At 41.5% G+C, this 131,485-nt stretch overlaps 19 protein-coding genes and 1 long non-coding RNA gene across 25 annotated transcripts; 5 read left to right on the top strand and 15 right to left on the bottom strand.

Annotated features, from left to right (window-relative positions):
• Positions 1-7,655: 7,655 nt before the first annotated feature.
• On the bottom strand, positions 7,656-13,384 carry LOC101165865. The gene is made up of 2 exons (XM_004065588.4): positions 12,245-13,384; positions 7,656-10,605 (listed from the first exon to the last, which is right to left on the bottom strand). Exons 1-2 carry the CDS (start codon positions 12,261-12,263, stop codon positions 9,110-9,112), a joined length of 1,515 nt encoding a protein of 504 aa, XP_004065636.1. The 5' UTR covers positions 12,264-13,384; the 3' UTR covers positions 7,656-9,109.
• Positions 13,385-13,490: 106 nt separating this feature from the next.
• On the bottom strand, positions 13,491-13,952 carry LOC101161532 (histone H2A-like). Its single transcript, XM_004065493.4, has one exon. The coding sequence runs from the start codon at positions 13,933-13,935 to the stop codon at positions 13,549-13,551; it is 387 nt and encodes a 128-aa protein (XP_004065541.1). The 5' UTR covers positions 13,936-13,952; the 3' UTR covers positions 13,491-13,548.
• Positions 13,953-14,243: 291 nt separating this feature from the next.
• On the top strand, positions 14,244-14,774 carry LOC101165618 (histone H3). The gene has a single exon (XM_011475568.3). It carries the CDS (start codon positions 14,286-14,288, stop codon positions 14,694-14,696), a length of 411 nt encoding a protein of 136 aa, XP_011473870.1. The 5' UTR covers positions 14,244-14,285; the 3' UTR covers positions 14,697-14,774.
• Positions 14,775-16,514: 1,740 nt separating this feature from the next.
• LOC101161290 (histone H2B 1/2) lies at positions 16,515-16,954 on the bottom strand. The gene has a single exon (XM_004065492.4). The coding sequence runs from the start codon at positions 16,937-16,939 to the stop codon at positions 16,565-16,567; it is 375 nt and encodes a 124-aa protein (XP_004065540.1). The 5' UTR covers positions 16,940-16,954; the 3' UTR covers positions 16,515-16,564.
• Positions 16,955-18,551: 1,597 nt separating this feature from the next.
• On the bottom strand, positions 18,552-18,942 carry LOC101161778 (histone H4). The gene has a single exon (XM_004065494.4). It carries the CDS (start codon positions 18,913-18,915, stop codon positions 18,604-18,606), a length of 312 nt encoding a protein of 103 aa, XP_004065542.1. The 5' UTR covers positions 18,916-18,942; the 3' UTR covers positions 18,552-18,603.
• Positions 18,943-20,865: 1,923 nt separating this feature from the next.
• On the bottom strand, positions 20,866-21,620 carry LOC111947943 (histone H1-like). The gene has a single exon (XM_023958945.1). The coding sequence runs from the start codon at positions 21,591-21,593 to the stop codon at positions 20,985-20,987; it is 609 nt and encodes a 202-aa protein (XP_023814713.1). The 5' UTR covers positions 21,594-21,620; the 3' UTR covers positions 20,866-20,984.
• A 978-nt stretch (positions 21,621-22,598) lies between these two features.
• Positions 22,599-39,035, bottom strand: LOC110015796 (B-cell receptor CD22-like). 2 transcript variants are annotated; one of them, XM_023957743.1, is made up of 12 exons: positions 38,933-39,035; positions 31,947-32,300; positions 30,995-31,225; positions 29,522-29,845; positions 29,239-29,436; positions 26,480-26,734; positions 26,140-26,394; positions 25,798-26,055; positions 24,148-24,229; positions 23,996-24,059; positions 23,445-23,659; positions 22,599-23,363 (listed from the first exon to the last, which is right to left on the bottom strand). In XM_023957743.1, exons 4-11 carry the CDS (start codon positions 29,640-29,642, stop codon positions 23,483-23,485), a joined length of 1,410 nt encoding a protein of 469 aa, XP_023813511.1. In that variant the 5' UTR covers positions 29,643-29,845; positions 30,995-31,225; positions 31,947-32,300; positions 38,933-39,035; the 3' UTR covers positions 22,599-23,363; positions 23,445-23,482. The 2 variants fall into 2 exon arrangements, with proteins under 2 accessions (XP_023813511.1, XP_023813530.1); XM_023957762.1 differs by having other exon boundaries at positions 24,005-24,059.
• Positions 39,036-42,799: 3,764 nt separating this feature from the next.
• Positions 42,800-43,182, bottom strand: LOC101162022 (histone H4). Its single transcript, XM_004065495.4, has one exon. The coding sequence runs from the start codon at positions 43,165-43,167 to the stop codon at positions 42,856-42,858; it is 312 nt and encodes a 103-aa protein (XP_004065543.1). The 5' UTR covers positions 43,168-43,182; the 3' UTR covers positions 42,800-42,855.
• Positions 43,183-44,016: 834 nt separating this feature from the next.
• LOC101161030 (histone H1-like) lies at positions 44,017-44,750 on the bottom strand. The gene has a single exon (XM_004065491.4). It carries the CDS (start codon positions 44,727-44,729, stop codon positions 44,121-44,123), a length of 609 nt encoding a protein of 202 aa, XP_004065539.1. The 5' UTR covers positions 44,730-44,750; the 3' UTR covers positions 44,017-44,120.
• A 21,879-nt stretch (positions 44,751-66,629) lies between these two features.
• On the bottom strand, positions 66,630-67,107 carry LOC101160784 (histone H2A-like). Its single transcript, XM_011479912.3, has one exon. It carries the CDS (start codon positions 67,072-67,074, stop codon positions 66,688-66,690), a length of 387 nt encoding a protein of 128 aa, XP_011478214.1. The 5' UTR covers positions 67,075-67,107; the 3' UTR covers positions 66,630-66,687.
• A 278-nt stretch (positions 67,108-67,385) lies between these two features.
• LOC101165374 (histone H3) lies at positions 67,386-67,921 on the top strand. The gene has a single exon (XM_011480631.3). It carries the CDS (start codon positions 67,428-67,430, stop codon positions 67,836-67,838), a length of 411 nt encoding a protein of 136 aa, XP_011478933.1. The 5' UTR covers positions 67,386-67,427; the 3' UTR covers positions 67,839-67,921.
• Positions 67,922-70,186: 2,265 nt separating this feature from the next.
• LOC111948080 (histone H4) lies at positions 70,187-70,852 on the bottom strand. The gene has a single exon (XM_023959543.1). The coding sequence runs from the start codon at positions 70,826-70,828 to the stop codon at positions 70,517-70,519; it is 312 nt and encodes a 103-aa protein (XP_023815311.1). The 5' UTR covers positions 70,829-70,852; the 3' UTR covers positions 70,187-70,516.
• A 649-nt stretch (positions 70,853-71,501) lies between these two features.
• LOC101160134 (histone H1-like) lies at positions 71,502-72,400 on the bottom strand. The gene has a single exon (XM_011493439.3). The coding sequence runs from the start codon at positions 72,348-72,350 to the stop codon at positions 71,742-71,744; it is 609 nt and encodes a 202-aa protein (XP_011491741.3). The 5' UTR covers positions 72,351-72,400; the 3' UTR covers positions 71,502-71,741.
• A 2,356-nt stretch (positions 72,401-74,756) lies between these two features.
• On the bottom strand, positions 74,757-83,864 carry capn9 (calpain 9). The gene is made up of 20 exons (XM_004085047.4): positions 83,590-83,864; positions 82,966-83,035; positions 82,766-82,884; positions 82,149-82,282; positions 81,897-82,065; positions 81,730-81,813; positions 80,912-80,997; positions 80,149-80,226; positions 79,860-80,020; positions 79,586-79,746; positions 78,394-78,602; positions 77,616-77,652; positions 77,422-77,502; positions 76,981-77,038; positions 76,590-76,654; positions 75,800-75,868; positions 75,645-75,723; positions 75,322-75,438; positions 75,176-75,234; positions 74,757-75,009 (listed from the first exon to the last, which is right to left on the bottom strand). The coding sequence occupies exons 1-20, from the start codon at positions 83,794-83,796 to the stop codon at positions 74,983-74,985; spliced, it is 2,070 nt and encodes a 689-aa protein (XP_004085095.1). The 5' UTR covers positions 83,797-83,864; the 3' UTR covers positions 74,757-74,982.
• Positions 83,865-88,365: 4,501 nt separating this feature from the next.
• taf5l (TATA-box binding protein associated factor 5 like) lies at positions 88,366-94,166 on the bottom strand. 2 transcript variants are annotated; one of them, XM_023957335.1, is made up of 5 exons: positions 93,980-94,166; positions 93,484-93,625; positions 93,287-93,394; positions 91,668-92,428; positions 88,366-90,214 (listed from the first exon to the last, which is right to left on the bottom strand). In XM_023957335.1, the coding sequence occupies exons 2-5, from the start codon at positions 93,620-93,622 to the stop codon at positions 89,417-89,419; spliced, it is 1,806 nt and encodes a 601-aa protein (XP_023813103.1). In that variant the 5' UTR covers positions 93,623-93,625; positions 93,980-94,166; the 3' UTR covers positions 88,366-89,416. The 2 variants fall into 2 exon arrangements, with proteins under 2 accessions (XP_023813103.1, XP_004085097.3); XM_004085049.4 differs by having other exon boundaries at positions 93,287-93,391; positions 93,980-94,165.
• An 831-nt stretch (positions 94,167-94,997) lies between these two features.
• On the top strand, positions 94,998-107,141 carry nup133 (nucleoporin 133). The gene is made up of 25 exons (XM_023956223.1): positions 94,998-95,271; positions 96,462-96,577; positions 96,667-96,770; positions 96,859-97,092; positions 97,188-97,358; positions 97,436-97,591; positions 98,319-98,389; positions 98,622-98,769; positions 98,860-99,010; positions 99,520-99,674; positions 99,856-99,947; positions 100,735-100,898; positions 100,986-101,080; positions 101,311-101,535; positions 101,615-101,737; positions 101,803-101,902; positions 101,978-102,241; positions 102,347-102,480; positions 103,848-104,006; positions 104,463-104,598; positions 105,452-105,570; positions 105,656-105,736; positions 105,813-105,877; positions 105,966-106,054; positions 106,923-107,141. Exons 1-25 carry the CDS (start codon positions 95,144-95,146, stop codon positions 107,057-107,059), a joined length of 3,417 nt encoding a protein of 1,138 aa, XP_023811991.1. The 5' UTR covers positions 94,998-95,143; the 3' UTR covers positions 107,060-107,141.
• LOC105355361 lies at positions 104,920-105,776 on the bottom strand. The gene is made up of 2 exons (XR_909831.3): positions 105,625-105,776; positions 104,920-105,304 (listed from the first exon to the last, which is right to left on the bottom strand). It is a non-coding gene; the product is annotated as an uncharacterized LOC105355361 (long non-coding RNA).
• Positions 107,142-110,173: 3,032 nt separating the features above from the next.
• On the top strand, positions 110,174-113,467 carry LOC101159887 (actin, alpha cardiac). The gene is made up of 7 exons (XM_004065488.4): positions 110,174-110,305; positions 111,314-111,453; positions 111,539-111,863; positions 112,304-112,465; positions 112,539-112,730; positions 112,815-112,996; positions 113,083-113,467. Exons 2-7 carry the CDS (start codon positions 111,325-111,327, stop codon positions 113,224-113,226), a joined length of 1,134 nt encoding a protein of 377 aa, XP_004065536.1. The 5' UTR covers positions 110,174-110,305; positions 111,314-111,324; the 3' UTR covers positions 113,227-113,467.
• Positions 113,468-113,616: 149 nt separating this feature from the next.
• LOC101165125 (centriole, cilia and spindle-associated protein) lies at positions 113,617-118,499 on the top strand. 3 transcript variants are annotated; one of them, XM_020706712.2, is made up of 4 exons: positions 113,617-114,585; positions 116,950-117,339; positions 117,629-117,951; positions 118,195-118,499. In XM_020706712.2, exons 2-4 carry the CDS (start codon positions 116,976-116,978, stop codon positions 118,375-118,377), a joined length of 870 nt encoding a protein of 289 aa, XP_020562371.1. In that variant the 5' UTR covers positions 113,617-114,585; positions 116,950-116,975; the 3' UTR covers positions 118,378-118,499. The 3 variants fall into 3 exon arrangements, with proteins under 3 accessions (XP_020562371.1, XP_023814299.1, XP_020562372.1); XM_023958531.1 differs by having other exon boundaries at positions 116,940-117,330; XM_020706713.2 differs by having other exon boundaries at positions 116,940-117,339.
• Positions 118,500-121,716: 3,217 nt separating this feature from the next.
• On the bottom strand, positions 121,717-125,244 carry cdc6 (cell division cycle 6). Of its 2 annotated transcripts, XM_004065487.4 has the most exons (12): positions 125,136-125,244; positions 124,277-124,590; positions 123,979-124,206; positions 123,703-123,902; positions 123,438-123,586; positions 123,246-123,352; positions 123,032-123,171; positions 122,850-122,950; positions 122,709-122,776; positions 122,452-122,624; positions 122,241-122,381; positions 121,717-122,117 (listed from the first exon to the last, which is right to left on the bottom strand). In XM_004065487.4, the coding sequence occupies exons 2-12, from the start codon at positions 124,581-124,583 to the stop codon at positions 122,025-122,027; spliced, it is 1,707 nt and encodes a 568-aa protein (XP_004065535.1). In that variant the 5' UTR covers positions 124,584-124,590; positions 125,136-125,244; the 3' UTR covers positions 121,717-122,024. The 2 variants fall into 2 exon arrangements, with proteins under 2 accessions (XP_004065535.1, XP_011482671.1); XM_011484369.3 differs by having other exon boundaries at positions 122,452-122,776.
• Between the last annotated feature and the right edge of the window lie 6,241 nt (positions 125,245-131,485).

Here is a 131,485-nt window from a genome sequence, read left to right as displayed (position 1 = left end):
AACTGTCAGTTTGTGTTTAAAAACGGTTTTGGCCAATGCCTAATTTCGCCAGCAGAGGGCGCTCGGTGCTCTATAGATCAGTAGCAGACCAGCAGAAGAAGTCAAGTGAATACGGGTTGAATGAGTCAGCGGAATGTGACCAAGTGCGCTCTTTTTGATGTTGTAGATTTTGCAGGTTTTTTTTTTCAAAATTAAATATGTTGCACAATGAGTGAGTTGACCCATCATTCTGAACCGTGTAACATTAGTATCGAAAGTTGTTATTCAGAATGTAGACCACATATTTTTCATGTTCATTTGCATTAATAGACTAAAATCTGTTGGCAGTGTAGTTGCATTTATGTGCAGTCGAAAACATAAAATTTAGCAGCCAATAGGACTGACATTGATGTGTGTGTCATGGCTGGGCACACCCATCCATGGATCAGGACCCCCCAGGACAGTCACTACCTGATCATTTTACTTTGACACTTGGTTCTGTTGTGGGCTAAAATTAACCTGCAGCTTTAATGATATAAAAAACTGTATTTTGGAATTTCTGTCTTTATATTTTTATTTTATATCATAGAAAAAAACTACCATGTAGTATTTGCTCGAGCCAGAACACACAGCAGTAAATGTTCAAATGATTTCTTTTCAGTAATGTCTTTATTTCTTTTTATTTCGACACAACAACAAAAACAATCGATCTTGCACAAATTGTAATACAACAGAACAGAAGGAAGAAAACTTGTTTTTCTGCCTCTTACATTTTTTTGGATAAACATCATCAGAGTAAAAATGTGTGCTTGCAGCAGGTGGCGCCAGAGTACCAATACTTTGCAGGATGCAAAGTATTGGTACAATCAAAAAGACCTGTAAAGTAGCATCTGAGAAGAGAAAAAAAAACAAGACATCTGCAATCATTCTGGGGGAAAAAAAGAATCAGAAAAACAAAAAGGCAGGCTGTTTGAATCGAATTTATTTTCTTATGTTTACTATTTGGGGAAAAAAACAATACAAAAACTCTGGGATGCAGACTTGATCAGCAGTGAATGATTCCATATTTACCAAAGACATTTGTTCCTTGATATTTCAGTGAGGAAGTTTTTCACTGCTAAATAGTAACACACTTTATCTGAGAATGTCTTTGTTTTTATCTCAACATTGTTCCTCTTAAAGTTTTCCATGAAGACAAAGCTGCTGAAAAGCAGGAAAGAACTGTTGGATGTTTGTTTGCAGCAGATGTGGAGATGATGAGAAACACTGGAGATCATTGTAGTCATCTGCTGCTCTCCATCCTTTCTCATCTTTAAAATGGGCTTAAAATCTCCTCTGAAGCTGGTCTGTGGTTAATGGACATGTTCAATAGCTCAGTGTCTGCCCTGAATCTGGAAGGTTGTGAGTTCAAATCCCTGGCAGAGTGATACTAAAGATTCTAAAAATAGGACCTAGTGCCTCCCAGCTTGACACTCAGCATTAAGGGGTTTGATTGGGGGGTCTAACCCTAGTGGATCTGCAGCTCACTGCTCCTGGGGAGTTGGAAGCTAAGGTACACCCCTAGATCTGTGACAGCCAATGGGACTTCAACTGTATCCTGATGTTCCATCAACAGTCTGCTTCCACTCTGTTCATTGGTTCCCACAGACACACCTGTCACTCACAGCCTCTCAGGTATGTGACGTGCTGCATCTCTCAACACACGACTGTATTCTCTGCATTTGAACACAGAAACAGGACTTCAACCACAAACTCATCCATGTTTGAGTCTCAGAGGCCAAACTGGAGTCCAGATGCTGCGTCTGTTCAGCTCTCATTACACAAACTTTGTGAAGCTGCCTGTCGTTCTTTTGTTTCTCCAGTTGTGTTAATCATTAGAAATCATTTAGGTGTGTGAGGGTGTCACCTTATGTTACACACTCCCTTCACCCATGAGCAAACCGACACACAGAAGGTGTCATCAGCCAAACCACCAAAGATTATGGACTTATTTCATGAACGTCTTTCTTTATTACAAATAGTCTTAAGTTTGCAACCTTCAGTTCCTGTTTTAAGGAAGGAAATGAGGTCAGCGGTCTGTCCCCAATAACAATAATAATAATAATAATAATAATAATAATAATAATAATAATAATAATAATAATAATAATAATCGATTTTATTTAAAGTGCCTTTCATGAAACCCAAGGACACTGTACAGACAAAGGTTAAAAATTGACATTAAAAGCACAGTAAATAAAAAATCAAAATCAAAAGTGAAACACGATCGGAAGGCAGAAATAAACAAATGATTTTTGAGTTTAGATCTAAAAGTTGGAGGATAATCTATGTTATGGAGATCAGGAGGGAATTCCAGAGTTTGGGAGTAGAGCAGCTGAAGGCTCAGCTTCCCATGGTGAGTCGGGCTGGAGGAACAGAGAGCTGAACAGATGGGGAGGACTGAAGAGAACGAGGGGGGGTTTTGATATGGATGAGGCCAGAGAGATAAGGAGAGGCCAGGTTATGGAGGGCCTTAAAGGTGAACAGGAAGAGTTTGAATGGGAATTTGGAGGTTATGGGGAGCCAGTGCAGTTGGTGGAGAACTGGGATGATATGACTGAAGGATGGGGTTCTGGAGATGATGCGGGCAGCTGAGTTCTGGACCAATTGAAGATTATTGAGGGTTTTTTGAGGGAGAAAGGAGGAGGGAATTACAGTAATGTAAACGGGAAGTGACCAGACTGTGAACCGAGACAGAAGCAGAGGGGACAGTGAGAGAGGGGCGTAGATGATTTATGTAACTTAAATGGAAATGGGCTGACCGAGTAATGTTATTGATGCGGGACTGAAAAGATAAGGAGTTATCTAGGAAGACACCCAGACTCTTCACCTGAGGGGAGGGGGAGACAGAAGCTGAGTCGATAGAAAGAGTAAGACTTGTGGCTTTGGAGAGGGTGGATTTGGAACCTAGCTCGGTTTTATCACTATGCGCCTTCTTCCTTTAAAAGCGGCAGACCAAACTTACCTCCAGTTTAACAGTTTGCCCTAGTCTTTAGTTTAGTGTAACCTTTTTAAAATAACTATAAGTTTTTTCTCTCTTCTATAAAACCCTTTCCTGCCTTCTGTTGTTTACCTTTTGGTCTATCCCTTCAGGGGTCGCCACAGCAAATCAGCTTTCACCAACCCGCACAGGTGGTTTTTGGCAGAGATTTTCCTCCTTTCCTGACACAACTCTCTCTAAGCATTCATCTTTATTGGTTCAAAACATGTTTTCTTTCTGCACAATGTGTCCTTCAATGTTAAAAAGATTCCTTCAGCAGATAAGAACAAGTCCTTAACCCTTGTGCCATTTTAGATGACCCCCCCCTTACATTGAGGTGTTCTCCCTACCATGACAAAGGTGGATAAAGGTGGAAAGAGTTCATGTAATCCATGGACACCAGTGAAGATCACAAATCATTGAAGAAAAAAGGTTCGGAGCACAGTCTAGTGGGTCTAGATGACCCAAATCCCAATGTTAAAGTGCCTAGGATAACAGAAGGGTTAAAGCATGAAGACAGAATTTTTGATGAGATCTTCCAGGTTTTTAGAAAAGCTGTAAAGAAAAAAATATATAATTATTCTAACAAGTTTGATAGTAAATAGGTGGTTATTTTTTCTTCTAAACTCACATTTTAAATTTATTTCTTAGGATGAGCAGGAACACAGGTAATCATATGTGCTCGGGCCAATCTTGACCTCAGCATATCTGCTCATTCCCCTCATTTGCACAGTCTGGAGCGCCCCCTTTGGCTCTAGCCCCCGGAGCAATGCACTGGTGGTTTCCCCCTTCCTCATACCCTGTGCTTCCACCTTGTTTCTAGTTATGTAAAGGCTCATTCAGTCATGCTTTACATTCAGAGAATGCAGTCATGTGTTGAGAGACGCGGCATGCCAGATACCTGAGAGGATGTGAGTGACAGGTGTGTCTGTGGGACACGCTAACCCAGAGGAACCAGGATGTAGTAGAACATCAAATACTCTGGACTGAGTTCAGTTGACGTCCTATTAGTTGTTAACCACCAGGTGTGTGAACAAATTTCACAGACCTGCCCTGAGGATCTGCCCTGAGCCGCTTAACTTGTAAATGACAAAATAATTTGTTAGGGGACTGAAAGCCAAAATAACAAGACCATAAAAAAAAAAGAAACTTCATTCATAAAAGCTACAATAAAATAGAGAGAAATTTAAAAAAAAAAAAGATTAGACTCATAGACATAAAACCTGGTAAAACCTAAATGACAAACTTGAAAAGTGAAGGGCTTAAAATGTGTCCGTACCTCCGAACTGGAGAGTGTGAACTTCTGCCCAATGTCTCTACTGACCACAGATCAGCTTCAGAGTAGATTTGAAGCCAATTTTCTAGCTGAGAAGGGATGGAGAGCAGCAGATCACTGCATTGTGTTTTACATTATCTAGACATCTGCTGCAAACTAACATCCATCAGTTCTGTCCTGCTTTTATGCTGGTAAATATGGAATAATCCATGGATATCCTTGCAGATTAATTCTGCATCCTGGAGTCAAATTAATGGTACACCTGCACCACCTGCTGATACACTATGGCTTTGCCTCTTTCACATGAAGTTACAGAATTATTTAGAAACAAATTGGATCATTTTTAAAGATTTGCAGTTCCAACCAGTTGTTCCATTTTTAATATGAAGTCTTTTCGTAATGGCCGCTGATGTTACTGTAAGAACCAGCTTCAGCAGTCACAGCCCCAAGTTTGTGTCGTCTGGTTTTTATGGCTCTGCAGTACTTCCTCCTCCCCACAGGTGTCGCAGTTGACAGATGCAATGACACTGGTGCTTTGGCGGGGGTGTGGGAGTGACCGGACGCTCCCCCTCTTTTTACATTTCATCATCCACCACAGTAGAACATAAACACACACCTGAGCACAGTAGCAGCTCAACTTTGCACTAATAGTATGTGTGACAGATTGATATGCTTTACATGTGTTTGTTTGCCAAGTATTATAACAGTATCTTAGCTGTTCCTAGCACTGCGGTTTTCTTTACTGAGAGGTCTGAGGTCTTTCCAGGTATCTGTTGTAGCCACTCCTCCAGCTTGGGGGTTACTGCCCCGAGTGCTCCAATTACCACAGGCACCACTGTCACTGTCACCTGAGTCCCTGGTATTTCTGTAGTTTCTCATGTTCCTTCTTCCTGATGTTTCCATCGCTTGGCACTGCCACATCCACCACAACGGCTTTCCTCTGTTCTTTATCCATGTAACGAAGATCTCCTTCGTTACTTTATTAAAGTTATAGGTATGGTACGTGGACACACAACATTTTAAAAAGTAACATTTAAAACAGGAATAAATGGCACATTTTATAGGTTTGAATAAGGGTTTAATTGGGTTTGCATGATTTTATTTTTCCTGTGTGGTGTGTAGATGAATTGGCAGCTACCCGGGAATTAGGTTAAGGTGTGACTGAAAGATGTACTCACCTGTGTTTCTTTCCCAGTGTGCTCCAGCAAAACCCTTCCCCTAGGAACAGAGCTATATTTAAGGTTCCGGGAGAATCCATTCAGAGGCCTAAGGGGGGGAAGTCATTGTATTTGGGAGATTTTTGTTGTTTTAATGTTTCTACTTGATCTTTTAAATTAGAGTAATAAAGATTAATTGGATTTTAGAATTTATTTAAGGAATTTAGAATAAAGAATTTAGCCTTTTTATATGAATTGTAGATTTCAGTAAAGGTAAACCTCCCTCCAGTAAGGAGGAGATGGTATGCTTAATTAGTATTTAAACCACCTGTAATTTGAGTGGCGAGCCCCCCTTAGTTAAGACGTTTTTACACCCGACCACTCCTTTCTGGATTTTTCCAACTGCACAAGTGGATTTGTATCTCCATAGAACAATGGAGGATAGAAAAGGGAAGGGAAACTGGGATGAGATAACAGCAGACAGATTAGACACAGTCCATGCTTAATATGTACAGATGGATCTAAAGACCCTGAAACAATGAGAACTGGTTTTTCTTTCCCTACATTGGACAAATATGTTGGAGGTAAGACGTCAAAGGATCTTTCAGTTTTTGCAGTTGAAATGTTGGCAATATCATATAGTTTACACTGGCTAGAACAGAACAGAATTGGGGATGGTATGATTTGTTCGGATTCATTGTCAGCTTTGATATCTCTGAAGTCATACTATTCTGAGAGCAGATCAGATATATTATATGAAATTTATGAGAGTTTGATCAGGTTGGCAAATTTGCAAATTTGAAAATAAACATTAGATTTATGTGGGTACCAGCCCATAGGGGGGTGGAGGGAAATGAAATGGCTGACTTCCTGGCAAAAAGGGCATTGAAACGGGGAATAGAGATAGAAATTCCATTAGGTAGAATGGGAATTAGGGCAATTATTAGGAGGCGTATTATGGAAGAATGGCAGACACAATGGGAAAGGGAGAGGAAAGGTCGACATTTATTTAGTTTTCAGGACAAAGTAGGGAGAGGTATGAATGTCAGAGTAGACACCAGAGATCGCTGCATAATATCACGGTTGAGGATGGGATACACTGGTTTAAATAATACATTGCATCTGATAGGGAAACATCCAACTGGTTTGTGTGAGTGCGGGAAAGGGGGAAGAGTCAGTGGAGCATGTTCTATGTCAGTGTGAACTGTATAGGGAGGAAAGACGACAACTGGAAAGTAGGGTACAGATGATAGAGGGTGAACAACTGACTTTAAAGAAGCTGCTGGGAGGGGAGGAGAATTTAAATGGTGCAATTATAGTTTTTTTGAAAAGAACTAGGTTATTGAGGAGAATTTAGTTTTTTTTTTCTTTTCTTTTAGTTAAACTTGGTTAGGTAATCCTCACTCTGACCCACACTCCAACACAGTAGGTGGCGGTAATGCACCTTCACGTTAGTGCCTCCCGCCAATAAAATCACAAGAAGAAGAAGTGGCGAGCACCCCCTTGCGTTTGTGAATGTGTTGGAAAAATAAATATCTTTATTAATTTAACCTGACCACGGAGAACTTCCTACAGTTCTCAGTGGTCATGTTAAATTAATAAAGATATTTATTTTTCCAACACATGCGAGTGCAGGCAGGTTGGAGCGGGTGGAGGAAAGTGTCAGGAGTGTTGTGTGACAGAAGAGTGCCAGCAAGACTCAAAGGAAAGGTGTACAAGACAGTGGTGAGACCAGCTCTGCTCTATGGGTTAGAGACGGTAGCAGTGAGACAGAGACAAGAGGCTGAGATGGAGGTAGCAGAGATGAAGATGTTGAGGTTCTCCTTAGGAGTGACCAGGTTAGACAGGATAAGGAACGAGTACATCAGAGGGACGGCTCATGTTGCCTGTGTTAGCGACAAAGTCAGAGAAGCCAGACTGAGATGGTTTGGACATGTTCAGAGGAGGGATAGTGGATATATTGGTAGAAGGATGTTGGAGATGGAGCTGCCTGGCAGGAGGGCAAGAGGACGGCCAAAGAGGAGATACATGGATGTCTTAACAGAGGACATGAAGTTGGCTAATGTTAGGGTACAAGATGTCCATGATAGAGTGAGGTGGAAAAGGATGATTCGCTGTGGCGACCCCTGATGGGAAAAGCCGAAAGAGAAAGAAGACTGAGAACTTCCTACACTCCCACTGCTCAAAGGCCAGCCGGTGACAATCCACCACTACAATGTCTGGTTGGTTCTCCATTCACAAAATGCTACTCACAGCCCAGATTCCACATTGCAGCCACCTGCTGTTAGTTCTGGATGAAGACTAAATCTGACACAAACCAGTGTAGGAAAAAATCTGTCGCTTTGAGATTTCTTCCATGCGTGTTCTTAAGTCGGGAGAATGACCAGAAAATGCGTACGGAATAAAATTAAGAATTTTTATTGTCCCTAACAAAGAGCACTGAAACAAAATAAAACAGATCATCTGAGTTCCCAAATCCAATGCCTGCAAAACGTAAGAAGTTACATTCCGAATTACAAGAGGCTGTCTGAGAACAAAAGAACTTCCTTGAGTGCAGACTTTTAAACATGTGGTCAGGATCTCCTCCCCCGGAAGCATGATGGCGGCCGAAGCGCCTCTGGCCGCTCGGATTGGCTGACAGAGGAGGCCGCCTACTTCCTTCAGTCCATACTTGGAATCACAGCATCTGGTCTCTGCTCCCCATGTGGTCCACTAAAGGCGGCAGGAACTTTCACCGCAGGCAGTCGGTCATAAAGCTTTGTTCTCCACATGTGAACTGGCACCTGAAGCGGTTCCCACAGATTGAATCAGTTCCAGAGATGGTTAATTTATGGTCCATGTCAGACCTACAGCAGGGGGATGAGCTTGGAGCTGAAGTCAAAACCTTCTCACATATGCAACTTAAGGATGTACCTTCAAAGTTCAAAGGACGGAAACAACACACACTAATAAAACTAAACTTCAGTGAGACAGAAAAATGTAATACAATGAAGACAACAAATATATATTCCTTCACCAGGAAGTAAATGTTGCAGCAAACCTCCAATTTACTGAAAAATACATTTTTGGTTTTCATTCAACTACTTCAGAAAGTAAAATTGGAAACAGCCAAAAACTCCATTGTGAAATCAAGAAATGGAAATTTTATGATTTATTGGGGGGGGAAAGAAACCCAAAACCATTTCACCCCAACCCTATAAGACACATATGATTTAAGTGCAAAAGGGCTTTAGAATATAAAGTATAATACTAAGTAAATTTTCTCAATTACTTATAAAGTGTTAAAATATCATCATGATTTGTTTTTGTATGCGTTTGTGTGTATTAAATAGAACCATAGTAAATTTCTTCAGCCATTCAGTTCATGTCAATCTCATATTGTCGACATATATTCATGAAATAATTGACAAAGTCATTTCAGAATCCCCGAATCTGTTCTACTGAGCAGAATTGTTGATGTATTTTTTTCCTTAATCTCAAATAAATAAATAAATGTAGATGATAGCTCAAAGAAAATTACTCATCAGTAACTATTTGTTTACATGAATATTCTTCTGAAGAGCCTCGATGAGTCAGATTACCTTAACTCTTGCCCTCTACTCTTGACTGCTGTCACTTCCTTTACGTTTTAGTTCAGGAATTGAACATCTGAGGAGAAACAGACTTGGCAGTCTTCTCCTAGAATGGATTGATCATCGCAAAGACAAAAACCACGGGCACCTGCAGTCCAATATTAACGGCGTGCCATTTTCCCAAAGCCAAAGCCCCTAAAACCAATCCTCCCATTGTTGCCAGAGTTCCCCACCAAGAGGAGGACCTTCCAGCTGCAGCCACCACCCCCCCAACAGACACCCCAGCTGTAGCAACCACCCCCAGCAGCGCTCCAGCCCCCGCCCCCTCACTCAGAGCTGGGGCCAAAACTACTTGTCCCGTTAGTAAACTTCCGGCCAGTGATGCTGCCCCTGCTATGACTTTAGCCTCCCCAGCTCCTTGCCTCACCAGGGCCCCCCCAACTGTAGCCCCCAAACCCAACTGACACAGTTTGGCCACAAAGAAGGCTGCATTCAGAGCTTCCAGAGACGACTGGAGGTTTATTCTGCTGGTAATGTTCTCTCTGCTTTGGCTCCGCCCCGCTGCTCTCATCTTCTTGGCGTCCATCAGAGCCGCCTGCCCAGCCTGCAGAGTGAGCATGGCGATGACAAAGGTTGCTAACATCCCCATACATCCAACCAGCATCCAAAACTTGAAGTTGGAGGACCTTAGAAGAAAGTACGCGATGACTGCAACTAAAGCCAAAAGTGCTATAAGCACGGCCTGGTGGTCTCCATAACCAAACATGCCAAACCCTGAAGTTACTATGGCAACTACTGTCATGGGTATTCCAGAAAAAGCCAGAAAGTCAACATGCTTGACCACCACGGTGTTGATCCAGTCTTGGATGGTTCTCTGCTGCATCTCAGCTTCTTCCTTCTCCATCTTCCTCCTCTCCAGCTCCTGCCTTTCCCTTTGCTCATAGGCTTGTGTTTTGCTGTAATCCATTGCGTTGATGCCGCCTCCTTTCTCCAGAGTCAGGATCCTCTGCTCTATCTGCACTGCCGCCCGTTGTCTCTGCTGCCACTCAGCCATCTCAATCTGCTCCCTTTCCCTGGAACTGACCTCTGACCCCAGACTAGAGCATGCTTCTCCTTGACTCCAGAGGATCTTGAACAGAAAGCTAAGAGGAGGTTTGAGGACTGTAAAAAGGCTCAAAGTCCAAAACAGTCCAACCATGCTGTACCTATTTACAATCCATTCAACAGTGGCCCCAAAGGTAGCTCCACTTAATGTGGTTCCAAAGGCACCGGCGATCCCCACAGATACCCATAATCCGGCAGACGGTGTGAGGGAGGCCCCGCAGTTTTTCAGGCCCACAAACACTGAAGCCACCACTGCAGCCAGAATCACACCGACTATAACCGACGTCATCGCTGTCGTCAGCGCTGCGGCGCCCAAGAGAGTGCCGAGACCCAGAGGACCCACCGTCACCACTTCCTGCATCACAGGAGTCAGTGGACCTTCTGCGGTCAACACCAGGAGGATCCGGTCTACTGGATCTTCAGTGACTCCCAGTATGCAGCCTCCTAACGCTCCCAAAGCAAACCCCAGGACCGCCTCCTTTAGCTTGTTCACATCTCCTAAAACAGAAAAAACACATTCAGTTTGATCATTTGCTGCTTTTGAACATCTTCTCTCTAAATATCAGTTTAAACCACAATTCAGAGACAGACTTACTCGTGACAACTTAGAAGTTAAGACTTTTATTGGATAATGGATGGCTATTTTTCCTATTTATTTGATTGTGTATTTCTATTCATCTTTGTGTAACATTGATAAATCAACATTTGGTTACCATTTTATTGACTGAGCAGGTAAAAAATAAAAGCAGCGTTAATGTTAGTTAACCTGATCAAAAAGTTACTTTAGGAGTTTGCTGTTGTGCAAAGAAAACCTTTTTAAAAAGTCCTCATTTTAACAAAGACTTAGATTGTAATTTGGTCAAAATTGTCTCTCAATTAAACAATAATCTATAATTAAACCAATACATTTATTAGTTTAAGATACTTCAACCAATAAATTAACAACTTTAAAGTAACAAAATGTCTTTAATAGCAGAAACCAAATCAATTCAAAATGGAGGCAGTTCAGTTCCAAATAAGCCAAACTGAAGACGGTTAAGACTCAAAGTTTATTTAATGTCCTGGATGTTCAGTCTGTTGACCGATGGGTCAGAATTTAATGTTCAGCGGGATTTCTGATTATTCAGTTTTTCATTCTTTGTCATTTTAAATGTGTTCATTTATTTAGTATTTGTTGTATTTTGCAGTAAAAAGGAGCTACCGTTTCTTCATCATCTAAGGCGGAAACAGTAGAAAACCCCCTGCAGACGTCTGTGTACAAAACAAAAAAGCTTGAGGTCCTCAACACAACCTGAAGGACACAGAGTTTGACTGACTGCTGTTCCTTTTCTTAATCTGAACCCATTTTTGAACAGTTGAAATATGCCGGGAAAAAGTTTAGGTTTCAGAAAACCTGAAATAAGAACCAAAGTACAAACCACCATCTCGTTGGTGTTCCCTCTTCCAGAAGGACCCCCCCATAAACTCCCATAAACTCTACCTGGTTATGGCTTTTGATCAATGACACAAAGATTAGGCTGAGATGAGGTTTTTTGGATCAATATTGTTAAAATAATGTTTTAGAGCATAAACAAGATCAGAAGAAAAAAATACAGAGATGAACTGAACTCTGGGTAATGTAGTTATTAATCAGTTTTTAAAAGATGTTTAAACAGAAAGAAAAATGCTTACAAAGGCACATCCAGGTGAAACTAAACTAAACGTTCCTCCATCTGGAATTTGAAAATTCATAATTTAATTTAGAAAAAGTTCAAATCACAAATGAAACTAATATTGAGGTTTGATTTAAAACGTTACAAACGGGGGGTTGAAATGAGTTGATTTGTGTTCCTCTATACTAAACTGCTCTGAATCGCCTCAGGCAACGGGTGATGCACCTGCAGAGTCACGCTGCCAACCGACCGGTTAGTCGGGTTTAACCAGCAGCGTGCTGCCACGATGTATATCTGCCTACAGCAGTGTGTCACAGAAAACGTGAAGCTGGAAAAGAATTGATTTGAAAACATTAAATCCCCAAAACAGAGAAAACATCACTTATGAAGAAGACTAATGTGTGACATTGTTAGGTAGAGTCATGAATCCTCCATGGTGACTAAGAGGAGGGATAACTGGATTTAAAACGTTTTCAGAGTCTTACCGGGATTCTTTTGCTTCATGTTGTCCACAGCTTAGCTGCCCCTGTGAGGAAACTTCTGGATTTATTTCTTCAGGCTCCTGAAGTCTCTGACAGCTGCCGTTCAGAACACAGTGTGACTGAAACTGCTTTTTTGTTTCTCTGTGACGGCCCACATCCAACACCCCCCATGCTGGTTCATCCTGTGTTTCCTCCCTCCAGAGGCGCCTTCTTATCTGCAGGATCTCTGCAACACAGGTCTCCAACTCGCTGAGCCTTTCTAGAATCCATTCAAGATTTGATTTACTATTAAAAAAAGTGTTTTTTGTTTTTCAGTTTCAGTGATGACAGTGGTTAACAGATGATTCCCTCTTATGATTTTTAAAGAACTTTGAGTTTGAATCAAAATACAAGTGTTAACAGTAAAAATGTGCATTAAGCCAGGTGATTGCACTTTAGATAAAGAAAAATCCCATTTCATAGATGCATACTTTTCAAATACATGCAAACAAATAGTTTCAAATATTTAAAACATGCCAAGAGAGTGAGCGTCCATTCTGTATTGTTATAGCTCTTCACTTCCTCAGATCTGCAATAATGTTGTTAAAAACAGTCACTGGGAATCATTTCCTGGTTCAAGATGACTTTAGATCTTCCACATGTGTGTATTAATAACACATGATCAGCCAATAAGAACATACATCTTAGAATTTCATTTAATTTCCGTACCTCCTTGTTCCAAGACAGGTTTGCTGGAGCCAACCAGCTGCCGACAGGTGAAGAGTTCACCTGGACAGTTCATCACAGAACCGGTTCAGAACCATTTAAAGTCTCCATTTAACCTAAGAAACACATTTTAGGTCTGCTGGAGGGTAGTCCGAGACAATGCAGATGAAAATGCAAGGGAAACTAAGTGGAGAAGTACATCAGAAGATTAATAATGAACTGTTTCACTACTACTGGCAAACTAGAACAACATTTGGGTTATGTCATTTCATTGAGAGTTGTACATTCAGCACATTTTTAGGTTCCTGCCTTTGAAAACTAGAAAGACAACTAGTTGACAAACATAAATTGATGGTTGAATGCTGAAAGAAGTCTATTTTCAAATTAATGTTTGGGTCAATTGTTTTACATTTGATTGGAAGTTTGTAAAATGGATTATTTCACTTATAAGTCAACAGCAATATAGATTGGTGTTTTCTCAGTTGGAGCATTATAAAAATAAAAAAATTAAATCCACCTTTTGTTTAGAGAAGCAAAGCTCTTCGGTTGTAAGTGTGTGGCTCTTAAAAGAGCCGTTGTGTTGTTGGTGGATCATGAGAGATCTACTTGGTCTTGGCGGGCTTCTCGGTCTTCTTGGGCAGCAGAACCGCCTGGATGTTGGGCAGCACGCCGCCCTGAGCGATGGTGACTCCGCCCAGCAGCTTGTTGAGCTCCTCGTCGTTGCGGACAGCCAGCTGCAGGTGACGGGGGATGATCCTGGTCTTCTTGTTGTCGCGGGCGGCGTTTCCGGCCAGCTCCAGGATCTCAGCGGTCAGATACTCCAGCACGGCGGCCAGGTACACGGGGGCTCCGGCTCCCACACGCTCCGCATAGTTGCCTTTGCGCAGCAGTCTGTGGACACGACCCACGGGGAACTGCAGACCAGCGCGGGAGGAGCGGGTCTTTGCCTTGGCACGGGCTTTTCCGCCGGTCTTTCCGCGTCCAGACATGTTTCGGTTTCCTTTCTGAGTTTAAACAAGAGAAAATGAGCCACAGTGTCGCTCTGCCTGCTTTATACGGTCGCGAGTGCGGGTCGGTTTCCTGCCAGACCAATCAGAGGACAGGCTTCCAGCAGAGTGGCAGGAGGAGTCCGCTCTGAAAATCAGCGGTCTTTTTGAACGGATCTGGGTCCAATCAGCGGCTTTCATTCGGGCGCGAGGCCCCTCGTTGATGTGCAGGAGGAGCTGCTGTCCAATCAGGATCCAGATCTTTGAAGCTGCGTCAGTTTCTGGCGGCTTTAAGAGCAGCGAGACTCCGCTGCTGTAACAGTTGATTCTGTAAAGACAGACGAGTCAGTAAAATGGCCAGAACCAAGCAGACCGCCCGTAAATCTACCGGAGGCAAAGCTCCGAGGAAGCAGCTGGCCACCAAGGCTGCCCGTAAGAGCGCCCCGGCCACCGGAGGAGTGAAGAAGCCTCACCGTTACCGTCCCGGTACCGTGGCTCTCCGTGAGATCCGTCGCTACCAGAAATCCACCGAGCTGCTGATCCGCAAACTGCCCTTCCAGCGGCTGGTGAGAGAAATCGCTCAGGACTTCAAGACCGACCTGCGCTTCCAGAGCTCTGCTGTCATGGCTCTGCAGGAGGCCAGCGAGGCTTACCTGGTGGGGCTCTTCGAGGACACCAACCTGTGCGCCATCCACGCCAAGAGGGTCACCATCATGCCCAAAGACATCCAGCTGGCCCGCCGCATCCGAGGAGAGAGAGCTTAGACACCCGCAGCTGAAACAACACAACGGCTCTTTTAAGAGCCACCAACACATCTGCAGAGCATTTCATCCACATATTTAATTTAAATTTGTAAAATCATATTTGATTTGGGGTCTCTGGACTCCATGTCCAATTCTTCATCAAATGTCACTGTCTCCTATCTATATAGAACTAACATTTTAAGTATATATTGTTTACCTTTCAAATAAAATGATCTGTCAAAAGTAAACTTTTACTGTAAAACTTCTAACAGCAAATCCCTTCATGCATCCACAAACCTCTTTGGTCTTCCTTTAGACCAGTGCTTCTCAATTTTTTGCCAGGCCCCCCCTAGGGAAAATAATTGTTTCCCTGACCCCCATCCCACACACATACTCCAGCAGTGACAGTATATGAAGTTGGTATCTATAAAAATTGTGTGCCTGAAATAAAAACAATCTGTAATTCTTTATTTGACCCTTGTGCTATCCTTGGCACTTCACCATTGGTGGTGGGTCATCTAGACCCACTAGACAGCGCTCTGAACCTTTTTTTCTTCAATGATTTGTGATCTTCACTGGTTTTCATGGATTACATGAAATCTTTCCACCTTTATCCACCTTTGTCATGGTAGGGAGAAAACCTCAATGGAAGGATAGGGTCATCTAAGACAGCACAAGGGTTAAACTAGAAACATTTTGACCAACTGAACCATTTGATGCTGAGAAAAATAAATCAATAAATATAAAATGTAAATTGATCTGAAACACGAATACACCAGCACCAATATATTTAACGTTTATAGTCTGAAGAAATAGATAAAAACATTGTGCTGATTTTTTTTCTAAATGATTGTTTATTTCTGATGTCATGAAGTGCAGTTGTTTTCCTGTTTCCCAGACGGGAACGCTGCAGCTGCAGGGACAGGGATTCACAGTTTCAGGCTGCTACAAACTCTGCGCAGATTTTTTCCAAGCAGAGCTGCTGTCTTCACCGCCCCCACGTTAAATTAGCGCACTGGACAATTGCCCCACTATTTGAGAAGCACTGCTTTAGGCCTCCAACCTGGCAGCAGCATCCTCTTCCTTTGGACGTGTCCAAACTTTCTGTCATCTGACTTTATCTCCAAAACCTCTGATGTGCTGTTCCTCTGATGTCTTAATTCCTGATCCCATCCATCCTGACTACAAAAGAAAATCTGAGCATCTTCAGATAATTGATATTCAAAACAATTAAAATGTTTACTTGTTTTGTTTTTTTACCCGGTTTCTTTGACTTAACGTTAAAAGTGAAACCAAGCTATGTTCTGGTTTTATTTCAGAACCAGATTTGCCCTCTCTGAAGATCTGCATTTGGACAATTTAACTGAAGTTCAATCTCATTATTCCTGGCATCTTTACAAAGAATGGATTGATGCGTTTAGAATAGTTTCATGCTTACTTATTTTGAAGCTTATTGAGAGGACTATTGTAATATTAGGCCATTATTAAATTGAATTTGATCTTCTCGAAAGAAAATTGTCCTGAAATATACTCCATGCATTTTCGAATAGTAAGTCATTGGAATCACATGACAAACCTGAAGCTATGTAATTTTTCCAAATTATTGAATTCAGATTACAATATTTTTTGTGTATAAATTCATCAAGGTTCTCCTTTTCTGTCATCATTGACAAATTGGTTTCCTCCTTGTACTGAAATTGTAGCAGAGGTTTTGTGAGAACTACAGTTCGTGACATGAAAACACATTTGATGCCACAAATCTGCATTGACAATTACTTTCCCTCAAGCAGATATCAATCACAGTAGTCTTACTATGAAATCTCAGCTCTTCAGATCAGGTGTGTGGCTCTGAAAAGAGCCGTTGGTTTGTGTGGATCACATGGGTCCGTTTACTTGGAGCTGGTGTACTTGGTGACGGCCTTGGTGCCCTCGGACACGGCGTGCTTGGCCAGCTCCCCGGGCAGCAGGAGGCGCACGGCGGTCTGGATCTCCCTGGAGGTGATGGTGGAGCGCTTGTTGTAGTGAGCCAGACGAGACGCCTCGGAGGCGATGCGCTCGAAAATGTCGTTGACGAACGAGTTCATGATGCTCATGGCCTTGGAGGAGATGCCGGTGTCGGGGTGGACCTGCTTCAGCACCTTGTACACGTAGATGGCGTAGCTCTCCTTCCTGGTCTTTCTCTTCTTCTTGCCTCCTTTGCCGGCGGTCTTGGTCACGGCTTTCTTGGAGCCCTTTTTGGGGGCAGACTTGGCGGGTTCAGGCATGATTACAGTTCAGTGTCTGAACGAAGATGAGGCCGCTTATAGAACAGAGGCTGACTATATACAAACTGTGTGTAAATGATACTGTGTCGTTCCCCGTTTATGATTGGCTGAGCCGCTGTGTCGTTGCAGCGTGGTCATTTCTACAAGTCGCAGTGAAATGGGCGTATTTCAGCAAGTCCCAAATCATTAAATGTGCTAGTGGATGACTGTGTCACTGAAAAGGTTACAAAATTAGTTAATTTTTGGTTTAAAGGAAGAAATACCTTTGGTTGAAAATTGTGTTATTAAAATGTGTAAATTGTGTTTTATTTGATTTCATGCTGTGTAGTACTAAGTTAAATTGCAATCTTTTATGAAGTTGTGTATAACGCTAATAACGCCAGAGATCCTGAGAACTCGCGGGATTTGATATTGGGCTGAGGAGTTTATTCTCACATCATAATAGACTTTGAACCAAGATCCATGCAAAAAGGCAGCTTGGAAAAGGAGTCAACCAGCTGTGAGAAGTTGCATACAGACTGGTAATTCATCAAAGACCTCCGAAGTGACAGGCAGCCACGAGGTGGTTAACTTGTTATATATTTTCTGGTAAAACTGTAAATGTCAAGTCTAACGGGTTTTTGTACAACTCTGTTCTGTAGTTTTCAAAATGTCAAATAGGTTGATGTTTATCACATTTTACGCACTGAGTCCACTTCAGACCGGGTCCTGTTCAAAAACCGCTGTTGGAAATAGTATCATTTCATCGAATTTTATGCAATGTAAGGATAATGGGGACAAGGGAAGGACAACTTAAAGAAAATCACCATAACAGGAACTTTAAAGTAAATCAGAAAACAAACCAAGAAATATTGAACAAAAAAACAAAACTTAAGTCAGGGGTACAAGCTAACCACGACCATAACTATGTCCAATCTGACATCTGTTTCCCAGTTTCTTTTGTATGTTGAGATTTTGATGTCGCCTCGTCTAGCCTTCTTGGATTCCTGTAGTGCATCGTAAAAGTGCCAACTTTTGCCTGGGCAGAAGTCTGTGGATTGCAACAAAGTGATTTTGGTCACCCAGGTGATATGTTAGGGCCACCGGCTCGTACCTGTGTGAACAAATACAATAGTACAATGCAGTATAAAAAAAGTTAAGGAATAAAAACGTACATTTCCACCCGAATTTCATGAACAGGACCGGGTCTGAGAAAAAGTTATTTCACAAATCAGGAAGGTTTCACAAATCAGAAACAGTGCTTATTGTGTTTTTTACTATCTTAATTATAATTTAATCCAGGTTTGAGCAGTCCAGGTCCAGCGGTTTTTGAACAGGACCCGGTTTTGGGTGATCTTAATGCGAAAAATGCAGCGGAATGTTCCTTTAGTGCCCTCGCGAATCGGAAGCCAACTTCAGCGTCGTCAAATATACAAAAGATAAGATGGACGCTCATTTGGCACCCGACAAGACTTCAAATAGGAATTGGCTGAAGTTACGTTGCAGTGGACGGACCAGCTTATAATTTTCATTATGCTTAGCGTAGGACAAACTTCCAAGTGCTTTCAAGTTCATGACCATTTTTAAATTTAAATATGATATGTAATCGTAGATTCTCTGCTCTAGAGAAAAGTTGGTGGCCCTTAAAAGGGCCTTTTCTTGTCAGCAGACAGCGGATCAGTGATTTAACCTCCGAATCCGTACAGAGTGCGTCCCTGTCTCTTCAGAGCGTACACCACATCCATGGCGGTCACGGTCTTCCTCTTGGCGTGCTCGGTGTAGGTGACGGCATCACGGATCACGTTCTCCAGGAAAACCTTCAACACACCGCGAGTTTCCTCGTAGATCAAACCGGAGATACGCTTCACTCCACCACGACGAGCCAGACGGCGGATCGCTGGTTTGGTGATTCCCTGGATGTTATCACGGAGGACTTTACGGTGACGCTTGGCGCCTCCTTTGCCGAGTCCTTTCCCGCCTTTTCCTCTTCCACTCATTGTTCAAATATTCGGAACAAAGTCTCAAGTGATGCTCATGGCAAAGTTCTCTGCAGTATATAGTTTATCTGAGGACCTGTTAGAAGACAAATGACTAACTTCTTCTAGGTATTTTTGTCTCCTTCCCCCAGGTCCCGTTTTTCAGTACATGTGCGCCTCCAGGTGGTCAACAAGAGAAATGCAGGACAAATTCTGACATAAACAACAACCTGAACTCAATTAGGAGTCATTTGGAGCTCTGGGGCCTGTTGCACAAAAGTAGAATTAAGACATCCGGGATAAATGACTGAGCTGAGCTCAATGAATCCAAAACATGTGCGTCCAGGCTTAATTGGTTGCACAAAGACCAAGCCAGGATGAGCAGACACGGATTCATCAAGCAAGGTGTAACCAATCCTGGATAGGTGCGCGCTCACAGCTCACTCAAATAGACCCCGCCACAGATCACAGATTAACTGATTTACCATGGCAACTAGAGCCGCATACTTTTCCCTGTCGGAAGCACAAATTCTCATGGAGGCATACATATCTAATCATGTGGAAATCATTTCCATAATTTTCTTATGTTCATTCAAAGTGAACCTTTTTTTGAGTGTAGTTTACCTGCTTTAATTTGTCCTTATTCAATAAAGGAACATAATGTTACACATTGTGTTTTAAATGGAATGTGTATTATTTTATATGACAGTGTACTAGGGCCCACTAAGGAAAAAAGGATAAAGTCATAAATTTATGAGGCTGGTTCTTTCTGCAGAAAAGCAACATATTCTTTTTACAGTTTTGATAGTGATACTTCCTATTCTGGCACATCAGCATGCCTTCGTTTATGAAACCATACTGAAGCACAATTTCACGAAATGCCCCACATATGTCATTTTAACAACTGTCCTCCTTTAAAACAACTGGTTACAATATTATGACTTGTCTTTTTTTTCCCTCTGTGGCCCTAATATTCTTTTATTTTACATATAGCCTTATAGTCTATGGGAAACTGTAAATTATCTAATGATAGCAACATCATCTAAAACTAGTCTAGTTTAAGATATAACTAGTCTAGTTATATGTGATAACAATCTATAGTGAGCAGTGAAATAACTATTGGTTTCCATTTGTGGCGACTGCTGACTGACATTAGGGATGAGATTAAATAGATCCTGGAATTTAGCCTGGTCTGGAGCAGGCTAGCTCCACAGAATAAATCTCCATGGTAACTTATACCATAACATATCCTCCTGCCCCCTATCCAGCTTTAGTGCAACCGGATTGGGGATCAATTGAGCCAGGATCACCTAGATATCCTGGCTTAATCCCTTATCCTACTTTTGTGCAACAGGCTGTACAATAATGTATAACAATATAACATCCACTTAAACAAACAAAACCTTTAACATGTTAAAGTCACAAGAAGCCAATAATGCACATTTAAATTTAGTAATAAAGCCGATTTAACTTTGCCTCTTGTGATATTTTGAATATAATATAAATTTGAATAACTGTAAAGAACATTTACTTGAACTTTGTCTTTTGCAGTTGCGAACAGTAACCTCTTTAAATTCTAATAAATTAATGTATCCTGATGAAGTGGACATCATATATAAAAGTGTATTGTGAAGATGTGAAACAATAACTAACTTTTTTTTTTAATCTAAGTGTAATTTTAAATATAAATGCTAGTTCCACAGCAGTCCTTGAGTTTGTCATTTTCTCCCAAACTTTTCACAAACACTTTTGAACTGTAATGTCTTGTTTGGGTATTTGTGATTTGCTGTAATTTATTTGTGGTCTAATGATGAAATAATCCACATTTATACATTAGTTGTAGTCTATTTAGTTATGTTTTAACGACTGCTGAATCTTTTTAGTTAATTCTTTGTTCCTTCTTGTGATTGTGCCCTTAAGTTTATCAACCTAATCTCATAATTTGCACTGATTCGTTCATATATTAATAAGTGAAGTGAAGCTGGTTTTGGTGTTGAGTGTTTTCTGAAACCAGAGGAATGAGCTGCTGACAGGAGAAGTGGTGGCTCTTAGAAGAGCCTTTGTTTCTACAGAATTCTGAGGATGTTTCTTCACTTCTTCTTGGCTGCTGTCTTCTTGACTTTGGGCTTGGCTGCCTTCTTAGCGGGAGCTTTCTTGGCTGCGGGGGCTTTCTTCACCGCCTTCTTGGGGCTCTTTTTGGGGCTCTTGGTGGCCTTCTTGGGGCTCTTGGCTGCTTTCTTGGGCGCTGCTGCTGGCTTCTTCACCTTCTTGGGAGACTTCTTAGCAGCTGCGGGCTTCTTGGCTGCTGCCTTGGGCTTCTTAGCCGCTGCGGGTTTCTTGGCGGCGGGCTTCTTAGCTTTAGGAGCGGCTTTCTTAGCTGCAGGCTTCGTACTTTCGGTCGTCTTGCTCATCTTGAAGGAGCCGGCAGCGCCGGTGCCCTTGGTGTGGACCAGAGTCCCCTTGGTCAGCAGGCTCTTGATGGCGGTGTTGACGCGGGCTTTGTTCTTGTCCACATCGTAGCCTCCGGCCGCCAGAGCCTTCTTCAAGGCGGCGGCAGACACGCCGCTGCGCTCCTTGGAAGCGGCCACCGTTTTGACGATCAGCTCGCTGACGCTGGGACCGGCCTTCTTCGGCTTGGAAGTCTTCTTCTTGGCGGCTTTGGCCGGAGCGGCGGCGGGAGCTGGAGCTACTTCTGCCATGTTTGTTTTACTGTCTGGTCTGTCGCTAATCAACGATCCTCACTCAGATTGAAAAAGTCTGAGCGCTGACGCTGCACTTAAACACACCATGAGAACCGTGGAGACTCAAGTAGAGGCAGCTCGCAGGCGCGTGCAGGCGGAATGGCGGAACTTGTGTTTTCTTCAGCGAGATAAAAGAGTAAATAATCGGTTTTGGAGCAATACCGAAAACTCCAGATGAAGCAGTCCACAGCGGACAAGAGTCTCTTGAGTTTCAGCTCATGTCCAGCTCTGAATCTACCGGCAGTTTCCTAATAGAGCCTTCAAAAGTCACCCAAACCTCTGAAAGCTGAGCGCTGCTGAGCGACTTTAGCGAATATTCTGTCTCCTTAAATGCTTTTTTAAACGATCAAACTACTTGAAAAGTATGTCTATAATTGACCAACATGTTTAAAGTCTTGTTTAAAGTTACAGCAGATATGTGCTGTTTATCATTTTGTCATAAATGAAGTTAACTTGACGACAACAAACACAAAGATGGCAGCTGACAGCAGTAATAAATAGTTCTCCAATAAAAAACAATGACAAATGATTTTAGTTTATTTAATGACATCCCCAAAAGAAAATGTTCACTTTACGTTTAGGATCAGACAGTTTTAAACAGTTTAGATCAGGAGTCTGTCACATTGAGAGCTTTTTAGCCCAGTTTCTTACTGATCAGAGCCACAAAATCCCACTTCCTGCTTTAGAAAAACACACTTGATTGCTGTTTTTTTGACCATTAAGCCATTCGTTATAAATATAGATTCTGAATATTTAAAAAGTTTTTTTATAACAAATAATTTATAATAACATCTTTGACTTTGCACTGTCCACACTAGAGCTCCTCAAGTCCTCGTCTCAGCTGTTTCATTGCTTGTGAAACGCCCACTGACCTGCAAACAAACAGGAATGTTTAAAAAATGATAGACACATTTAGTAAACCCCAGGAGCCACAAACGGCAAACCACAAAATATTGACAAGTGTAAACTTAAAATAAGTCTTTATTCTCTTTGCATACTTTGTACAAAGTACAGTGAAATGGAGGTACTGTCACACCAGAATAAGAATCATGTTCTCCTTATAATGAACTAATTATGTGTACTTTTAATGGTAAATGGAAATGTCAGGAGGCGGCAACCTAGGGCAGGCATGCCAACTGTGGCACGGGGTTGGCATGCCGGGGTGTATTCTTTTGTGCATTATTTGTGTGAAGGTATGTAATTCATGTGCTATAGTTATTCATTACTTATGTTTGCTAGTTCTACGATGTTGATGCAGAGTAAAGTCTGAAGAAAAGAAAACCAAATTAACAGCAATGCAGGAACTCTAGTGCCTCTCGTCTGTGCAATAATGACCAAGCCGGCAAAACAATAATGGCAGATGTTTCTATTTCTAAAGACTTAATTAAAAGAAACCCCCCCAAAAAACCATGAAAACAATTTTAACTGAAAATAATTTTATTAAAAAAAACAGTTGGTTCTGCTGCTTATGTCACATTGTTGTGTTTTTCATGAATCATTCAAGAGAAAAAGTGACCAAGCTGAGAATCTTCTTGCATCAATTTCTATATATTTTTTTCTGTCTTCTCCAAGAAATTTCCTTATTTTGAGAATTGTTGAACTAAACTAAAGCAAACATGTCAATAACAGCAGAAGGTGAAGGTAAATCTGATTTTCCTTCATCAGGATGAGACTTTGTTGACGGTGCTGTAAAGAGCAAAATCCTCTGAATGTTCAGCTTCTGTTGTTCTGTAAGAAAAAGTAAATAAAGTTTAATTAATTTGCCAGTTTCTAAAGAAAATAAACTTGGTTGTCATGCAAGTTGCTCACTTTTTAGCTTCAGCAGATTTCTTGAATCCAACTGCAGATTATTCAACAGAGTTGTCCTCTGGTCTCTGTCTGGGTTTGGGATTTCTCCTGATGTTGGAGTACAGACATTCCTCCTGGTTCTTAGAGAAATGGATGCTGCTGTAATGAAGCTCAAGCTGCTCTTCTGCTGCTTCTGTTTCTGCAGATGGACTGTTGATGTCTGGACTCGTGTTGAGCTGCAGGACGAGAAGATCCACAAACTCACACCTTCCCCACCTGGACTTCAACTCTCATCTTCATGAGGCTGTTTGCTGTGAAATCATCTATTTTAAATCAGAATCCCTTCAAACCTCTTTTACTGGGAAATAAACATGGTTCAATGAGCCTTTTTTTAAAGCATACATTATTTTAGATATTCCCTTAAGGACCTGCTACTTCATATGATGTTAATGTTTGTTCATCTCTAGCTTCTGCTGCATGCAGACAAATAGAGATGAGTTGCACATCTGTATTTGTGGGCTCTCTGGTGGATGCTGTCTGACTGAAGGACGCCTCACAAAGACAAAGCTAACCTTTTTTACCTGAGTTCTGTTGGCAGCTCTCTTCTCCCGCTGCTCTGTGACACGCCTGTTTTTTCTGGTTTTGACGGTCAAAAAAGGACAAAGTCATTAAAAGACGCATGAATGTAAACTTCAGTCCAAACAGGTACTAAATAGTTCTTTACCTGATCCAAAGAAAGGCAGGGAGAAAGACAAACAACAAAACAGCAATTATGGTCTTTGCAGTTGCTGCTGATTTCCATGAATCTGGAAAGACAAAATTAAACTCTGAAAACCTAAAGTCACATGAACAGGGTTGTTGACCCCATACAGGTGCAGGATTTGGGGGTTAAAAAATGAGAAATCTGTGACACACCTGAATCTCGCCTACCAGACCCTTACTTACCCCCACAGGGTGTATAAGTGCTCACTATGACCTGTTGCCTGCGGCATGTCTGTAGTAAAATCTGCATTAACATTTTCTCTATGGGTTGACCAAGCGGTCTACGACCTTGATATATTTGGGCCACCTGTGTGCTCTGTACAGGTCTGAACGTTCTTCCACAGACAGCCTGTGAGGGTCACATTCTTTGATTTTTCCAGTGCGTTCAACACCATCCAGCCCTGGTTACTGGGTAAGAAGCTGCAGCAGATGGGTGTGGACGGTGGCTTGGTCTCCTGGATCATTGACTACTTGTCAGACAGGCCGCAGTTTGTCTGGTTGGGCGGTGTCCTGTCTGACGTGGTGACAAGCAGTGTGGGGGCCCCACAGGGAACTGTGCTCCCTCCCTTCCTGTTCACTTTGTACACCAGTTACTTCCGGTACAACTCAGAGTCATTCCATATTCAGAAATTTTCTGATGACTCCGCGGTTATCTGCTGCATTAATGGTGTGCGGGAGGAGGAGTACAGGGATCTTGTGGATAAATTTGTGAGATGGGCCAGAGCAAACCACCTGCTGCTCAATGTGGAGAAGACCAGAGAGATGACGATGGACTTCAGGAAGAAACCACCAGCTTCCCAGCCTCTCAGCATCTTTGGCAGAGATGTGGCAGAGGTAGAGGAGCACATGTACTTGGAAGTAACCATTGACAACAGACTAAGCTGGAAGAGCAACAGCACCGCTGTGTATAAGAAGGCCAGCAGCAGACTCCATTTCCTGAGGAGGCTAAGGTCCTTTTACCAGTCTGTTGTGGCTAGCACTCTGTTCTTCTCAGTGGTCTGCTGGGGGGGCAGCATATCTGCTAGGGACAGTAATAGACTGAACAAACTGATCCGAAGAGCTGGCTCCGTAATCGGTTGTAAAATGGACACATTTGAATCTGTGATGGAGAGGAGGACTTTAAATAAGGTCTTATCCATCATGGATAATACTGAGCATCCTCTCCATCCTGTACTGGATGGTCAGCAGAGCTCCTTCTCCAATAGGCTAAGGCAACTTCGCTGTCACACCAACCGCTTTAGGAGATCTTTCATACCTCACTCCATTGGACTCTATAACTTTTCATCCATGTGCAATAGATAAACTCATTTATGGTCTGTCTGTTTTTCTCTCCTGATGTGGCACGCAATACAACTGTTCTTTTTCACAGATGTTTCTTTCTGATTGATTGTGTTGGTTCTCTGTTGTCGTCTATTGTCTGTATGTTTGTATCTTGAGCCTAATGCCGACGCTGCAAAAACCCAATTTCCCAAGCTGGGATCAATAAAGTATCTTTATCTTATCTTATCTTATTCACCTGTAAGGACACTTGGAACTAAGGCCTTATATGGATTAAGGATGTTGTCATTTGCAGAGATTACGTCAGCAGACACACATTTTTGAAAGAACCAACCTGTTTCTGCTTCAATCAGATGTAAACTGGAGTTCAGACTTCCTCTTCTGTTCTCTGCTTCACAGTAATAAAAGCCACTGTGTTCAGCTCTTAAATCACTGATGGTCCAGTTTGGTCCAGATGCTTTTGGTGAGTCTTCATCCTTCTTGAACCAGGAGAAGTTAGCTGCTGGGTTAGCGTCACTGCTGCAGGTCAGAGTCACTGAACTGCCCTTAGAGATTTTACCAAAGACACTCACTGAGGGAATCCTGGGAGGATCTGAGATTTAAAACAAAAAACATGAATTTCTAGAAACCCTCAGTCAAAGAAAACCTAAATCTCTAAACCAGAGTCTAAACTTACACTGAACATCCAGGAGCAGAGGGGTCGAGCTGCTTTGTCCATGTTTGTTCTCAGACTTGCAGCTGTAATTTCCTGAGTGTTCAGACCTGATGGAGGAGAAATGAACTTTGTCTTCTGAAAGCAGAGGTCTGTTGTCTTTGAACCAGGTGTAGTTAGCTGCTGGGTTAGCATCACTGCTGCAGGTCAGAGTCACTGAACTGCCCTCCAGGACCTCAGCAGAGGGACTCACAGACACAGAGGAGGTTTCTGGAGGATCTGGACATAAAAATTCAAGTAATTTACTGAAGGTCAAACATCACAAAGATCTGAAGATTTATTCTGGTTCCTTTGTTGGACTCACATTCCACATTTATGAAGACATAGTCAGATGCTGCTTCTCCAAGTTTATTCTCAGCTACACAGTGGAATTTTCTGGAGTCAGAACGCTGGACGGACCTGAGGATCAGACTTTGATCCTCAAGGAGCAGAGTTTGGTTGTTTTTGTACCACCTGAATTTAGCTGCTGGGTTAGCATCACAGCTGCAGGTCAGAGTCACTGAACTGCCCTCCATAATCTCAGTCAGACTCATGGATACAGAAACGGACTTTGGAGCATCTGGAAGACAAAAAATGAAGCTCATGAAGGTTCACAGACAATAAACCAGAGGGAAACATCTGTACTGCTGGAGCTTTTGGAGCATCTGAGAACATCCATCCGTGTGCAAACACACATGCATGTAAAGAGATATACAACTAAAAAGTAACATGTCACTCAAAGATGAGAATCAAGCAGCTTTAAACACTTTGTTATAGACTCTGTCTCTATGTTAACTGCTGCTTGGTGGTCCTCAGTTCTTCAGGCTCCTTCTTCTCCTGCAGCATCTGGTTTACTTGAATCATTCAAGAAAAACTGCATTCTGATTTTGATTTCTGGAGTGATCAGGCCAACTTCCCGTCTGCTTCCACAGTTCCTCTGAGCCATGCAGCCCAACCCTTGTCCGGTAGTTCCATCAACCTCCTGTTTTCCAGCTATTCTTGCACTATTTTCTGCTGAACTCTTTGATGATTTATTGTCAATCAAGACTTGGATTCCCCTGATCCAACCTAAACTCGCCACCATTTCCCTTCAAGCCGGTTAACATGAAAACTGATCGATGTCTGAATGGTTCAGATTTTAGATAATTTAAACATAATAATCAGAATTAATTTTTAATGAGATATTTCAAGTTTTCTGATGAAACTAATCAAAGTTAAATTCAGGATTAATCATTTAACACTGGAGCTTTAGCTCAAGTGTTGACATTCTTTGAATTATTATAACTACAACTAGTTACACAATTAACGTAATTCTAGTATACTTTGAAGCAGAGAAAATGAGCTTTGCACTTCTTTGCAACACATGACTAACTTAATGTGTCGTATATTGATATAGTGTCAATTTGAAAATTCGCTTTTCTTCACCTCAGATTCATCTGATTCACGTTTATCATGTAAACAGTTTAGAGTTACGTCAAAGAGTGTTTGTTTGTTTAATTTACTTTTTTACTTGTTCTGTCCAACAACTGAGCAAACAGATGAGAGCTGAAGCCCTTTTGTTTTGGACAGATTTTACTATTACAAAAAGGGGTTATGAATCTTTGGATAGCCAGGGTGTAAATCAGGGTGGTTTTGTTTTTTCTATTTTTTATTTATTTGTTACATTTTGTACATTTACATATTATTTTTATTAAAGGGGAGGAAGAGGGGGAAAGTCTGTGTGTTTGTGTGTGGGTGGGGTGGGCGGGGGTTGAAGAAAAATAAATAAAGAGGGAGGGGGAGAAAGTGCCATGGTTTTTTTTTTTTTTTTTCAAATTGACTTTATTTATCCCACAATGGGGAAATTGTTCTCCGCAATTTATGCAAAGACAAATATTACATACAAACGTGAAATTCTGACACTAAGAGAAGCTGAATATATCTGTCCTTTGATACACTGTGGGTTAGCCAGACCAGGAGAAACCCCGGACCAGGAGCACCCCTAATGACGGGACCAATGAGTTAAATCACTAGAGGAGACATCACGTGATTCCTCATGGGAGGAGAGCACCGCCATCTTGGTGAGGTCAAGTCACTGCTGCAGTGCATGCATGTGAACACATTTTTTGCAAAATACCACTTCATTTTGCGGGTTTCAACTGCCAAAATCAGAGAAATGAGTCCACGAAGGAGGAAGGCATAACATTTCACAGGTAAGAGGAGTCCCCCGTACAGGGGCCCCTTCGGCACCGGGAGGTATAGGCGAGCCCACACTACAGTACCCTCTACAGCCCCCCCTCACCCAACACATTCCTCAACCCCTCCTCCCTAATCCCCCTCCACTGTCCTTCCCACTCTGCAAAAGGGAGGGTGAGCCCCAGAGGGGACTGGCGAGGTAGCCCCCAGGCCTGTCCCCACCCATCCACTCTCTCACAAACACACATTTTTCTGGTTGCCCCTGCCCCCGACACTACACAGTAACCCCCTCCAGCCAGCCGACCCCCCAGCATTGCACGCCCGGCCACCGTCTCGGCTAACAGGGTCCCCACACGCCAGGCTAAATAAATAAATAAATAAAATACTACAAAAAATGAAATTAAGAACAACAACAACAATAATTCGTTCATTCGTTAAACAAGTTTGAAATATCCAATACATTTTGCTCAACTTCATGACTGTGTCCCACTTTTTTTTCATTCTTTTCAAAAAATTACAGTTTTATATCTTTATGTTTGCAGCCTGAAATGTGGCAAAAGGTTGAAAGGTTCAAGGGGGCGAATACTTTCGCAAAGCACTGTATATATTCTTCTTTAGTATGCATCTTTTTTGCTACTGCAACTAATACTCCAGAGAAACTTATTGTCCAAAACATACAATATTTATATTTGTTTTTGTCAGAGAAAAAGATAAGAAAGGTTTCGGATATCCGTCATCATTTTTTCAAAATTCCCTGTCAGTCCAACAGTATTGATTTCATTAAATAACTTTAAAGGAACTGTGAATCATGATTTCTTTATGTGATTTTTAAGATCAAAGTCTATATGATGATAAACAAACTGCTTTTGACAGAGGCGATGACAGAAGACACTGTTGACATTGACTTACAGACTTCAGGTAAGCGGTGACCCTGGTAAGAACAGGAGTAGGAGGCTTCAGGAGAAACAGGTTTTCTGTAATAAGAAGAAGTTTCTCCCTGAACTTCCTGTCCATTCATGAACCACACGAAGGAAAGGTGATGCAGAGGAAAGCAGCTGCTGTGACAAACCAGTTCCTGTCCAGACCGGATCACCTGCATACGAGGATCTGACAACACAAAGAATGTCATGGAAAAACTGTACTTTGACAACTGTAACTAAAATGTAGGTGACAGGTTTGTGTTCATCTGTACCAACAACAGTGAGAGTTGTTCCAGGGAAATCTCTGCCCCACCATGTTGTTTTACACCGATACTCATCTGCATCACTGTCTGTCAGGTCACTGATGGTCAGACTTGATTGATCTCGATACATTTTTACTTGAAACCGATTTTCAGATGAATCATGTCCTCCAGTGTTCTGGTAGTAGTGCTGCTGACCACGAACACTGAACCAGGATTCTAATGAATCTGAGCTTTCACTTTGAAAAGAACAAGAAATGGTCACTGTTGATCCTCTGAAGGCACAGATGCTTCTTTCAGTGTAAGACACTTTGTTGCATGAACTCCCATAAACACCTGGAAAACAAATGTCATTCATTTAATACAACAACCTTTTAATTTCACTAACTTTCTGTTTTTGAATAAAATCAGGGGTGTTGTAATCATTTTGGTTCAGAGACCTAACTGGTTTTATCTAAAGGGGTCGGATCAGTAAACACACTACCAATAACTTACTAACAATAAGTCCAAGTTTTTCGTTTGTTTCATTGTAAAGAAGTACGGTAGTATTTTGTTAAAAAAAAAAAAAAACGTTTTATTTGATCAGACTGTAAGACTTGTGAAGAAACATTATATGTCATGAGAACTTTGTCTCCATTTAAAATGCATTTGTGTTTGATTGTGAACTGGCACAGAACATTTAGCTACAGGTGCACTATATTACCAAAAGTATTGGCTCCCCTGCCCTAACCCATATATGAACTGAAGTGCAATCCAGTGACGTGCAGTGAGGCTGATGGCTGGTAAGGCCCTGACTCCTCTGGAGTCAGATTTACAATTGCAAGAACTGAGTATTTCACCATTCATCCAACAGCAGCTAACAGCTTATAAAATCCACACAAGAACATATTTGTCCTACATAGAATATTTATTTTATAGACATGGATAGAACACTCTTCTTGTGTATAAATTATTCATAAATACAGTAAACAAATTAAAGTATACAGATGTGTTCAGGACACATTTCATTTGACCCCCAGTAACAATTTCTGGTATTTTTCCAACTTCATATTCTGGTGCTTTAATGTTATTAAATGAAGACAAGTCTTGACAATCTTGACAGGTGAGGCTGTGCCTCACCTGTCAAGATTGTAATTAGGGGGGTGTAAAAAAAACAATAATTTGATGCATTTTTGTGGTTCAGGCCCAAGCTGATTCAAAGGTTTGACACTCTTGATTGTATAAATTTCATTAACAATATATTCGATTTATTTTTATTGTTCTTGTGGGATGCATATGTGCTGGGTTTTTATGTGTGTGTTGGTTTTTTTAATGATCTTTGCTATTGTAACTACTATTTTTTATTTTACTATTATTTATTTTATTATGGAAAGCACTTTGAAATGCTGTGTAGCAGGACCAGTGCTATACAAATAAAGTTGAATTTGAATTTTTGAATATGAGTTTAACATAATCTGCTTAGTAAGTTACTGTACGTGAACTTACACACAACAGGAGAGTGGAAAGACTCGTGTCCTCTTACAGCACAGGAAACACTGTCTCCAGCGTAAATGTAAGCTGAGTACTTTTGTTCTGATCCATCCGTGATTATTTCACCATTTTTGTACCACACGTAGGAAGAATGAGGAAGAACACAACTGCTTTTGCACAAAATGTCAAACCATGCACATTGACTAAACCAGCACTCCTCAATTGTTTGACTCTGCACTTGGAGATCTGGAAAAATACAGAAAATCAGAAACAGTTAACGTTAAACCCTTAATTCTGGATAACATGACACACAAACCAAAACGTTGTTCCAAACAGAATTAAGAAATTAAAAAAATAAAATAAAAGATCTTAGACTAAATGGATAACCCATGAGTAAAACCCAGATTCCACATTTAACTCTGTTCTCTGACTCCTGTAAACGGTGTTTCATCATCATGAACTCCAGCTTCATCCAGCTTCAATTTGACCACCTCTCCAGGTAGAAGCGGGAGAGGTGAGTTCAAGAGTTAGTTCAGCTGAACGAGGTCATGTGTGACAGATTTCACCAATCACCATGGAAACTGTTCCAACCTAATGTTCCTGCATTGACTGAGCTGGAATGCCCCTAGTGGCTGTTATTGGTATGGCGTCTCTTCAGATCTAAAGATGGGTCAGGCTGATTTAAAATTTGGTTTGGACTGTTCTCTCTGCTGTATTGTTGGACAGAAGGTTATGTCTTGGAAAACTACCTAATACCATTAATCAGGGTCATCACAAGGTTCTCCTGGACCAAGTTCAAGCAAAGCTTCCTTTCTCCATGAGAGAATAAATATGTAAGGTAATAAAAATCTGCTGCAGCAGGAGGCTGCAAGTCTGCAAGAGCATTTATGGAAACAAGTAATTATATCTAAAGAAAAAAGTAATGTTTATGGCAAACTGTTCATTGAGACTCACAAAAAATATTTACCTGTTGCAGTCAGAAAGACTCCTGGTTAACCAGTTGAACTCCCACCGGGTTGGTTTGTCTCAAACCTGAACTTGTACTCAGCAAAGTCATTCAGTCTCAGACCACTGATCCTCAGTGAGCAGCTCTTTTCAGAAAAGTGATATGTGACTCTGCCTGCATAGTCAGGATCTTCTCTCAGGTCCAGTGGGTTTTTGTCCTTCAGTTTAGTAAACCAGAATTCTCTCTGAACAACAGTTTTCTTGTAACTTATCCAGGGTGGGTATGTGTAGGTGCAGGATATTTCCACTGTGGATCCTTCAAAGGCACAGATGCGTTTGGAGGCGTATTCCACTCCCCATGTTTGACTATGAATCCCTGAAAAAGATTAGAAACCAGAATCACTTTGATGCAGAATTCTTTTTAAAAAAAAATTTAATTTAACTGCAGTTGATGCAGCAAATGTTCTGACAGATATATTGCTGATATACGCTTCCAGTGAAGTTTATGGAAATACTGGAGGAACTGTCTTTTTAGTTGTCCTTGTAACTAATCTTTAATGGTGTGATATGTGTAAGTAATGTTTTTCTCTTGTTATTTTATTATTATACTTTTCATTAATTTATTCTTTATTAACTATTGTAATTTTTCGTCTGTTGTTTACTAGTGCACTCTTGATACTGAATTTTTTATGGAGAGGATCTTTGTACTCCTTTATAGACCATTTACGCACTTCCCCATTTTCCGAACAGAAATACGTCAATGAAGTGTATTAGAACTTCCTGTTATCATAGCAGCAGATACGAAAAACGGCGGAGTCGTAGAGTCGCAGTTGTTGTGTTCTATGCTGTTCGTCTTCCAACCAAAAACAGTCCTACTTTTCGTTTCATTCTTTTCCTGTGGATCCAAACCTGAAACCCAAATGGATACAGGCGATCCGAACAGAGGAGACGTCTAGTTTTAATGTAAAAACAGGTAGCACCTATGTCTGCAGCCAGCACTTTGCTCCGGATGATTACAGTGGTGGCTGCGTCGTTCGTCGCCTGAAGAGAGGTGTTGTCCCGAGCCTATTCCCTTGGAACAACTTTACTGCTTCTTTGAGAAGGGAGTCAGTATATGACAGAACCTTTAAACGTCAGTCTATACAGCTATGCTGTGAAGATAGCGACATGGTGGCTAAGGCAGTAAAGATGGATCACGACTACTTGACGCACGAAATTTTACTAATGTTATCCTACATCTGTAACATAATCTAATGCTGTCTAGCTGTAAGGGGCCAGAGATGGGCAGTAGGGGATAGCGGCGCACAACCTAACGCTTTTTGACTTTCTCCATTTTTGTAAACCTACTTTGGGTTTAGAGGTTTTTTTCCCCCAAATTAATTTTATAAAACGACCATATAACAGTTTAAAATGTAGTATGATCTAATATAAAAAATATACAAGAAATCCTAAAATATTTTCTCAATAAAATAGAATTATTAAGTGCTCATATAAAATAATGTAATTAAAAAAAATAATGAAACAATTTATTGATATGGCACCTAGTAAATACACTAAGTTTCACCATACTAGCATGTGTGGAAGTATTTAAAACAAGTGTGTTACAACTGGCCATGTGTTAGGTTGTGTCCCGCTCTCCCCTATTTTAATTACATGTATTTGATTACTTTTGAGTGTTTTGTCATTTGTATTTTCCTTAACAAAAATAAATGAACTTTAATTTGTAATTAAATACTTAAAATACTTTTTGAAACATGATTACTGTGCTGTGTTGAAAGGTAGCATAAATATGTTAAGACTGGTTTTTAATTTCTTTATCTTTACAGGTGCCCTGGATGAGGCTTTGGATTACATCCATGACCTAGCCAAGTTGCAAAACACTGGTCTACCACCCTCTACTCTCTTCAGCTGATACTGTTCGTCAGACGACCAAATAAGTTTCTACACCAAATTTCCATCCGAGAGTGTTTCTACTATTTTTTGGGAGTCGATTGCACCATCTGCACATAGACTGGTGTACTGGACCAAAGCACAGAAGGCAGGTGAGGAATGCTGCGAAGATACCATCATGCCAATAATAGATAAGTTCTTGATGTACTCTATGCAGGTTGCTGTTGGCATGAAGGAGCAGCTCATTGCTGACATGTTTAACCCTTGTGCTATCCTAGGCACTTTACCGTTGGGAGTTGGGTCATCTAGACCCACTAGACAGTGCGCTGAACCTTTTTTCTTCAATGATTTGTGATCTTCACTGGTGTCAATGGATTACATGAAATCTTTCCACCTTTATCCACCTTTGTCATGGTAGGGAGAAGACGTCAATGGAAGGGTGGGGTCATCTAAGATAGCACAAGGGTCAATGTGAGCATTGCCAGGGTTAGCAGGGTAACCATCACCTGGGCCAATTATCTTTTTATGATGCTGAGCTCACTTCCCATCTGGATAAGCAGGGAAAAGGTTAAGTTCACGACAAATTCCAGAGCTACTGTCCCAATGTCCGAGTGATACTGGACTGCACAGAAATTGCCCTAGAGACAGCCTCATCACTGACCTTACAGTCAGAAACATTTTCAAGTTACAAAAACAGGACACCATTGAAAGGGCTAATTGGAGTTTCTCCCAATGGTTTGGTGACTTTCATTTCACCCCTGTACACTGGGTGCATCTCAGAAAAGGATATCACCAGGATCAGTGGAGTCCTTCCCTTGCTGGAGCCAGCAGATGATGTCATGATGGACAAAGGGTTCCTCATTCAAGACCTCCACACTGACATTGGATCTATGCTCATCATTCCACCTTTTGAGCATTCAGCTCAATTTAGCAAGGAGGAAACGGAACAAACCCAAGCCATTGCCTGCCTCATTATTATAGTTGAAAGAGTGATCGGTAGGATAAAGTCCTTTCACATCTGGGACTCTCCCGTGCCGCTCACACTGATTGCCAATGTGAATCAGATCTGGCTTAACTGCTGTGTTTTGGCAAATTATCAAGGACCTTTTTGTTTTGAAGAGTGAATTAATGTTTGGTATGTAAATAATGTATAATGTATAAATACTATGTAAATATGTTAGTGTTCCCACATTCTTAAAAATCGAATTAAATATAAGTGTTATATTCTTAATATTTATGGCCCGCAGCAGTCACAGAGTGCAAGGACCATATTGTAACTGCTACGAGGGTCGAACACTCAAAAAGGTCCAAAACGTAAAAAAACGTGTCAAAATGCCAAAAAATTAGGTCAAAAGTCGCCAAAAGCACAAAATGACACAACAATTGTGTAACACAACAAAAATACACCCACACACGCACAACACCACCGCAGAAACGTCAAAATTGTAATCGCAAAAATGACGACAAAAACACAAAAAAGCCCCAAAAAGCCCTCAAAGGAAGGGTTTAAGGCCAAGAAGACATGCCAGGCATATAGTAAAAGATAGGCTGCATTGAAATCCATAGGAAACCTAACCGCAAAAACTTCTTATTGTTTTTCAAATGTTTTTTTTATTATGGCCCGCAGCAGCAGTCACACTGACTGCAAGGACCATATTGTTTTCGCAGTTGGAACGACTTTGCCGCCTTTCAGCGAGAATGTGACCCCCGCCGCATACTCGAAATTTCACCAAAATGTGCACACACCTGGGATGAATTGCAAATGAATTTTCCACAAAGTCAATGTCATCCCCCCAAAGACGATGACATCACGGCCAGCAATCCCATCAAAAAAAGTGAATGGCCCAAAATCGCATATGGGGCCGAACAAAATGTACTCAAAAATGCAGTTGCGAAACCAAAACACGCATGTTGGGGATATCCCAAAGAAGTTTTGAAATACTTATGGGAAGGCAACACGACCTACGGCTTGGCGGCCATTTTGTGGCGAACTCTGAGAATTGGCGACTTTTGTGTTTTTTGACAATATGGGAAAACGACACTTTTGTTTGAGCGATTTTCACGCAATTGCACACACTTGTTGCCAGCTCCAGCCTACAAACACCAATTCAATTCAATTCAATTCAATTTTATTTGTATAGCCCAAAATCACAACAACAGTCGTCTCGAAGTGAAACATGAACTCAAAAGGATCATGAATACAAAGAGTTCAATAGGAAAATACTAAAATTAACTAACAAACTGACTAAGCTATACTGGCATCCCTGCCCTTAGACCCCTTTCGTGACAAGGAAAAACTCCTAAAAAAAACGGATTCCGGAAAAAACGAAGAAACCTCACGGGTTCCCACATGAAGGAGGGATCCTCCCCCAGGACGGACAGGCGATTTACCAGAACTCTTAGAGAAGAATTAACTTATCTAAATCTACAACTACATATATAAAGTCCAGCAGACGAGCTTCATCCAGCCGTGGTTATCGGGACAGTCAGGGGCGCGAGTCGAGCCAGAGACAGGAACCACAGCCAGGTGTAGGAGCAGGAGCAGAGACGAGGTACACAGTCAGGAACAGGAGCACGGATGAGCCAACTGGAGTCTGGAAGCACTCCCACTCCCCAGGAAGTGTCCCACAGAAGTGTCGTTGAGCTTTGACCTTGGGAAAAGGCCGCCATCTGCAATTTTCTCTAAAAAGCACCTTTTGCACCAGATACAAACAAAAACTCGTCCTATGGATTTTTTGCCATTGTCTCGTAACTTCTCAGCAATCCATAGCAAGGTGATGTGGACAAAATGTTGGAATTAGAAGTTGTAGATTTGTGAATGGCGTGCGCGTTGCCATCTTAGCTAGCTCGCCCATTTTTTATCAGAACGTCGTGAAGAGGAAATATGCAATTCCCTGACCCACGCTGAACAAAATGATGTTACGCACGACAAGATCGATAAAGGAATGTGGGCGTGGTAAGCAAAAAACCGTTGCAAAGAAATGTGCTGACTCAGCAAAAACGACAAAATTCTGAACTTTTTTTATAGAATTGACTAACGAAACCAATATACCCTTGTCCGGAAGTTTTGAAATCATTACGGGATGGGGACACCACCTACGGTTTGGCGGCCATTGTGCGCCAAAATCTGCAATCTCGCCATTTTAGAGTAATGTGTTATTCTGAGTTGATGATGCTGATCGCAATTGTAACACTTTTAGCCACATTAGCATAATTGACATGGTTAGCATAATTAGCAAATGCAGTTTTGACTTGCCTTGATCAAAGGTGGGCGGTTAGGGGGGTGAGGGCGGTGAGGGCGGCGGTGGTGCATAGAGTTGGGCATGGAAGGCAGGTTGTGTCTGCGGGCCATACAACACCGTTTGCAGCTTTAATTATGGCCCGCAGCAGTCACAGACTGCAAGGATCATATTGTAATTGCTACGAGGGTCGAACACTCAAAAAAGTTCAAAACGTCAAAAAAATGTGTCAAAACGCCAAAAAAGGAGGTCAAAAGTCGCCCAAAGCACAAAATGACACAACAATTGTGTAACGCAACAAAAATACACACACACACACACAACACCACTGCACAAATGTCAAAATGTAAACAAAGCTCGTGCTTTTGTGTCAACTCGAATAAAAAATGAAATATTGAGTGAGAATCAAAATTATGATATAGACACGTATACTATAGTTTACACAAACTTATTATCTTTTATCATTAGTGTGCATGCTGGAAACAAACAGCATATTTTCAATGATAAAGTAAACGTTTTTAGAGGCAGGAACATTTTAAATCCACATTTCAGCACAGTTTGTATTTCACTTCAGCACTTTCAGACAAGAAAAGGAGGTGTTACTCATGAATGTCATTGTCTTTTCTTTTGCAGGAGCTAATTGAAGTAGACAGTGAGGTTGTCTTTGAGTTGGCCTCCTATATCCTACAAGTAAGAAAACGTTTACTAATTTGTGTGATTGTAGTTTTTATGTCCACATTAACATTTGTTGTTCAAAGGTATACTTTTGTCCACGAATTGCAGTAAACAATTTGATGGTGACTGTTGTATCTTCATGATTGTGTGACCATGCATGAGGATTGTAAAACGTACTTCGTGTTGACCTGCGATCAGATGAAAGTCAGAGGTTTGCTGTCAACCAACTGAACAGAGCATCAGAAGATCCCCACTGCTCTGAAAAACTCCTCTTTTCTCTCTGTCTTTGAAGGTTTTTATGTTTTACATATAAAAAAGAATTTAAAATGATGGTTTTTGATTACAGCTTAATAACAGAATGAAAGGAAAAAAGTATTCTTTTCTCCCATATACTTTAATCAAATCTCTTTTAATATATTTGTTCATAAAATCACTTTGTTTTAAAAATAAATCAACTTTTTAATGTATTTTATCAAAAGTTACTGAAATCTTTCACAGACAATAATAGACAGAAATAAAGATCCTTCTGTTTCTGTCGATTATTTTAGTTTTTGTTTTGCAAAGTGAACTCACAAACTTCAGGAGTAAGATGCATCCCATAATATCTCAGAGTACAAGAGATCCTGTCTGTGGAAGAAGTGCAGCGTCTGAACGTGAATGTCTGACTGGTTTTAGACGGAATCGTTGATCTGGTTTCTTCTCTGCTTATAAAAACTGTTTATTGAAGCATTTTAGTCTCAAGCTCATCAGTCAGAGTCAGAATGTGAGTTCTGAGGAGAAAATCACCAACTTTAGGATGAATGAACATTTGGTTATAATGGAAAGAATTGATCGTTTTGTATTTTTTGTTAAACTTTAAATGAATTCTAAATTAGTTTAGTTTCTGCTTAAAGCTTCATTTCACAACCACATTTGACTCGAGGTTCTCCTCAAAAGACACTTAGTTTTAAAAGTCCAATTATTCCAACATAATTCAAAGTGTATTTTGGTAAAAGAAAAAAAAAAAACATAAGTAACAGATTAAAATGAAGCATTTAGCGAGTGTAGTGAGAATACAAAAGATGACAGTGGAGAGAAAAACTCCCAAAACAGAAGATCAGGAAGAAAGTTGCAGCATCCATCCCTCCATCCATCCATCCATCCATCCATATCTGCTTCCAGGTTTCTTTAGGTCTCAGCAGCATTAAGGTTGTTAGATTTTTACCTGCAAACCAGCAAAGAACAACAACAAATCCTCTCAGTGCTGCAGTCAGACTCATGGCGTCTCCTCTCTCTGGGTTCCTTTCTTCAGAGTTCATGAGCTGCAGAAAGAGTTTCAGAGAAAGAGTGCTGCTTTCCATCCTGTAAATGGAGAGGAGGAGTTTGCAGAAGTTACTCTTCCTCTTTCCACCATTAGCATGCATGAACGGAAACAGAGGTGTCAATATAGCAACTGAAGTGACAGAATAAAATGTTCTTGAATTTTCTTAAGAAGAAAAAGGAACCAACAGACTGTTGGATGTTAAAACTCATTTTAGACAAAAGATCAAGTTTGCACAGAATTGCCTTTTATTCATCAACTCTGCAGAGGAAGAGGAGTCAGAAGATCTGAAGAAAATCTTCATTTACTGCAGAAAACAGTTTTTTATTCTATAAACTTTGACACACAAGCATAACATTTGAGAACAATACAGTGATGCATCCTGGGAAATATGTGAAACTGACAACTCACAATAAATGTGTATGTGGCATGCACATATATGAGACTTTCAGCAAAATAAAAACAAAAAAAAGAATTATTATACGAACTTCAAAAAGTAATGAAAGTTTTCTGCACCATAAAATGTTAAATCATTATAAACTTTTACTTTGCTTTAAGACTATTTTAACAAATGTACCTGCTCAACTTAATCTGGCTTTAATGTGACTTTTGTAATTGTTTAACTCTTTAACTCATTATTTATTCATTAATTCATCTATTTTCTGCAGTTAATGTTTCTCCAGTTTTTGCTGTGTACTTATGTTTTTAATATACTACACTTTCTAGTGTTACTATATTCATGATATTTAAAGTTATGTTTTAATAATTTCATTTATTTTTATTGTTATGTCTTATTTTATTTCATTATCACTATTGTTCGCTTTTTATTATTCATATTCTGATGTTGTTTCTTACAGTGTTTCCTCTTGGCCCATCTTGGAATAAGAAGGTAGAGACTAAGTTTAGAGAAGCAGTGCTCTTGGTTGTAAGTGTGTGGCTCTTAAAAGAGCCGTTGTGTTGTTGGTGGATCATTAAGGATCTACTTGGTCTTGGCGGGCTTCTCTGTATTCTTGGGCAGCAGAACCGCCTGGATGTTGGGCAGCACGCCGCCCTGAGCGATGGTGACTCTGCCCAGCAGCTTGTTGAGCTCCTCGTCGTTGCGGACAGCCAGCTGCAGGTGACGGGGGATGATCCTGGTCTTCTTGTTGTCGCGGGCGGCGTTTGACAGTCAAAAATTGACAAAGTTATTAAAAGACGCATGAATGTAAACTTCAGTCCAAATAGTTACTAAATAGTTCTTTACCTGATCCAAAGAAAGGCGGGGATAAAAAAAACAACAATACAGCAAATGTGTTTTTTTTTTGCTGCTGGTCATATCCATGAATCTGGAAAGACAAATGAAAACTCTGAAAACCTAAAGACACATGAACGGGGTTGTTGACATACAGGTGCAGGATTTGGGGAGGTTGAAAAAATGACTTATCAGACTGAGAAATGCTGTTCCTCTGTCTCCATGCCTGATCCAATTTATTCTGACTACTCTCAAAGAAAACCTCAGCATGTTCACCAGAAAACTGAAATCAAAGATGTTAGTTCAAAATATAATTCAAAAGTTTTTGAATGATCTCATATCTGGAGGTTTGTTTAGAAAGAATACAATGGTCCATTCATGTTCATTACACTACAATTACTTGTATGACACTAACGGACCGATCAGTCATGATATTGGGCTACATAAATTGATCTTTCCTCCTAGCATTACTCCAGAGATCCTCCAACACTGTCAGCATTCAAAAACTGAGTGTTGGTTCAAAAACTACCAAAAAAAATCCAAAATAAATATCTACTCAAGCGTGTGCCATGCATTTTGTACTGTAAAAAAATGTAATCACATAAGTTTTTTTTCAAATTAAAGTAAAATTTGCATAACATTGCAAGAGTGTGTATGTTCAATATGAGTCTCCCTTTATCCTGCATCATTGACTGAATAGAAAAATAAAATACGTTTTCATTTTGGACTGAGATTGTAGCAATGGTTTTGTGAGAACTGCAGATCGTGACAGGAAAGGGAATTTACTTTTGGCCAAATTTACAATCGCAAATTTGTCGCGGTTTAAAACTGTGCAATGAACATATCCAAAAAGTTGGCAAAAAAAGGCCAAGTAAACTAAATACTCTTTTAAAGGAAAAAAAAAAAGAATAACTAAAATAATTCCAGAAAACATCGGACACTGTTTGGCTTTTCTCACCCAGCAAATTCAGCCATAGTGCAGGTTTGTGAAAACAAAAATGTGTCCAATGACTTTCTGTAATGAAGATGAAACTCTGGAACATGTTGGTAAATGGCTATAGGACAAGGTCTACAGGGAAAGAAAATTAAAATACATAAAAGTAAAATAAAGTTAAGGCCAAAAAGGGTCATGTTTTTAATTGTTCATGATTATCTGAATTGTAATTTATAGACTGCTTAGAGTATATTCTGGTGGATCTGGTTTATTAATTTATATTCCACATTTGGAAAATGTGAGTTGTAATCACGATTGTAGTTTGGGGAAAGGAAAATTATCTGGGCTGTAGTAAATTGGAGGCTCATTTAGCTCCCAATAAGCATTGATCAAATGAAATAAGAGTTGGCTGTAATGATGCTGCAGCACTATGTTTACACTATATTTATTGCACTATATTTTAAGTTATTTTGTTTATGACAAACAAACTTTCATATACTATAATCATTTTACGTCTCTATTTTTGAACTCAGGGACAGTGTTGCCAGATAAGTCAGTTTTCCAGTCCAAAAGTCATCTGAAAACCGCCAGGCCCCGCAAAAACCCGCCCAACCGGGGGGGGGGGGGGGGGGGGATTATAAGATCAAGTCAAATGAATTACACATTCACAAATCACAGGTGTAGAAGGGGGATAGTACTCGATTGGCTTTTTCACAGCTACCTGTCCAGTCTAAAAGCACAATCATATCTATGATTGGGAGAAACAACAATATACAGCTTTTGTAGATTTTTCCCCTACTGGACTGATTAAGTACCCGATGCGGTGATTTTTCAAAATAAAACATTTCTCAAAATCAAAAATAATTCAGACTATTAAAAGGAGTACAGTATTGAACTGCTGCTATGATGACCGTATTTTGCGCTCTCTGTGTTGGACACACTGGAGGAGGGCGGGGGAAAAAAGCTGCAGAGGATATGAACAGGTAGAGAGGAAAAGCAGGTAGAGGGGCGGGGGAGGGACTTTGGCTTCAAACTCTGTCAGAGATGGAAACACGGGCGTCAGGTTCACACGCAGCTTTCCCTGCGGGAGTTGAAGCAGAGACTTTCTGGGACGATCTCATGAACTCAACTTTCCATGAACATGGAAACATTACCAAGTAGAACTCTACAAAATATTAAACCTGATCTCTCCACATTCTCCGTTTCTACCGTGCATCGATACACACAGACATGCAGCGATCAGACCATAACGTTGCTCGTAGCTCCGCCCACACGCGACCGCGGTGTTGGCTTTAAACAACGCAACTTCTAAGAGGGGCGGGGCGGCAAACCCCCAACAACAGGTTAGATGACAGAACCCATTAAGCGTCTCTGCCTGGTGCGTTCACGGAGCTTCAGAACATAAGACTTCACCCACCCAGCCTAACGTAGTCTATTATATATTCATAAGTGGAAAAAAACCGCCGACCAAACCCTAAAATCGCCCAAATTATGCACACCCGCCCAAAGCCATTTTTTACCCGCAAAATTTGAACCAAAACCGCCCAGTCTGGCAACACTGCCAGGGAAGACAAATGACATAAACGTAGATCCTCTGCTCTAGAGAAAAGTTGGCGGCCCTTAAAAGGGCCTTTTGTTGTCTGCAGCCAGCGGATCAGTGATTTAACCTCCGAATCCGTACAGAGTGCGTCCCTGTCTCTTCAGAGCGTACACCACATCCATGGCGGTCACGGTCTTCCTCTTGGCGTGCTCGGTGTAGGTGACGGCATCACGGATCACGTTCTCCAGGAAAACCTTCAACACACCGCGGGTCTCCTCGTAAATCAAACCGGAGATACGCTTCACTCCACCACGACGAGCCAGGCGGCGGATCGCTGGTTTGGTGATTCCCTGGATGTTATCACGGAGGACTTTACGGTGACGCTTAGCGCCACCTTTACCGAGTCCTTTCCCGCCTTTTCCTCTTCCACTCATTGTTCAATTATTCGGAGCTAAGTTGCCAGTGTAACTCAAGTCTATGTTCTCCGAAATATATATTTCTTCTGAGGACCTGTTAGAAGACAAATGTGTAACTTCTTCTTCTACGTATTATTTTGTCTCATTCACCCAGGTTCCGATTTTCGGTACTTGTTCGCCTCCTGGTGGTCAACAACAAGAAAATGTGACAACATCAAACAGACAAACTGAACTCTATCGAGAGTAATTTGGAGCTCTGCTGCACAATAATATAAAACAGTTTAACATCCTCTTAAAAAAAACTTTAAAATGTTAAATATCATAAAAAGCCAACAATTCACAATTAATTTTAGTAATAAAATTAATTTAACCTTTGCCCTCTTCTGATTATTTGGAGCTTTGAATAACTGTAAAGAACATCTTCTTGAACATTGTTTTTTGCAGTTGCGAACAGTAACCTCTCTAAATTCTAATTAAAATATATCCTGATTGAAATAGATTGCATGCTCTATTAAAGTGTCATTTTAATCATATCTGCCAGTTCCACAGTATTCCTTTGTAGCTTGAGTTTGTCATTTTCTTCAAACCAAATGTAACTTTTCACAAAGACTTTCTAACTAAATTCTTGTAACGACTGATAACCCTTTGGCTATTTATAATTTGATGTAATTTTGTATTTGTGTTCTGATGATGAAATACTCCACATTTATACATTAGTTGTAGATTATTTTTTTTAACGACTGCTGAACATATAAGTTAATATTCCTTTTGTTTTCTTTAATTTTGTGATTATGCTCCTTCATATTAGTTGTCAACCTAATCTCATAATTTGCACTGGTTTGTTCATATGTTAATAAAGTGATGTTGATTTGTGTTCCGTTGTTTCTAAAACCAGAGGAATGAGCTGCTGACAGGAGAAGTGGTGGCTCTTAGAAGAGCCTTTGTTTCTACAGAATTCTGAGGATGTTTCTTCACTTCTTCTTGGCTGCTGTCTTCTTGACTTTGGGCTTGGCTGCCTTCTTAGCGGGAGCTTTCTTGGCTGCGGGGGCTTTCTTAACCGCCTTCTTGGGGCTCTTTTTGGGGCTCTTGGTGGCCTTCTTGGGGCTCTTGGCTGCTTTCTTGGGCGCTGCTGCGGGCTTCTTCACCTTCTTGGGAGACTTCTTAGCAGCTGCGGGCTTCTTGGCTGCTGCCTTGGGCTTCTTAGCCGCTGCGGGTTTCTTGGCGGCGGGCTTCTTGGCTTTAGGAGCGGCTTTCTTAGCTGCAGGCTTCGTGCTTTCGGTCGTCTTGCTCATCTTGAAGGAGCCGGCAGCGCCGGTGCCCTTGGTGTGGACCAGAGTCCCCTTGGTCAGCAGGCTCTTGATGGCGGTGTTGACGCGGGCTTTGTTCTTGTCCACATCGTAGCCTCCGGCCGCCAGAGCCTTCTTCAGGGCGGCGGCAGACACGCCGCTGCGCTCCTTGGAAGCGGCCACCGTTTTGACGATCAGCTCGCTGACGCTGGGACCGGCCTTCTTCGGCTTGGAAGTCTTCTTCTTGGCGGCTTTGGCCGGAGCGGCGGCGGGAGCTGGAGCTACTTCTGCCATGTTTATATTACTGTCTGGTCTGTCGCTGCTCAACGATCCTGACTGAGTTTGAAGAAGTCTGAGCGCTGACGCTGTATTTAAACACACCATGAGAACCGTGGAGACTCAAGCAAAGGCGGCTCGCAGGCGCGTGCAGGCGGAATGGCGGAACTTGTGTTTTCTTCCTCGAGATAAAAGAGTAGATAATCTGTTTTGGAGCAACACCAAAAACTCCAGATGAAGCAGTCCACAGCGGACAAGAGTCTCTTCAGTTTCAGCTCATGTCCAGCTCTGAATCTACCGCCAGTTTCCTAATAGAGCCTTCAAAAGTCACCCAAACCTCTGAAAGCTGAGCGCTGCTGAGCGACTTTAGCGAATATTCTGTCTCCTTAAATGCTTTTAAATACATTTAAACTTTGTGAAAATGATGTCTATAATCGACCAACATGTTATCTTTAATGTTCAGATTAACGACATAATTCTGTCAATTGTTGTATTGTTTAAAATCTAATCTAATATGCGACAACAAACACACCAACATGGCAGCTGGCTGCAGGAATTCATGAGCTCTTATGAAATCATGTCAAACGGAATTTATTTGTATTGGTTTTATCTTTTATTGCCTCAGAGAAGATTTTCGTTCACATTTTAGCAAAAGAAAGTCTTAGAGTTCAGATATGAAGAAATTGTCAAACTAAAGTCCTGCTGCTCATGGAGAATCCAGATCCTCATGCAGCTTCTAGAAATTCAAGGTAAATCCAATATTTTTAAGTATTATAAAATCTTCAGTGGTTTTACAAAACTCCCCCCAAAAAAGTGGAAATAAAACAGTTTTTTTTATTTAAAGAGAATTTTTGCCAGAAATATGAATGATTTGCAACTGAACTTGTTTTAGCTGTGTGTTGAGACTTCTGTTATATTATGTCATAATAGTATTCATTTTAATGTGTCAAATGTAAATTCTTTTCAAAAGCCACTGTTTGCACCTTTAAAATAACTTTAACGTTTATTATTCAATCCAAAAATATGTTATTCGACCAGTTTTACAATTCTAAATAAAATACTCTTTGTGATAAACAAAAAAATAAGAAAATTTATTTTTAATAAAAACATGCAACTTTTTCCAAGATCACATTTTCCAATTTTTGTTTTATCAACATTTAATTTTGTTCAAACCACTCTTTATTTACTCTTTCTGTATTCAAATGTTGGTTCATAATTCATAGGTTGATTGGCAACTCTAAATTGACCATAGGTATGGCTGTGAGAGTGAATGGATGTGTGATTGTGGACATTCTACCTTGCGACAGACTGGCAACCTGTCCAGGGTGTCCCCTGCCTTCGCCCACTAGTGGTCCGGCAGCCCCGTGACCCCGTAAGGGAAAAAACGTATAATTAATATCATTAAGAAGTGGTTCTATACACATTATTTTCTGAATGATTAATTCAGTAGTCAGTATATAATAAATTCGGGGTTACTGTTGGGACTAACATCAAAACAGGATCCAGCCATGACCCACACAATGTTAGTCCTATTGGCTGCAAAATTTTACGTTTTGTCTGCTAATTCATTTCCCTTCAGTCCAACGTGGGCCGGCACCCACATCAATGCAACTACACTGCTACAGATTTTAGTCTATTCATGCAAATGAATAAAAAAAAATATGTGGTCTACATTCTGGATAACAACTTTTGATACTAACGATGAACTGGAGTCTGAGCAAACTTATGAAGGTAAATATGTTCCAAAAAGAACGTACTTGTAGATTTGATGTGATAACTTGTAAAATAGAATGTGAGAACTTGCACACCAAAAATCTGCATCTGTGTGTAAAAATCTTCTGTTGTATAGTTTGACAAACTAAATTACAACTGACAAATTCCCATTTGCATGTGTTCATTTAGAGTTACAACGTCAAATCTGTGATTACAACTGCTCAAATGTGCTGCCACGTGTGTTCAAATCTGCTGGCGCAAATCACAAGTGCGCTACAACTGCACTCTGCGAGAAACTTGTGTCAAAAATGATCTGTGTCCGAAAATGGAAGTGGGGTGGAGGGAGGGTTAGAGGAGGCGGAGTCAACCAATCAGTATGCAGGACACGGAAAACTTGGTAAAGTTAGAAAGTGTCATGGTTGAACTCTATGGAGACCCAGATGCTGGAACCCAGAAGAAACTCAGGAGACCAGGCAGAGTCAGAAGTTTTAATCTGAGAGGGAATATGAGAGTTGAGATGAGAGTCGTGGACGAAGAGGAGCGCCGAGGACGGCGTAGACAGTCTGTGACGAGGTGGAGCGCCGAGGCCGGCGAGCACAGCTTGGAGTGAGTGGTGGAGCCGAGGACGGCGTAGACAGCCGGTGACGAGGTGGAGCGCCGAGGACGGCGAGCACCGCTTGGAGGGAGAGGTGGAGCCGAGGACGGCGTGACAGGAACGAGGCGAGGAACCAGCGTGACCAGTGGAGAGCTGACCTGAAGGCATGAGACAAAGAGTAAATACAAGGCTTGGATTTGCTAGAACAAGGTTACTTGACTAGAGGCCAGACGTAAGCACCGGAGAGAGTATAACGGACTGGCGCTGAATTCTGGTGAGCCGCTCCCTTATGAAGATCAGCAGGTAGATGAGGAGATGGAGGTGCAGCACGCCTCCACCGTAGCAATAAAGGTAGCAATAAAAAGTGTTGTTCCTAATACAGATGTTCAAAATTATCAATGAAACATAAAGTTTGAATGAACTGTCCTGACAAGGATTGTAAAGTACAGGACGTCCATCTTTCTTTGTCTAGTTACTTTGCCCCACCCTCACAATTCCTGGCGAATGACTTAAGAGATCTTTAGTCATGTGGTTTTGTTTACAAGCTTTTGTTCACAAGAAACAAGAAAGTCTGCTTGATGGTAGTCTGAATACAGACTAAACACAAGGTTCAGGACTCGATCCAGATCAAATGAAGAAGACTTGGTCCAGACAAACAAACATTTCCAGTCTGAATACACCCTTGTTTAAGGAAAAGACAGCAACAGGAATGTTATTTTAAAAAATGATCACAGAAGACAGAATGAAAGATCAGGGAGGAGGATGTGTGGAGAAAGAAGACCACGGGGGTATTCCAGGAAGCATGTTTAAACTACCCTGACTTTAAGCCTGAACTCTGGCTGAAATCCGCCTGAACTTGCTTACTCTGGGTATGTCGGTTCCAAAAGACAGGATATGAGTTGGCGTAATTACGCTCGACTTGGTAACCGTGGGTTAATGCACGTGCACGGCGTGTACATAAAGACTTTCTCAATGGCGCCACCTTCAATCTACAACCTCCGGAGTCTTTCGACTTTTCAAAGCCTCAAGAATGGGAAAAGTGGATAAGAAGGTTTGAAAGATTCCGCATTGCCACTAACCTGAATGCAAGCACGGAGGAAAATCAAATAAATACGTTGATATACTGCATGGGTGATGAAGCTGATGACGTCATGCGCGGACTGAATATACCTGCAGATCGACGAGGGACGTATCAAGGGGTGAGAGATGGCTTCCAAGCATTTTTCATAGTGAAGAAAAACGTTATCTATGAACGTGCAAAATTCAACATGAGAAAGCAAGAAGAAAATGAGACTGTGGATGCATTTGTTACTGCACTGTATGCATTAGCAGAACACTGTGGCTATGGGACACTTCATGATGAGCTCATACGTGATCGACTGGTGGTCGGTTTGTCAGATAAACGCCTGTCTGAACGCATGCAGCTAGACCCGGATCTTACGCTGGATAAAGCTATTAACATGGCAAGACAGAGCGAGGAAGTGAAAAGGCAGCAATCTTCACTGCAAGGTGACACCAGGACACAGCCAGGAGATGCTAAATGTGTTGACAGGGTGCACAAAAGCAGCAGAAAGTTTAAAACCAAATCACATCCAGACGTCAAACAGAGCAAATCGTGGAGGCCTCAACACAGTAAACCAAATGCACAGTGTCATAAGTGCGGCAGCTCATCACCCCATCCAAAACGCGAGTGTCCAGCTAATGAAACAGTGTGTCATGCATGTGGAAAAAAGGGACATCACATGAGAGTGTGTAAAAATAGGAAGATTTTGAGTGAAGTGGAGGAAGATGTCAATGCCTTATTCCTTGGCAGTGTTACCAGCAATGGAGAGCCGTGGATGGTAAACATCATTGTAAACATCCTCGGCGAGGATGGCGGCGCGAACGCATCGCGAGGCTCAGCGTCTCTCCAGTTTTTGCAATTTTGCAGTATTATTCTTGCTCATTTCGGGTCTGTTCGTACTGAACAGCTTTGCTTTAACATCATACACTCGACACGAGCTTTTGGATATCGGTGAGGACTTTACCAGCAGCTTTATCACCAATCTTCGACTCATCCCTGAGATCGCTAGAACAACCGAGTCTTCGCACTCTACCCGGCCGGGCGGAAGTGCTCGCAGGCGGCGTCGGGATCGTAAACAAAGGCGGGGGAAGCGCGGAGGCGTAAGAGCCAAGCTAAAGCTAACACCGCTCCGGCTCTCTTTACCCAGCATCTTCCTCGCTAATGTGCGGTCACTGGTGAACAAAATGGATGAGTTACGACTCCGGATCACCCACAATAAGAGACTTATGGACTGCAATGTCATGGTTTTCACAGAAACATGGCTAAACAACGACGTACCCAACAATGCTATTGAGCTAGCAGGACGCTACATGCTCCGGGCAGATAGAACAGCAGATGATTCCGGCAAGACAAGAGGTGGTGGATTGTGCATTTATGTCAACAAAGCTTGGTGTACAGACACTGTCATTGTTGGAAGACACTGCTCAGCTAACCTAGAGTTTCTCATGGTTAAATGTAGACCTTTTTATCTGCCACGGGAGTTCACTTCCACCATAATAACTGCAGTCTATATTGCACCGGATGCTAATGCCAAGCTTGCTTTGAACGAACTTCATGCAGCCATTAGTAAACAACAGACTGCTCACCCAGAGGCTGCTTTTATTGTTGCGGGTGATTTTAATCACTGCAAATTAAAAACAGTACTCCCCAAATTTCACCAGCATGTTTCCTGCCACACCAGAGGAGACAAAACTTTGGATCATGTTTATACAAATATCAATGGAGCTTACAACGCGAACTCCCTCCCCCACCTCGGACAGTCTGATCACCTTTCTTTGTTTCTCACCCCTAAGTATTCACCCCTCATCAACCGTGTGAAGCCATCAGTGAAGACCATCAAAGTATGGCCAACTGAAGCAGACTCTTTACTTCAAGACAAGTTTCAACACACTGACTGGAGCATGTTTGCTTCACAGGCTACCTGTGGCTCTCACACGGACATTGATATCTACACCTCCTCTGTACTGGATTACATCAACTCCACCATTGACAGTGTAACAACAGAAAAACAGATAACAACGTACCCTAATCAGAAGCCATGGATGAACAAGGAGGTTCGACTCCTGCTGAAAGACCGCAACGCTGCCTTCAGGTCAGATGACGCTCAGGCCTACAGTAAATCCAGGGCTAACCTGAAAAGGGGCATCAAAAAGGCCAAGTACTGCTACAAGCTGAAGGTAGAGGAACACTTTTCCAACTCCGACCCCCGACGCATGTGGCAGGGCATCCAGATCATCAGTGACTACAAGTCAAGCAACTGCACACCAACAGTCATGGACGTCTCCTTCCTTAACGAGCTAAATGACTTTTATGCTCGCTTCAACAGCGACAGCAAGGGGACGGCCACCAAAATCTCACCCTCAGCAGACCACCAACCCCTTAAACTCACCCCCTCAGATGTCCAAACTGCACTGAGCCGGACCAACGCACGCAAGGCTGCTGGCCCGGATGGCATTCCTGGACGTGTGCTTAGGGCATGTGCAGAGCAGCTTGCAGGGGTCTTCACAGACCTTTTCAACCTGTCCCTCTCCCAGGCAACTGTGCCAACATGTTTTAAGTCCACATCCATTGTGCCAGTACCGAAACACTCCTCCCCAACGTGCCTGAATGACTATCGCCCCGTGGCACTCACACCCATCATTATGAAGTGCTTCGAGCGACTGGTCCTAGCACACCTCAAAGACTGCCTCCCACCCACACTGGACCCACACCAATTTGCCTACCGCAGAAATAGGAGCACAGAGGATGCAGTATGCACAGTGCTGCACTCTGCACTCACACACCTGGACAATAACAACACATATGTTAGGATGTTGTTTGTTGACTTCAGCTCAGCATTTAACACCGTCATTCCCTCCAAGCTGACCACAAAACTTGGAGACCTGGAAATCAACACCTCCCTCTGCAACTGGATTATGGACTTTCTGACCAACAGGCCTCAGCATGTTCGATCAGGTCACACCCACTCCACCACCATCACACTTAATACTGGCGTACCACAGGGCTGTGTGCTGAGCCCATTCCTCTACTCCCTTTACACCCACGACTGCAAGCCCGTGCATGGATCCAACTCCATCATTAAGTTTGCAGATGACACCACGGTGATTGGCCTCATCAGTGACAATGATGAGACTGCCTACAGGGAAGAGGTACAGCACCTGGCCACATGGTGCGCTGACAATAACCTGCTCCTCAACACCAACAAGACCAAGGAGCTCATTGTGGACTTCAGGAAGAAGAATGGAAGCACTCATGACCCCATCCACATTAACGGGATGGTTGTTGAACGTGTTTCCAGCTTCAAGTTCCTGGGAACCACCATCTCGGAGGACCTGTCCTGGGCCACAAACACCTCCAGCCTGGTCAAGAAGGCTCACCAGCGCCTTTTCTTCCTCAGGACACTGAAGAAGAACCAGCTGTCTTCATCCATCCTGGTGAACTTTTACCGGTGTGCGATCGAGAGCACCCTAACGGGTTGCATCTCAGTCTGGTACGGGAACTGCTCAGTGGCTGACCGCAAGGCACTGCAGAGGGTGGTGAAAACTGCCCAGCGCATCACAGGGACACCACTTCCTGCTCTTGAGGACATCCAGAGGAAACGCTGTCTACGTCGAGCTCGCAGCATTCTCAAGGACTCCTCTCACCCTGACCACGGACTGTTTAACCTCCTCCCCTCCGGGAGGCGTTTCAGGAGCCTCCGGACAAGGACCACAAGATTCAGGAACAGCTTTTTCCCTAAAGCTGTCTCCTTGCTGAACTCTTCCCTCTGACACCCCTAAAACACCCCCCCCCCCACACCACCATAGACTCCTCCCCCCCTCTTCAACACTCTGAATCATTTATTTATTCACAACAAGCAAAAACAGTAACTTGTTATTACTTGCACTACTGTCTGTTCATCCAGGAACACTGTATAATCCATCTGCACATTGTAATATTTTCTATGCACTTTACTGTCCATTGCAATACTGTAAATTATGTTCATAGTTCTGCCTATAGTGTTCATACCCTTTTACATAGCCCATCTGTATAGTATATTCATAGTACACCTATCTGTATATCGTGCTTATAGTATTAATATCTGTAAAGTATGTCCATAATACTAACCTGTATAGTTATTGTACATACTATAGAACTTTATTCTGTACTTACTGCTTATTGCACTTCTGGTTAGATGCCAACTGCATTTCGTTGCCTTGTACCTACATGTGCAGTGACAATAAAGTTGAATCTAATCTAATCTAATCTAAACAACAAAAGCGTGTCATTCAAAATAGACACAGGAGCTGATGTCACAGTATTGCCACTTCAGGTGTTCAAAGGGATCTTCAGAGACAGTCGCCCACCCACTCTTCAAAAACCAACCAAGCCTCTGTTTGGACCTGGAAGAAAGCCGTTGGAAGTCCTCGGGTTCACAGAGATGAGACTAAGGAAAGGAGCTAAAGAAGCAAGGGAGGATGTGTACATCCTGAAACACCTGCACACAGCATTGCTGGGAAGACCTGCTATTCACAAGTTGGAATTAGTTACTCGAATAGACACTCTCAGCATGGAGACACTAAAAGTCAGCTACCCAAAACTGTGTAGCGGTCTTGGCGAAGTGAAGCAGCCATACAACATCAAGTTAAGGCCAGATGCTCAGCCCTTCTCTTTAAAGACACCTCGGAGAGTTCCATTGCCGCTCATGGACAAAGTGAAGCAGGAACTGTCCCGCATGGAAGCCTTAGGTGTGATAACCAAAATAGAGGAGCCAACAGACTGGTGTTCTGGCATGGTGGTGGTACCCAAAAAGAAAACAGACAAGGTGCGTATTTGTGTTGATCTCACACACCTCAACCTTTCTGTGTGTCGAGAAAAATACATCCTGCCATCAGTGGAAGAGACACTAGGCAAATTGGCTGGAGCCAGAATTTTCAGCAAACTGGATGCTAATATGGGATTTTGGCAAATTCCCTTTACAGAAGAGTCAGCCAAATACACCACCTTTATTACACCTTTTGGCCGTTACTATTTTAGTCGGCTACCCTTTGGCATTGCTTCTGCTCCTGAACATTTCCAGAACAGAATGTCAGAAGTCATAAACAGTCTGGAAGGTGTGGTTTGCCACATGGACGATGTGTTGGTTTGGGGCAGAGCACAGGAAGAACATGACACTCACCTACACATTGTGCTCAAAAGGCTGCAGGAGGCAGGCATTTCACTGAATGTGGAAAAATGTGAGCTGTCAAAGCAGAAAGTGATCTTCTTAGGACATGTCATCTCAGCCAATGGCATTAGTCCTGATCCAAGCAAGACAGAAGCCGTGAGACAAATGAGAGAACCAACAAATGTTTCCGAACTGAGGAGTTTTCTTGGAACAGTTAATCAGCTTGGAAAATTCATCCCTCAGCTGGCAGAAAGAGACAAACCCCTGAGAGATCTTCTTTCTAAAAAGAACCACTGGGTGTGGGGGATTGACCAGGCTCAAGCATTTCAAGATTTAAAAGACTCTTTGGCTTCACCTCCAGTGTTGGCCATGTATGATCCGAATCGGGACAGTAAAGTCTCAGCAGATGCATCGTCATATGGTCTAGGGAGCGTCCTTCTCCAAAAATGGGGCAGTGATTGGCGTCCTGTGGCTTATATCTCACGCTCTCTCACGCCAACAGAGCAGAGATACGCCCAAATAGAAAAAGAAGCCTTAGCACTCACTTGGGCTTGTGAAAGGTTCAGAAACTTCCTCATAGGCAAGCACTTCCAGATGGAGACTGACCACAAACCTCTCCTGAGTTTGTTAGGGTCCCAGCAACTGGATGCCCTTCCTCCACGCATTCAACGGTTTAAAATGCGCCTTATGCGTTATTCTTACTCCATATCGCATGTGCCAGGAAAGAGCCTGTGGACGGCAGACATGCTATCACGTGCTCCCCTGTTGAATAATGAAACACCGGATGACAAGGAGTTGCTGGAGGACACAAATATATATGTGGACAGGATAATGGAGAACTTACCTGCAAGCACCTTCTATTTGGATCACCTGAAACAAGAGCTGCAACAGGACAGTGTGTGTGCACGGGTGATGAAACTCTGTGAGCAAGGATGGCCGACTCACTACAACGGTGGACCAGCAATCAGACCCTACTGGGCGGAACGAGCATCACTCTCAGTACATGATGGACTGCTGCTTAAGGGTGACAGGCTTGTTATCCCTTCTTCACTGAGAAATGGGGTGCTCACAACACTGCATGAAGGTCATCAAGGAGTCGTGAAATGCAGGGAACGTGCACGGCAGTCGGTGTGGTGGCCTGGATTAAGCCAGCAGATAAATGAGTTAGTTCTCTACTGCCGGATCTGCAGTAAAGAGAGGTGTAATCCTGCAGAGCCGTTGTTGCCAACCCAGTACCAAGGAAGACCGTGGCAAAAACTGGGAGCAGATTTGTTCATGCTGGGAGCTAAAACTTACATGCTAGTAGTGGATTATGCATCCAGATTTGTGGAAATTGCTTTGCTTTCAACCACAAAGTCTGCAAATGTGATTCACCATTTAAAATCTATCTTTGCACGCCACGGCATTCCAGAGCAGCTGGTGACAGATAATGGACCTCAGTTCTCTGGAGCTGTTTTTGCAGAGTTTGCACAATTGTATGGATTCCATCACATCACCAGCAGTCCCAAACATCCTCAGAGTAATGGTGAGGCTGAGAGGGCAGTAAAGACCATAAAAGAACTCCTGAAGAAAGCTGCTGATCCCTATCTTGCACTGCTCGCATACAGAGCTACTCCACTGCAGAACGGATACAGCCCGGCTCAGCTTCTCATGGGGAGGAGGCTTCGCACCACAGTGCCGACATTTCCAGATCTTCTACAACCTGCTCTTCCCGACATGGAGGCTGTTTCACATAAGGAGAACAAGAATAGGATGAAAGATGCACAGCTGTTCAATCAGCGCCATCGAGCACGGAACCTTCACCAACTTGTTCCAGGACAAGAAGTGTGGATACCAGATCTAGGATCAGGTGGAGCTGTGGTGAGCAGACACACAACCCCTCGCTCATACATGGTTGAAGGACCTCATGGAACAGTAAGGAGAAAGCGACGTCACCTTGTTGCCATGAAGACTTTACCCGAACAGAGCCAGAGCGACACAGAGCAACTGGTATCAGGTTGTGCTCCAGAACAACAACCACCAGAGTCGCTGATCCAGAACTCATCTGAACTGACATCTACCCCTAGAACCAGGTCTGGGAGAGCTGTTATAAAACCAACCAGACTGGACTTATAGTTTGTTTGAATATGAAACATTTTCAGGGATGTTGGAGAAAAAGAATGTTTTGTAGTTGTGTTTTTTTTAATAACTACTTTATATAGAAACACTCTTCAAGCTTAATGCAGAGTTCTTTGTGAGGGTTGTTAAATAATGATAGTTTAATGATTGTTTGTTCTATTTCAAAAAGGGGAGATGTGGTGTTATGCCATTGGTTAAACATGATTCTGTTAAAGAACTACAGGGTCGCATGGTTATGACGTGACAGGGTGTGAGGGCAGCGGGGAAGCGTGGCTAGACCGGTAGACACATGTTGAAGGCTGTCTAACGAAGGTTCGAATAAAGCGCCCTAACAAGCAAACAGTTGGACCCTTATTTGCTCCATTCAGTTCAAATAACACGACACCTCTCATGGTGGAAAAAGTATTATCTGAGCTTATTCATCCACTAAATCAATTTTAAATGGACACCCCATGCTGCTTCACCTCTCTGAAAACAGACTAACCTTCAACTAAACCTGCTCCAGACCAGGTTATGTTCAGAGCATGAGTTGCCATGGCAACTTAACATATCCTGAAACATACCTCCATTTCTGGAACCGAAAGCTGAGGTTATCAACTTCCTTAGCCTCAAACTTACCGTGGGAGCTAGCATAACCTGCTTTTTGGAATACCCCCCTGTGCATCTTCATCCTGACTCCTGATCAATGAAGGTTCTTCTGCGGATCTCCTTCTATGATCAAATTATACACAATGTGACTAAATCAGACCTTTAATCCTGCAGGATTTGATCCACTCACCCGAAGACCTTCAGGAATAAACAGCCAAGAACATGAGAGTCAGAAGAACAGCAGGGATCGACCAAGCAGCAACTAAACCCACTGAACCTGAGGAACAAGTGGGTATGTGTGGGTTTTCTGGACACTCCAGCATCTTCCCTCAGTCCAGAAACATGCTTCATAGGTTAATTGTTTACTCTGAAACAAGACTGGCCAACCCTGGGGCCTGTTGCACAAAAGTAGGATAAGGGATTAAGCCAGGATATCTTGGTGATCCTGGCTCAATTGATCCCCAATCCGGTTGCACTAAAGCTGTATAGGGGGCAGGAGGATATGTTATGGTATAAATTACCATGGAGATTTATTCTGTGGAGCTAGCCTGCTCCAGACCAGGCTAAATTCCAGGATCTATTTAGTCTCATCCCTAATGTCAGTCAGCAGTCGCCACAAATGGAAACCAATAGTTATTTCACTGCTCACTATACATTGTTATCACATATAACTAGACCCATGTCATTATTTAAATGTTAGTGATCATTAATTTCAATCATTTTGGATAGATAATGTTTTAGATGATGTTGCTATCATTAGATAATTTACAGTTTCCCATAGACTATGAGGCTAAATATAAAATGATAGAATATCAGGGCCACAGAGGGGAAAAAAAAGACAAGTCATAATATTGTAACCAGTTGTAATAAAGGAGGATAGTTGTTAAAATGACATATGTGGGGCATTTTGTGAAATTGTACCTCAGTATGGTTTCATAAACGACGACATGCTGATGTGCCAGAATATGAAGTATCACTATCAAAACTGTAAAAAGAATATGCTGCTTTTCTGCAGAAAGAACCAGCCTCATAAATTTATGACTTTATCCTTTTTCCTCAGTGGGGCCCTAGTACTCTGTCATATAAACAAATACACATTCCATATGAATATATAAACACAATGTGTAACATTATGTTCCTTTATTGAATAAGGACAAAACAACACAACCACAGCAGGTAAACTACACTCAAAAAACGTTAACTTTGAATGAACATAAAAAAATTATGGAAATGATTTCCACATGATTAGATAGCGTTACTTGAACAAAACTGAATCATATTGGTCCTACTTAATGTATTTAGGTTGGGTCAACTTAATATCCTTAGGTTCAAACTAATAAATTTAAGTTGATTCAATCTATATACTGCAGTTGGACCCAATTTTAAATTAATATTGTTGCTCACTCTCAAAAGAAAGTTGATCCAACTTAATCCCTTTAATTGATCACACCTAATTAAATTAAGTTTATTCAATTTAAATTTGTATGACTACCCAACACAATTTATGTTGATCTAACTTAAATTTTTAGTTTTTGGTTTAATTCATACATTTGACATTGATAATGTTTCCCAAAATTATATCCAATGGGTCATTTAATTGTTATATTAAAGACATGAATTACGCAGAAAAGTCCCACATCACAAGACAAGAACTCCAATACCACGAATTCTGTCTTAAGTATAGGAACATTAACCGTTTTGCCGATCAAGGGGGTTGGTCATCATCCTCTCCCAAACTAACTCGTGGTGCAAAAAAAAATAAACACAACAGTTTAAATCACTAGTTAAAACAGAGTAAAACAGCTAGACAATAAAACCCATGGACAAAAACTCACTCTTGGACCCCAATCTGCCAAGATAAACAAAGAAAATGGAATCCCACAATTCCTTGCGATTACTAATGTATCCAATTTAATGGTATCATATTGGATCAACATGATTGAAATTAGTAACTTTTAAATGGATTATTTTTATGTACGATCGACATGATTCATTCACGTAAGATTTACAAACATAAAATTTTCTGGTTGAAATGACAAGTTACATTTTCGTAAACTTAATTGGCTGGTAATTTCCTTTTTTTTTCTTTGCTTTATCACTGTTGCGGTGTTGCCTTTCTTCTTAATTAGATCTTTTTCGTATGCCTCCATGAGGATTTGTGCTTCCGACGGGGAAAAGTACGCGGCTCTAGTTGCCATGGTAAATCAGTTAATCTGTGATCTGTGGCGGGGTCTATTTGAGTGAGCTGTGAGCGCGCACCTATCCAGGATTGGTTTAACCTGGCTTGATGAATCCGTGTCTGCTCATCCTGGCTTGGTCTTTGTGCAACCAATTAAGCCTGGACGCACATGTTTTGGCTTCATTGCAACAGGCCTCTGGTCTGGCCATCCTGATTGACTAAGCACAACTGATTTAGGTTGTTACCATCAAGTAGTCCAGTGAGTGCTGGGAAAAAGAAGTAGCGGACCGTAAATTACACACCTGGGCCTTAACCTTCCTCTGGTGTTAGCTTTGTACTGCCATCTGTGGTGTTGGCGGGTCATTTTAGACCCGTGTATTAAATCAGCCATAAAATACCCTAAAAAACAATCTTTTATCATCCAATGTTTTTCTTAACTCTTGTTTAGCTGGTTGGGCTCCCTTATCCATGAAAAGATTGGTTTTAATGTTTTTTGTGGCCCTCTGGGTCTTTGTTTTTAACAGCACACCCCTCGTTTTCAATGTCTAAAAAGTGGTCAAATGAACCTTAAGAGAAGAAGGCAACAAAATAATCAGTTGTTCTTTTACCTGAGTGTAACTGAAAGATATTAAAACACATTTCTTAAATGTTCAACAAAAAAAAGATTTTAATTTTAATATTATCAAATATAGTAACATCTATGGTGTTTCGGGTCATTTTTGACCCGTATATATTCACTTCAAAAAAGGGCAAAAACAAGTCTTTTTCTTCCACACATTAGAACTTTAATACAATATTTAACAATATGAAAAACAGAACAGTCATAAATAATAAAAATTACAATTAAACAAAGATTTGCAAAGTCAAATAAACAACAACCAATCGAGAAAATCACACCAAAAGAGATCAAGTACTTGTTCTATAAATACTCTGTGCAAAGAACATGTGTGTGTATGTGTGTTCAGATGCATATGTTACAAAAAGTTACACTTTTAGTGTGTTCTTTGAAGATATATTTGTTGAAGGTGAAGCACACTATGTAGGTTTTTCTGTCCATATTGCTAGAGCAAACCTGACACCTCTTTCTTTTTGAGTGAGGTGGTCTCACTGGCATTGTGGCTGTGGCTGTGGATGGAGTGCTTCAGGCAGGGCTGGCTTCTGAAGGAGAAGGTGATGCTGATGCTCTTCTTGTTACTGTGGATGTGGATGGCGTGCTTGGTGACCCCTGCAGCTGTCTGACCAAGTCTGCAGCAGCTGGGTCTTGGGGCACCCGTTCCCGTAGCTCAATGTGCGGCTTGACATGGGAATTCACGAGCTCCTCAAGAAACATTCTCCGCTTGGTGTTTTGGGTTGAATTCCACCCTTGGTGAATATTGGTCCACAACACAAATGCATTGTATGCAGACACATTGAGGATGTTGTAAAACACAACCATTGGCCATCTCCTGGTCATTCGCTGGCAAGTGTAGGTGGCAGTCAGCTTGTCCAGATTGCCCACTCCTCCTTTGTTTTTGTTGAAGTCCAGGATGATTATGGGGTTTTTGTCAATTCCTGATGACACAGCAGCATCTTTGTGAAGAGTGGACATAGGTATCACACTTTTTTGGACAGTATGAACTGTGCTCCAACGGATGTTGCCACCTTTGGATTGGAATGATTCAGCAGGAGCAGCTTCAGCACCAGTGACCTCCTCTTCAGACTGATCAGTTGTGTCTGTTTCTTCCAATTGGTACTCCACATCATCTTCGTTCTCAGAGGCCTGCTCATCTCTATTGCTAAAATCCTGTGTGTCCTCTGCCTCATTTGCAGCAAAGATGTGATCCAAAACTTCATTTACATTGAATCTTCTCCTCATTGTTGCATCCTGTGAATTGGAGATGTGTACTCTGCAAGTCACCACTTCTACACTCAAATGGCTTGACAACCCTGGACATGTCTCCTATTGTTTGTTTTCGCAAAAAGGCAAGGAGAAAGGCCACTAAATGAAGCTCAAGTGGTTGGAGGAAGAGGCTGTTGGTTGATTGTGTGTTTACGATTTCATTTTTGTCATTTTTTATTGTTTTATAATCTAAAATTTTAACCGGGTCAAAAATGACCCGAACACCACAAAAGTCATTTTTTTCACCAGCGCACCTTATAATTTAGTAAAAAAAAAAAAAAAGCTTTTATTTTGTTTAAATGGAAGTCCCTGACAAAGTCAAAAAGTTTCAACGCAAAAAACAAACGTATGAAGTACTTTTATGCATACTAAAAATCAAAACGGGTCCGTAGGGATCCTAACACCATAGGAAGGTTAAGTAGTGATAGGTCTGAATCACTCAACCCCTCATGAACCATTTTACGATGTAGAAAACGAGCTTTGCACACTGAAAATTCCTGTAGCCGCAAGAAATGCCTCTGAATTCACTGAATAAACAAAAGAGTAAACTAATTTTGTTTTGTAACTAGAGTCAGCAAAAAACATTGAAAATACCCACATCAATTTAAAATTTTATTGATTATGATATTTATCATTTCACTCATCAAATAATCTGATTATTTGAAGACAAAATCCATCCTTTTCTTTTCTCAAAAACACTTTGATCATCCTGTCATGTAGATTATCGCACTTTAATTCTGTCAAGAAGTCGTTTTCTATTCCATCAAGGCTAGTTCTGCATACGTTTGAATTCACCATAGAGCCCAAAATGTCCACTTGATCAACGCAGTGGACACTGGGAAGGTCAGCACCAAACAGACAAATCTGTACAGCTGCTTTGTGATTCATTCAGATTTTTCTGATAAAGGAAGTCAATGAGAACAGTGGGAGATTTTCCTACTAAATCCTCCATGGAGTACATTATAGTCAGTCTGTTTTTAACTGAGACAGATCAGAAACTGCTCCATGGATCTGTGTCAAACTGGACAAGGCTACATGTGGGAAATGTTTCCTGTACTGTATTCCTGAAACTTCTGTCTAATCAGGAGGTCTGAATACCGTGACTTCAACCTAAAGGCCCGTTCACACCAGGACGAATTTCGACGACATTTAACGTCGCGTGACTAAACAAAGGGCATCAATGAGAGTGTGAACACCGACGCGAAAAAACGCCGCGCGTCAAAGCGTCACAAAAAAATCTTCTCGGGTTCGTTTTTTTTTTCGACGCGTCTCGTCGAAATCTATTCGACCAATGAGAATGGCGCTTTTGCACACGTGTCTGGAGCTTCTGAAGTTACAGTAAAACACAACTTGGGGGCGCTCAAACACAAAACTGCCTTTCTGAGCACACATACCAGCGAAGAAGATAGACGCCAAGTAGCGTCTACACCGCCGTGAAGAAATAATGACGGACATTCTAAAATATCCCCGAACCAAGTACCAGTATGAGCTACTGGTGCTTGAAATATTCATGTTTTCTTTGTATTATTCTGACAAGCGCGTAAATACTTGCTCTCTTCTTCTGAGTAAAAAGCGACTTTAAGAAGCGTAAAGATGCGCAGCGCCACCTTGTGTACAGGAGTATTTCTGTTTACATTAAGCGCCATCTAATGTCAGGGAAGGAAATTGCATGTTCGCTCGGATCATCGTCAGCGAAAATCGCCTGGGTGTGAACACAAAAAACGTGGCGAAAAACGCTGGCGAATAACGCCTGGCGAATATTCGTCCCGGTGTGTACGGGCCTTAAGCCTGCTAGAAGACTCTGCTGACAACAACTCAAATGATTGGTTGAAAGGAATCAATGTCCAACACTGATATGCATTACAGGACCTTCATAATTGACAGTGAAGGGCTACTTAGCTCTGACCCTGCCTGGCAACAATGGACAGCTGAAATGCGATTTGGTTAAATGCTCCAATATGAAAATATGTCTGTCTGGAAGCAGCATAACCAACATAAACACAATGAAATGGAATGGCCAGATCATTTGAAAGGATTTAATAAGTATGCATGATCAAAATATGATTGACACATGCTTCAGACATTTTTAGGCCTTAAGAGAAGGCATTGAAGGCCCTGATGGCCCACCTCTGAAAAAACAGGCAGGTCTGAGGCTCTTGAGGACCAGGGTATGCCAGTCCTGCAAGGGCCCTATAGGTTGGAGTGATTGTACCGAGTGAACTGACTTCATCTGGTTGGAGACAGAATGAAACCATTTTCTATGAATGACTTAACACTCAGTCCAGTTATCTGATACAGTCAGTGGTTCCCTCTGGATAGTTTCCAGGGTCAGAAAGAGACATACAACCACACATTCACACTTAGTGACAGTTTAGAGACATTAACTGACCTAAGATCCTAAGATCCATAATTTTACTGTGAAAAGAAGTCGGCCTGCTTAGTGAAAATCCACACATGGGGAAGAAAAACATGCTAACTCCACACAGAAAGGTCCCAGCTGGGTACAGACATTAGCTAGGCTAACACTCACATGTACAAACTTTTGGATCATTGATTATTTAACACCAAAAATTCCCCAGAACATCAATCAAAGGACAGTTCTGCCTTCCTGTATGAAACGTTTCTAGTTCCAAAGAGAAAGTGGGACAGACTCATTTGAGCTCATCAAAAGTTCAGTCAGTTCAAAGATGCTACAGTGTCGTCTGGAACGTCGTGGTAAACTGATTGAATTCAGCAGCATGGCAGCTTTTGTCACGTAGACGACATTATTAACTTACCTGATCCAACCGACACTTGAACAGTGGAGTTCTGCTGCCCCAGTTTGTTCTGAGCCACACAGATGTAAAGCCCTCCGTCTTCTGCTGTGATGTCACTGATGGTGAAAATCTGTTCTTCTGATTTCAGAGAGTCTTTGTTCTCCTTGAGCCAGGTGAAGCTAGCTGCTGGGTTAGCATCACTGCTGCAGGTCAGAGTCACTGAACTGCCCTTCAGGATCTCAGGAGGATTGACAGAGACAGAGAGGATCTGTGGAGCATCTGGATAAAAAGGGGAAAGTTTGGAGAAACTAAATGTTTTTGTTTAAAAACAAACAAAGCGCTTTTATTCAAATGTTTATCTGGATTTGATTGTAAAAGTATCTCGTATGAAAAGTTGGTATAATCATCATCATCATCATTATAATAATAACAACTCACATTTCACCTCAAGATCTGAAGTCTGATCTGTTCCAACCCAGCTGGTTCTCAGCTTTACAGTAATATTCTCCAGAATCTGTGGACTGGATGGAACTGAAGACAAACTGTGGACCTACAGAGAGAACTTTTGAATTTCTCTCCTTGAACCAGGTGTAGTTAGCTGCTGAGTTAGCATCACAACTGCAAGTCAGAGTCACTGAACTGCCCTCCAGGATCTCTCCGGGGGTAATCCATGACACAGAGGCAGTTTGTGGAGGATCTGAAAAAAACAACAACAAATGATTTTTAGGAGAAATGGATGGAAGCATCGGAAAAATGTGTGGATGAAGAACTGATCTGATATTTTATCTCATTTTTATTTCAATGTGTCCCCAAGGTTTTAATTTCAGATCAGTTAATTTGATAAGTAATTAAAATGGAAGTTCATAAATGGTTCATAAACATTTACATGAAAATATCTAAACCAACAGGCTCATTTGTATCTCTTGTATTTATAGCATGTAAGAATAAAATACATGAAAACATGAAAAAACACCAAAATCTTAGGAGAAGTTTACAGAAATGCTACAGCGTTGAGCGTTGTCATGGTTACAGCTCTGACCTTCTGTCACGCTTTGAGATGAATAAAGAGAGAGGGGAGAGATGGTAAAAATGGAACAACTGTGGGTCAGAAAAAGTGAAGTAACTGCAGTTATTCAGTTGTTCATCATCAGTTTGTTACAGAGAATCCAGACAGAAAACTACAAACTAATGTGATGAACTGCTGAAGACCAACAAGATCCCAGTCTGATCAGAGCTTTTAGAGAAACACTTCTGCTCTGAAAAACTCCTCTTTTCTCTCTGTCTTTGAAGGTTTTTATGTTTTCTGATTAGATTTATTAACTTTGAGTCTTTAAATATGAAAATGAATTTAAAATGATGGCTTTTCATTTTAATTTGAAAACATCAAGAAAATGAAATAAGTATTTTTCTTCCATCCACTTTTAATCAACTGTCTTTCAATTTATTTGTCTGAAAAATCACTTTGTATCAAATCAACTTTTAATGTTTTTTATTCCAAAGTTACTGAATTCTTTCACTAATAGACACAAATAAAGATACTTCTGTTTCTATAGATTGTTTCAGATTTTTGTTTCGCAGAATGACCTCACAAACTTTGTTGAAACACTTTAGCTGAAGGCCTGAATCTTCCTGCTGGTCTGATCTGGAAATGACCTGAACCTGGAGCTCTGGAATATGAAGAAAACATGGATGTTAGTGAAAGTCTGCAACACCATGAAGGAGGTCAGAGGATATCTGCAGCTCCCTGGAGGTCTTCTCTTCTCTGTGTTCTCTGGAAACAGTTGAATGCTTTTTAAGTTCAGAATAAATCTGTCAGGTCAGATTTAGAAGAACTGATCTGACAGACGATCAATTCTAAGAAAAACGCTGGAAACATCAAACACTTTTAGATCGTGGAATTGATAGAAATATTGATAATCTGATGAGAGTTTACCTTCAACAGTAAATCTCACTCCAGGTTCTCCAGTGAAACTTCTGTTCTCATGGTTTGTTATCAACCAACTTATATGAACTTATAAACTCCAGAGTCGCTCTCTCTCACTTCAGAGATTTGCAGATAACAGTTCTTTCCGTTTCTGCTGTACGTCACTCTATCTTTGTATTTTGGATCTTCTTTTAGATCCACAGGTTCTGCCGCAGTTCTGATGAACCAGAAGCTTTTCTCAACAGTGGTTCTTACTCCGTTTATCTCTGCTGGATAATCATATGAGTACCATATGTACACAGTTGATCCTTTATTCCTACAGATTTCAGTTTCGTCGTGTTTCAGTTTCCAGCCTTCTTCATTCTGCGCTGCTGTAACAGAGAAATCATCACAAACATGTTTAGATTTATCTGTAAAAATTTTACACACAAACATGAGATTTACAGTTACACAAAATGTTGGTTAACACTTAAAAAAACAAGCCAGTTTCAACATTCTTATTAAGTTTTGCATAAAAACCCCAAACCAGATAAATGTGAGGATGATTGACAGACTGACCGGCTTCAATAAACCAAAACAAAGACTGATGTCCAAAAACAGACAACTACAAATAATGAACACCAACAATGATTGAACCTCTAAGGTTTTGTTAAATTCAATTAAAAAAAATTAAGTCATTGGAATAAACAGAGGTTTTCTTCAGTTTTGTATCAGAGATTTTTAAATAGAGTAACTTTGTGTTCTGACTCCGCCCCCAACAACACAGAAGCAGTTTTGTGTGGAGTTAAACGTTTAAATTTTCCATAGGTTCAAAGCAACATTTTATTTATTTCTAATTAAAGAGATTTAGATTTTTAAATAAGAGACCCCATACAGGTGCTGGATTTGGGGGTTTGAAAAAATAAATGTCTGTGACAAGCCTGCATCTCCCCTACCACACCTTTCTCACCGCCACAGGGTGCATAAGAGCCAACCTGTCGCCTGCAGCATGTATTATTTACAAAGAGGGTATTCAGAAGATGAACCATAAAGATGAACATTTCAATGCAACGTTAGACCACAGATCCGTTTTCTCACCACAGTTCAGACTGCTCACTGAAGGAAGTGTCAGTGTCAGTTAATCACATTCTCTCCTCACACCTTCTGATGCTTTTGTTTGGCTGCAAAAGTGGCTTAAACTGCATGTTCCATTTTTTGTCTGTTACAAAGAATAGTATCCAAGTTGTGCCAATAAACTGCATTTTTAACACAAATTTGTAAGAAACGTGCAGCTTTGCAGTCTTTAAAATCAAAGGGAATCAGTTTGAACTGATACTCCAGATGAAATTTTGACTCTTGACTCAGTTTGCCTTTGACTTACTTTAAGACATTTGGAAACACCTAAAAAAAATTAGTTTCATCTATAGATTCATTTGGCAATTTGTCACAAGATTTTGCCAAACATAAATGAACATAAAATCTTATATTTTTTTAAACAATCAGATCTGAACTTGAGGCCTTGTGAAAATATTCTACAGCCTTTTAAATATAAACCGTTAAGCTGTAGTTTCATGTTGCTGCATGTTTTATTGGTGAACAGAGACAATCATGAAAGAATCCATTTCAAATACATCTATGCATTTTCTGTCAATTGTATTTCCGGTTTTCATTCAAAAAATAAAACTAGTTCCTGAAAATAAAGTCGGAATAAATTACAGAGTATAAAAACAGTGAATAGGACAGGTGTCCCAAGCAACTTACAGTGATTTATTTTTTTTTGTCGAAGACATAAATAAGTGCAAATTTGTTAATATAAATGATAGTTACCGGTATTTCAATTCGTCCTGAAATGCTATATATGTTTGTGTTTTTTAACTGTCCAGGTGAACTCTTCACCTGTCAGCAGCTGGTTGGTTCCAGCAGAGCTGTCTTGGAACAAGCAGGTATAGAGACCAAGTCTAAAAAAGCGATGCTCTTCGGTTGTAAGTGTGTGGCTCTTAAAAGAGCCGTTGTGTTGTTGGTGGATCATTAAGGATCTACTTGGTCTTGGCGGGCTTCTCGGTCTTCTTGGGCAGCAGAACCGCCTGGATGTTGGGCAGCACGCCGCCCTGAGCGATGGTGACTCCGCCCAGCAGCTTGTTGAGCTCCTCGTCGTTGCGGACAGCCAGCTGCAGGTGACGGGGGATGATCCTGGTCTTCTTGTTGTCGCGGGCGGCGTTTCCGGCCAGTTCCAGGATCTCAGCGGTCAGATACTCCAGCACGGCGGCCAGGTACACGGGGGCTCCGGCTCCCACACGCTCCGCATAGTTGCCTTTGCGCAGCAGTCTGTGGACACGACCCACGGGGAACTGCAGACCAGCGCGGGAGGAGCGGGTCTTTGCCTTGGCACGGGCTTTTCCGCCGGTCTTTCCACGTCCAGACATGATAAATGTTCTTTATTGATCCTACAGAGATTAGGAAATGAGCCACAGCGTCGCTCTGCCTTCTTTAAATCGTTGCAAGCGCGGGTCGGTTTCCTGCCAGACCAATCAGAGGACAGGCTTCCAGCAGAGTGGCAGGAGGAGTCCGCTCTGACAATCAGCGGTCTTTTTGAACGGATCTGGGTCCAATCAGCAGGTCTCATTCGGGCGCGAGGCCCCTCGTTTATCTGCAGGAGGAGCTGCTGTCCAATCAGGATCCAGATCTGTGAAGCTGCGTCAGTTTCTCGGTGGCTTTAAGAGCAGCGAGACTTCCCCTCCGTAACAGATTATTCTGTAAAGACAGACGAGTCAGTAAAATGGCCAGAACCAAGCAGACCGCCCGTAAATCTACCGGAGGCAAAGCTCCGAGGAAGCAGCTGGCTACCAAGGCTGCCCGTAAGAGCGCCCCGGCCACCGGAGGAGTGAAGAAGCCTCACCGTTACCGTCCCGGTACCGTGGCTCTCCGTGAGATCCGTCGCTACCAGAAATCCACCGAGCTGCTGATCCGCAAGCTGCCCTTCCAGCGGCTGGTGAGAGAAATCGCTCAGGACTTCAAGACCGACCTGCGCTTCCAGAGCTCTGCTGTCATGGCTCTGCAGGAGGCCAGCGAGGCTTACCTGGTGGGGCTCTTCGAGGACACCAACCTGTGCGCCATCCACGCCAAGAGGGTCACCATCATGCCCAAAGACATCCAGCTGGCCCGCCGCATCCGTGGGGAAAGAGCTTAAACATCCGCAGATGAAACAACACAACGGCTCTTTTAAGAGCCACCAACACATCTGCAGAGCATTTCATCCACATTTATTTTACACTTGTAAAATCTCATTTGATTTGGGGTCTCCAGGGTGCATGTTGATTGTCTCTCATCGAATGTCACTTTACTGTCTTCTACCCATAAACACCATATCTGTTGGCAGTTTAAATCTAGTTTGTTTGCCTTTAAAATAAAAACTCTCCATAAATGATCTGTCAAAATTAAACTTGTGTTCTGAAATATATCAGATCTCCATGGTCAGAGCTTCTAAATCCATGTTTACTATAAAACTCCAAGTTACTATAAAATGTCCAAACTGTTATCTGACTTTATCTCCCATACCTCTAACGTGCTGTTCCTCTGATGTTTAGATGTCCTAATGTGATTCCTTCCTTACTCCTAAAGGGAACCTCAGAACTTGTGTCCGAATTCCTGCCCTGATCCCTAACTACTAAAACCCTATATAGTGCAGAACTATATATAGTTCTCTGAATTTAAAAGCAATTCAGACACCCGTGCTCAGTACTTTTTTCTTTTGGGTGTTGTTCATAACGCGCTTGACACAGAAACAAAGTGGCGCATTACCACTTTCATTGCCTGCAGTTCAATTCTGCACATTCTGTGCATCAGCAAAGGCGACTGCTTAGCCACAGATGTTGAGCCACAGCAGGACAACACCAGGAACATGCAGGACGAGCAGAGTCATGTCTGTCTGCAAGGACAAATCTTTGCTTTCCTTTCAGCTCCAACTGTGACACACATGACTCTAGAAGACCAGGATTATTGTTAACATGTATAAAAATAACTATTAACATATAAAACGAAATTCTAAATATGTACATCTGATATTTATATGAAAATCCTTTTAAGATTGTTAAAAATAGCTCAGATTTAAATAATACATGTAAATTATTCATTTTTGTTCATACATTTATTAAACAAATTGGAAAAACAATGGCTGCATTACATTTTAGAACAATAATTTCAACTCAAGTAAACTTAACAGACTCTCCTGTCGCTGTTCCTCCCTTCTAGCCCTTTCCTCCTCTCTCTTCTGGGTCTTTAACATAAACCTTTAACCCAGTACGACAACGATTAACCGTTTATTAAAATGAAGTCAAATCTGATCATATGTCTCTACCCATCTGGCACGAGCTAGCTTGAAAACAAACAGGCTATCTTTCTCCATCCGCAAATGGATCGGATTTTCCTCATCCTCGTCTGTCCCTACATATATGAACACATTTAAAACATGTGTTAATAACTTGTGACTACGGTTAGAAGTCACTGCTTTTTGATGTAATATCTAGCGTTTGTTTTTAGCCTTCGGCGCTAATTCTCGTTAGCGTTAGCTTTAGCATTACTGAAATTGATGAGCTTCAAAACAATCTAGGTTGTTGATTGAGGAATTTAACATATTAAACACATCATCTTAAGTATTTACAAATATATTTTACAACAGATACTGGATATTTTTTAATATACTTACACGTTTCGGTGGTTTTCCTTGCGCAACCGGCTGCCATTTTCGAATGATTCAGACGAATGATTATCTCGCGATAATCAGCCAACTTCCGTTTCTACTGAAATGCCTTCCGTTTTTGTCGAAAATTTCAGTAGTGTATGTGAGAGCATTTTGAATAGTGTATGTGAGAGCATTTTCACATGTGTATGTGAGAGCATTTTCACATGTGTATGTGAGAGCATTTTCACATGTGTATGTGAGAGCATTTTCACATGTGTATGTGAGAGATTTCACATGTGTATGTGAATGCTAATTCTGAATTATGTCCTACACGGCACCTCATAGTTGTTGTCGCTCTTTTTTCTATGGGTTTTAGAGAAACTAAAAATTGCTAGAGAATTTGCACGTACGTAATGTTAATTTGGCAAGCTGATTTACGTACGTGTACATATTAAACTGCAACGTTATTGACGCACAGGTAGAGAAGAAGCGGAGTGACCTTTTAGCCAATCAGAATGCAGAACACAATGCACGATGCAAATCCGTGAAGTAGCAAAACCGTGAAATGTAAACCGCGTTATAACAAGGGATCACTGTAATGCAGGTTTGTCAAAACGAAAATCTGTCCAATGACTTTCTGTAAGCAGATTAAACTTTGAAACATGTTGGTGAATTGTTATAGGACAAAATCTACTTACTGGCAAGGAAAATAAAATATATAAAGTATTGGGGCCATAGATGTTATTAATTAAATTCTGATTTGACTGTAGAACATCTTCTGGTGGTTCTGGTTTATTTATATTTGACGTTTTGAATACATTTATTTTTTTATTTACCAAGGCTGTGTCCCACCAAGGTGGGGTAGCCTAGACAAGGCACACAATTTTGAAAACATGCGAGTAATACACGATAGGATTATAGTTTAATGAATACCTGAATTGGCCACAGGACTGTGGTTATGTGGAAGCTCATCCGACACCCTGTAAGAATTAATGAAATGGGAGGTGGCTGGTTTAACATTGCAGGTTCATTTAGCGTGCCTATGACAAAAAAAATCTACTGAGAACCTTATTTGTTTATGGAATTCAGCAAAGTTCGAGAGAAACGAACGTAGATTCTTTGCTCTAGAGAGAAGTTAGTGGCCCTTAAAAGGGCCTTTTGTTGTCTGCAGACAGCGGATCAGTGATTTAACCTCCAAATCCGTACAGAGTGCGTCCCTGTCTCTTCAGAGCGTACACCACATCCATGGCGGTCACGGTCTTCCTCTTGGCGTGCTCGGTGTAGGTGACGGCATCACGGATCACGTTCTCCAGGAAAACCTTCAACACACCGCGGGTCTCCTCGTAGATCAGACCGGAGATACGCTTCACTCCACCACGACGAGCCAGACGGCGGATCGCTGGTTTGGTGATTCCCTGGATGTTATCACGGAGGACTTTACGGTGACGCTTAGCGCCACCTTTACCGAGTCCTTTCCCGCCTTTTCCTCTTCCGCTCATTCTTAGTTATTTGGAGCTAAGTCGCAAGTGAAGCTCAGGTCAATGTTCTCTGAGATATATTTTTCATCTGAGGACCTGTTAGAAGACAAAAGTCTGATTTCTTCTTCTATGTGTTGTTTTTTTCTCCTATCCCCAGGTCCCGATTTTTAGCTCTTGTGCACCTCCAGGTGGCCAACAAGAGAAATTGTGACAACATCAATAACAAACTGAACTCTATCGAGAGTAATTTGGAGCTCTGCAGTACTATAATGTAAGACAGTTTAACATCCACTTAAAAAAACCTTTGACATGTTAAAATCACAAGATGCCAATAATTCACAATTAAATTTAGTAATGAAATCGATTTGTCTTTTGTCCTCTTATGATTACTTGAATCTTTGGAACTTTGAATAACTGTAAAGAATATTTTTTTGAACATTGTCTTTTGCAGTTGCTAACAGTAACGTCTCTAAATTCTAATAAATTAAAACATATCCCGATTGAAGTTGATATATTAAAAACTGTAGTGTGCAGACCTAAACAATAATCATGCATTTTTTATCAAAGTGTAATTGTAAACATTTATGCTACTTCCGCAGTATTACTTTGTAGTTTGAGTTTTTTCATTTTGTTTAAAACAAATGTATCTTTTTACAAACACGTTTAAACTGTTAATTATTGTTTTTAGTTTATGGTTTATGTTTAATGATGGACTGATCTACGTTTATACATAAGGTGGAACATTTCTTAGTTGTGTTTTAATGACTGACAAACCTTTTAGATTGATATAAATCAGCAAATTAGTTGTCAAACTAATCTCATATTTGCACTGATTTGTTCTGTGTTTTCTGAAACCAAAGGAATGAGCTGCTGACAGGAGAAGTGGTGGCTCTTAGAAGAGCCTTTGTTTCTACAGAATTCTGAGGATGTTTCTTCACTTCTTCTTGGCTGCTGTCTTCTTGACTTTGGGCTTGGCTGCCTTCTTAGCGGGAGCTTTCTTGGCTGCGGGGGCTTTCTTCACCGCCTTCTTGGGGCTCTTTTTGGGGCTCTTGGTGGCCTTCTTGGGGCTCTTGGCTGCTTTCTTGGGCGCTGCTGCGGGCTTCTTCACCTTCTTGGGAGACTTCTTAGCAGCTGCGGGCTTCTTGGCTGCTGCCTTGGGCTTCTTAGCCGCTGCGGGTTTCTTGGCGGCGGGCTTCTTGGCTTTAGGAGCGGCTTTCTTGGCTGCAGGCTTCGTGCTTTCGGTCGTCTTGCTCATCTTGAAGGAGCCGGCAGCGCCGGTGCCCTTGGTGTGGACCAGAGTCCCCTTGGTCAGCAGGCTCTTGATGGCGGTGTTGACGCGGGCTTTGTTCTTGTCCACATCGTAGCCTCCGGCCGCCAGAGCCTTCTTCAGGGCGGCGGCAGACACGCCGCTGCGCTCCTTGGAAGCGGCCACCGTTTTGACGATCAGCTCGCTGACGCTGGGACCGGCCTTCTTCGGCTTGGAAGTCTTCTTCTTGGCGGCTTTGGCCGCAGCGGCGGCGGGAGCTGGAGCTACTTCTGCCATGTTTGTTTTACTGTCTGGTCTGTCGCTGATCAACGATCCTGACTGAGTTTGAAGAAGTCTGAGCGCTGACGCTGCAGTTAAACACACCATGAGAACCGTGGAGACTCAAGTAGAGGCGGCTCGCGCGCGCGTGCAGGCGGAATGGCGGAACTTGTGTTTTCTTCCTCGAGATAAAAGAGTAAATAATCTGTTTTGGAGCAACACCAAAAACTCCAGATGAAGCAGTCCACAGCGGACAAGAGTCTCTTCAGATTAAGCTCATGTCCAGCTCTGAATCTACCGCCAGTTTCCTAATAGAGCCTTCAAAAGTCACCCAAACCTCTGAAAGCTGAGCGCTGCTGAGCGACTTTAGCGAATATTCTGTCTCCTTAAACGCTTTTAAATACATTTAAACTTTTTGAAAATGATGTCTATAATCGACCAACATGTTCAGATAAACGACAGAATTGTGTCAATTGTTGTTTTATTTAAAATCTAATCTAATATGCGACAACAAACACACCAACATGGCAGCTGGCTGCAGGAATTCATTTGCTCTGATGAAAAAATGTCAAACTGAATTTATCTGTATTGATTTCATCTTTTATTACCTCAGAGAAGATTTTTGTTCACATTTTAGCAAAAAAAAGTCTTAGAGTTCAGATGTGACTAAATTATGTCAAACTAAAGTCCTGCTGCTCACAGACAGCAGCCAGATCCTCATGCAGCTTCTAGAAAATCAAAGTTAATCCGATATTTTTAAGTGTTAAGAAATCTTCAGCCCCCAAAAAAAATGAAAATAAAACAGTTAAAATTTAATGAAAATCTTTGCCAGAAATCTGAATGATAACTTGATTTAGCAATGTGTTGAGATCTCTGTTATAATATTATAATAGTATTATTTCTAATGCATCAAATGTAAATTTCTTGCAAAAACCATTGTTTGCACCTCAACAATAATATAAGAGTTTTTTTATTTAATCCAAAATATGTATTTCGACCAGTTTTATATTTCTAAATAAAATACTGTTTGTGATAAAAAAAATAAATAAAAAGAAAATTGATTTAAAAAAAATAACAGGCAACTTTATCCAAGATAGAATTTTCCAATTTTGATTTTATTAACATTTAATTTTGTTCTATCCACTCTTTATTTACTCTTTCAGAACCCATATGTACAATTAATATTATCACTCAGAAGTGGTTCTATCCAAATTATTTTCTGAATAATTGATTCAGTAGTGTTACGTCTTCCTGCTGCTGCTGCTGCTGCTTTGCTGCATCCCCTATCATTCTGCTCACCTGCCAGGTATTTCAGTCAGAGGAGGCCTCAACCAGAGAGAGCAGAGCAGGAGGCTGAGGAGCAGTTGGTTTGAGTTGGAGCTGTGCTGGTTGGTTTGTTTCTCTCTTTATCCCCTCTTGGTCCTCAGCAGTCTTATACTGCTGGGTTTTGGTATTTCAGTTCGGGGTTGGACCGTGGTAGTCTTTATTTACGGGCTTTGTTTGTTTCTTTCATTGGTTAGATTTGTCAGGCAGCCTTGGGAGCTGCGGACTCTGACGGTCACCGTGGCTGGGTCAGTTGTCTCTCTGACTTATTTTATCTTTGGCCAAGGCTCCAATCCCTCTTTTCTTTTGTTGGGACCAGCACAGTAATGATTTATTTTTGTTTTACAGGACACAGGTTCTTTCTTCCACTCAATAAACTGTGTTCCTAAACATACTGATGTCCATTTTTCATATGTTCTGGCCCCGTTGTGATTTCCCCTAGACTGGGACAGGTTTGGCTGTCGGGCCGTAACAAGTAGTCAGTAAATAATTCAGTTAATTCTGGGTTACAGTTTGGGCTAACATGAAAACAGGAGGCTCTTCCAGTTATTATTTAATTAATTTGGGTTATTTGCTCAGACTTTATGTTCAGTTTTTAGGCTTTTCATGTAACATCCAGCAATTTCTAGTTTAAAAAGTGGAACACTTTTAAAAAAATGTTTTTATTACTTTATAAGTAAATGTTTTAATATATTTGTTTAAAATGCACAGATTGATTACCATCATAAATATTACTTGTTTTTATGCAATTTTTTTTAAATGTCCGCTTCTAAATATTGAAAATAAATATTTGTTAGTGTCTCTAAATTACACCTTTGTGTGGGTGTTGTGATTTCTGACCCCGAAAGGGCTTCTGTCGGTTCTGAAGCTGGATGGATTCATGAAAAGGATTTGCAGAAACTTACAATAAACTGTTAAAATGACAACATTAGGAGAGAGGAAGAAGATTTTAATTTTTTCTAAAATAAGATTCTACTTTGAGATGTTCATGCTCTTATTTTGGAGGAACGGTGCATTTCTTTTTCCTTTCAAGTATTTGTGTGTTTTGGTTTATTTGCTACTTTTCCATGTAGATGTGAAATGTAAAGAAAAAACAGACACTTTTCTTTATAAATTGTATTTTCATGTATCAAGTAGAGAACATATTGTTTCAGAAGCTCAGCACAGTTTAAAGCAGCATTTCACAGGTTTAGGAACGTTTTGCAAGCAAACCAGACAAACTTTGGACATTTAAAATGAGAATTTGTCTTTTAAACTGAAACAGATGGCAGAATATTTCAACGTCTTTTTGATTTTCTGCTCTTGTCGGTTTTCTTTCTGCTCCTCTTCAGACGTTCATCGACAACATGAGAAACTGAAACATGAAGAATATTTCTGTAAGTTCTAATCATAAATAAACAAAAAGGAGCAGCAGTAATCTGTTAATGTGCTGCTCAATAAATCAGAAGGATCAATAAAAAGTCGGAGTGAAATTTTTCAATGATATAAAATACCAGATCAATCATTTTCTGTCAGTTTACCTGCATCATGTTCATCTTCACCCGCCCCCTTTTGAACTTGTCCATAGCCTGGAAAACTCCTGCACGACACAAACCACCTTTATAAACTTTGAAAGGTAACATAAATCCTGTCAGATGAATTCAGATTGTGTGTCTGGTGAACGTACTGAACATGTTCTCCAGGCGGACGATGCAGGTCAGGTAGTCGTCAAAGTCGATGTTGAAGGTGTCGTCTCCAAACCTTAGGCCCACCAGCTGCAGGAGCTGGTTGTTCAGCTGCATCCCTGCATTCAGGAGAAGCACCGCGTCATGTTGGCGATGTGAGGTTCACACAGAGAAGATTACAATCTGTACGCAGTAACGAGGAACTGATGTCTGTTTCTGCAGCTAAGGACTGTTTGAAAAACTTTACTTATTCTCCAAAGCTGTGTAATTCTACTGTTATCCTACTAAAACAGGCCAAAGCGTCGGCAGCAGTCAGGTGACTCACCTGCAGCTTTGAGAGCGCTGCGAAGCTCATAGGATGACATTTTCCCTGAGCGGTCTGTGTCAAAGGCCAGGAAGAGCATCTGCCACGAAAAAGATAGATATGAAGCTTTCCTGATGACAACAAATAAACATGTCACCACATAAAGCTGTCCGTACAATCCAGTTCTTCATCTTCTCCCAGAAGACCTTAAACTCTTGGAACTCGATCATCCCCGTGTTATCCACCTGGTTTCTGCGTTCAGGAAAACAACCAGATAGAAGATTTGCCTCCTAAACAGGAGCCAAGACTTTAAATGACTGGTTTTCTTTGTCTTGTCCAAAAAAGGTTTTTCTGCCCACTGTCATCATGTGCTTGTTCAATTCAATTCAATTCAATTTTATTTGTATAGCCCAAAATCACAACAACAGTCGTCTCGATGGGCTTCGAAGTAAAACATGAAATCAAAAGGATCACGAATACAAAGAGTTCAATAGAAAAATACTAAAATGAACTAACAAACTGACTAAGCTATACTGGCATCCCTGCCCTTAGACCCCCCTTCGCGGTAAGGAAAAACTCCCAAAAAAACCGGATTCCGGAAAAAACGAAGAAACCTCAGGGGTGCCCACATGAAGGAGGGATCCTCCCCCAGGACGGACAGGCGATTTACCAGAAATCTTAGAGAAGAATTAACTTATCTAAATCTACAACTACATATATAAAAGTCCAGCAGACGAGCTTCATCCAGCCGTGGTTGTGGGGACAGTCAAAGGCGCGAGTCGAGCCGGAAACAGGATCCACAGCCAGGTGTAGGAGCAGGAAATATTGGTTTCTTCTGCATTAAAAAAAAACCAATCATATAGAGCGATCTGAACGATGTTCCAAAAATAAAGCGTTGCACAAAATAACAAAAGTGTGGGATAAATGAGGAGTTATGGTGTAAATGTGAGGCGTTTCCAAGGATACGTCCATCAGGTTGATGATGCTGTGGCAGGTGCTCAAACTCAGACCGTCAAACTTGATCTCTTTTCCTGAAGACAAAACATTCACATGTCAATGCATCATAAAAACAACATAATAAATATATCACACTAAATACATCATAATAAATACATCATATTTTACACGAAAACCTATAGTAAACCAATTATTTTCTGTGATCACCAACTTTCTTTAACTTAAACTTAAACTCAAATGACTCACTTTTGTCAGGCTAAAATTTGAAATGAATAAAAGAAAAGAAAAAAGCAGATTTTTCTTTTTGGATGGAAAATCGAATTACTTCCACTTTCTTGTGACATCTGTCTTTTTTGTCAAATGAAATGAGTAGAAATAGTTTTTTTTGGGACCGACTTACTTCTGCTGAGAACTCCGTTGAGCATCTGCTGAAGCTCTCTGACAGAGATCGCCTTGTCCTGGAGGGAAAATGGAACAAAGATCAGCAAAAACTGCGAAATTAACACGCAGGGGAGAAAAATCACAGCAAAATACTTTAAGTTCTTTTTCAAACTGTTTTGTTTTTACACAGGTGGATTAAATTGTCTTTTCTGTTTTCAAAAAGTAAAAAATGTGGTTTATTTAAGTACTTTTTTAAGTCCTGAAAATGTCTTGCTGGCATTTTTATGCGCACAAACTTTGCAACAAAACAAAAGAAAAGGATGCTGTAAAGACGTCCTAATAAAGTAAAGTTCTGCTGCAGGTCCGATCAGCCGACCGTCACATTTATCAGGAGAAAATGACCCGAATGATGAACGTAAGAGATTCTGGTGGGTGGAAAGTTCTGGTTCTGCTCTCTTACATCTCCAGCCAGCTGGTCAAAGAGTCTCCTCAGGCTTTTCTCCTCATCCGTCTCCTCCTCTGGAGGGGTGGGCATGGGTGGCTGCAGAAACAGAGCAGCTTCAGTACACACACACACACACACACAGACACACACACACACACACACACACACACACACACACACAGACGACCCACTGCGGGAGGTTCACTTACATCCGGCAGGTCAGCATCAACGTTGCTCCCCAGCTCTCTGAGAAACAGAAAAGTTTCCAGATTCATGACACAGTTTCATAGTTGATGGAGGATGTGTAAACTGTGTTAATCTTTTGTTGATGTGGAACTCTTCCTCTTAGCATTGTATCCATCGTTGCAACATTTACATTAGATCGATACCAAACATTTATATCTTCTGAATATCTCCCTACCACTGCAGAGTTCTGAATAAACTTCTTTGGGTATCTGCAGGGGACATTTGAGGTGTTTTGATGACACTAAATGTGAAGAGGGGGGCTCTGGGAATTGTAGTTTTTGGTTGATTTAAGGAAAATTGGATGAGCCAATTAATAGAGGAAAAGCCTATGAAGACCCACTCCAATAAAAATGCTGTTTTTAATATTTTTAACATGCTCTTGTGGAATTTTCTGATTATGGAGGACAAACATAGATATAATTAGGATTAAAACTGCATTTCTGAGTATTTCTTTATTCAAATAAGACCACTAAAATGTTGTTTGAAAAAGATCATATTTGTAACAGAAAATCTCCCGGGCGGGCCACAGGCTCCCTGCTCCTCTCCATTCTGATGGGATGGAGTGGGACTGGGGTCGCCTCGAAGGATGAATGTTGCACACTAAGATTCAAGCTGGACTAAAAAATATCTTTGATTTGGATTAGTCATCTGACAGATACTTTAACCGAAAGTGACAAATGGGGCACATGTGTGTTTTTAAATAGTCCTTATCTATTGTCAGGTTGCTTTCCAAAGACTCACATGGCATCAGCCTTTTTCTCCGAGAAGATCCGGATGATGAAGTCCGCCTCTTGGTGGGGCTGGTAGGTGGTGGGGACCAGCAGGTATTTCCCAGGGGGCAGCGTGAAGCGCTCAGACACCTCACGCATGTTGATGTAGGTCCGGCTACGAGCTTTTGACGGGTGATAGCGGAAGAAATCCTTTTCCACCTGACTCTCATCATCAGGTGCCTAAAAAACAAAATATATCATTACTGCTACGACTGTATGTTTTATAATTCCTCCAAGCCGTTTGCTGACATCTGGACAAAGAAATTATACAAAAGGCTGCAGAAATTTACCGTTTGATATTTTTAAAGGGTCTTATTTATAAATTAATTTTGTTTGTTTTTTGTACGTTTTCTGTCTCTTTTTTCTTTTGTTTTCTGCTGCAGTGGGAGGTTCTGTCTTTCTTTTTCTTTCCCTCCTATATTTGTGTGCAGATTAGAACCCAAATTGTCTGGAGCACCTGATTGGCGGAGGACGTCCAGCTCGGGTTTAAATACTTCAACCTGAAGGGTTCAAAACAGTTTTTTGTTTTTTTTTTTTTTTTTTTTTTAATAACCTTGTTCATTTCTTGGGCTTGAAATTTTAAAAAAGAGCTATGACACATAATTGCCGTTCTCTTTGGAATAAATCTTTGGAACATTGTTTATGTTTAGTCGAGCTTTACCTGCTTTTTGTTTCTACACATTTCTTTTTACATTGTTTTGACTTTCTCTTTGCTTTGTTTTTGGATTCATTCATTTTGAATTTGTCTTTGGATTTTTCACCTTTGTCACACACAGAAACAGTGAATTTATATTTTTGTGATTTTTGCAGTAAGAAAATGTACTGCTCTGAACTGAGTTTTTTGCACAGTTTCAGTTTTTTCAATGTAATTATTGTTTACTATAATGAAAAAAATCTGTAATTAAGAAGCAATTGTGATAAAAAGTTAAACATCAAGCTTTGTCACAAAAGAACTGTTTTAAAGATAAATTATTATGGCAAACAATAAAGTAGTAAAAACTCTCAAAAAGGCTCTGAAGTATTAAGGGTTAACAAATTACCCATTTAAGACTTTTCAATATATATATTTATATTTCACTGTATTAAGAAACCATTTGCAGACGGTGCTATTGTACATTTATTCTTAATAAAGTTTACATCAAAGCTGCTGGTTTTCCTCTGACCTCATACACAGCAAAGCCGATTGTCTCCAGGTCCAGGCCTTCCTTCCTCAGTTTCCGTCTGTTCTTCTGCATCAAAGCGATCACCACGCTGCACACGTCATCATCATCATCATCAGCATCCTCCAGCTGCAGCCGGAACTGAGGGTTGGTCCAAAAAGTGTCTGCGGAAGTGCAAAGATTTTATTGGACGACAAAAAGAGGACAGCAGCCAAGGACAAGACAAACGCTCAGAAATTTGCTGTGTTTTGCCAAACAAGGACTGAGCAAATCTCACCGATGTAGTTCCTGCAGCCGCCAGCGGTGGAGCCACGGATCCAGTTTCCTTCGAACACGTTGACCGCCCAGTGGCGTTTGGTGTCGTCGTCCAGGGCGTCAGGCGTCATGTTGCAGATCTCCACTTTGTCGTAGTTCTTCTTAAAGTCCTCAAACTCCATCCTGATGTAACAAACACCAAACCACTACTGAGCATTACTAAAATATTTTTAAAACTGTTAGTTTGTTTTTTTAGTTCCATCAAAAGTTCCATCCATCAAAGTTCCATCAAAGCCTTCTTGGTCCCTCACCAGAACTCTCCATCTTCCAAAGAATTCTGCAGGATGCGGTCTTTTTCTTTTTTGTCAATGTAATTCCATTCTCTGGAACTGAGACAAAAATCAAGTTATCTATACACATCATAGAAATCATATTTGCAGACTCAAATTTGAATTTTTCATGGCTAGCAAAGTGCAGGTGAGGCTGAACTTTCTTTGTGGATCGTCATGTTTATACGTCAAAATCAAGAATTCGCTTAATTTTTAATGTTTTCCGCTTCAGGTCAAGGGAGGCGGTTCTTCATCAAATGTTTTTAGTCAACGTATTGAAACCTGATTGACAATAAAAAGAAAAAAGGAAACAAATCAGGTTTCATGTTTTGATTCATTGTTGTGACCTCTGAAAGATGCAGTTAAAAAAAAAGTAGTGATATGTTAGGAGGGAGTGTCATGGTATGGGGTTGCTCTGGTTTTTTTTTTTTTTTATAATCAATACAGTCTATTTTTTTAAATTTCCCAGAGACACCAATAACCAAAATCCTTATTTTCTGTTTTTTTTAGCTAATTGTTTAAATTTGCATTTTGCCTTAATGTTAGCATCAGAAGTAGCAAACAGGAAGTTATTACAACCACAAAGTACTGCTACAAAATGTTTCCTTACATTTCTGGGCTTGACCTAAGGAGCTTTTCATTATTTTTCATTCAGAAAGAAAAAATTTTTACACAGAGATATATTTTTTTTAGAAGATCAGGTTTTTCTTAACCCTCTTCATGTTTTTTTTTTCGTCTTCCTTACTTGTCACTCCAGGCTCCGTTCCACTCCACCTGACCCCAGGGGTTTCTGACTCGAATCAGCTTCACTGTCTGACCCCTGAACTGCAACTAAGAAGATCCAGAAAATGTAAAAATAAGCATCAGAAACCGCAACATATAAAACATTGTACTAATGATCAATAATTGGAGTAATTTTCCATCTGACTCTGGTTAAACCGTGTTCTATCCTAGGCACTTTAACGTTGGGAGTTGTGTCATCTAGACCCACCAGACAGTGCTCTGAACCTTTTTTCTTCAATGATTTGTGATCTTCACTGGTGTCCGGATTACATGAAATCTTTCCACCTTTATCATGGTAGGGAGAACACGTCTATGTAAGGATGTAAGTATCTGATAAACATGTAGAAATACTGGAGCAATGAAATAAAATAGTCTTTTATTTTGTTTGGGAGTAATAAAAGGAGTTAGTTTGGGGGGAAAACTTAAAAAGTTCTAATTTAAAGATTTTTTTTCCTAATGCTACTTTTTTTCTCAAATAATTGCTCAGGATATATTTCTATTTTATCTTCTCTTTTTATCAAAGTTGTGTTACTTATTAAAAAAACTTCTGTTTTAAAATATACAGATGCTTTTGGCTTCCAGGTCGTCACAGAGCACAAACTAAAGAAGGGTTTAACAGCCATCAATAAATCAGGAAGAGGATCTTCTCAAAGCTCCTGGGGAGACCTGATGTTTGGGATGGATTCAGGGCTCAAATGAATGTTCAGTCTGCATGGAGGTGACCCTCCCCAGCAGCCTAAAGTTTTGCCCCAGTTCCCTGGGTAACCCTGGTGACCTTACCTCCTCCATGCCTGTGATGGAGTAGGCGTGACCCTTCACCAGACCCGTGCTCGTCTTGGCCTCAGACTCTGCAGAGCTGGTGATCTGGAGAGAATCAGAAATTCTGAGGCTGCCCTGAAGGAGGCGCTAATCCACAGATGTTAAGGAGGAAAGACGCTGGAAGTTACATCAATAGAGCATCCCATCATGGAGCCTCTGTCCAGGGCCTTCTTCATGATGGAGAACAGGTTCTCTGGAGCACTCTTGGTTTCATACATCTCACCGACTCCACCGGTGAAGTCCTCCATGGCCTCCATGGTGCTGCCGCCCTTCAGGGACTCGTAGCTGCCGTTCAGTCTTGAAAAAAAACAGACAGAATGTCACGGAGGGTAAACGGTGATGAGGTATGGACTTCTCGTCAGAATCACCGTGACGTTTACTTGGCGTAAGCTTTCTCCAGCAAGGCGCTCCAGAACTCGTCGTTGGAGGCGGAGTGAAGCATGATGAGGCGGTTCCTCACAGTCGGCAGTCTGTCGTCCACCACCACATCCAGCCATTTGTTGTGTTGCCAGAACTGAAAAAAAATAAACCACAAAACGGTGAATTATTCCTAATTATTGTGACATTCTTTGGTACAAAACCTGGGATTTTTTTTTTAAAAGATGCAGAAAGAAAACATGATAACAGTGACGGAATGACCGTTCAGTTTGAGGATTCTGCTGCAACAGAAGATGATGGAAATTTCAGCAAGAATTAGATTTCCTTTAATAACCAAAGAAAGATTTTTTAAATTTAGCTTTTAAAATGACAATAGGTATTTTATCTTAACTATGAATGCACTACTTTGTGTTTAACTTAACTTACTTTCAACAGCTGAGAAAGAAAACCAATTCTGTCATGTCAACATTTCCAAAATGCCTTTCCTTTCAATTGAGCTTTTCTGGTTTTGATTTCACTTTTTTGATCAGACTTTCTCTGCTGCACAGCAAATATTGTAAATTATGTCCTTGAGATGCTCAGACTCATTTCCTTATGTGTTCAACCATCGATGAGGCACCTGAAAGTGAAAGATGCCGGCGTAGTTGTGGTCAAAGTCCTGGTCGGGGGGCACGACTCGAGCCATGGCATCTTTTTTTAGAGTCAACGAGGCGATGGCCGCCAGGAGCCAGCAGTCACCTGTGAGAGCAACCAGGTACCATCGTTGTTAAATGAGTAAAGAACATGCATGCAGGACAGGAAGTGACCTCTGAAACCCACCCAGCTGCCCTTGGCAGATGTCGGTTCTGTCTGCACCTCCCACGATGAACTTTGGGTTTTCACAGATCTCCTGCAAGACAAGCAGAAAAACAGGAAAAGAAACAGGTTCTTTTAAGATCAAGACAGGTGAGAGCTGCGCTTTGATAGGTGTGTTCACATTCCAGAGGCCTGATTCAGACGCCGGTCTTAATTTAAACAGACCTGACACAAACCTGCACGCCGGCAGCCGAGACGTTCGGCAGACGTTCGGAACGCCCCAGATAGAAACGGAGAGTAAAAAACCACAAACATGGGTGGAGAACTTCCCGGCAAACTCGTTAAGGTTCTGGACAACTGAGACGTGTTACAGGTAAAGGTCTGACTGAATCAATATGTTCCGTCTTCTGCAGATCATGGAGTTGCATGATGGTGACCAGTCTGTAAACGCTCTTATTTACACAGTTTTCAAGCAGAACTGGTTCTTCTGCTGCCAGTTTAAACACAACTTTCTAATCAACACAATTCCCTCTCCTGTCATATTGTACCCGGAGCATGAAACAGACGTATCTTTACTTTCAAAAACATTCAGATGAGCCGTCATCCTGAGTGAAACCCAGCAACCAAACTGCAGAACGTCGTACGTACCTTTGGTCTCTTCCATTGGATCTGAACTGGAACGGTCTGGCTATAGAAGAGGGACGAGTCCACGGCCGGGAAGTCCGGGTCCTCGAACAGAACCCCCTTCTGCAGACATTCCTGCCTGAGCTGCTCAAACGTCTTCCCATCCCACTGAGTGCTCTCAGCCTGGACGGAGCTGGACTTCTTGCCGGACAGAGTGGACTGGAGAGGCATCCTCCTCTTCTGGCAGCAGGTGGGCGAGTGGAGCGGAGAGGCGAGACGCGATGGAGTCTCTGCGGAGCAGGTCTGTCAGGAGGGTAGGGCCGCTGGGTGCACGCCTTCCAAACACAAACTGGTTTCTCCTCCCCACACTGAATGGGTTTGGTCTGAATGCTGCTTCATGTTCTCACTTTAAAACTCCAAAGAATGTAGATCCTTTTGATTTACAGTAAGACATCAGCAGAAAAGATCACTAGAAATTGGAGGACAATTTGAGATTTGCAACGATTTGAAAGTCTTTAATTCTATCCGCTTTGTTTCCACAGGGATGCTGGAACCTCCACTGATGCTGGGCGGGGGGGGGGGGGAGGGTAATTCACGCTGGACAGGGTCACGCAAACACACACAGATTCAAACATAGAGTTGTGTATCTTTTCCTCTCATATGATTTTATACACATCTTCATAAATGCTCCACGAATCTATACATAAACGATTCAGCCAGCCTAAACATATATAATCTATATAATTGTTATTCATTTGGCATTTAAAACTATAAATAATACAGAAACATTGTATTTTTCGTACTGCTACTTTTTGAAGTTAAATGTCTTTGATATAACAGGTAAAAACTTTAAAACCTGCATGTTTTCTTCTTAACAAAGGAAGTCATACTAATTTATTCAGATATTGTTTGAAATAAAAAGGTTATCACATGTTTAGTGAACACGACACTCGTCCCTCACTGTGGTTCAGCTTCAGACAACTGCAACTGACCCGACTTGGTGATTGGACGTCTTTCTGTTTGCCTCACATGTACAGAAAAAAGGCAAAGACAGCAGAGGAGGAGAAAGAGAAAACGTTTTTAAATCTTTTGTATCCGTGTTTTCCAGCTGATGATGCTGTTAGTCCCAGTGCTTAAATTAATTTGTCACAAAATTCCAAAAAGATGTTTATTAATGGGCATTTTAGTAACTCAGTTCAGTCCGGATCATTGTACTACTATTGTCTTAACTGAGTAATAGCAGCACATTTCAGCGACTAACAAAGGTCACAAGGTCGATGGAGTCTACCTAGCTACTGAGGGCGAAGGCGGGTTTCACCCTGGACGGTTTGCTGGTTCATCACACTACAGATTCCAGTGAGAAAACTATAAACATCTTAAACATAGATAAAAAAAAAAATAGCGTTAGAAATTTAAATCTGGACCTGCTGGATTTTTGCAATGGTGAATGCTTGTTAAATTTATTTATATTTATGACTATTTATACTGGTTTTTAACAAATGCAACCCTCTTATTCAATGTGTTTCATTATTAATGACATATTTCCTTTTTATTTAGCTGAAAATCAATCAGTTATAATTTATTGATTTATTTTTTATTTTTTATTTTTTTTAATAATTTATTGATTTCAATTATTGGCCAATGAACTTTTTGTCCATTTTTCTAGTCATGAATTTTGTTTTAATGAATGACTGATCTCTTTTGAAATTTTCTTGTACATGTGACGATGACAAACATAGTGAGTGTCTTCAAACTCTGTCTGAAAAAACATACATTATGACAAAAAGAGGAAAAATGTTCAACAAAAGTGGAGATCAGATTTGAAGAACAGTTTGTATTTTTTGGCACTTAGTGAACAGATGTAAACATGAAAAATGTTTTCTAGGAGGATCAGGACCGTCTCAACACTTTCACGAGACGTTCAAAGTCACAAATCCGCAAAAGAGCCGTAAAACTGAGCGCTGGAGATTTACTCCAACTACAAACCTCCAGATAATCCAGGAGAGTCTGGTGTCTGCGTTGAAGCGGATGGTTTGGGTGTGGTGTCGACTACACCCTGTCAGTCTGTCACTCACTGGTGTCAGGAATGTCATTTTCATTCCTGTGACAGACTCACTGGATTCCTGTCATTGCGGAAAAGCAGGGTGGATCTGTGGGGCGCCACCTTTGTTTACATCCACTTTTTTATATGTCATAAAGTTTTACAAGAGTATTGGATTTGGCTGGTGTTCCTTCAGCATTTCTGGGTATTTATACCAAATGGTCTTGCAACCACATTTTACTGAAACTTTCTAGACAGTTGTGAAAGAAATTGTTTTATTATTATAATTGTTTAAATGTATTTGGTTAAATGTATTTTAAATGTTAACTCAGATTGACATTTTTACCTTTTTAGAAACATCTTTGTGTGTTTGTTCATCTGCTTCTCATCCCAAATTAGGCTGAGGGGGTTTTACTGCACACTGTCCTTAGCTGATAAGGAAAACTGTTTGAATTAAGAATCCTGCCAAATGGTTCATTATACGACCCCCCCATAATGAACTTTTGTCTTTGTTCGAAAAACTTAACCTCCTACTTGAATTCTTCCTAAAAGGAGCACTGGGAGAAGCAGACCTTTGAGAAGAGAAGCGTGGCGGACCTCTTCCATCACACTTGCTTTTCTGCCTTGTGCATACGTAACTTTGATTCTTCTTGTGTTTTTCTTTAAGGTCTAGATGCATTTATCTGACAACAGTACTTCACCACATTAAGACTCAAACTAAACATCATTACTGTTATTGTACTGTATTCATCTAACTTACTTAGGATCCACCAGGGCGTGTACCTCGTCTCTGCTCCTGCTCCCACACCTGGCTGTGGATCCTGTCTCCGGCTCGACTCGCGCCCCCGGCCGTCCCCCCAACTCCATCTGGATGAAGCTCGTCTGCTGGACTTTAAATGTGTAGTTGTAGAGTTAGATGAGTTAATTCTTCTCTAAGAGTTCTGGTTAATCGCCTGTGTGTCCTGGGGGAGGATCCCTCCCCTGAGATTTCTTAGTTAATTCCAGAATCCGTTTTTTTAAGGAGTTTTTCCTTTCAGAGAAGGGGGGGGGTGTCCAGCTTAGTTTAGTCAGTTTAGTATTATCCTATTAAATTCTATGTATTCATGATCCTTTTTGATTTTATGTTTTACTTTTTCAATTATGAAGCCCATCGGGACGACTGTTGTTGTGAATTTGGGCTCTACAGATAAAATTGAATTGAACTTCTTTTACTTACTCATTGTTGGTTGAGTAAGTAATGAAGTTATGAAAAAAGCTGGTTGGTTGGTAATAAAATCACCAGCTGTTTATCACACTTTGGAAAATACTTCATAAACTTTTTTTATATGTATTTTACATCGTTTACACACAATTATTACATACGCATTTGTGCGTGATTTTTGCGAGATCCATACACAAGTGTGTGTTTCCCCGACCTGGTATTCCATGTTTATCAGACTTTTAAAGCATGAACCACTGATGTATAACTCTTATATCGCGTATACGACGCAAATGTTAAAATTACATAAGTGACGCAAAATCACTAATGAATGTAAACTAAACAGCACAATAATCACACGGTTCATGTTCTACGTTGATTTATGAGGTCTTTGCTTGGTGCATTCGTACCTTTTTTCCTTGATTTTAAGGTGGTTCATTCCTAATACATCTGTAAAAATTTCATGTTAAGACCACGTTTCTCACTTTTCCCTCGTAGATTTACGTATGATCAATTTTCCTCCTTTTTTAAAATTTACGTTGCGGCTGTGTGACACAGGTTTTGCAGAATCGGATGTTGCACTCAAAATTATCACATTAACATTTTGATGTTTATTATTCTATTTTATATTCATGAAACTAATCTAAGTGGTATTTTTAAATGCTTTTAAGAAAAAGCTCAAAGCATAAGAGACTGCAACAATAATGTGCAGCTGTTTTTCATGATTAGTGTGGTTTTAATGATGTTTGTTCACTTGTATTTTTTGTATTAAAGTGTGCTGCCTCTTGGCCAGGACTCCCTTGGAAAAGATATTTTTAATCTAAGTGGGACTTTCCTGGTTAAATAAAAGTTAAATGAAAACTGTGGTGAGGTTTTAATAAACTATTTTACTTTCTTACAACTCAGATTAGTGCAACATTAGAGCAAATGATTCAGATGGGTGGGCCTACAGGTAGACCTAAAATTCCTTTTATGTCCCGCCCACTGACTGTATGCAAGAACTGGAGCGACCAAGTATGTCATCCATTGATACTTCCAGCTCCAACCAAAGGAAGTCTAGAAGCAGACGTCATCAGTAAGCTGTGATTGGTCCAAGACCGTCTTAATGTTTCCATGGCAACCACTTTCACCAATCAGGGTTGAGCTTGTTGGAAGACCACACCCCTACCTAACAATGTTAACGTTGGACGAGCCGACTCCTCCTACTTTTAGTGAGTCATCTGTTTATAACTTAACCTATGGAAAACATATAGAATAAAAAATGAGGATTATCAAGAGTATGTAAAAAAAAAAAAAACTTATAACCACCAGGTACTTCCTGTTTGGAACACCAAAGAGGCGGAGTCACTGTCCCACTTTAGGTTTTCTTCCCTGTTCATATGATCAGTCCAGTGTGTTTACATCCATGATTTAAACACATTTTAACACACGTGAAAGTCTCTGAACTCTGATCAAACTAAATGATATTTAAAAAAAAGGGCTTTAAAACAAAATTAGTCTTTCATTCAAGACGCACTAGCTTGAACTTCATGGAACAAAAGAGAAACAAACAAAAGGAAGATCAAATTATTGTTGAACTTTATAATTTTTCAGCTCTTATGAATCATATTTTGTAGACAAAAATAATCCAAACGAGGCTTATTTACACTTTTTCATTTTTACACAGATCTAACAAACCTGAAACCGACAGACTGTTTCTAATGAGAAGTTTGAAGTTGTTTGAGCAACTAAATGAAAGGAGTCATCCTGTTATTAATATACACTCTTCAGACAATAAAATGATAGTCAAGTCCAGGTGGAAACAGAGAAAAAAAATGCAGAACATCAATGAAAACTGGAATAATTGTTTGGACAACGAATGAACGATGATTGTGAACTTATGACCAGCCTCCATCGTCTCTGCTGATCTTATAAGCTTCTGCTCAACCAGACTAATTGAATTTAATCAAAAAGTTGTAAACTTTTATTTTTATGCATCTAGTTTTGTGCTATGTAACTTCTCTTTACAGCGTTCCACAGTTAACTTAATTGGCCAAAAACAGTTTTTGTGAGGATAAATTGGCATATTTTTAAATATAGAATAATATGAGTGTCATATTTTTATTGTTTCAGTTAAGCTTTAATTGTTGGGGCTTTTATTGTGAAACGTTTAACACTGTTTTTGGTTACTGTCAAAATAAAGCAAACTATGGTCCCTGCAGTGCCTGCTGCTACGGACCATAAACATCCAAAAGTTTGAGAAAACCCAACATGTTCTTTCCAAAGTCAATTTTAACGAGCAGAATTTTTTCTCAACTGATTCTCTGAATTTTCTCGGATCAGGAGAAACGTTCTTGGGATACTGATTGTTGTACTGTTTGTGTTTTTTTACATAAAAATAGAAACATTTACCAAAAGAGAAACTTCTTCATCAACAGTAGGAAAAGCAAATGAAGGATTTTTATAAATCAGAAATGTTTTGGTCAGATCACAGCTAAACGGGTGAAATGGAGAAAACTTCTGAAAAGTGAGACTCTAAACTATTAAACTAAACACTTTCCATCTGTTTCCTGGAGGGAAGAACAAATAAATGGATTCCTAACCCAAACTGAGTGTAACTGGTTCAGTCCGCCTCACTGCTCCGTCTTCTCCTGAGCCGTTCCGGTCACCAGCAGGAGGTTGCAGGCCATGAACTGGTTGTTGAGCACGTTGTTGGTGTTTCCGCTGTAGAGCCCCACCAGTTCGCTGGAGGAGCCGTCGGCCGGCGTCCCGCTGTGCGAGCTGCGGATGTCCCACACCCGGACGGAGTTGTCCATGGAGGAGGAAGCCACCAGGCTGCTGTCCGGGCTGAAGGACAGGCTGGTGACGCTGTCCGTGTGTCCGCGCAGGTCTTTGAACAGAGTCCCCGACGCCAAGTCCCACAGCTTCACGCGCTGGTCTTCGCCGGCGGACGCCAGGTACTTCCCATTGGGGGAGAACGCCAGCGACAGCACAGGGCCGCGGTGGCCGGTGAACAGGCGCACGGACGCCCCCTGCTGGGTGCTCCACAGCCGGACCGTCTTGTCCGTGGAGCCCGTGGCCAGGTAGTTGGAGTTTGGGTGGAATTTAATGCAGTCCACGTCAGAGAGGTGCCCGGCGTAGATCCGCAGAGGGTACGTGCGAGAAAACGTCCACAGGCGTGCGGTGCGGTCCTGAGAGCAGCTGCCAAAGTAAAGGCTGCAGGGGCTCACGTCCACGTCCCACACCGGGTAGGCGTGGCCCTGGTACAGTACGGTGTTGGTGAAGCTGCCCAGGTCCCAGTATCGGATGGTGGTGTCCTCGGAGCACGAGAGCAGGCCGGAGCTGTCGGTCAGGAAGGCGGTCCGGTACACTGGACCGCTGTGACCCCTCAGCGTCTTTATCTCACTTCCACAGCCGTTTTCGTCATCCCTCTGGAGACAAACACAAGACAGACTGCTGCTTTACCCAGAAATAGGCCTGCACAATATGCCGAAAATTTATCGTTATCGCGACATTAAGCTGTGCAATATGCATACCGCAAAAGACGGCGAAAATCGCAATAAATGGTTACCTTTAAATGTGCTAAAACAATCTCATGGTAGCTTGAAATATTGAACAAATGAAATAAATCCCTTTATGCATTTAACCAATCGGAAGGACCCGTTTACGTTGTTGATCAATCAGATGAGCCCTTTTATGTTTGATGTTTGCCCCCCCTATGTCGACGAGGGGGGCAACTCCTAAGTTGGAGTATAATTTTTTAACAGTTGCAGTGAAATGGAAATGATGTTTTTGGTTATTTTGCTGTTTGTTTATATACCGCGAATTTTATCGTTATCGCAATATTAATCACCAATATCGCATATCGCGAGTTTTCCTCATATCGTGCAGCCCTACCCACAAACCATCATTACTTACATGAAGTACGAAGTAAATATTGTTTAAATAAACTCATTTTTATTGTTTACCTTTCTAAACTCTTAGATTCGTTGGTTTAAGTGTTTTTAAAAATATTTTTTCTCTCCCAGTGAGACTTCTCTGTCCTGCAGTGTTTTTTTGTTTTAAACCTACATGCACTAAGAGACGTTCAACACATTAAGGCTATTTTATTATGAAAATAGAAATATGTTTAGGTATCTTTTTAGCTCTTAAAAGTAAAATTGTGACTAAGTATTTGCAATGGGCAAAAATCTGTCATTTAAATAACTAAACATTTATGTTTGACTGAAAAACAATGTATTAAAAAATAATATAATCACAAAAGAAAATAAATGGCAAATTATTCCGAGTATTATTATAATTTCCTTTTCTATAGTTTTACAAATTATCACCAAAAGCCAGATTATATTTTACTAGAAGGATTTATTTACCTTATTAAACTAAACACAAGATTCTCTTTCTTTTTGCCCACTTTATACCAAAAAAAAGAGTGAATGGTATGCTTCAAACCTATGACAAACTTCATTGTCTCCATTTTCTGTAAATTCAGTCATACTAAAAATATAAACATGACAGTGCAGTACAGGTAGAGCTGAGTTTGTAACAGAAACATTAAATTTTAGTCCCAAAACCAGCAATGTGGTTCCTTCAACTAATGCTGAGAAAAATTGAGTTTTTCTTTCCGCTTTCAAAATAAAAGCTGACCTCCCCTCTTTTGCATGAAAGACTGCACTGAGCATTGTTTACCACCAGCTGGTTGAAATAAGAATTAATGTCTTCTAGCAGCAGCAATTACATTTGAAGTATTTAGGATCTAGACTTAAGGACTATAAAACGGCTGCAAAAAGGAAAGAATTGGACTAAATAGAAACATTTTTGTGCTCTTAGTTCTCCTTGATGTACGGATGATCCGACATGACAAAGAACAAGGAAAGCTTAACTCACGTCCTCCTCCAGCACGTCACATGCCAGGTGGATGCGCGACACGTCCACCTGATGCGGCGTGGCCTTCAGCTTCCTCGCTCTGAGGCTCCACAGTTTGACGGCGGAGTGATCAAAGCCCGCGGACAGCAGCCGGCTGTCCGGCGACACCTCTGCTGTGTTCAGCATCTGCTCCGTGTGGTGGAAGGCGTAGAAACAGATGGTGGTGAGAGTGGGCGGGCCTTCGCGGACTTTCTTGATGCAGTCCTGCAGAGCCTCCAAGGCCGCTTCGCTCTGTGGGATCCCCACAGGGACCTCCACCCCGTCTGCAGCCTCTCCTCCATCCACCCCCGCCCACGATGTGGTGGAGTTTGGCGCCGTAGCTGAGCCCCCAGCTGCTCCATAAAGCTGATAGTCTGTGCGTCTCAATGCTGCCACATCCACCTGCAGGTGTGTGCTAAACACCCTGCAGAGGGCGCTGTTGTCCTCGCTCTGCAGGTAGCGCAGCAGGTAGTTGTAGGCCGGCTCTGTCAGGTGAACAGTATACTTGTGCTCCAGGAAAGCTCGGAGTTTGGGGTTGGCTGCAACGTCCTGAGCAGTGAGAACATGGCGGAGCTGCTCGATGACGGCGCGCTGCTCGCCGTCCTGAAGAAAGGCTTCATGGAATCGAGTGTAAAACCCGTCTACCGCCCCCTTCAGGCCACACCGCACCATATCCAAGTGGAGGTAAACAAAGAGCGGATAGAGGATGCCGCTCACCTCCCGAGCCCAAGATATTTCTGTTTCTGTAGAAGGGAGACAACTTTGTCAGGACATTTTTTTCAAAAACTAAACTTTCTGTGATCTGATTTTTTTGTGTCTGTTTATTTTCCTTTTTCAGTGGTTCTACATTTATGAGGCAAGGCCTGCTGTTTGGATCATGCCCTTTGAAAAACGTAACTATTTTATGCCAAACGGCCTTTTTAGTCATCAACTCCTGTGTGTTTTTTGTTGAATTCGATAATTGAAGTTTTAATAAGCAAATATTTAAACAATTTAACAATGTTTTCATGAAACAAACAGGGGTCTCAGTGGCTGTGAGAAATGTTTCCTATTAGAAAAAGCACCTTCACCTCACGCGTGTGAGAAATTGTAACCCAGCGAGACACTTTAGAGACCTCATGTCAGCTTTTGTCAGTATTTGCAGCACCGCACACATCTTCAACTTATCAGTTTGTAACTGTCAATTTTCTCACACAGTCTCGTCAGCGAAATAATAATAACTTAGTAATGGAACTCTATCAAGAACTGCTTTGCTGTGGAAGCTGAAGACCCACCAATCAACACAACGGTGGTAGACATCAGACCCAATCATCACAGACATCAACAACACACACTAACAAATAGCTTTGGAAAGTTTTTTTAAAGCGTAAATTTTTATATTTTTAGGCGTCAATATCCTAATTTTGTAAACCAGACATTTTATCTGTGACTAAATTACCCTTAAAAATAAAGCTCTGAACTTGTAAATAAACCTATTGTCTGTATAAGCAGCAGGACTATTTTTGACGTCCGGCATTAAGACACCAGAAAATTACTTTTTAATTATGTTTGAATCCTGAAAATCTCTGGACTGACAGTGGAAAAACTCCACACATGCATACCTGATAGAAAGGAGTGCAGCCTAGAGAACTGCGCCTCATACTGCTGTGGGTCAGACTGGCAGGGAGCTGCAGAGACCACGTTCCCACAGCCAGACTCTGTTTTCACTGCTTACAGATCAGACAGAGAACAGAAAGACAGTCAAGGATCCGTTTCAATGTTTCACACAACTCCAGCTGCACCAGGGCAGAAAGCTCACCTGTCAGGCTGGCAGCCATCTCCTCTGGAGACTGAGACAGTTTGGCTCCTTTCAAAGAGCCGTCGGTGTCCACATACTGCCGCCTCTTCAGGTACTGGGTCACAGCGTACTGGATCTGCTCAGTCCGGACCCTCTTCATGGCCTGAAAAGTCCACAAACAACTTTTGGGATATTTGTTTTAATCCAGTCAATTATAAAATGATGAGGGACTTGAGAGTCAGTTTTTGTGGAAGATGATGTTTATTTACAGCAGCAAAGCCCCCAACAGTTCCAGTGGCTAAATATTTACCAAATCAATATTTAAATTCGTGAGAACTGACTGAAAATTCTGATCTTGGTTTTAAAAAATCGGAAGCATAAAGACTAAATAATCCGGTGGTTACTCTGGAGGATTGCACTAAAAAACTGAGCTAGCCGGTCAATTTAGCATTAGCCAGTAGGTGGCTCTTAATAGTGACGGGCTTTTTCGTCACTAACAGCTAAAAATGCTACTCACTGCATATCTTTTTGTCCCGTTCCGTGAGCAGATAATTCTTTAACGATGGTCCGGTGTTCCCGTTTGCCGTTGGTCCGCCAAAACTACGCCGCTGAATTACAGTGGCGCCCCATCGTGGATACCCGCCTATCTTCTCCCCGTTCTTGCATCCGAAATGCTAAACTAGCTAGCCGCTATGTATCTTCGCTCCATTGCTTCTGCCTGGCGGTGACAAACTAATAAATCGAAGATACATGGATCTTGTTTCTAAATTCTTGTTTTTAAAGTCAACCTTCTACAAAGGTTACTATTATATGATTCCCTTTAACTTCAGGCTCTGATTTGCAACAATCTTGTTCTCTACCTTTAATTAAAATATATATAAATATATATATATTTTTTTTTTGTGGTTTCAGAATATACATATGTGGGCAAAATACTTTTTAACCAATAAAGTGAAAGAAATCTCATTCAAACTAATCCATAAATTCTATCCAACCAAACTATATCTGCAAAGGTTCAAAGAAGATATTGATGTTGCCTGCTCTTTTTGTCAAGAACACCCTGAAGATGCTGTACATTTATTTTGGTCATGTCCCTTCTCCACTACTTCTTGGTCTAAAGTTTGTCATTTCATTTCCGCCCACATTGACCCAGACTTTCGCCTGTACTTAGAAAATGTTATGTTTGGCATCACCCACTGTCCATCTCATAAAAAAGAACAGTTGTACTTCATTAACCTTTTGTTGTTTTTATGCAAATGGCACATTCATAAGTCAAAATTTACGAATCATACCCCTCATTTCTCAATCTTTATCAATGAGTTCAAACAATACATTAAGACAATAAGAAACTCTGATAATAAGAACGCCATCAAAACATTAGATCTGTGTGTTAATTTCAATATATATGCATAAAATGTATTAACCCCCTGGCTTGTTCCTTCGTTGTTGTTGTTCACTGTTTAACATTGTTTTGTATTGAATTTTTACATTCAATAAAGTTTGAAAAAAAATACATATGTGGGCGGGACTATAATGACGTATTATTCACGCGACTGTACCGCGCGGTGTTTGGTTCGAGGGATTCAGTTTCTGTTTTTTGCTCTTTTATCGCGTTAATAGCTTTGGAGACAAACTAGTAATACAGTTTCGGAGCTTTTGGGCTGTCAGGGGGGCACAAAGTATGTTTAGCCCCAGAACTGTTCCAGGTTCCGGTCGCCGGCCGCAGGGCCGAACCCCCGGGAGGAAGAGCCTCTCTGGGCCGGCCAACAGCCTGCTGTTCTCCCCGCGCAGGACGCCTCTGTCGGCGAGGTGAGTGGACTGTCCGAAGAAACGGCATTCTGCTTGAAACCCGGCTTTTGATTTTACATTTCATATAGTAATTTAGTTCAATTGACCCGGATTCAAACACTTAAACACAGTTTACTGCTACAGAGGAGACGCACAGGTGGGGGGAAATTCACAATTTGACATTTCTGACTCATTAAGTTCGTTATTTCAGATATTTCAGTCACTGGGCATCAAAACTTTAGATTCCATCAGAGGATTTATGCTTGTTCTTTTTCTTTTGTCACCCCCGAAATGTGTGTTTTTTCTGATTTTAAATGAATGGAAAACATGTCAGAATTATTCAAGACTTTTAGCAAATGTTTCTTTTAAAAGATTTCCCAAAAGTTTTTATATTTAAGCAGATTAATGGCTGGGTTAAAAAATATATATATATTAAGTCAAAACACTTTTTGTCAATTTTCTAATCCATGAATTGTTTTGTAAAATGTAGAAATGCCTTACATTTTTGAAAATAAGACTTATTGTGGTTTAGAAACATTAAATTATGTGCAAAATGTTTTTGTAACGAAAGAAATAGTTTTAAAAATGACACCTTGGAATCTGAACTGTAATAACATTATTATTCTTTTTTGATTTGCTTTAAAATTTAATTGACTTTTGGATTTTAGCATCCTTTTACATTTTTGATATTTCACTTTTACTGATATTTTAAATGGTCCTCATGATTTTTATGTAATATGGAAAAGAAAGCCTTATTTGTCATTATATGTGAAATTTATTGAAATTCAACTACATCTGTTAAATATTTTATAATCAAGTTGTTGTTTTTTAAATAACTTTAAAACATCTCACCCTAACCAGGTACTAAATATTTTCCTTTTTGTTTTTTTTTTGTTTCATTGTTTGTTTTTTGTTATTAATTAGTTTTTAATTTTTCAAACAGAAATGTATTCAACTAATTTAGCTGTTAGTTTTATTCAGCTTTTTTGTGATCAGTTTTTCTATCCGTGTTCTTTGAGTGATAAATAGTTTTTTGTGCTGTAACCCTCAGACTGAGGAATTACGCGTCTATTCGATCAGGAAATGTATTTTTTTTTCTATACTTTCATTTTGGTCTTCATGCAAGACCACAGACTTCTGTGACACATGCGGCGAGCAGAAGGTCCCGCCCAGACTGCTTTGTTTTGATGTGAGGCGTGTTTCTCATGCAGGTCTACTCCCACACGCGTGCAGAGCCACGCAGCCGCAGAAACCATCAACTATGACGTTCAGACATTCGGTTCCTCGCTGCCCGTCAAAGTGATGGAGGCTCTGACCATGGCTGACGGTGAGAGAAGCCTCTTCTCTGCCTGGAGTGGAGGTTTTTTTTGTAATTCAGGGTCATTTTTCTCAGTCTGTTGGTGTTTTCCCCTCCAGCTGATGAGCGCATCTCCGTGAAGGTGAATGAGAGCGGATGGGCCTGGATGGTTTGTGGAGAAAGTCTGATCATATGGAAGATTTGCCAAACCGCCGTCGCAAAGGTGTGACGCACAAACTCGACAACATACTCTGGATGGTTTCAAACCCTTTCTGACTCTGACATGTTGGGTTAAACACTGTTTCCTGCAGTTATCCGTTTGTAAGGAGCTGCAGCTGCCCAGCAGTCAGTACGATTACTCCGCCGACCTCGTGGCCGTGACCTCCGCCGCTCCTCTGGAGACGGCTCTTGTTCAGTCCATCTCTGTCCTGGCGGTGACGGCAGAAGGATCGGCTCGTTTCTGGCCGAGTCTGGCCCATGAGGGAAACTACAAGGAGTCAGATGTGGATCTGGGAGATCTCTGCAACTTTGTTGTTGCCGTCAGAGTAAGAACTCTTTTGTCCTGGTTTGAATCTTTAGCTTCACTCCTGAAACAGACGGATTTTGATGCTCTTTCCTCCACGGCCTGTGCTGCTCTCAGGGTGGAAGCTTCGTTTTGTCGACCGTCAGGAATCAGCTGCTGAGGACGAGTGCCGATTCCTCTGGGAAGCTGCAGCATCGAGCTCTGCAGCAGGGTCAGGGCATGCTGTCCGGCATCGGACGCCGCGTCTCTAGCCTGTTTGGCATCCTGTCCCCGCCAGCCAATGACACTGTGAGCTCCATTAAGAGTCCCTCCATCTTTTTGCAGGAATCCTTGCATGTCTGCCTCACACTGCTGTGTCTGCTCAGCTCCACAGCGTGCTGTGGGTGGAACAAACCAGCTGCCTGTACGCGCTGACCTCCTCCAGCCTGAGCAAGTGGGAGGTGGACGACAGCTCAGAGCGGCACATCTTCAGCTGGGACACCCGCAGAGCTCTGACCGAAAGCATCACCGACTCCATCTGGGTCAGTCAAACCTCCACGCACAGTTCCAGCAGCTGTTATCAGAGCTTCCTAACAGCAATACGTCACGCTGTGCTGCATTGACGCCGAACACGATTCACGTGTCAGATTGGCTGCTTGACGCCTGTGTGGAAGGAGCTACTGTTCAAAGTTTTTAGCCTCGTCGCTTCATGGAAGCATCAACTGAATATCACATTTACTGCAAGACGAGGATGATGCTGAGAGATCAGGTTGATTTATTTTGAAGCGCTCTACAAAATCATCAGTAATCGTGTCTCCATGTCATTTTTCATGAGATCATTCAGAGATTCTAACAGTACGGCGAGCTTCTCCATCTAATGCAGGAGCTGCGTCTTTCAGTGGTGCTTCTGTGTCTCTGTGACCAGTTTGAGGAGTCGCTGCCCCACATTTGTCTGAAGAAGGAAAAATAAGAATTAAATTAGGGGAGCCTCTTATTATTGTTTTGATACAAATATACTAAAAAGCTCATCTTGATCGCCACACTGAAGGACCCCTGATCACGTCTGTAAACGGCAGGTTTGTCGTCTGGCTCTGAGATTTTGAACTCAACCACACGCTGGCATGTTAAATTCTGCAGTTAGACTTCTACATCTGACGATACTAAAAAGCTGCCAGCCAGCATTACCTGTTTTTTTTCCGAAGACGGGCGTGTTTCAGACCAGGTTTAAAAACTCCTAGAACTGAGATCATGACTACATTTCGTCTTCAGGGCTCCGACAGTAACTTCCAGGAGATGAAGGAGGGAGCAAACGTGGACTATCTGGACATGAAGCTCAGCCAGTAAGGATGTTTGTTTGTTGAAAACGTAAAACCTCAAACCCCCCTTTTTCTTTTTCTTTTTTAAAGACGTTTAGAGGGAAATCCAACCTTTGAAGCTTCAGTTATTTCAGAAATCCTGTAAATGTTCTGGAGGAACCGCTGGGATGCGTTCTGCGTTTCTTAATGCAGTCAAAGTCGGTTCCTCCTGGATTTTGGTCAGAGCCTCACTCTTTCCCGTTGTGTTTGCCTTCAGAGCCGGTTTGGTGATCCTAGCTGCCGCCTGGCACCCGGCGGACTCCCCCTGCCTCGTCTACTTCTGCCTCATCACACTGCAGGACGACGGCGCCTCCATCTCTGACCAGTTCAGTGTGGAGGTGACCAAGTACTCCTGTCCTTTCCAGGTAAAGCGTGCAGTTTTTCGTCCACAACCCGTTCTTGTCATCCACACCTGAAGACTTTCTCCCTCTTCCTGAAACCCGACGTCTCCTCAGAGCGAGGCGGCGCTGCAGGCCACCCGCTTCCTGTTGCCGCGCTCTCCTGGCTTCACCGCCTTCTTGTACAACGAGGAGCTGGTGTTCGCCTGCTCCACGGGCACCAACAGGGCCGCCGTACCTGACGAGAAACTCAGCTTCAGCTCTCCAGGTGAAACGATGCCGTCATTTGATGCCTTTGCTCTCAAGGGTTTTAGATTCTAAGGGAACCTAAAATGTTTGCTGGTTAAGATGTTTTTCAATCAAACCGCAAAGATCTGCAGACGTTTCAGCTCCGTCACTTGTCTTTTGAAAATTCCTTATTTTTTTGTTTAAAATCAAAATCTACGTTAGAATTTTTTGTCTTTATTATTCTATAAATGAATTGAAGAGCTTGAGACTAATTTCTGATTTTTGTCTTGTAGCTATATCATATATTAGCTGTCTTGTAGATGATTTAAATTAAATTTTTTCTCTTTCTGGGTTTCCTTTGGGAACATTTTTTCAAATTTTGCTTTAAATATTCACGTTATCATGATCATACTTTTAGCAGCTTCACTTGTCAGGCTTCTGCAGCTCATCTTGTGCTCAGATAGTCTTGTAAAGTCACCTCCTGATGCAGAATTTTGGTGCTACATTTGTTTTAACTACACAAAAACGGCCCCTTCCCCCCTTGGACAGGTGACGGTGTGCGTGGCGGGGGCTGCTGCGCCGACCTGCCGGTGTTTTTCTCCCAGAACAGCGGCCTGTTGGCGGTGGTGGCCAGAGAGAGCGCCTCCATCCTGCCGGAGACCATGGAGGACTCGCTGTGCTCGTCTCTGGCTGCAGCTCCGGAGGTAAGACTTAAAAACGATCAGAGCAGAACCAGAACCTGATCCGATTCACCAGTTCTCCGTTCCTCCCGAGAGCTTGCTTTAGTCAGCCCGGTTCCAGGTCTGTGTGGATTTAGGCCGACTCTTCTTCTCTGCTGGGATGTGCCAGAAGACTGAAATGACCAGAATTTATTTTGTTTTGAAGGTTTCTATCATGGAGACTCCGAGCAAGGCGGAGCTTGTGGCTCAGGATGACAAAACCAAACTGCTGAAGGCCGCCTTCCTGCAGTTCTGTCGGTACGGCGAGTAAAAACTATTGACTGTCTCTGCAAACTGGAGTTAGACTTATTTCCCCAGATTCCTATAACACCTTCAGACGTGTTTCAGGTCAGCATGCTGTAGATCTGAGTAAAAAAAAGATTTATTTCAAAATAAAAGCTGGAGAAAGCTAAGTCTAAACTTTATTTTATGTCAACTGTGTTTATTTTTTTTTTTTTTCAATCTTTAAAATGTCTGAAATTTTCCTGACCTGAGTTCATCGACTTTTATGATGCTTCTGCTTTTACTTAAAAGCTCATGTGTGACTTCATTCATATGGATCCACGCTGGTGCCTCCAGTTAAAACAAACAACTTGAATTTTAGTTTTTAGGTTTTAAATATAAGAAAAACTTAAGGTTTGGCTGAATAAGATGCTAATAATGTTAAAAACTATAACCTAGAATGACCTTTTTTAGTTTTCTGTCCAAAGACCAAAACTAAAGTTGTATTGAGGTTGAGTTCACCATAAATTCATTTATTTTTAACATGCAAATGGCAAAAGTGAAAATAAAAGAATAATTCTTAACAACAGAGTTCAAACAACAATAACAAATAATATTAATATAAATTCGGCTGGAAAGAATTTTAAACTGAAAGTTTAAAGAACTGATAGAAAACATAAAGATTAGCTGAGATCTGCAGGCTGGCTGTGATTTAGAGAGTTTAGTGTCTTTATAGTTTATTTTTTTACAAATCCCCTGACATTTAGATCCACCTCTCCAAAAGAACTAGACTTAACGACAAAGATGGTCTTTTTTCCTTCAGGAACGACCTGGTTGGAGCTCAGACGGTCATAGACGAGCTCTTCCCTGCCGACGGCGATGCAGAGGAGGGGGCGGAGCTGGACGCCATCGTGACTCAGATCAACCTGGAGCTGGTGGACGATTACCCGGCTTCAGACCCCCGCTGGGCCGAGTCCGTCCCAGATGGTGAGGAGAAGACGAGCTGGACCAAAGTGACTTTAGTCCCTGACCACTTCTGAACTTTTCATTTCCCCTCGTTTGTGGTTGTTTCAGAGAGCGCCGGCTTCCCTCTCATGTCTCTGATCATCGTTCACCAACTGGAGGACAAGATGAAAGCTCACGGCTGCTTCATGGACTTCCTGCTGCAGGTAAAGCCTGAAAGATGACGTCATTTCTCATGTTTATATGTCAAAGAAAGGATTCTTCTTAAAGGCCTCATCTTTATGTCATTTAGTGAAAACTTTTTTCTCAAACTACGAAAGATTTCCATATTTCTGTAGCTGTTTCTTTGATAACAATGGCAGACATGGAACTCGGTAGATTTGATCCAGAAATCCACGTCAGAGAAGAAAATGTTTTCTTCCTCCTTTCCGTCCAGGTGGGTCTTCTGGACCGCCTCACCCAGGTGACGGTGCGTTCGAGCCCCATGGCAACGCGTCTGCTGCTGTGCGAGCATGCCGAGAAGCTGATGGCCGCCATGGTCCTGAAGAACCACCACACCAAGCACGGCGAGCTGGTGAACCGGGCCATCAGCGCGGCCCTGCAGAGGAGCGGCACCTCCATCCCGCCCAGCCTCACTCCGGCCGACGTCTTCTTCAGAGAGGTGCCTGCCGCCGCCGCGTCGTCACTGTGAGGTTTGGCGGCGGGGCGGCTCCTTCATTGTTGTGTCGGCGCTTTCCCAGGTGTCTCAGATCTCCTCGGTGTTCGATTGCCTGCTGGAGGAGGAGGAGCGGAGTCTGAAGGAGTACCCGGTTGACTCTGTGCAGTGGGCTGAAGTGGTGCTGATAGTTAACAGCATCATCAAGGTAAACGTGGCGCCAAAGACCAAACGGGTGTTCCGTGCAGCCCGCTGATGCGTGTCTGTGTGCAGGACATGCTGCAGGCTGCGTGTCAGTATAGAAACACCAAGGCTTCCATGTACAGAGCCCCTGAAAGAGCTGCAGTGGAGCCGGAGTACATCCCCTGGACAGGTGAGTCCCTTTCAGTGTTGACCTCGTTTAACCCTGAGGAGCTGACGTTGGAAAAACACTTTTGTTTTTCTCCAGCGTCAGGCGGCATCGGAGGCGTCCGCTCCGTCATTTCCCGCCAGCACAACATCGTCCTGTCCTCGGTGTACCCGCACGCCGACTCCCAGCTGCGCAGCTCCCTCTGTGAGCAGCTGGTGGCGCTGTTGGACATCTACCTGAGCAGCTACGTGGCCCAGCTGACCTCCCTGCAGCAGCCGAGGCCCGCAGGAGCCCAGCAGGAGCGCTACAACAGCCTGGAGATGGAGTACAGCCAGCGCCGCTCCGAGCTGCTCTCCCCGCTGCGTGAGTCTCCGTGGAGGGGCGGCGTCCCGACATCGTGCACGCTCCTGTGAGACCGCCATGTTTTTATCAGACACAGTCAGCAGCTGACAGGATGCTGTGTTGCAGTGGAGCTGGGTCAGTACCAGTGGGTGGCAGCGCTGGCAGAGAAATACTGCGACTTTGACATCCTGGTCCAGATGTGCGAGCAGACCGACAACCAGAACCGCCTGCAGCACTACATGGCCAAGTTTGCAGATCAGGTACCTGAAAGGCGCTAATACTTCATGGTGTCTGATGGGATTTTTTTCTCACGTTTTCCTGATCTGAACCCCTTGAACACCAGAGCTTAAACTCCAGTGTCTATCGACGGCTGTATCTTTTCAAGCGTTTAGTTAATTCTGATTCTCCGCCTCGATTGTGAAGTGGAGAAAAGCGGCGAACGTAACGTGTTGCAAAACAGTGCAAACCGCTTTTCTCCGTTTCAGAATCCGCTGATTCGTGTCGATCACGTTAACAATCAATAAGTTACGATATGTCTCTGAACGTGTTTGACATCGCTGGTGTTTAAGGGAGAAACGTTTATTCAACTCATTTTTTTTGTTTTAGCACCCTCAAAGTATTACTGGTATATCTCTGCTGTTTGAGACCTATGTACATATTTTAAAAGGTTTTTAATGTTTTTCTCTTTGGGTTTACAGCCAAAAAAAAAAAACATGTTAAAATTTGTTAAAGAAAGAAAAAAGAGAATTCAGAATAATAAAAAATGCTTAAGGAAACTCAATAGTAAAAAAATATGTATAAAAAGGAAAGTTGACGAGAAGCTAAATTATCCTGAAAAAAAGCTTCATAAAAATATGCAGAATAATAAAATCTGAAAAGGAAACTAAAACAGAGATGGAACAGAAGGAAAAAGGTGTAGCTAATGTATAGAATAAATACATCCAGATTTAAAAAAGACTGAAATCTACAAATAAATGCCTAATAGGAAGAAAACAAAAGAAATACAAATCTCTTTTAAGCCTATTTATTATTAGATTGTATTTTTAAAATTCTAAATCTCTGTTTTTCTGCTACTCCACCTTTTTTTTAGGGTAATTTATCTTCTTATCAACTTTGGTTCGCAAAAGAGAAACCACATAAAAAAACAGTATTTTGAATTCTGTTTTTTATGCTTTTTATTATCATAAATTAGCATTTTTTTTGCTACAAACTCAAAGCCTCTGAAGCCTTTTTAACCCCTTCATACCTGAATTTATTTCCAGTCATGTAAAACAAATATTCTTCAGTCTGTTTTACATTCAAGGTGATGCTAAATTAGGCGGAGTCCAGGATTAAATGGTATAGAGAGAAACTGTGTGTGAAGAGGTTAAAAGGCCACAGCTAACAGGAGCATCCTTCTCAGCAGTTCCATCATATGGCTTAGTAAAAAAAAACAAATCCAATTTTTAAATTCCTTCTGGAGCTTCAACAGATTATTAATTTATCTGTTGCCATTTTTTGTAATTCTTTGCCAGAACTCAGGCAAAAGTTTCGGGAGCGACTTTGTCTCCTTGTTGCTTGAATGAAAGCTGAGCGTCCAACCGTCAGGACGCTTCATGAATCTTCTTCCTCCTCGTTTTCTTTGCAGAACTTTTCTGACTTTGTGTTTCGGTGGTACATGGAGAAGGGGAAGAGGGGGAAGCTGCTGTCCCAGCCGGCTGCGCAGCACCAGCAGCTGGCCAGCTTCCTGAAGTCCCACCAGCACCTGAGCTGGCTCCACAACGTCCACGTGCACGACTACCAGAGCGTACGCCACGTTTGCCCCCTCACACCCGCAGCTGCACGGCGACAGCAAGCACAGGACACTTTACTTCAGCTCAGCTCAGAATCACAGTTATCAGGAGATTTAGTCTGGAAATAAAGTAATTGGACCCTCTTAGTTAAAAGCACCAGGTCTGTCTTTAAATGAAAGAAGCATTAATTAAAAAACAAGAGTCAGTATCTGTAGAGGAACTTTACATCTGCAGACATTATTTTATGCCCTTATTGCTCCTTTAAGGTCCCACCATTCAAAACACTTTATTCCTGCTTTTTTTCAGTCGTCAATGTAGGATTTAAAATTTTACCTGCAAATAAAGTTTTTTTTATAGCACAAATGAAAAACGAATTAGACGTTTTCCTAATTACGTTGGGAAAGAAAGGGGTAAATATTTATCATTTGTAGGTTATTCCTCCATCCTAAACTGCTTCTACTGCCATGCAGGCCTTCAGGACGCTGTACAGCCAGGCCACCGCGGAGACGCGCTACTTTGTGAAGAAGAAGACGCTGCTGGCGCTCAGTAAGCTGACGGCGCTGGCCTCAGATCTGCCCGACGACCAGATCAACAAACAAGTGGACGGTAAACACAAGCAAACGACAAAAAACTGGATGGATGGATGGATGGATGGATGGATGGATGGATGGATGGATGGATGGTGTTTATGAAGAACATTGAATGTTTGTTTTTCATTATTTTGACTTCAAATAAAAACACAGATTTAAAATTTAATGCACTTAAGGAAGTTTGAACCAATTATTTAACTTAGTCAAGCATTTTCATGAAAGTTGCTTTAGAAAATAAATAAAATTAATTGAATTACATTTAATCTCGAACATCCAGTCAAAACAAATGGCATGAATAGATGATTATTGAGGAATAAAAACAAAATAAATGCACGTCTTCCTTCTTTCAAGATTTAATTGATGTTTGTGCAAAAGGAGGCACCAAAACTTTATTGTCTATTTAATGAACAGACAATAAAGTTTATTTAACGATCATTCATTCGTCTTTTCATCCTTTCTTTCATCTTTTTGTCTTTTATTCTTTCTCTGTAAATGCTTTCTTTCTTTTTTCTTTCTTTGCATCCTTTTTTTTCCATCCTTCCTTCCTGGTAGCTCCACCCTCAGCATCCTTTCCCAGCATCCTCCCTGTTTCTCCTCTCAAACGTCTCCATCTGCTTCCCTGCGCTGATCTCCAGACTATAATCTGTTCCTCTGATGGATCCATTCATGTCCCATTCCTGGTTCCAAAGAGAACCTCAGCATCTTCTGCTCTGCTTCCTGTCCTAAAATAAACAACCAAGAGAAATGACATGATGCTTGGCTCCATTAAAGACATGGCTTAAAGTCCATTCAGAACATCTAGCAGCGGTCCAGCCGGTTCTTGAGGCCCACTTGAATCCACATTTGCTGTGGTTCTTCTGTCTGATCAGAGATCGTGGAGCAGGAGCGCTTCCTGCTCCACCAGGAGACTCTGCCCCGGCAGCTGCTGGAGGAGAAGCAGCAGAACCCGGACACCATGCCTCTGCTCAACGCTCACAGCCTCATCCAGGTGAACACACACACACGGACGCAGCTTGCATTGAAAGGCGGGGCTTCTTCTCACCTGTCGAACGCTTCCTTGGTCTCCCCTGCAGCTGTACATCTGCGACGACAACAGACGAGCCAACGAGTACGACTTCAAGAAGGCTCTGGACCTGCTGCAGTACATGGAAGAGGTCACGTCGGCTTTGATTTAAACTCTTTTTTTATTGCCGTTCTAACGTGGACTCATGAGGATTTGCTGTGTTGCAGGAGGACGCCGTGGACATCGAGGCGTTAAAATGTGAAATCTTTGGCAAAGCTCTCAAGAGGGACGAGTGAGTTCATGTTTTTTTAGAAGTAACTTACAGGAGCGTCGCCGGAAACACTGGCTGTTACCGTTTAGTCACACTTGTCTGTTTCCAGCTGGTCGACTGCAGACGGAAACGATGATCCTCTGGAAGCTGCTAAAGACAGCATCTTCGTCAAGATCCTCCTCAAACTCATGCAGGAAGGTGAGAAAAGCTCATCGGGTCAACACAAAAACAGGAGTATCAATGTCAGCTTGAGATGAACGAAAGGATCCTAAAGCTTTTTGGCTCTGAACTAATAAGGGAAAAAATCCTAATCAGGTTTGATTAGGATGGTTTCAAATCTTAAGGTTTAATATCTAAAATACATAAGAGGACAAAATTTTTGGCACCACTCAGTTAATGAAAGCAAAACTCACAATGGTCACAGAAAAAACTTGAATCTGACAAAAGTGATAATAAACAGAAATTCTATGAAATTTAACCAATGAAGGTCAGAGATTCCTTTTTAACCAGCGGAATTATATACATATAAAACTAAATCATGAAACAGGCCTGGACAAAAAGGATGATACCCCTAGAAGAGACTGAAAATGATGTGAAGGGAACTGTTGAGTCCACTCATTAGCCTCATGGGCGTCTACAGTCTTGTCATCAGTCAGTGGCCTTATATAAAGGGCTACATTAGGGTGGCGTGGCGTGCACCACACTCAACGTGGGAAAGGCCGTCTCAGGACATAAACAAGAAAATCACAGACCAGCATGTGAAAGCAAAAGGCTACATCATTTTCAAGCAGCCTTATGTTCCTGTGACTACAGTTGAAGCTATTATTCAGAAATGTAAGATCCATGGGACTGCAGCCAACTCCCTGGTCAGGGCCAATAGAAGAAAAGTGATGACAAACCAAAGAGAAGGATGATATAAACTGTAACAAAAGAGAGATTAAAGGTGAACCTCAAGCTCCAGGAACATCATCACACCGTCCGTCACGGCTTCAGACAAAGTCCCAGCGCGTCTCTGTGGAGGTTTATGAAGTTCTGTCAAACTAACCTTTCGTTGTTTTTTTCTCAGGTGTTTCTCTGCAGACGTACCTGCCTGACGTCAAGGAGCTGCTGGATCTGGACGAGCTGAGCAGTTTGAAGACCAAACCGTACTTTGAGTTTGTCCTTCGAGCCAATTATGAACATTACCTGCAGGCTCAGATGTGACGGCAGCACAGCTTTGACTTTTCTCTCCCCTGTTTTGAAATGCTCTTTTCTAAATAAACGCGTTTGTATTCCTGCACCTACAGTGACGTTTGTTCTGTTTTCCATAAGTCGCACTTCCTAAAACTCCTCTATTCAATTCCCAGGAAGTCAAAAGTGAAACCTTAAAGCCTTTTTTATCTCTGGACTCTGAAGATCTCCAGACGCTTCGCTGCATCATTCAGGGCTTTCTGCCGTCGGCTGACGTGGAGCAGATCTCGTCTATAAATAAGTCGACTCTGGTGCTCTAGCTGAGATCCTCTGCTGGAAAAGCTGCAGATGATTGAAACTACGGAAAGCAGGTTGGATTAATCATCAATCCTGACAAATGTAATCTGCCTAAGAAGCCTTAATCTAGAAAAAAACAGCTCTGTGCTTCATGCAAGCTGACAAAAATGACAGGAGGAGAGTTTATAATAAAAACTTGAAGTGGTGTTCCTGTTCTTGTTTTCCTCTATTGTTTATATTTAATGAGAAACACTGACATCTTTTTTTGGAGTGATATCATGTATGATCAGTGTATATAATGCAGACTTTTATCATGAAACCTTTTTTTTTAACTTTAGGTTTTTATAAAAGTAGTAGATTGTTTTTAATCTGATCCATTACTTTGTCTTTCTTCATGATTGTTCACATCAAATGATTTGTTCTGGAAACTAAGAAGAGCATCTTTCTCAGATGAAATGATTGTTTTCCTGTAGGTTTGGTTTTAATGAGGCGTTCTAGATCCATGACTTGGTTCTGGTCCCGGTCGGGTTCTGTTTTGGAGCACGCTCAGCGTCTGTGAATCCTGACACCTCTGTGGGCTCCAGAGAACAGTTGGATAAACACTGCAGGCCTTTTAGTCCGTCTGCAGCTGTCTGGAGGTCCTGAGCTGCTTGTTTTAGAAACATGAGTGAGGATTTCTGTCAGCTGCTCTGCAGATATTCAGATTTTAATCAGATTATCAGCTTTTTTGTGACTTTAACTTACTTCCCTCTGCTACTCTGTAGTAGTGTGAAGTTCTTTATTTAGATTAAAGCCTTTTTGTGAACATTTGTCATCATATTTTATCCAATAAACTTTTAATACGAATATATTAATATATTGAGTACAGCTACATTTTTAGCTTTTTTATTTTGTTTTTCATATCTTAGTTTTAATATTCCATAAGTCTTAACAATTCAATATATCAAAATTACTAAAAGTTAAAACTCTAATACAATATAATACAATGCAAATAATTCATGAAGCTAAAAATAAAAGTAATTCCACAAAGCAGAAACTGTTTAAGGACAGAGAATATTTACTGAGAAAGAAAAATGACAACATTTCTATGGACAACCCAAAACGTCTGTGCATTTGTGTCTGTGTGGTGAGGTTGTGAAATAACATGGTTTCAAAATATCAAAAATTAGTAAAAATGTTACACAATAAAAAAATAATCATCACACAAAAAAATGTGGAGACGTATAAATAAGAAAATGAGATTCTTAACGGAAAAATGAACAAACTTCATGATGTTATTTTGATGCGTTTTCCATTTTTCTTATAATTAGTCTTCTTCCCATAAATAATATGTTTAATATGTAAAAGTATAAGATTGGGTGTCGGAATATATACGTTTTTTTTTTTCTTATACTCATTTTTGTGAGCACTTTATCACTTTTTTCATCATGTTTATTAAAAGGGAATCAAATCCAATCAAACTACATTTGTAAACCTAAACAATCAGCAAAAATGTCTGCAAGAACCGTTTGGTCCAAATTCTCATTTATTTTCACATGGAACTGAAAAAAGTGTTTTGTTTTTTCTGTTTTTTTGCTTAAAGTCAGAGTTGTATATTTTCACTGCAAACCCAAAACTGCACTTGTTTCCATTAGATCAAGAACACCAAACTTTTGGGGCAAAAGCTAAACGGCTAATTTGATTTACTGTCTCCTGTTCTGACTTCTATAATAATCTGAGGACTGATAGTGTCTACAAGCTTTTACCTGCTTTTACCTGCTTGCTCAGGTAATGTTTGAAGTTTGTAAACTGTTTTGTAACAAAACTGATTTTTTTCTACCTGTGTTTGTTAGATGTCATCTGAATAAATGCAGCAAATATTTATTTAAATGCACTGTTCATAGCAAGTCAATAAATTAAGAGTATATACTATGCATTGAAACCACTTTACATTCCATTCATAAAGGCTTGATGGCGTTTCTGACCCCCTCATAAACAGGAGAAGGCCTAAAACAATGGAGTCGTTGCAGAAACAGGGATAAGTGAATACTGGAAATTTAGATGGCGCTACTTTGAACACTTAATTTCAAAAATAAAAATGGTAACGTGTTGAGGAAATACATTAAGCAACATATTTGTTTTATTTTTCTATTTTAAATCCCCAAACAAGAGTGATTGTCAGTAAAATATGTTGTGTTGTGAATTCCAATTAAATCTAACATCCATTAAAATACAATGTCCCAGGTAAAACTTAAATGACAGACTTTAAGTTTGAGTGCCATGTAATTGTTAGTTTATTATTTGTTATTTATAGTTTTTTAGACTGACCATTTGTTTTTATTTTTAATGTTTTGTTTGTTTTAATGTAGTCCGTTCCTCTTGTTTTTATCTCTTTATTGACATGTCAAAAGCTTCTGCATTCCCACACATTTTCGACTTTAATTTATTCGGTATTTCACGTAAAATTTACTTTTTCAACGATACATTTTAAAATTCAATAATTTTTTTGTCGATCAACAAAACATAAATAACAACTACAAAAATGGTGGGGGGGGGGGGGGACCACAGAGTTTAAAACTAAAAACCGTTCGAAAAACCGTAAAACTAACCGACATCTTTGTTAAACTATAGGACGAGGAGTGTGGGACACCGCACGCGACGATAACGGTTAGCCCGGTCCCTCTCCATAAACGGGCTCGTGCGCTCGCGCCTGCGTGGTTGTGTCATCCTTCCCATATAAGTCCCTGTTGGCGCGCGGGCTCCCTCTCCAAACACGCGGTGACCCCCGCGCGCGACCAAATATGGAGGAAGGGCGGCTGAATTCCTGCCGGATCTTCGGACATTCCTGACAGCTGTCTGCAGCGAAGGAAAAGGGAAGGAATCCGGGCTGGAATGGAGGGGAAGGCGTATATAAGGACCCCGGCGTTGTCGGGATGTCACCGCCGTCACCTGGCTACACCAGCAGCGCTTGATTTCCTCACCGACAGCCGGAGGCAAACGGAGGTAAGCGGCTTGGATGAACCGATTGGAGACTGGAGGAAATGAGGGAGCATCAATAATTGGGGTTAATGGTTCCTGTGAGGATGAGTGACGGGACAGATGGAGAATAATCCTGGCAAAGTGGTTAACTAATGGATGCTGGCAGAACTGAAGGCTGTTTTAGTTCAACTTAATCGGTTGGGCGGAGAGGCAGAATTGGTGCCTTCGGGTGCTGTCGGAATTTTCAAGAAGTATATTCAATTCAATCAAAGACAGAGGAAAATTATTATATTCAAGTTGAAAAACACATCTTTATGTGTTTTAAAATCTGGAAAAGTCTTTATGTAGACTTTATATCTTGTTGGTTTGCTTGGGAGATACATTACTCTAAGTGTTTTGTTTTGTATTTAAAGTTAGCCAAATCATTTTCGTGCTTAAGTCGAACGGAGCGCAAATTAATTTTTAGTGACTCGTGGTTTAATTATAATTGTACAGACTTAATATTTATTTAGAAAAATAAACAACCCTTTAATTTTACGTTTTCTATACCTGAAGTCTGGAGCCCTTCGATTGTAATGACGGAGTTAAAATTGAGTCTTTGAACGCATCATTACTGAAAACAAACTGCGTTCCATCAGCGGCTGATTACTGCCGTTTCCATTGATTAAAGTCCCTCTGGATTCATTATAAACACACAGAGAATATTGCTGGGCTCAAATGAATGTTTATTATGGCTGAGACGGTTTAAGTAGAGCAAAGTTTACTTTGTGTTGCTCTGCTTTGTATCATCAGCCACACAGGTTGCCTTATTTAAAACCAAAAGGGCATTAATTAAGAGTAACTTTAAAGGTTTTTTTGTAACTGATAGCATAGTAATAACCAGTTATTTATATCTTAAATATGTCACAAGGTTTGTGTGTTATCTAGACAAGAAATTCTGTTTAAAACTAGATTTGTCTGAGCAGATGTCCCGTGTTTGGTGGGTCAGGTTTAGCTCTTCCTGCTGAAGCATCACCATCTTTCCTCCTCCAGAGTCTGCAGACATGTGCGACGACGATGAGACCACGGCCCTCGTGTGCGATAACGGCTCAGGGCTGGTGAAGGCTGGCTTCGCCGGCGACGATGCCCCCAGGGCCGTCTTCCCCTCCATCGTGGGCCGTCCCCGCCACCAGGTAGAACCCAGCACAAAGCTCAAACCAGAAGGATCAAATCCATGTCCACCCACAGGCTGAGCTCACCTGCTCTCCCCCCCTTCAGGGCGTGATGGTCGGCATGGGTCAGAAAGACTCCTACGTGGGTGACGAGGCTCAGAGCAAGAGGGGCATCCTGACCCTGAAGTACCCCATCGAGCACGGCATCATCACCAACTGGGACGACATGGAGAAGATCTGGCATCACACCTTCTACAACGAGCTGCGCGTGGCCCCCGAGGAGCACCCCACCCTGCTGACGGAGGCCCCCCTCAACCCCAAAGCCAACAGGGAGAAAATGACCCAGATCATGTTTGAGACCTTCAACGTTCCTGCCATGTACGTGGCCATCCAGGCCGTTCTGTCGCTCTACGCCTCCGGCCGAACCACAGGTGAGTCCAGGATCCGCGTTAACACCTGAGAGATCGTCAAAAGAATGTCGCCACTGGAGCCACAGCTCTGGTCATAAGGGGTTAAGGGATACATTTTATAGACTTGGGTGAAAAAGTCAAGGATGAGCTGCATGTCGGGAGAACTTTTCTTCAAAAAATCTGTAATGTTTGTGGCTTTAAACTATTCGTCCTGAAGACATTTTGATGAGAAGTTGTTTCAGAGTCAGAATGAGTCACAGGAACAGTGTCTTTATTTGGATTCCCGGCAACGCTGGTGTGTAGTTTTGGGCCTTAGCCCCCGCTGTCCTTTCAGGTGGATGCTGACTCCTCATAGGACCTTCCACGGACTTGGACAACCCAAAAACCTGCAGCACCCGTACGGGTTAACCCCTCGTATAGGTGCATGTGACTAAGGCCTTACCTCTTTGTTGGACCCTCAGGTATCGTTCTGGACTCTGGTGACGGCGTGACCCACAATGTCCCCATCTACGAGGGCTACGCTCTGCCGCACGCCATCATGCGCCTGGACCTGGCAGGCCGGGATCTGACAGACTACCTGATGAAGATCCTGACTGAGCGCGGTTACTCCTTCGTCACAACAGGTGATCGCTCGAACCCAAAGTGAGTTTCTGAACGTTGCTGAGACGACCCTAACGTCCGCCTGCTTCTTCCCAGCGGAGCGTGAGATCGTGCGCGACATCAAAGAGAAACTTTGCTACGTAGCTCTGGACTTTGAGAACGAGATGGCCACGGCAGCCTCCTCCTCCTCCCTGGAGAAGAGCTACGAGCTTCCAGACGGTCAGGTCATCACCATCGGCAACGAGCGCTTCCGCTGTCCTGAAACTCTGTTCCAGCCGTCTTTCATCGGTCAGAACCTCCTTCTCTTGATCTTTCTGGTTCCATCTTCTCATCATTGACCTAACTCTGTTTCTCTGCTGTGCACCGGAGCAGGTATGGAGTCCGCCGGCATCCATGAGACCGCCTACAACAGCATCATGAAGTGTGACATCGACATCCGTAAGGACCTGTACGCCAACAACGTGCTCTCCGGCGGCACCACCATGTACCCGGGTATCGCTGACCGCATGCAGAAGGAGATCACGGCTCTGGCTCCCAGCACCATGAAGATCAAGGTACGCCTGCCCAACCAAGAGACGAAGTTCTGCCATCCAAGGCGTTTTCTGGAACCCAAACGTGTGCTTTTCCTCCCCCCGTGCAGATCATTGCCCCTCCTGAGCGTAAATACTCCGTCTGGATCGGTGGCTCCATCCTGGCCTCCCTCTCCACCTTTCAGCAGATGTGGATCAGCAAGCAGGAGTACGACGAGGCCGGCCCGAGCATCGTCCACCGCAAGTGCTTCTAACTGTCAGAACCGTCAGACCTGTAGGACTGTGACCCGGCTGCATCTCCCAGCGTGACATTTGTTTTCCAGCAGCAGGGGGCGTATTTTCAACTTGTAAATAACTTATTTATTCCGTATATTTGTCATGTTTTGAATGTAAATCCTTTTCTGTGCATGAGCTTCGAGGTACGACGCGGTCCAGCTCGGACTGTCAGAATAAAAGACCAAATGAATCATCAAAATAAACCAAAGTATGAACTGATGCGCGGCTGCTGTGTGAATCTGTAAACGGTTCTGGAACTGAAGCCATGAAACCCAGAATGACCTCAGATTTCATGTTCTGAAGCACTCCTACCATTTCTTTATTGATTTTTATTAACAGATGTTTTGATCAGTGCAAACTGGTGTTATTTTCACCAGCAAGAATAAATCTACAAAATGAATAATATTTTATTCTGACTGACGACACCTTTTGTTGTGGCCTTAGACTTTAAGGAGTTAAAATCTGGTCTGTCAGGTCCTGAGCATATTTAGAATTTTCACCTGTTGTGCTCAGGTGGAGAGGAGTGAGTCTGCACAGTCTGTTTTCCTCTGAACATTTATTTTCAGCCCTTCAGTCTTAGGCCAGTTTTTTTTTTTTTTTTAATCGTTTTTTTTTTAATCAAAGCAGCAGAAAACACTACTGCAAAACACCGGACGTGGGTCAATTTTTCAAAATAATTCCCCAAATGACGAAGATACACTAGTTCTAGGTTTTAATGTATTATAAACCAGAGCTTTGAACTAGTTAATTCCATTTATTGTCATTTACATTTAAAAGCAGTAATTTAGCCAAATATATTTGATTGGATAAAACGGATGTTTTGATCTTATTCTTTTAATTTTAATAAGTTGATAGTTTTGGGTATCAAGCCAACTAACTGTATTACACTGTACTAAACGAAATGATTCTGTGATTCCTAATTTGAATAAACAACAAACTTCATTTTTTTTCTGATCATAAAATGGGGAGTGAATTCATTTAGAACATTAATATTTATGTTACGAGTTTATCTCTGTCTGTTGGTTGATAGAAGAACAAAATAATGTTGAGTAAAGGGGTTTTACAATAAGTTTTGTCTTTATTACCCGTGAACTTGCTTTTATTGTGAAAATCACAGCCAACAGTCATGGGTTATGGAAGCTAACTTCCTGTTTTAGCTCTCGGTGTTTCGCCGTCGCTCAGCGGGGCGACGCTCGCCTTCCGACCGCCGAGCAGCGCGGTGGATTTAGCAGCACGGACTCGCGTGGAATCCATCTCCAGTGGATGAACCGTAAATGTTCGCATTATCGCCGCAGGAACCTGCAGGGCGGCGCGAGTTTACAAACGGAGATCGGAAGGTAAGAAAAGGGAACGGATGTTTTATTTTGTTAAATTTTTGCTCAAAATTGTCTGATTTAACTAAGCCATACATTTTTTAACGTTTAAAACGTAAAACGTGTAAATCTTGAAACGTTTAGATTTCATAACTGCAAGCATACATTTCTGTATCACATCGAATTAAAGAGCGACTTTAAAAATACATTAAAATCAAGGTGTTTTACGATAAGAAAACGTGCGATTGAACCAGAATAAATCAGTAAATTAGTGATAAAACGCATTTACGTGAACAGTATCCTATAGTTTAATGTTTCCCAGCTGAGATGAATAATTTAGATGTTTGGGGACGGAGGTTACGGAGAAAGAACGAGAGGAAAATCGCTCAGAAATGTGGGCGGACAGAGTTCTGACGGAGACCGTGAAGAAGGTTGTGAGTAATGGAAGCTAAAGCCCCTCATGGTTTAATCTGTTATGGATGAGGCGGTGGGCGTGGCTTACAGGTAAACCCGGAAGTTCATTTAACAAATGCAATTCAATGTTAGCTGTAATTTAAATAGCCTTGTTAGGGTTTTAAACATGAATCTTTCAGGTAAATGATTTCACCCGAAAAACACCTGTTTGTCCAGAAGAACTTCCTTATTTAAAAAACTTTTTTTTTTTTAATTACGGAACCCTTTCACTCAGATAACTGTATCCTAAGAATCCATTTCCTTGTTGTGGAATCAAAGTTCTACCTACCTGTGAGGCTCACGGGCAAGTGAACCCTGGTGTGATTCAGTGTGAATCCAAAAGGACCAGAAGGAGGAGGAGTTAAGTGACATCAGCTCATTCACTGTGTCTGAATTCCCACCCCAACCACTAAAAAACGGTACAGTGCATCAGCGCCCTGGATTTGAAAAACAATTTGGACACCACGCCCACTCCTATTTTTTAAACAGCGGATATGACATCATCGATTTCATGAAGTTAAAATCTAATTCATATGAGCGCTTTGCGATAAATTATTTATGAGTCCACTGTCTTCTGAAGATAAAAATATTGATGGTTTATTAAAAAAGTACATTTAAATACATTTTTTTTGGGTAAAAAGGGTTCTGATGCAATGCATTGTGGTCTAGATTCGCTGATCTTGTGAGCATTGATGCAAACTGTTTTTTTCGCAGAAACCTCTGGGAATTTTCTAGGACACTGGATTTTGGAATTGTAGATTCAGACAGAACTAGAAAATGACAAAGGCACTTTAGAGGAGTTAGGGAGGAATTCTGACACAACCATCATGTTGGGAAACAAATGTGGACAGAGTTTTTTTCTATTAAATTACATTTCTATTTTATTTAGTTATTTAGGCCACTGTTCTATTTTTAAATTTTAATTATTTTTTATTATTATTTTATTATTATTTATGTATATATTGTAGTCATTTATTTAGATGCTGTATTTTTTTTAAGTTTTTTTCACATTTGTTTTTCTTATGTGTTATTTTTAAAATATTTATTTACATATTTATTTATTTAATAATTTGTTTTTACATAATTATTGGCATCTGTTCCTAGTTTAGTTACTTATGTTGTTTCTATTTTTCATATTAATTAATTACATTTTCACTGAATGTTAATTTATTAATTTATAAAGAATTTGTTTTTTCATTTGTTTCCTTTTTTTGCTGCTTTTTATCTATTTATTTATATTTTTGGTCGTGGTTAATAGCTGCCAAAAAAATGATTAAAAAAATGGTTAATGCTTAAAAGGTCAGAAGAAAATAGTTTTCTGGTTCTCCAGTTGACGCGTGAAAAAGGCAGAATCTCTGGTAAAGTTGTGGAGAGGAATTGAACCTGGTTTTCTCTGAACTTGGTCTCAAATAAGCTCCTTCTGCAACAGCAGGACGGTTCCAGGCGCTTTGATCCTCTCCTGAAAGCACACTGTGAACAGGATTGAAGGTGTAGATCCAGTCAACGACAGTAACTCCTGTGAATAAAGGACATAAAATAATAGAAAATTAGAGACTGAACCCTGGATCAGTAAAAGTTTCCTAAAGAAACTGGAGCCGGAGGGAAACGAGACGCTTTCCTGTGACCCAGATCCACGAACACGGCTGAGGCGGCAGACTCGTTTCTTTCATCACCAGTTCAAGCCTTCCTTTTTCCAGATGCAGACATTCCTGCAGCTTCTTCGGGTTGCAGGTTTACATGTTTGCTGATCTCCTTACAGACGCTCAGAAAATCCTGTTGAGTTTTGCTGCTGGAAACACAAAGAAAATCGGTGCAACACGTTGTGGTGAATCCATAAAGAACCGCGTACATTTCGTCCACGTTCTCCTTCATTTGGTCAAATAAATGTTTGTGACTGATTTTCCGTTTTTACTCTTTTCTTCCAGAGCGACGGGGAGCAAACTTGAGGAAAACCAGGAACCATGTTGGCCAAGAAGGTCAGGACGGAGTACATGAAGAAGTTCAAAGACCCCAAATGGGAGACCTTCTCCAAGTGTTACGAGGACTCTCTGAGGTACCGTCTGACCCGGAGGGTGATGGAGCATTCCCACAAGCCCTGGTTCTGGGAAGGCTGGGACAGCGGCTCCGACTCCAGCGGCTGGTCCACTCCAAAACTGACCCGGAACAAAGTGGCTCCTCTTCCTCTTCCTCCTCCTCCTCCAGCTTCCTCCTCAGAGGTCAAGCAGAGGCTCCTGGACCTAAAGCCGAAGGTGCGTCCTGAAGAGGAAGAGGAGGGAACGGGAGGAGCGCCGCCTGTGGAGGACCTACAGACTGGAGGTGAGGAAGGTGAGCAGCAGGAGAACCGGCGGTTCTGACAGTTCTGAGGCTGATTCCTTCACACGGTTAAAACAGAACCTGTTTCATCTGAGAAAGGAGCATCAAAGTTCTGCTCAGACCCTAGAATCTGTTCTTCTGCTCCTCATGTCTGTTTGGAATCAACCAGCAGATGTTTGTGAGTCCGAATGTGGGCCACAGCGGTGCCGGTAATGGCGCCATCAGAACCATCTTGCCTTTTAATTTTTAAAATGTTCTGAGGAGTCTGTGAAATCCATCCTCCCCCTGTCTTGTTTGGAAGCATCCATCGTGGTGAACGGCGTGAACGGAGCCGGCGAGGCTTTGGGAACAGCGGCGCCAGCCACCAGTGGACCCTCGGACGGGTCGGCGACAGACAACGGGCCCGCCGACTCAGCGTCTTCCGACGGAGAGCCGCGGAACCCGGCACCGCGGAGACGGCACCGGTGCAGAGTCTCTCGCTCTGAGCCAGCACAACAGGCCGGTTCCCATGACGACAAGACAGCCGGCCTCAAGAAACCCAGAGCCAAGAGCCAACCGCCGTTCAGCACCAAGGAGAGCCGGAGAGCGTCCAGCCGTCTGGACTGGACCGAGAGGATGACGGAGGTGAGAAAGACAAAGGCTTTGTGTTGTTTGACCGTTTTTAGGACGTCTCTGCGCCACATTTTGGTGGGAAGTGAGCTGAAGTCTCTGCTTGTGGTTTTTCTACGTTCTGATGCAGAAAGTTATAGTTACCGGGCCGGTATAGTTATAGTTTGAGCTTCCTGGCGTCACCGGAGCCGCCGCTCCGACCTCCATCAATAATGAAACGCTGGTGTGAGTTTCACCATCTCTGGTTTCTCCCGTCAGAGCCACACGTTCGATGCCTGCACTCAGACCCGCCGGGAGGCGGACAAGCGCCCCCCCGACCTGGACCGGCGGCGGGCCCGATCGGCGGACCTGGAAAAGAGGCGGCGGAAGCAGTTGGTGGCGGCGGCGGAGGACCGCTGGACGACGGAGTACATGCGCTGCTTCTCTGCCCGGGTCAGGTAGAGACGGATCCGCCCGGACTCCCGAAAACACCTGATCCGGAAGCAGAAATCTGACGATGCTTTGAAGGGCGAGCGCTCAGGAAGTGGGCGGAGTTTAAAATCCAAACATGGCGTTTCTCGTTTTATCACTCCATAACTGACACAAAAACTTCCAGATTTAACAAAAATACTTTTGCAGAAATGTCAGGAATACAGTAAACCCTTGTTTTTCGCGGGGGTTACGTTCCAGAAAGAACCCGTGATAGGCAAAATCCGTGAAGTAGAAACCTCTATTTTTTTTAACAATTATTTGACAATTAAATACTCTATTATACATTGAAAAGAAAGAACAAACCATTTTACAGGCTCAAGCACTTGTTTCACAAATCAAAGTACTTTAAAAACGTTTTTTTTCAACAAATAACTGTACTATACTGTCAAATAATAATTTGAATCATCGATGTAAACAGAAGGCTTCAAATCGCGGAGATTAGCCCCGCCCACCGCGACCCGAGAGTAATTGAATTAAACGGGAGAAAATTTAAAATGATCATGAAAAAAATACAAAGTACAAACGGACAAATAGTGGCTCAGGTGTATTTCAATGCTCTTCAGTCTGAGAAGCTGCAGTGTTTTCTCCTTCTCAAGCCCGCGGTGCAGCTGTGTGTGTTTGTTCGGGAGAAGAACATAGTGATTGACAGTTGTTGTCGCTCTTTTTCTATGGGTTTTAGAGAAACTTGAAATTGCAAGATGATTTTCATGTACGTAATTTGGAAAGCTGATTTACGTACGTGTACATATTAAACTGCAACATTATTGACGCACAGGTAGAGAAGAAGCGGAGTAACATTTTCAGCCAATCAGAATGCAGAACACAATGCACGATGCAAATCCGTGAAGTGGCGAAACCGTGAAAAGTAAACCGCGTTATAGAGAGGGATCACTGTAATGCTAAACCTCAAAGTTCAAATAAAATGAAAAACTTTTAAACTACATATAAAAGTTTTTAGCCTCTTGGTTCAGATAATTCTTCAGAGTAAAAGTTTGTAAAATGAAGATAAAACCAAAATAGAAACATTTTTAAATGCTGAACAAATATTAGGACAAAATCATTCGTTTGTAGACTTTTTTTGTAGGTTTTTTATCAATAAATCGCGTTATGTTTGTGATTTTGATCTATTTAAGATTAGAAAATTTTTTTTTTTTTTTTTGTAAACCTACAGTTTTAATCCAATGATTGTTTTCATTATAGCATTAATGATGTTTTTGCTGAAGCAGAAAAAAATGTCAAGACAGAAAAACAGGTATTGAGCGCCCTCTAGTGGGCAGATATTGTAACAACCTCTATTCACAAATAAGCTCTTCAGATGTAAAAAACTATTATTTCACGAATTTTCACCAAAACAAAAATTGTTTTTAGTTTAAGTTTAAAAATGTCACGTTGGATTTTCTTTCTACACGTTTGACTCCTGCACACCTGCGCGCTTCACTCTACCGGATCTCTTCAGATTCTTAGTTTCTCCTGCACTCGGCTGAATGTTGATGTTTCAGAAACCGAAATAGAAATCTTCTTTTCTGGACGCTCCACATCACTTCCTGAATGTACTTTAATCCTCAGCATGATGGAAACGTCACAGTAGAGCTTTATTTATCTTTATTTTTGTGTCAGCTTCGATGCTTCTAAAGGCAGCTGAGTGTTTGTGCGGCTCAACGGACCAAAGTGGAGACGGTTCGATTCCCTTACAGGATGACCATCTTTACCAGCTAAAGTATCTGTTCACAGCAAAAAGAGGAAAATATATTTATCATCACTTTATTGCAGAGACTGTTATTCATTTTAGAGTTTGATTGATGTTTGGGTTTCTTGTTTTTGTTGAAGGTAACTTTGCTGCTGTTGATCCTTTTTACTGTTTTTTTGGTGGTTTTCTGCATAAAACTAATATATTTAGATTTGATCACTTGTTCGATTTGAAGTCCATCATTTTTTTCTTTAAGTGTTGTGATCTTTTCAGTGATTTATTTGTCATTTGAACATTTTCTGGCTCTTATCTGGACTTTTCTGATGCATCAGAGCAGCTGCTGAGACTTTTTTATGTTAAAATGTTTTAAGGTTAAAATCTGATAAATATGCAGGACTTTTATTTCCAGAGGCTTTTTTTTTTTAATTACGTTTCCTGTCGGCTCGGATGGTTTCAGTTTGCCTCAAATCAAAGTTCTCGGGTGAAGTTCTGATCCGTTCTGGATCATCGTTCATGAATGAAGCCAAAAGTCTCGTATCGATTTGATCAGTCTGGAGCTAAACGTGATGAGGAAACTTTCTGGAATCAGCAGATCCGTTCTCCTTCCTTGATCACTTTTACTTTAGTTTTTCACATATTTATTCGTCTGTTTCCGGTCATTGGGGGCTGGAGGTGCAGCGGTTTGGTGTCGTAGTGAAGCGTTCGATCCCCGTGTTGCTTTGTGTTGTTGACTCACTGAGGGCTAACTGTAAAGTTATTATTAATACACTTTGACTTCCAGTGAATGTTGACTTACAGCGGGAAAAAAAACTCCTGAATCTCAACTTGCACTTTTTTTCTGCATTTTTCTATTTATATGTTAAACAAACTTAATTCATGAAACTTTTATCTGTTTATCTAAATATGAAAAGCAAAAGAAAATAGACTTTAGATGTTTTTGAATGAACTTTATCAAGATTCTCTCTAAATTTGATGACAGATTTTCTTTTTAACATCGTTAAACCTTGTGCTATCCTAGGCACTTCAACATTGGGAGTTGGGTCATCTAGACCCACTAGACAGTGCTCTGAACCTTTTTTCTTCAATGATTTGTGATCTTCACTGGTGTCCATGGATTACATGAAATCTTTCCACCTTTTTCCACCTTTGTCATGGTAGGAAGAACACGTCAATGGAAGGTTGGGGTCATCTAAGATAGCACAAGGGTTAAATTAACCTGAGAATGAAATCTGAATATTTAGACAAAACTTAAAGATAAAAACGAAATATTTTATAATACTGAAAGAATCCAGAGAAATAGTTTTAAATGATGATTTTTTTTTAAATGCACAGATGTCGGTAAACAAATGAAACATTTTAACGAAATATTGGAAAAACAAAGTGATGTAAACAGAGAAAACCCCTCCCCTCTTTCTGCTGGGGGGCGGGGTTTGTTGATGATTGACAGGAGAACGACCTTCATGTTTCCATTAACGTCTGAGTGTCGAGACAATCAACAAATCTAAACGTTTGTGGGTTTGAATCCTGTTTTTCTCTCATGTTTACACATTTGCAGACGTGCACAGTGTTTGTTTGTTTGTTTGTTTTAAGTGATGCTGTGAATAAATTTAGAGAAAATCCCATTTAAGTTGACTTTTCTTTATTTCATGTCACAGTTTTTCAAAGCAGTTTGAAAAAATCTTCTGTCTGACTTTAACAAACCTAATTTCTGTAAAATCATTACTTTCCTCTTCAAATAAACGCAATAAAAGTTCAAATCTGTTTATTTACAGCAAAATAAAAACTTTCTGAGGCTCATTAGAACTAATTTAATGTGAAAAAACTCAGAACGGAGTAAAATGATTAAAAAGAAAAAATTCTAAAACTCTGATAAAAACTCTCAGAAAAATGAGAAAAAACCCATTAGACCTAAAAGGTCAGAGGTCATCCATCAGGAGGGGAGGCCTGCAGCCAGGATGGCGCCCAGCAGAGCGCGGTCCTTCAGGGCGTTCTCCACCTCCTTCTCCTCGATCTTCAGGAACACCTGAGGAGCAGAAACGCCGTCAGACCGCAGAAGAAAAACGGACAAAAGTTCCAGGAGAAAGCGCCGTTTGATTGCACGCCGCTGACCTTTGACCCGCCCCCACCGGCCGCCACGGCCCCCTACCTTGGTGAGACGAGCCTCTTTGGCTTTCTTCAGGCCGAAGATTCCCCGGCTCTCCAGCAGACTGCAGAGCGACAGACACTCGCCCTGCCCGGCGCCGGACACCTGCCGCTGGGCGCACAGCCGGCTGTACACCTCGTGAAGCTGAAACGGACCGGCCCGGTTACACGTCTGCACGGACACTGTGGTTCTGACATTCAGGACGACCTCTCACCTTCCCCAGGCTGGCCTCTCTGCTCTTCCCGCTCCGGACGAGCAGCAGGAGGCAGCAGACCAGCAGCTTCTGCTGCAGAGGGAAGCTCTCGCCGTCCGCGCTCTGGGACGCCATGCGCTCGCCGTAAACCTCCGACAGAACCCGGGCCACCTGCGGGAGGCCGACCCGAGACGCTGCATGGGACAGAAAGAGACTCGGTCTCAGTTTGGACCAAACATCTTCCTCCAGCTGAAGCTTGAGGGGGGGGTCTGCCTCACCTGGACTCTCGTTTTCGGGCTGCAGTTTTTTCTTCCTCTGGTCGGATTCTACCATCTCCACCGCTCTCCTGAAAGCAGCGGAAACTCCGGATCAGAACCGAGGACGGTTCCTCACCACAGATCATGAACCACCTCACACACCTGCAGATGTCCAGAGCTTTCCTGGCGTCTCCGGACACAGCAGACACTTTTCTGGCACAGAACTGGACCGCAGAGGCGTCCAGAACCCCTTCGGCCGACACCTGGGAGGACGGGCACAGCAAAAACCGGAGTCACACCGAGAACTGCGGCCCAAGAAGCCTTGGAACCCGAGCGGCGCATACCTGTGCCAGCCGGTCCTTCACGATGGCCGTCAGCTCGTCCCGGCTGTAGGGAGCAAAGTGCAGCAGCAGGGGGCGACAGTGGAGGCGGGCCTGCAGCCGCGGCAGGATCCGGTCCGTCAGGTCCAGAGCGTTGGCAATACCTGCAGGCAGAGGAACAATCAGAACCAAAACCCAAACACAGAGAAGTTGAAACAGAACCGATTGGAGGTTTTACCGATGAGACAGAGGCGGGACTTGGGCAGGAACGGCCATTCAAAGATGGTGTAGAGGACGTCCTGAGCTTTGCTGTCCAGCTGGTCCATCTCGTCCAGAACCAGGAGCCTGAGGAGAACACCGGTCCGTCAGGGGAGGGCACAGCCAGCGGGGGCGTGCACCAACAACGCTCAGTCACTTCTGGTTCACTCACACTGCGGGTCCGGAGCCGGTCAGGAACCTCTGCAGGCCGTTCTGCCCCCCAGGGGCTCGGAGTTTGTCGGCCAGCAGCGGGAAGATGGCGTGCGAGCTCCTCAGACTCATGCAGTTCACCGTCACGGCCTGAACGCCGGCCAGCTCGCCCTGCAAACGCAGAGTAGGAAACCCAAACCTCACTGCAGTTCTTTGGCGTCTGCTGAGACTCAGACGCCGTCCCGGGCCTCACTAGAACCCCGGAATGAAGCGGGTCGCCCCCTCACCTTCATCTCCTGCAGAACACAGTTCAGGCAGGCCGTCTTGCCGGTTCCCGGAGCTCCTGAGATATAAAGGCTGCCGGGTCGGCGCTGCAGCACCTTCTCCTGCAGGAAGCGGCGGATGGACGCCTGCTCGGCCTCCCGGGACAGCAGGCGCTCCGGGACGGCGGTGTGGAGGGCCTGCTTGACGCTCTGAAACCTGGAGTCTGACGAAGAGGAGAAGCCAACTATTTACTCAAATCTATGTTCTGTGGATCGTCTGATGGACGTTTTTCTTCTTACTTTCTGCAAACAGCCGAGCTACAGGCGGCCGCCTCTCCTTGTGATGTTGGACCGGACTTCCTGTGGGCGTTTCCTGCCGCCGTGGCTGTCGTGGCGAGGAGGGGATCAGCTGTCTGCGAGCAGAGGCGGGGCAGTTCTCGTCGCTGCCCAGTTTTCTTGGAGACGGCCGGCTCTGCTTTGGAGGAGAAGCCTGCAGGTCTGAGCCGAGGTTGCAGCCGTTTTCCTGACCTGTGGAAGAAAAACGGAATTTTATACTGGGGTAAACATCTGCAGGGGGTAAAAACGGTCAGGGTCTCACCTGTGCGCTTCCGTGGACTGAGCGGCAGCCGGGTCTGGAGCGCCGGAGAGGAGGGTGGAGTCGGCAGTCGGGGTCGCCTGGGTGATAACAGAGGTTGGACGCTGCTCTGCTGCTTTGGGGGGCTGGCGGGGAGGCGGAGGGGTGACAGTGGAGGGTCCGCGGGCCTTTGGGGTGAAAGTTGACTCGGGGTGAAGGACTCGGGTTTGGACGGAGGGGCCAGTGGGGTCTTCTGGGAAACCCTGCAGGATTTACGGCGAGGGAACTGCAGCGTGGGCTGAGATCCACTCTGAGAGCGAGTGCTCGGCATGGTTACTCTGGGATGAAAAAAACAACAAGAGGAGGATGAGAATTATGATGACAGCGGATTAGAATTGTGTCTCCTGACGTTTGATCTATCGAAACCTCCCATTTAGGGTAAACTTTGTCTAAACAGAGAATGAATGAGTCTGTCTGAGATCATTAACCTTAATAATAGAGTTTTATCTTCTCCTAAAGGCATTCGTAAGGTAACATGATAATCCAATCACATCTTTAATGATCGACGCTAAAAGTTAACCCTATGATGACAAAGATCTATGAAGGAAACAAGTTGGCTCTTTAATGGCGCCAAATTGTAGTTTGGGAATCAAACCGTGAATTCAGATCATAAACATATTTGCTGCTTTAAGAAAAACACAGAATAATGAATAGAAAAATGTAGATTCATGGTTTCGGGAATGAGAGTGTAACATTTAAACAAAATCTCCACAACTGTGCTCTTTTGTCGTGAAACAGACCCTCGGATTTCTCTCTCAAACAAACTGCAACATTATCAAGTTTGGTTTTAAACTTTAGACCGAACAGATGCGGATAAACGTACCTTTCTGAGATCCTAAAGAAATCCTCTGAAAAACAGAGAAACGTCCTGCAGGATTAGATTAAAACCAGGATCCAGATTCTGTCCGAACCGCTGAACTGAGATCAAACTTGCGCCAAAATTTCCTCCGCAACTCCTCCTCCATCCGCCGGATGTCCCGCTGCTGCTCCCTGATTGGTCATCATGACGCCGGCCGCGACGCTCATTGGTTAAACAACCGGATGTTGCGTCATCTCCGTCTGCTCACACATAAACTGGTGGCGGGAATTGAATCGGAACTACGTTTGGCGGGTCCTTGTTTTCCCCGGATTGTAAAGACGTTTGTGTTTGTTTGCCTTTAAAAATGTTTGTTTAAATTAACTGAATTACTGTAATTAATAAACCAATTAAATTAAATAAACTGCATTTTGTATTTCTTCGTTGTGCTCATATGAGATGAAACTGTCATGGATCAAAGACAGTTTCTTTACGGTTTAGTTCTTTATGATGCATTTCATGTTTTTATTTTCTTTATTAGATCTTCAAAAGATGAAACACACATTCACATACCGACAACATAAAATAAATAAAAAATAAGAAAATAAAAAAAACATCAGAATTGTAGTTCACAATAGTAGGGTTTGTCATACAACGTATGATCTTCAATAAAAATGGACAGCTTTATTACGTTTTTGTTTTTCATCAATTTCAGCAATATAAATATAAAAAGATTTCTTTATGAAATGTATTTAATAATGGTTTGATTTTTAAAAATCTGCTCTTATGAATGAAAAATTTCCCAGAAATTAATATATCCATATATTAATATTATGTATTAAATGCCAAATATAATAATTTATTACCACAAACTACACCAATTAACCCTTGTTCTATCCTAGGCACTTTAACATTGGGAGTTGGGTCATCTAGACCCACTAGACAGAGCTCTGAACCTTTTTTCTTCAATGATTTGTGATCTTCACTGGTGTCCATGGATTACATGAAATCTTTCCACCTTTATCCACCTTTGTCATGGTAGGGAGAACACCTCAATGGAAGGGGGGGTCATCTAAGATAGAACAAGGGTTAATACGCTGTGTTTTTGTAATTGAATAGAAAGAGGAAAATGAAACTTTGATGAGCACCAAAAAAAAAACTCCCAAAAACTGTAAACATATATACATTCAAAAAACAGACGACCAAGTGTTTTCTATGTTTATATTGCATAAAGAACAGTTATTTTCTGGAAAACCAAAAGGTATATGTAGTACTTACTTGCATGGATAGACTTTGTATTTTTGGAAAATTTGAATATTTAACCCTTGTGCTATCTCACATGACCCCCCCCCCCCCCCCCCCCCCCCGTTTTGCATTTCATCTTATTCCGAATCCCACAATAATACTTTTTTCCAGACAATTAAAGATTTCATTCCTAAGATTGATGACAATTTTAGAAATTCTTGTGATTCAGAAATAACTTTGCAGGAATTAGAGAAGGCTTTAAGCTGTCTCTCCAATGATAAAGCTCCAGGATGTGATGGACTGACCAGTAACTTTTATAAATTCTTTTGGCAGCATATCAAAGATTTAATTTTTGAAATGTTTAAAGAAATTATTCAAAATGGGTCTCTAACACATACAATGAAACAGGGTGTAATCACCTTTATTCCCAAGCCGGGTAAAGACCCAACATTTCTAGATAATTTAAGGCCTATAACTCTTTTGAATACTGACTATAAGCTTCTAACACATATATTTTCAAACAGATTCAAGTCAGACATAACCCAAATAATCTCTGAAACGCAGTCCGGTTTTATTAAAGGTCGCTCAATTCATAATAACTTACGCCTTGTTCTGGATATGATTGACTATGAACATCTCATAGAGACAGACGGTTTGATTCTATTCTTAGATTTTTACAAGGCCTTTGATATGATTGAGCATCATTTCATGTTTCAAACTCTGCAATTCTTTGGTTTTGGTAACAAATTTATTAATACAGTTAAAACTTTTTATTATGAAACCAGCAGTTCTGTTTGTTTACCTCAGGGAACGTCTCACAGATTTAACATCAACAAAGGTATAAAACAAGGTTGCCCAATTTCACCCCTTCTTTTTATTGCAGCAGCAGAAATGCTGTCTTTGCTCATCAAACATACTGACTTTGGTAAGCTGACAGTTGCAAATGCTGAATTTTCAATAAGCCAACTAGCCGACGATACAACAATTTTCCTTAATAATCTTCATGACATCCCCAAGATTCTTAAAACTATTGACATCTTTTCAAAAGCTTCAGGCCTCAAATTGAACCTAAACAAATGTGAGATCTTACCCATTAAACCATGTACATTATTGAATGCTTATAATATCCCTATTAAATCCACAGTTAAATACCTCGGAATGCATATAACTAAAAACAAAACAGACTTGGAAAAACTGAATGTTTGGGACAAACTAGAGAAATGTTCGACTCTGCTGAATAACTGGGCACAGAGAGATCTTTCTATTTTTGGTAGAATTCTCCTCACCAAAATTGAAAGCATATCAAGATTCATATATCCCACCTATTCTATAGGTGTCCCTAAACAAGCCATCAAATCTATTAATCAAGTCAATTTTAACTTCATATGGAAAAGGAAAACACACTATGTTAAACAAGGTACGCTGACTAAAAAATATGAAGATGGAGGTCTTCAAGCCATAGACTTTAACAGCCTTAATGGCACCTTAAAAATAAACTGGTTAAAATCATTTATTAGGAATCAAAATAGTATTTGGTTCATTGTTCCTAATAAAATATTTTCCAGCCTAGGAGGGATCCAATTTTTACTCAGTTGTGATTTTGACAATAAGAAACTTCCCATTCAACTTTCGTCTTTTCATCAGCAAGTTCTCATGTATTGGAAGCTCATTTATAAACACAATTACAGTCCACACAACACTCCCATATGGAACTGCAGATACATCACTATCAGAAACAAGTCTATCTTTGTTCCAACATGGTTTGAAAATGGAATTTGGTCTTTAATGCATCTTCTTAATGACAATGCCACTCTCATGTCTTTTGATGATTTCACAGCTAAATATGGTTCACTAACGAATAGAAAAGATTTTGAAAAAATTATTAAGGCCATTCCTCAGAATGTTGTGAGCTCAGTTTCTGATTTGTTTCATAATGACATCTACAGACATCCTACTGTCCCCAAGCTTCTGATTAATGGACACAACATAGCAACTGCCAAACTCCCAAACCTTCAAATCAGAGAATATTTTAATGTAACGTCCTTTCCCTACGTCTCAAATCCAAATTATATAACCCAATATTTTAATAATTCAAAAAAGAAACAAATACGAACTAAATATTTAAAACTCCCCATTCCTCCTAAAGCCAAGGAAGTTCACTTTAAGACCTTTTCAGGTATTTACCCTTCCAAGGAATTATTAAGAAAACGGTTTGGAATTCCTGAAAATTGTTGTTCTTTTTGTCATGTGGAGATTGAAACAACTGAGCATCTTTTCTTTGAATGTTTTTATTCTGATGTCTTTTGGAATAGCTTACATTATTGGCTTTTCCCCAAGATTCCACTTTTAGCAGACTTTTCTATTAAGGATATCATTTTTGGGTTTATTTTAGAAAACAAGAACACAGAACTTATTCTGAATGTTGTAATTATTTTGGGTAAATTCTATATACATAAATGCCGTTTCCTTAAAATCAAACCATTTTTTTCTACATTTCATAAAGAACTCTGTAAACTTCATGGAAAACAAACTTGCTATGGAACTTCAAAGTATCATATGTAAATTACAGCTTCTTGATAGCCCCCTAAGTTAAGATTAATTGCAATGTCTATGTAACCCCCCCCCCTTTTTTTTTCAATTTATTTTTTATTTTATTTTAATGTCTTGTATTTATTTTATTTTATTTTTCTGTATTATTGGTAAAAAAAAAAATATATATTGTCTTTATTCTGCAAAAAAAAAAAAAAAAAAAAAAAAAGTTTCGCTGCTTCCCTCTGATGTGAGCTCCGCTTGACAAAATCTCTGTTCTGGTTGGTCAGCAGCACCGACGTTACGGCCAATCAGATGGGAGGATGAAGGATCATACCATTGTGAGTAAACTGAGAGGGGGTTCTGAGAAGTGGAGCACCGCCGGTGTGGGTACCGGATGTTCTCGGGTTACCGGATGTGGGGGTGTTACCAAGATGGCGGAATAAGCGGTTACTTTTTTTTGGGCTCCGACGCTTTACCTGAAATAATAACTCTTTCTATATGACAAGTTCAACCAAAGCTAAAGAAAATACCAGCAAAGAACTCTCAAACCGATTCAGCTTGAAAGAGGTTTGTTTACCACTGTTTTCGTTATATTTTTCAAACTTCGACGTGAAGAAATGGCTAACACTAGCAAAGACCATGAGTACCATCTAGTGGCTTCAGGACAGACGTGCAGCGAGGGAGAAGCTGAATGGATGGAGGAACAGGAAGACATCTCTCTCACAAGATCAAACGAGAGTCAACAGACACCACACACCGGTAAAAAGCCCAAACCCTAAAAAGATTAAAAAGAATGCTCCACAAGAACGCAAGGAGGAAATATCCAACAGTGTCCTCTTTAACGCGATTCAAACCCTGACAACCAAGTTTGACACTCAAAGCGAATATCTGAAAGGATATGAGTTTCAACTGCAAGAGATCACAGATGCAGTTAAACAAGTTAAAGAATCTGTTGATGCAAATACAGCTGCTGTTAAAAGTGTTGTGGAAGATGTGAACCGCCTCAAACTGCAGATGGTGTCTATGCAAAAAGAAAATGCTTCTCTCCGTGAAATGTGTCTGGAACATGCAAGATATAAAAGAAGATGGTCTTTGCGACTTATTGGCCTTCCTGAGAAAGAAGGGGAAATCACACGAGATGAAACTCTCAAGATCCTTTCCAAAGTGATGTCGGTCAACGTTGAGGAACTACGAAACTCAGTGGACACAGTACATCGGCTGGGACAGAAAGGAAAAAATAACCAACCAAGACAAATTATCATCCAGTTTGGAATGAGAATTGTTCGAGACCAAGTCTGGAGAATCTCAAAAAATGCAAAAATCTGCAAAGATCTAAATGTTAGCTTCAAAGAAGACTTTTGCAAAGAAGACAGGGAGACTCGTCAGCGTCTTTGGCCGAGAGTGGAGGAGGCGAGGAAGAGAGGACTCAAGGCCTTTTTAAAGGACGGATACGCGGTCATCGGTGGTCATCAGGTCACTGCTTGAAACCAACACTCCTTCATCTAGACGGAATGGACAAAGACATCTTCCTGAAGAAGAAGAGAGAAAATAAATCCAAAGCTGGTATGTTATTGTGTTGAATGTTATTACAGCTTTGAGAAAACCGATTAGAAAAATGTGAAATTGCATTATAGCCCTTTATGGAGTTAATTGCTTTCTAGCTATTCTTTATGGTTCTTTCTTTGTTATCTTTAAATGTTCGTGGTTTTAAGAATGTAACAAAGCGCAAGGCAATTTTTCTTTACTGTAAGGCACAAGTTAACGTGAACTGTTTTTTCTTTCAAGAGACACACAGTAGTGAAGAAGATTTTGATTTTTGGAAATCTCAGTGGGGCAGTGGAAACATTTATTTATCTCATGGAAGTCCTCGTTCAGCAGGAGTGGCAATTTTCTTACATAATTTTGATGGTAAAATTGTTGATCATAAAAGTGACACAGAAGGTCATTAGCTAATGGTTAACATTGAGGTGGACGACACTAAATATATTCTTGTTAACATTTATGGTTTCAATAATAGGACAAAAAATCAGAAATTCCTTACAAATATAAATCACAAGATAATCAACTGGAAACAGATGTATGCAACTGACAAGGTTATTGTTGCAGGTGATTTTAACGTAGTACCAGATGAAAACCAAGACAGATATCCAACTCAACACAAGTCTCCTCATTTCAATAAAATTATTTCTGAATTTTCTAACTCTCTCGACCTTATCGACATTCAATACACCTGGAATAACTCTCAACACTCTCAACGCTCAAGGATAGATTACTGGTTAGTAACAAGTAATCTAACATCTTCAACCTTGAATTGTAATATCTCCCACTCTCCTCTCACTGACCACTGTGCTGCTATCACTTTGGCTCTTTCCCCTGAAAAAAATCAACCAAAAAATGGAACATCCCACTGGAAATTCAATAATAGCCTTTTAAATAACAAAAACTTTTGTAAAAAAATCAAATCACTTATTCCTGAAATAAAAGAAATACAATACCTGTCTCCTATTAATAGATGGGAGTGGTTGAAATTTAATATTAGAAAAATTGCAATTGTAGAAGGAAAAATTTTGGCTAGAAAAAAAAGACAAGAACAGACTGAA

The sequence above is a fragment of the Oryzias latipes genome, chromosome 1, assembly GCF_002234675.1.
Source record: "Oryzias latipes chromosome 1, ASM223467v1".
NCBI lineage: Eukaryota > Metazoa > Chordata > Actinopteri > Beloniformes > Adrianichthyidae > Oryzias > Oryzias latipes.
The sequence above is the reverse complement of the archived record's forward strand: the minus strand, read 5'-3'. Positions and strand labels throughout refer to the sequence as shown.

Bases quoted from the DNA above. Each gene is read 5' to 3' on its own strand.
- LOC101161290 (XM_004065492.4), bottom strand. From the start codon at position 16,939: ATGCCTGAACCCGCCAAGTCTGCCCCCAAAAAGGGCTCCAAGAAAGCC.
- LOC110015796 (XM_023957743.1), bottom strand. From the start codon at position 29,642: ATGTATCGAGATCAATCAAGTCTGACCATCAGTGACCTGACAGACAGT. The intron at 29,437-29,521 runs GTACAGATGAAC...TTGTGTTGTCAG, and splicing joins AACAACTCTCACTGTTGTTG to ATCCTCGTATGCAGGTGATC. The intron at 26,395-26,479 runs GTGAGTCCAACA...TTTTATGTCCAG, and splicing joins TGTCTTCATAAATGTGGAAT to ATCCTCCAGAAACCTCCTCT.
- nup133 (XM_023956223.1), top strand. From the start codon at position 95,144: ATGTTTAGCCCCAGAACTGTTCCAGGTTCCGGTCGCCGGCCGCAGGGC. The intron at 98,390-98,621 runs GTAAGGATGTTT...GTTTGCCTTCAG, and splicing joins CTGGACATGAAGCTCAGCCA to AGCCGGTTTGGTGATCCTAG. The intron at 101,738-101,802 runs GTAAACGTGGCG...GTCTGTGTGCAG, and splicing joins TAGTTAACAGCATCATCAAG to GACATGCTGCAGGCTGCGTG.
- LOC101159887 (XM_004065488.4), top strand. From the start codon at position 111,325: ATGTGCGACGACGATGAGACCACGGCCCTCGTGTGCGATAACGGCTCA. The intron at 111,864-112,303 runs GTGAGTCCAGGA...TTGGACCCTCAG, and splicing joins CGCCTCCGGCCGAACCACAG to GTATCGTTCTGGACTCTGGT. The intron at 112,997-113,082 runs GTACGCCTGCCC...CCCCCCGTGCAG, and splicing joins CCAGCACCATGAAGATCAAG to ATCATTGCCCCTCCTGAGCG.
- LOC101161030 (XM_004065491.4), bottom strand. From the start codon at position 44,729: ATGGCAGAAGTAGCTCCAGCTCCCGCCGCCGCTCCGGCCAAAGCCGCC.
- LOC101162022 (XM_004065495.4), bottom strand. From the start codon at position 43,167: ATGAGTGGAAGAGGAAAAGGCGGGAAAGGACTCGGTAAAGGTGGCGCT.
- capn9 (XM_004085047.4), bottom strand. From the start codon at position 83,796: ATGCCTCTCCAGTCCACTCTGTCCGGCAAGAAGTCCAGCTCCGTCCAG. The intron at 79,747-79,859 runs GTGAGATTTGCT...GCACTTCCGCAG, and splicing joins CGGCTGCAGGAACTACATCG to ACACTTTTTGGACCAACCCT. The intron at 77,039-77,421 runs GTAAGAGAGCAG...TTTTCCCTCCAG, and splicing joins TTGACCAGCTGGCTGGAGAT to GACAAGGCGATCTCTGTCAG.
- LOC111948080 (XM_023959543.1), bottom strand. From the start codon at position 70,828: ATGAGCGGAAGAGGAAAAGGCGGGAAAGGACTCGGTAAAGGTGGCGCT.
- LOC101165374 (XM_011480631.3), top strand. From the start codon at position 67,428: ATGGCCAGAACCAAGCAGACCGCCCGTAAATCTACCGGAGGCAAAGCT.
- LOC111947943 (XM_023958945.1), bottom strand. From the start codon at position 21,593: ATGGCAGAAGTAGCTCCAGCTCCCGCCGCCGCTCCGGCCAAAGCCGCC.
- LOC101165618 (XM_011475568.3), top strand. From the start codon at position 14,286: ATGGCCAGAACCAAGCAGACCGCCCGTAAATCTACCGGAGGCAAAGCT.
- cdc6 (XM_011484369.3), bottom strand. From the start codon at position 124,583: ATGCCGAGCACTCGCTCTCAGAGTGGATCTCAGCCCACGCTGCAGTTC. The intron at 123,903-123,978 runs GTAAGAAGAAAA...CCTCTTCGTCAG, and splicing joins AGCTCGGCTGTTTGCAGAAA to ACTCCAGGTTTCAGAGCGTC. The intron at 122,777-122,849 runs GTGTGTGAGGTG...CGCTGCTTTCAG, and splicing joins AAAGCTCTGGACATCTGCAG to GAGAGCGGTGGAGATGGTAG.
- LOC101160784 (XM_011479912.3), bottom strand. From the start codon at position 67,074: ATGTCTGGACGTGGAAAGACCGGCGGAAAAGCCCGTGCCAAGGCAAAG.
- LOC101161532 (XM_004065493.4), bottom strand. From the start codon at position 13,935: ATGTCTGGACGCGGAAAGACCGGCGGAAAAGCCCGTGCCAAGGCAAAG.
- LOC101161778 (XM_004065494.4), bottom strand. From the start codon at position 18,915: ATGAGTGGAAGAGGAAAAGGCGGGAAAGGACTCGGCAAAGGAGGCGCC.
- LOC101160134 (XM_011493439.3), bottom strand. From the start codon at position 72,350: ATGGCAGAAGTAGCTCCAGCTCCCGCCGCCGCTGCGGCCAAAGCCGCC.
- LOC101165125 (XM_020706712.2), top strand. From the start codon at position 116,976: ATGTTGGCCAAGAAGGTCAGGACGGAGTACATGAAGAAGTTCAAAGAC. The intron at 117,340-117,628 runs GTGAGCAGCAGG...CTTGTTTGGAAG, and splicing joins ACAGACTGGAGGTGAGGAAG to CATCCATCGTGGTGAACGGC. The intron at 117,952-118,194 runs GTGAGAAAGACA...TTCTCCCGTCAG, and splicing joins GGACCGAGAGGATGACGGAG to AGCCACACGTTCGATGCCTG.
- taf5l (XM_023957335.1), bottom strand. From the start codon at position 93,622: ATGAAGAGGGTCCGGACTGAGCAGATCCAGTACGCTGTGACCCAGTAC. The intron at 92,429-93,286 runs GTATGCATGTGT...TCCCTTCTACAG, and splicing joins GCTGCACTCCTTTCTATCAG to AAACAGAAATATCTTGGGCT. The intron at 90,215-91,667 runs GTGAGTTAAGCT...GTTTGTCTCCAG, and splicing joins GTGACGTGCTGGAGGAGGAC to AGGGATGACGAAAACGGCTG.